Source organism: Eublepharis macularius, chromosome 8, assembly GCF_028583425.1.
Source record: "Eublepharis macularius isolate TG4126 chromosome 8, MPM_Emac_v1.0, whole genome shotgun sequence".
Taxonomy (NCBI): domain Eukaryota; kingdom Metazoa; phylum Chordata; class Lepidosauria; order Squamata; family Eublepharidae; genus Eublepharis; species Eublepharis macularius.
In genome coordinates this window covers 21,335,290-21,479,468 of record NC_072797.1, presented here as the reverse complement: position 1 = coordinate 21,479,468, position 144,179 = coordinate 21,335,290, and the positions used below count along the sequence as shown (strand labels likewise).

Genomic DNA, 144,179 nt, shown 5'->3' with positions numbered 1-144,179 from the left:
CAGAGTAGACTAAACTGACCTTGCATACTATACGGATACACGAGTGGTCTGATTGGGTATAAGGCAGCTTCATATGTTCAGGGCCAGAAAGAACTAAGGATTGCCAAAATAAAGTATAAAGTAAAAATGTATGTTTTTACCAAGAGAGTATGAACACCACTGAAGAAAGGCAGCATACATTTGTGTGTGTGTTTAAATAAGGAACCAAGTACCTACAAAATATACATATATATTTGAAAAAGATAACGTTGTTTGTTTTGAATCATAACAGGTATAATGGCCTTCAAGAGTAACAAATTTGGTTCTCTGGACGGGACGCTGGTCTCATTTTGGCAGCTGCCTTCTTCGCAAATCTTCTTCTAATTGCAGGGAATAATGTGAATCCAATGCTTGATCTCTAGCTGAAAGAAATGACACTACTGTTGGCAATCATGTTATGCGACAACCTTTTGATTTATGGTCATGTGCTGCTGTAGGTTCAGAAAATCCAGTGCGTTTGTATGATTGTCATGTCAGAGCATTCCTTTGCAGGAAAATTAATCTTCTGTAATGTGGAATTAAAGGGTAGTAGGGCAGAGAATGTAATACATCGAGCGCTGAAAACTGTGGGGATAGGTTGATTCTGCATCAGTGTTGCTAAACCACATGGACAGGTGACATCAACCCCATACAAAGTATGCGGCATGTGGAGAATTTTTCTTTGGGAATGACCAGTCCGTATGCATGTAGCAGCAGCTTGGGACTACACAAGCAAAGGGGAAAGCCTTGGGAGTAGAGGTGGGCACTGACTGGAAAAATCCCATGGTCCGTCACATTTCACAGACCACGGACCATGAACTTTTCACAGACCCATCCTGTTCACGGACCGTTCATCGGTCCGTGGTCCAGGGGCCCTAGGACCGCACTCAGAGATGCCAAACTCACAGTGAGGCTTCAGCAGGCTCTCCTCCAGCCATCCTCCAAGTTTGGCCAAGATTGCATTTTGGAGGTCTGAATTACAGACCCACAAAGTGGCTGCCCCCAGGAAACTTCCAGTAGATACTAGGAGTCAAAAATGCCAATTGGCTTGCAGAACCAAAAAACTGCAATGAAGAAAAATCAAACAGAAAATGGTGGGAGAATAGTCCCCTCACTCACCACACAGACACCTTCCCAGCTGTTGCCTAGGGAATTAATTCTCGCTCCTTGCTGGCATAGAGAAGAATGGGAGCTTTCAGGTTGGCAGCCAGAGCTGCCGATCAAGTTTTTAAGGACTAGGATTGGTGTTCCCAGGGCTGCAGAACTTCCATCCCCTCCGTTGCCTAGGGAATTAATGCTTGCTCCTTGCACGCATAGAGAAGAATGGGAGCTTTCTGGTTGGCAGCCTGAGCTGCTTATCAAGTTTTTAAGGACTAGGATTGGTGTGTTCCCAGGGCTGCAGAACATCCATCCCCTCTGTTGCCTAGGGAATTAATGCTTGCTCCTTGCTCACATAGAGAAGAATGGGAGCTCTCTGGTTGGCAGCCGGAGCTGCCTATCAAGGTTTTGAGGTCTAGGATTGGTGTGTTCCAAGGTCTGCAGAAGGTCTGCGGACATCCCCTCCATTGTCTAGGGAATTGATAGACTGATGCCAGGATGTATGGACTCACGGACCACGGACCAACAGACCAGCCCAAACAGACCAAAGTTCGTGGAAAAACGTGGTCCCATGAACCGCGTGTTCACAAACCACGAAGCAGGTTGGGCCATGTCAAATTTAGGTCCGTTTTTTGGTCCGTTCCCAGCTCTTCTTGGGAGCTGAGATACAATCTATGAGTAAAACATGGCCTACTTCAATTTTGCAGGATTACATGATCCTAAATCTGCATTTCTGGCCACCTTTTGTGTTACAGGCGGTGGACAAATTTAGTTATTTATTTATACACAAAGACGTCTGTCATATATACCCAGATCAATTGTGGACCTTCCACCTAACCCAGTATTAACTCGCAGTAGACTTCCAGGGTTTCACCTGGAGGCCTTCCCCAGTTTGTTCCCACCTGCTCCTTATTTGACACTGCAAATGCAGAGGCCTTTTAAGTAGCACCACAGCATCCACATGGGATGTGAATCCTTCATACTTTCCTTGAGTCGGTCCCCTGCAGTCTCTATCCTCTCCATCCCACACCTCCCAAAGGATTTTGTCAGGCTTTTTATTTTTAAAAAATTAGTGATTGACATATATTTTTAACACTATAGCGTAGGGGTACCCAACCTTTTTGAGCCCTTTGGAATTCTTACACAGGTTGGGGGGCACAACCACAAAATAGCTGCGGGGGGGGGGCAAAGCCAATCACAATATAACTGCTGCAGGAGGTGAAGCTACATACATAGAGGAAGTCCAAGTGCAGGGGAGAAGAGGGGTAATTAAAAACTACACTGAGAAAGAAGAGTGAGAGAGAATAAAGCAAATATTGTAGTGGAAGCTGCCACTGAAACAATGTTATTTTAATCTGTTTAGACAATCAGATTATCATTGGTGAATCAGAAGCTCTGCTGTGTAAGAGCCAACCTGGCCCCACATACTTTCTAAAACAACACTTGGTGGCCATCAGGAAAGGTGTTGGCGGGCACCATGGTGCCCAAAGGCATTTTGCTAGGGCATGATGTTATGAAAATTTCAAGTCTATGAATAGTCATGACCAGGGCTGTTTTTCTGGGGAAAGAGGTGGGGGAACTCTCACCCGGGGCAACTCCTGGGATGAGGTGGTGTGCCTCTCAATATATGCATAGGCCAAAAATGACCAAAATGGCCCAGATCGGGTCCAAAACGGCCTGGATTGGTTTGCTGCTGGGTGGGGGAGTCCTCCCCTGCCTGGTACCAGCCCGATCCTGGCTGTTTCAGCCCTGACCTGGGTCATTTTGGCCCTGATCTGGGCCATTTCGGGCCTATTTAGGGCCCAAAACAGCCTGGATTGGGGCCAAAACAGCCAGGGTCGGGCTGGTGCTGGGCAGGGAAACCCTCCAAGCTGTTTTGGCCCCAATCAGGGCCTAAAACGGCCAAAATAGGCCATTTTTTAAATACCCACATGATACCAGTCACGTATTTTAAAGAGCTGCCCGGCCGCAGCGATGATGTCACCCCTGAAGTGACATCATTGCACCTGTTGGGGCATGTGTGCACCCCCCTCTCCAGCACCCGGCTGTGCGATGACATCACCCCTGAAGTGACGTCATTGCACCTGTGGGGGCATGCGCGCACCCCCCTCTACCCAAAGGTACGTGCCAGGCCCCTGTCCCCCACTGGGAGATTGAGGGGGTCTGGCAACTCTAAACTGGCTTGAATTTATACTAAAGTATGAACTGATGGAATCTGATATGTGATAGTCCTTGAGGAAGATAAAACTATCTGAGAGCAAACCCTTCCATACCATGGCTATGTATGGACTCATTCCCATGCTTCATGCCCAATTTCATCCTGCCAATGGAACACAGTTGTTCAATACGGCATTTAAAAAAGTGAATAGGGTTCCACCTTTAATTCTTGTGAAATTTTTAGGCAGTTTTTTAAAAAACTACACTGTTTATAATTTGTATTATGAATATTTTTTTGCATTGTTTTCTAATTCTATAATCCGTTTTGTGTCTCAATGAGAAAATCAGACTGTAAATGAAGTAAATAAATAAAATCCCACTTGGTACTGGGCAACCTTTGTCAGGGCTGATGAGCTAAACAGATACCCAGTTTAGGTTTGCCAACTTCCAGGTGGTAGCTGGAGATCTCCCAGGATTATCTGATCTCCAGGTGAGAGAGATCAGTTCTGGATAAAAAAGGCTGCCTTGGAAGGCGGACTCTATGGCATTATACCCTGCTGAGATCCCTTCCCTCAATAATTCCATTTGAAAAACAAAACCATTAAAAAAAACCTCGATATACTAGCATCCTACTACTGGCTTTTAAAAGCCAGTTCAAATATAAGCCTCATAATGTTTGCTTTAAGCCTACAGCCTGCTCAAATGGGCCTCATGTTCTGCAATGGGGAGGGGGAATACCCAGGACATTTGTGCAATATACCCTACAGAAATTTTACTTCCTAATCCCCCACTAGGAATTCTCTTTAAGGTATTCAAAAATGGACAGGCTTTATGATGCAAAAATCTAAGAAATAAAAACAAATTCCAGTAATAGAAATTAAGTTCTAGTTCACATATGCAAGAGGAGAATGAAGCGGCAAGGTCCAGAGGAGGCAGAATGGGCTACACCGCTTCATACCACAGGGGAGGATTATGTTTTAAAATGTTCCCCATGGTAGAATCCCTACAAATGGAAAAACAGCACAACGGTACAATAGCGGTTGGCGTGGGTAGGTGGGTAGAACTTTTGTCCTTGACATGCTAGTTTTCTGTTTGCATAGATATTTCTATAGCAAAGGTTCATTCAAAGCTAGAATTCTCTCCCTGCAGACCGAAGTGGTGTAGTCCATTCTATTTCTCCAGCATTTTCCCATCTCTTCCTCCTTCACATGCTTTCCCCCCTTCAGCAAAAATGAGAAGCATGAGCTTTGCTATGCAAAGTATTACACTTTGGAAATCGTAAGGGTTTCATGTTGTCCACTATGGAAAACAAAACAAAACAATTTGCGGTCTTGGGTGCCATGAAATGTTTATTTTCCACATATGTGGGTCAGGGTTTGCATTGAGTAATTCTTTGCTGTATTAGTTAATCACTGCGTTATGCAAGGAATTTCTGTGTCCTAACCAAAACAAGCCAGGGATTCTCTTCGGCAGCATCATAAAAATTGTTATGACGTCTCTCCAAGTAGAAAAAGAGATACGCCTATACGTGCTCTTTGTCCGTTAATTATTCCTGTCTCTTGTTTGGAGTTTCTTAATGTTATTGGCAAACGTGGTTGGGTTGTGGAATAAAAGCTAAGACTGTCTCTGTGTTTTCAGCACAGACAAAGAATGAATTCTTCTGTTTTCAAAATGTGGCAACAGGCTGCTCGGGGTTCTTCTTGAATGTTGACCAAGGCTTTTGTTCTTTCCTCTTCCTGGCTGTCTGAAACTGCTAGAGGAAAATGGCAGTAATAAAAAATGAACAGATCTTGGTTGATTGTATTTTTTCCCCTTGACTTCAAAAGATGTTGATTGTTTTTTTCCATTGCTGTTCAGATGGGCCATATTTAGTTGAATCCTTGCAGTCTGAACCAGAACAATGTATGAACACAAGCATGCGCACGCACGCATGCAGGAGAGCCTTCAATGGGTTCCAAAGAGTACTTGAGTGTGCACTGTGCAGCAAAATAAATACATATCTTATGAAAAGAAACTGAGAAAGTAGAGATGCTACCAAAATTTTCAGCCTACTCTTTTGTTTTCACTTTTGCACGTGAATCGAAGATAAACAGCTGCCCTCTCCTCATAGCCTTAACCAGAGCCAGATCTTTTTCAGTCCTGGCCCCAGCCTGGTGCAACTCTCTGTCCGTTGAGCCTCGGGCCCAGGCAGATTTGTCATTCTTTTGCTGGGCCTGAAAGACGGAGATGTTCCGCCAGACATATGGTTGAGGTTGGGGCTTGGATGAGTTCTTCCTGCTAGTCTCCTGTGTGTGTGTGTGTGTGGGGGGGGGGGTATTGTGCCCTCCTGCCCCAGTTTTTGCCACCAATTGATTATCTTTACTTCTCCATCCCCCCACCCCATGGGATGTTGGTTTGGGGCTGGGTAACTTGGGTCTTCCATCAAGAGATGTTCATCAATGTGTATATTTTTATTTACGGTTTTAAATGTGATTGTATTCATGGTTGTTATTCACTCTGAGCCCATGCAAGTAGGGAGAGGGGAATATAAGATTAATAAATAACAACAACAACAATAATGTGAATCTTTATTTTTGTTCAATTTTTCTGTTTCTTTGCAACAGTTTTTTCCCCTGTTAAATAGAAGCACTTTTAATATTATAACACATATCAACAGCAATCAAATGGCATTAGAATAGTATTAACAGAAACAAATTGGGAACACCAGAGGTGAAACGAAATGGCCACGATATACAAAAACAAAATGAAACAAACAAAAAAATGATGTTGTTAAATCATCTCCAAAGCTAAAGGGTCTCCAAGCGCTTGAAACACTCCGTATACTGGCATCCTGCAATATGAAGAAGAACACTCCAGGCAGGGCTTTTTTTCAGCAGGAACGTGGTGGAACAGAGTTCCAGTACCTCTTCAAAATGGTCACATGGCCGATGGCCCCACCCCCTGATCTTCAGACAGAGGGGAGTTTAGATTGCCCTCCGTGCAGCAGCATGGAGGGTAATCTAAACTCCCCTCTGTCTGGAGATCAGGGGGAGGGGCCATCAGCCATGTGACCATTTTCGCCAAGGGCATTTTAAACTTTAAAAAATTCCCCTCTTGTGCCAGCTGACCCAAAGTGACATCATTGTGCGGTCTTGAGTTCCACCACTGAGTTCCATCACCTCTTTTCCCAGAAAAAAAGCCCTGGCTCCAGGAACCCGTTTTTATGTCAAGATAACCTTCAGTGACTTCCAAAGACCACATGAGGGTGCAGTCATATTGACTGCGGAAGGCCTGTAGCTTAGTGGTATTGCACCTGCTTTATGGTTGTCATCAAATACCAGCCAGACCACATAAATCACCCTGAGAACGGCTTTTATCATATTGTCAGAAACAGAATAACGAGAAACAGAAACCCTGATGAAAAACTCACAGGATGCTATTTTACAGCACATGCCACAGAAGGAAATAGACTAGACGTTATAATGATCCCTACAGACCTAAAATTCCATTAATGGTTGGTGTTATATATCCTTATGTATTTTAAATGCTCTTTAAATGATACGTGGGAATTCTTCCTGATAAGCATTACCCCATTTCAGGAATACCAACATAGATTTACTCATGGGTCAAGTTCTACCTCATGAGGAACAGTGGCTCTGACCACATTACCTGTATAAAGTATCCTAAGGATAGCCTTTATACATTATTTACAGGAATTCCAAATGCCGTAGGAACTGACCGCCTGTAGGATGGGGTCTACTAACCTGGCAGCTCCTGTGCAGAATTTCTACTCTGGCTCTCTGTACAGAAGCTACAGCTCAATGAGTTTCCTGGTGCTGTTCGATTCCCAGATGAAAGGGTCTTGAATAGCTACAGTGGAGCTGCTTCCACAGGGATATTTCACTCTGCTTTTGCTTCCTGACTGTATTTGGGAACAACTACTTGATGTTGCCCTCCCTCTTTCTTATCTTGCTTCTGTGTTTTTTCCAGCTTTGCCACAATCTTCCCCAAACCTGGTTTCATATATTCTTTTGAGAAAGATCTCTGCCAAAGCACCTTTGTATTCTATGTGGATGGGAAGGCATACATTTTTGCAGCTTTTGCCCACAGCGGTGCCATTGTCTTTGTGTCAGTCCCGTGTGGCTGTTCCCCCCCACGCACCCCAAGCCACTAGAGGGCTTTGGGGAGGCTTTTTTAAAAGTATGTAACTGACATAGCAGGGGTCCCTAGCACTTTTAAAAAATGTTAGAACTTTTATTAAAATTGATTTTAACTTCTTATAAACAATGATAACATTAAAGATAATAATAAAACTAGCTGCTGCAAGGTACAGTATTAACATTCCTATGTTATATGTCTGTTGAGTCAATAACTCAGTTAGGTTATCTGCGTGGATTCTTTTGATGTTACACGAGATTGAAAGCTTTATTTTGTTGTCGGTTGTTCAGGAGGATAAGATGTATCATGATGAACCAAACAACTGAATAAGTTGTTTGTGCATATCATTTGTTGTTGTGCGAGGTCCGACTAAGGATGTATAGTCATGAGCAGGGTTTTTTTTGAGCCAGAATGCCATTTTGAGGCTCCACAGCGCCTCAAAAACTGGCCCGATCCACGCTGAAATGGGCCTGTTTTGGGGCACTGCAGAGCGCAGGAGTGCTCCACAGCGGCCCCGATCCGGGCCAAAATGGGCCTGATCCCGGTGGCTGCATGCACCCCACTGCTCAGGTAAGTGGGGGGCAGGGGCGGGAGATCCCCCGCCCCCACCGGGGGTCTGGGATCCCTAAGCCAATTGCACCCCAATGGGTTTTAGAAGGAACAAAAATGGTTTTGTATTCATCATTTTAACTTAAATTAGGTTGTGTGTCAACTTATAAGGCAAGCAAATGCATTTCTTTTCTTTTTTTTGATGGAGCAACATAGTGGTCAAGAGCTCACAGAAGTTCTTTCTGGGAACACGAGAAACGAGCAAATGAGGCTTGGCTACTGGACGGCTACAATTTCATGGTTGAACTCTTGAGCTCAGCTATGCGCAAGTGGGCCACTTTACAGTGCTCTCCCTGACTTCTCTCAAGAGGAAGGCAGAGATGAATGACCAGCTTTCTTTCAGATTTTTCACCTCAGCCCATTTGTTTGTACTCCTGAAGTGTTCAGGAAGGGATGTTCTGCGCCATTTGTCACAAACTGGGTGCAAAAAGCCTGTAAAAAATGGAAAATACTTCTTCACAGTCAGGAGAAGCCAAAAATGGCTCTTCACATTGCTGGGAGCGATTGTTCTTTTCAGTGTAAGGGGTCAGAGAGGCAATGCCAAAATAGTGTGGCCAACTCCAGTTTAGGAAATTCCTGAAGATTTGGGGGCAGTGCCACAGAGTCCACGCTCTCAAGCTGCCAATTTTTTCAGGGGAACTGGCCTTCGTGGACTGGAGATCCGTTATAATTCTGCAGGGATTCTGGGCCCCACCTTGAGGTTGGGAACTGTAGAACTAAAACAGGCAATAGTTAGAGCCAAACTAGATGTTACTTTTTTGGACAGGGTTGCATGGGTTTTCACTCGATTCCCGCAGCCACACAGCAGCTGTGGGGAAATGCAAACAGGGGAGGGGAGCTGTGGAAAGCCCAAACAGGCTTGCAGCGGTGCTGTGGAAGGAGGAAAGGCGCCTGCCTCTCCCCCAAGCAGTGTTCTCACAAAAAAATCCATGCTGTTGGTTTTGCTGATTTGTTGGTTCATGCGCACAGAATACGCCACATGGAGCAGCAAAATTGGCAAAATAACTCTCCCCACACACAGTTTTTGCCCAAGAAAACTGCTCAAGGGAGAAGCAGGAGCCCTTCTTCCCCCTGCAGCGACATTCCAAGGCTGTATGGGCTATCTTTTTTATTTTACCATCACCACACACAGCAGCTGTAGGGATCAAGTAAAAAACCTGCATAAGCCCATGCAAAAAAGTAACAAATGACCATTGGAGGGGTAGAGGGGTTAGGCAGGCAAGATGGCCTTGTTATGCAAGTTGTAAGGAGATGAAGCCAGGATTGTAGTAGGCCTAGTAAGGGTCCCACCTCTGAAGTGCCACATGGTTCTTCTTTGTGGAGTTTGCTCACACTAAAGGCATTCTAGGTTCAATGCATTCGCTACTAAAAGCTTATATTTCTTATTCATTGCAGATTTCATAACTGACTGTGTAATATAGAGCCAAGCTACAAGTGACACCTTAGACAGGTTGGACACTTGTCAGCTTCCCTCAAGTTTTGATGGGAAATGTAGGCGTCCTGGTTTTACAGCTTGGCTCTCCATTACAGCTGCAAGACCAGGATGCCTACATTTCCCATCAAAACTTGAGGGAAACTGACAAGTGTCCAACCTGTGTCAGGCGTCACTTGTAGCTTGGCTCATAGTCATTTACATACCAGTAGTTTGAGAGTCAATGTACTGTAATGGTTAGTGTGTTGGGCCAGGACCAGGGAAACTCAAGTTCAAATCCCTACTGTGTTTTGTCATTCCGTGTTTTCTTCATCATTTCTCTATGCATGTGCAAATTGAGTTGAAGGTGGTTTGGGAAAGCAAGAAGAAATGATGAGGAAAATACAGAAAAACAATGTGTGAAAAATGAAGATATGAAGAAGTTCAGAGAATAAATGCTTTAAGTAGACACCCGAACTGCAGGAAAACCTCTGCATGAAAAGCCACTTTGTATAACAGGTAGTTTGACTCAAATCTAGTTGCTACTGCATTGATTCTCCTCCCTGTGTTCCTCTGTTTCTAGAATGCTGGCAAGGTGTGGATCCTTCTGTCATGATCTTGGGCCTGTAGGTGCCTGCCAGTGGCAGGCAAACTCCCGGGGATTTGCCCCTCATCCACGGATCACCCAGCGATCGGGAGGAGGCGGCAAGCTCCCACTGGCAGGCACCTCAGGAATGCGTGCCGTATGCACACTCCCAACTGGTGTGGCGACGTCACTTCCGGAAGTGATGTCATCACACCAGCCACAAGAGCATTCCCACATTTTGTTTGGGGCCAATTTGGGAGTGCTCGCACAGCCAGCACAGTGACATCACTTCTGGAAGTGACATCATTGCTAAGCATAATTAATTAAAGAGGATCCTTGTGGATGGCACAAGGTAAGTGCCAGCTGTCCTGACCCTCCCAGCGGGAGGTGAGAGGGACCTGGCAACCCTACCTGTAGGCCTCAAGGAAACTTGAGGCCTTAAAGTAACTTTCCAGTGGGCCTGACTGCCAATTTCCCTGTAGGCCTATATTTCCCAAGAACATTCCCAGTTTTGGAATAGGAGTAAGGGAAACTGGAGGGAAAAGGAAGGGCAATTGGCACCCTGACCTCATGACACCTTCAGTTACCTCCTCCCCTAGGGCTGCCAGTCCCCAGTGAGGACTCTCAACTCTGACCCCCGCCACCACTCACCTGGCCAGCTGGGGGGAAAGACCCCAGGGAATGGGCCCAGGAGGCAAAAAAACCTGTGAAAGGTAGGCGCGTGCCCACTGCCTTCTGGAAGAGATGTCATCACATCTGCCGGGAGTGCGCATGCAAGGTGACCTGCAAGGTAAGTGACAGGTTCCCCCCCCCCTTCTGCTGGGAGGGTAAGGGGACCTGGCAACCCTAACCTCCCCTCCCCAGCAGGTGTCTTGCGAGCTTTGAAGTGTTTCCTCTTTCGCATACAAGAATTCAGCCAAGATTTACTTTCTTTATTCAGAGAGGCATAATTAATTGATCCACCCCCACCCCCCGTCCTAAACACTGAGAATCATACCCTATCAACACTCGCATTTAACTTTTGTTTCATACAGAAGTTTTCCAGAACTGAAACTTCACCCGTTCTATTTACTAGTTGCTAATCACTGTCTGATGAAGCAGGAGGACGTGAGCCACAAGAGAAACAATACATGAAAAAATGCTGCCTTTATTAAAGCAAAAAGGACGTCAGTCCTTCAGTTTTCTTCCACCCCCCCCCCAGTTAGAATTCAGCTTGCATCAGTGATGAACTGATAAGGAAACAAATTTCCTTGAGGTTTCTGAGCAATAATCTCAAAGTCCTGGTCTTCATTTCACTCCAAAGCTGTAGCCTTGGGCAAAAGGAACGGCTGAGGAAGATCAGCAGAAAGCCCTCCAAGCCATTGACGGACGCCAAAAAATTAAAAGGAAAGTATTATAGCCGCTGGTGCCACCTAGCTGCTGAACAAGCATTTGGTTACATTTAAGCTGAGGACAATTAGAGACAGAGAAATAGGCTGTATTTGATTGTAATATGCTATGGGCCCTGACCTGAATGGCCCAAGCTAGCCCTGTCTCATCAGATCTGGGAAGCTAAGCAGGGTCAGCCCTAGTTAGTACTTGGATAATAATAATATTATAACATTCGATTTATATACCGCCCTTCAGGATGACTTAACACCCACTCAAAGCAGTTTACAAAGTATACAAAGGATGGGAGGCCATTGAGGAAGTCCAGGGTTGCTATGCAGTCAATGCATAAGGAGTCATGGTCAAACCACCTCTGAATCTCTTGCCTTGAAAACTCTACAGGGCATAGGCAGGGCTTTTTTTCAGGGGGAACGCGGGGGAACGGAGTTCCAGAACCTCTTGAAAATGGTCACATGGCTGGTGGCCTCGCCCCCTGATCTCCAGACAGAGGGGAGTTTAAACTCTCTGAGGGCAACCCACTGAGTTCCACCACCTCTTTTCCCAGAAAAAAAGCCCTGGGCATAGGTGTAAACTACGGGGGGCTGAGCCCCCCCCCAGGCAACCAGTGAACTGCAGGGGGGCTGAGGGGCTCAAGCCCCTCCAGATTTGGATGGGGGGGAACCAGTGACAAACTCACATGAGGGACTCAGTTACAATGGCAGATGAAGCACAGGACTGTCCACCCTCCTGTTGTATCATGTTACAATTTCCATGATTCTTTGGGGCTTTGTTCCTGTTTTTTATTTGTACGTATTTGTGTGTTTATTAATAATTTATTATTTAAAAAAGGAATTGTGGTTTATATAAACAAGTTACAATACAGAAGAATTAAGAGACTCTAATGGATGATGTGTTTAATTATATGGAAATGTTACAATTGGAAGATGCTTAAAGGATCAAAAATCTGTGGAGACTATTCTTTTTTTTTTACAGATATCAAACACATTCAAGGATTGATATGTGCTGGATATAAAAAACCTGAGTTATTTATATTGCTTATTATATTATATGTTTACTCCTTTTTCTTTTGATGTAATTATAATTGTGCTATCATTGTTATTTTCTTTTTCTGTTCTGCTTATATTTATAAAAATAAATTTTATATAAAATACTCATGTCTATAGCCCACACTAAGTAGCTCAGTCCTTAACCCTGGCTGGCTCCACCCACTTTCAATGTAGCAACAGTCAGATTACAAGGCCTCTGTTGAACATAATTGCAACATAATTGTTTGGCTTCAATTTACATTTGGAGAATGTTAGAAGACTCCACTTCTAACACTGTCCCTTTCCTCAGGTTTCAGAGCGGGAGAAACCAGAGAGTTAGAAAGATAGATAGGTCAGGGCATCTGTTGACTGTTTACTCCTTTACTGCCCTGAACTATCCTTTGATGTGTAGATTGATAATCTCAGGACTTCCTCCTCAGGAACAGATCGGTAGACAGGAATCAATCTCTCCACTTTCCTATCAAAGTATGGAGTTCCTATAATAAAGAACTCTTCTTTTCTAAACCTAAGTTTAGTGTAAGTTTGTTATTTTCTCTTTCTCTTTCAGACTCACACCAGCCAGCATGCTCCAACCATCCATCATCACATTTTCTCTGCAATCGATGCTACTCTGTTAAGGACCAGTTTCTGTTCCTTTTAATAGGGAAAAAGTGTGTCTCTATTTTATTTTACTTTTCAGTTACATTATCATTACATTGTATTTTGGAAATGGAACACTGGGAAAGGGTAGACCCTATGTTTCCTTCTTGAAGTAGCTTTGTTTGTTTGTTTGTTTGCTTGCTTGCTTGCTGCCTTTTTTTTGCTGGGTGTTAGTTTTTTCATGGTAGTGGGGGGGGGGCTGCTTCAGTCACTCTTAAGTTCCTCTTTCCATTTCCATTCCATTTTTAAATGGAGAGGTGGTATCTATTGCAGAAAAGGACAATTCCTAAAATGGCAGCCTGAGTGCTGTCTCTCTGAAACAATGAGAAAACCCATCTGCCTGAACAAGATTAAGGGAGGGGGATGCAGATCAGAGGCCTTTTAAAAATTTCCTTTTGCCCTGTGTGCAGCCCAGAGAGAACATTGACAAGGAATGTGCACTTAATTATGTGATTTTGTTAATAATGTGTCCTGAATTTCTGTGTTTTTAAGGTGGAGTTTCTAAGCAGTGTGCTAAGAAAGCAAGGTATATACAATCCTAGGTGGTATAACTGTGAGTTTTCTTTGGAGTCATGACTAGCACTGTTCTGAATTGCCTCAAAATGTGCTTGTACTCACTTATAGGATATGAGTTTGAAATGAGAAGAGATTGCTACTACTCTGAACTCTGTATATTGCTCAGAAGTTAAGTGCACAGCAACTGTTTTGTATTCTGCCCTGGTTCAGACTTCAACCTTGCATTTACCAAATGAAGGCATCTGCGATGCCACAATTTAGTACATTTCAGTACAAAGTCACCCTGATAAATAAGACTCAAGACTCCTGTAAATGAATGTCCAGGAAAACTTTAAAAATGTTCCCCTACAGGCTTTTCTGTGTTGCCTTTCTTAGTGTCAAATTTGTGACCATTAGTTTGTACATGGTATGTATATTTGTAGATCTTAAAGTGACTATCCTAAAAGTGAATTTCAAAAAGCAGGAGATCACTGAGATAGCACTATAACCACTGGCCAACTCCCACCTTTTCCTAGGTTTGGCCCAGCCCAGGGGCGTTGTTAGGTGAGTCCCTACGAGTGCCTGGGTCTCCCTAAATTTGTGGGGAGCCTCTTCCTAAATCCTCATGGCTCTATCTCCATAGATGGTGGTAATGGAAGCCCCTCCCTTGATGTCATTGGCTTCTCTCTATGATATCACTGGGCCGTGGTTCTTTTAAGGACCAGGCTTAGCAATGCTTTTGGCCCAGCCCCAGCCCCCACCCCACCCCGGAAATTGGAAAGTCTACGCCCCTGCTACAGGGTCACCATAAGTCATCTGCGACTTGACAGCACATTCCACCTTCGCCACCAATATGTTAAAGAGGTTTGAGCTGGTTATGAAATTTTTGAGAGGGTTGTTGAACTTCTGTGATGCCATAGAATATTCACAAATATTCTAACTTCTGTTGGAATAAAGCTCTGAATAATAGAATGTTTAACAGGCATTCTGCACTCAGTGCGTGAAGAAACAGGAGACAATAAGGAATGGAGGAGCTATGTGGCCAGTTGGTGTGGCCAGGTAAGAACTGGAAAGCAGTGTGGGAAGAATTCTCATGAAACAGGGAAGCAATGGAGTGGAGGAGACAATGGGCTGAGAAAAGAGAGTTGTAGTAAAAGGATGAAATGGAGCCCAGGGTGCAGAAAGTACAAATGTTTGAGGATAATTTCAGGAGGATAGCCATGTTGGTATGCAGAAGAGCAAGATTCGGGTTTTGTAGCACCTTAAAGACCAACAAGATTTCTAGGGTATAAGCTTTCAAAATTCAAGTTTCCTGTGAGCTCTGGAAAAGCCTCATGGGATCTACATTGGGAGACGCAGCATATATTTGGAAGGAGGCGGGGGAAGGGATGCCCATGAAGGGATTCTGCCCAAGATGCAGTGAGGCTAAAGGAATGGGACTGAGGAGCTGTCTGCTGCTGACAGAAAGGACAAGAGCTTTGGAAACTTGGAAGCAAAGGTGGTGCCTCTGGCAATGGCACACAGAGAGAGGATTTTGCCAGGTGTGGCTTCTCCTGACACTACAGCATTCTGACGTGGGCAACTCTAACAAAGAAGTGAAGGGTTACATAAAGACAACTGCAAAAATGTCTTGTCCTTTGGCTCTTAGCCTGAGTGTTGTAGCCTGGAGCTGGCGGGGAAGATCTTCTAGGAGAAAGAGGAAGACCCGCTCCATACTCAGAAGCCCTCCCCGCATGCCTTATTTATTTCCATTTATTTCCATTATATTTTTTTCATTTTGGTATTGTAAGCTGCTTTGGGTCCCCACCGAGGAGAAAAGCAGGATACAATTCAATAAATACATTCTGAATTGTTGAAACTGTGACACATCAGTTATGCTGGCAACAGTATGGCCGTTCATTTCATTCTCTGACAAACTGATATGAACATTCACATTTTTCGCCCTTGCTCACATGTCCCAAGCCTGGCACGGCATCAACAGCGGCAGCTTTTTCTCTTGGATCCTGCCCAAGCATGAAGCCCACTGCCTTATGCTGCACGTGAGGAGGGGAATAGACTTGGGTTTAGAACAGCATCGCAAACACCAGTAGGTCCCAGGTGGATAGTGTGGCTCGGTTGAGTGGGTGGAAAATTAACATAGGAATTTCTGAAAATTCCAGGCATTGCTGACATTCATATCTGTCTCCATCCCTAACACCAGAACGCAGACTGGCCAAGGAACGGCTTAGCAATGTGTCAGAAAACAAGGAGATGTGAGAGGGAGCCCTGTTAAAATTATTTGACTTTTGGCTCATCCAGATGGCTTAAATTGTGGGGATCGGTAACACTGTTTCGGATTCCTGCAGTCCTGATATGTAGCATATATTTAAGAAAAAAAAGATCTGAATGAATGCAAATATTGTTTTATGCTTTTCTTCCTCCCCTCCTTTCCTCCAAGCATTGGAATGTTCCAGGACAGCTTCACAGGGTTATTCTCTTGTGGAGGACAGAATAGTGGAGAATGGGGTCACCAGCCCCGGGTTGGGAATTCCTGGAGATTTACGTGGTGGAGCCTGGGGAGGCTGTGATTTGGGGAGGGGAGGGACCTCAGCTGAGTAAAATGTCATAGAGTCCACCTTCTAAAGCAGCCACTTTCTCCAGGGGAAGGAACTGATCCCTGTCACCTGGAGATCATTTGTAAACCTCTAGTCACATTGCAAGCACTTCAGTGTTTCAGACCTGGAATTGCTATAACAGGATAATCACCCATAATCTTCATAAGCATTCCCATAGCCAAATGAAAACAAAAGGAAGACCCTTCTCCCACTCGGTGGCTGCTTTACGTGACAAATATCAATCTCTTCTTGCAGAGTTCTGAGTAATGGTGGCCTCTCCCAGAGCATTTTTAGTCCTTGTTCTGGGGCTCTGAAACATTCTCCCAGTGGAGATGAGTGCTTTTAGGGGTGCATGCAAAGTTTGTCTTAGCTGCCGTTTTAGGGATGGGTGTTGGGGGTTGCTGTTCTTTAACAAATGTTTTTTATAACTCTAATTGTTACGTGTGCAAGAGTGTATTATTGTGAATGGCTTGGGGTCCACTGTGTGGAGAAAGGCAGTATACATATATTTTAATTAATTAGATATAGGAAAGGGAGGGGGCCCATGTTGCTAGAGTTTCATTATGGTTCTGGGTTCAACCAGGAAATATGAAGTTAGCAAAACAAGGAGTTGATGTATTGCAGGCCTGCTTCTGCCAACAGGTCTTTTGCATTTGAAAAACCACCCCAAAGGATACAGCATTCACAGAGAAACTCACCTGGGTTCCAATCAGCGAGGGCTTGTTTATCCAAATGGCATTGACTTACCCGTTCATCACTCGATGAGTCTGCAGCATCAGTGGGTAATTTGCATGTGTGAACAAAACATCTAGACATCACTGGCCATATCTCACATCTGGATACCTACGTCAAACACAGTGCTTTTCTATGGAGACAGTCCAAGCATTCAGCTGCAAATCCCGAAGTTTTGAGTAAATCACTTCTGAACATGCAAGTGTGAACTTGTAAGTTGCTAGCCCAGGCTGTTATCCTAACAGTTTTGACCTCACGTCCTTTCTCTTTATATTAGGTCCTGGTCATATTAATCACATCAAAAGTAGCCACATATAAACCAGGCATTGATTGTGAGTATTTTGAAATTCTCTTGGAAACAGAGGAAACTGGAAAGGAAGACAGAGTCTCCAGCTGTTGTTTATCTCTCTGTGTATTATCTCTCCTTTAGCAATGAACTGTGGAACTGGGATGGGGCAAGCCACTAAAAGGCAGAGAAGAAAACCGGAGATGAGAAGATGGAGAAAGGTAGCCAGAAACCTACTATTCCCTCCAACCTTCCTCCAGCTGTCACTACTGAAACTTCAGAATTTTCAACTGTGAAAATTTGACTTACTTTTGGCATGACAAATGTAACACACAGGCAGGTTCTCAGGCCACGCACAGGTCACTGGGTTTCTCTATGGAGCAATCACCTGCACCCACCAGAGTTTCAGCCTTTCCATGGCTTACATGATTATTCATGGAGTGCCAGATAAGTGAGTGAAAATATCATGATTTTGTCAGGGCTGTTGACTCATTTGCTCTTCACTTCAATCCCCAATTCATTCCTTGAAGTGAAATATAGAGATCAGAGGCGAGTCTCTTTACACGAAACATCTTACACAGGACGCTCAAGTGCAATGTTAGCCGGGAAGCATAGTTTTAAAAGACAGAGCAGTGGAGGTCACTCCTCAGAGGGTTTGTTATATTCATCTTTGCCTCCTGAAGACTGGAGGTGAAATTGACTGAGGCTTCAGGGAGGCAAAGATGAAATTAACAAACTGTCTGAGGAGCAATCTCTGCTGCAAGCTCTGTCTTTTTAAACTATGCTTCCCAGCTAACATTGCATCTCCCTACACTTGAGCATCCCTGTGTAAGATGTCTTGCGTAGAGAGACTTGAGTTCAGAGATTGTTATCCTAGGATAACTTAATCATGTACACCCAGTCCTGAATGTGACTGCAGTTCAAATCTCTGCCAAATAATGGGATTCATTGCACAGCCTTAAGCACTCTCTCCAGATGTCTCTAACTCACTACACAGAGCTTATTTCAAGCTAAAGCAGGCAACCTGGCCCCCTCCATTGGCCAAAGGACCAGCTGCTGCCAAAGGGCTTGTTTTCCTCTCTCTTCCAAAGAAGGATCAGCAATAGTCAGTTGCTCTGTGGCTGGAAAATTGATAGGAAGGACACTCAGTCCCCTGCCTAAATAACTTCCAGGAGGTCTCCCTGCCCCCTTTAAATGTAAAGTTTTAAATATTTGTTCAAGCTGCTCAGAATCTTTGGGATGGAATAGAACAGAAGTAGAATGAAATGAATACTAAAAAGAGGAAAGGCTATATGGTACCTATACTGAGACTTTGAAACGAGGGTGGAGGAAGTATCTGGATAAATGGCAGCAGAGATAAAGCATAAAAAGCCTTAAAACAAACAAAAAACATTCTTAATTAAAAAAAAAAGAACCTCAACCGGGTGGCAACCTTATTTGTTCAGTAGAAATAGCTTCAGCCTAGCAATAAACGGCTTTGCTTCCTTCCTTGTGGCAAAGTCAGAAATGGATTTCAAAGGTTTGAGGGGAAAAAATGTCAAAGGGCAGGAAGTGACAGAAATCAAGTTATAACAAGTTATACACACCGCAGTCTGGACTCTGGGTTCACTTTAGGCATTCAAAGTACTGGTGCGTCTCCAAAACTTACTTGAAGTAGCCAAGCTTCCTGGGTTTATGAACCTGGGCAGAATGTTTTATGGGAGCAGGATTCCACATTTGTAGCATTTCCTTTCCCTATTACCAGATGACCACAAGGCAATCTTGTCTTATTTGCCACCACACCTAGAGCCTGGACACAAGAAGGGTATCATTATTGCAGACAAAGGTACTACTTGGATGATTAAGGCTTTGATCCAAAGTACATTTGGGTTGGCAGCAAGGGATGTGAGAATCAACAGGGGATACTTCCAAGTGAGTGCATTCCATATGGATGTGCATCATTCCAATCGGACTTGATAATCAGTAAAAATGTAAAATGACAGGTCTGGTTGTTATCTAACATGGTTGGTCTTTGGTACGTAGGGGCACAGTATTGTGTAAAGAACTGTAGTATAAAACTTTCTGAGATGATTTATTTATGGTTATAGCCCATTTTTCTCCCAGAGATCTCAAGATGGCATATGTAACGAGTGGGATCCAGACTGGCCCTTGCACGGTGAGAAACACTTCGGCTCATACCATTACAGAGGATCCTTGATTATCAGGAGTGGTTTTCAGGGAGAATCTCCTATTCGGGCCCTGGCCAGAGACAGAAGTATTTTAACTTCAGCCTGCAGTTGTTGTCGTGTGGATTTGAATAATGCATTTTTAATGCACTTTAGCAGTCCTTTGGAAGTGGATTTTTTGTTCCACACATGGAAAAGCAGTTCCAAATATTCACTAAAGAGTATTGAAAGTGGATTATCCAATGTGTGTGGAAGCAGCCTACCTTATTTCTTGATGGATCAGCGAGTTCAGATCTGCTCGACTGGTGACCCATCAAAACCAAATACAGCCCACCAGTCATTTAATAATAATAATAACAATCAATTTATATACCACCCTTCAAGACAACTTAATGCCCACTCAGAGCGGTTTACAAAGTATGCCATTATTATCCCCACAACAAAACACCCTGTGAGGTGGGTGGGGCTGAGAGCGCTCCAGAGAACTGTGACTAGCCCAAGGTCACCCAGCTGGCTTCAAGTGGAGGAAGAAGGGCCACAGCTCGGAGGTAGACTGTGTACTTTACACCCCTATGTTCAATCCTGTTAAAGGTCCTCACAGGTATCTGGTGCTAAGAAAACCATTTTCTGCCAGAGAGCCACTGCAACTAGATGGAACATTGGTATGGCTGGGTAGAAGGCAGCATCATAGGTATACTATATGGTAGCCCAGCAGGAGTTCAATAAGCAGTGACGATTGTCAAAATCTGGAAGCCGCAGTACTATGGCTAATAGGTTACCCTCCGCTTAATGAGTCACACACTGGACAGGTCTGCCTGGGCTAGTTGATTGGGACTGTCTGCAGGGGCTGACAAATGACCACTTGGCTGAAACAAGAACTCCCCCCCTTCCGCCAGCCACCTTCTGTGATATATACTATTGTCCTCAGAGTTCACACTGTTAATGTTTACCAGTTCTGATTGAGTTTGTATAGAGATATTCTGGGGGGGGGGGGGGGGAACCCAGTCTGATTCTTCTTTCCTATGCTTAGATTGCTGAATGGATTTAGGATTAGCAGACCAATAGTATTGTAGAATTGAGTCTGGAGCCATCTTGTCTGCCTGTACATTACTACATGGTTGAATGATTAGAACGAACACCACACCTCTCTTCTTGTCCTTCCTCTTAAAAACCTGAATTTGTGGTTTATTGCTGGGCCTGCATGCTCTCTCCTCCCTTTCATGTGCAGAAGTGCAATTAAACATTTCCTGGTTTACATTCATATGTGCCATCAAGTCACAATGAATAGCAACCTCAGCAAGGGGCTTTCTAGGCAAGTGAGAAGCAGGTTTACCATTGCTTTCCTCTGCAGAGTCTTCCTTGATGCCCCCCCCATCCAAATACCAACCCTGCTTCTGAGATCTGATGAGGCCATACCATGCCAACTTCCCTCTCATTTCCTGCTTTAGAAGGAAGTGTAGGAGGTGCTTACTTTAGAACCAACTATGGCCACTTTAACACTTTAGAAGTTGACTCTTTCTCAGTAACTGGAATTCTAAAATAGGTGTAAAATGTAGTTCCTAGGAAAGAAACCACTTGTTAAAGCGTTTGATTTCAGACATTATTGCAGATGGGAGTGAGATCACAAACTTCCTAAACTAGGAAATCTTCAGTTGCACTGGGTGTGAGAGGGGAAGAGAAAGGGAACACACTGCACAAATGAAGACTGACAAGACAATAAAACACAGCTCGTGTGCATCATGGCCAGACACTAGTTTGTTTGTGACATCTGAATGCTTCCCAAGTGATCACAAGGTGAGCTTGACACAAAGGAAGCATTTTGTGGACTAGCAGATTCTATTCCCAGCATCCTTGAGCATTCTTAATTAATACTGGAGATTTAAGATTAATGGCCCAAGACAGAATGAATGATTAACAGTTTCTGAGTTTGCTTCAGCGCTCTATTTGGAACCAAAGATTAGCTTCAAACAAGTCACAGCCTTGGGTGCACTTTCTTCTAGAATAAATTATCCACTATAAAATATTCATAAAGTATAAGCCAGCACCATTATTCTTTTAAAGGTTACCCTCCTCAACTGTGCCACATGGCCTCAAAGCTCTTTAAGAGATGAGAGAGAGAGAACACTCAACTAGGTTTTCAGTACAAGCGAGCCAATCTCCCTTGGTTTCAAAGGGCAATCTGTCTTTCTGAAACAGAGGACAGGCAAGTGGCCTTCTTGGTGGGTTCCATATGAAATGTTTTTCTCTACAGTGGGTTGATTGAGTAGCTTTGCCCTTTAGAGACTCTCACATCTGCCTACTTATCTTTTCACATTTTCTGTTTGTTACCAAGAACCTGTCTTCATATCACAAGGACGTTTTCATTGCAGCTTCTTCCCCCAGCCTGCTACCAGCATCACGAAAAGTGTTTGTTGTGCCATGAAACATCTATTAAACTTGGCATGAGAGATTTGGGACAGCAGCACTGATCCTCTAAAGAAGAGCTATGTCAGATTAATGATGTTGCTTTTCCCCCACGGTTATTGCACATAACCACGTAGGCTGAAGGGGAACATTCTAACACGTCCCTTACTATTCCTAGAAATGTATTCAACAAAAGACTGTCTTTGTTTTCCCTCTTTCAGTTCCACACAAAAGGAAGTTAACCAGGGATGACTCCAGCACCCAGTGAAATTAGGACTGTTGTTTCCAACCTGCAATGACCCTCCAACAGAGGGTTTTTTTATGGGAAAAGAGGTGGCGGAACTCTCAAGAGGGAAATGAAGAAGAAACACATTTGAAATAATATTATTTTCAAGCACTATTGTCGAGTATTTTCAAGAGGTGCCGGAACTCCGTTCCACCGCGTTCCCCCTGAAAAAAAGCCCTGCCCCCCAAAGATATCTGCATGCTGGTTTTTCCTTACAAATTCTTAAGCAGCCTAAGTTAGAAACCACCTCCCTGCCTATTGTCCCATCAGCATCTTTAGTTTAGTTAGTTTATTCGGTGTTTAAACTGCCCTCCCCACAAGTGGGCACAGGATGGGGTACAATAGTCATAAAATACAATAACATAGCAGATTCTGTAATAAAATTCAGCAATTATATATATATATATATACAAAAACCTGATATAGTTGGCTACACATTCCTGCCCCCAGCATCCAAAGAGGAGGTAGACAGACACACGAGCTGTACTCGAATACTGAAGACCGGTGGGAGGCTCAATGATGGTTCTGATGCTGGCCTCAACCGTAAGCCTGGTGGAACATCTCCTTCTTGCAGGCCCGCCGAAATGATGCAAGATCCTGGCGGGCCCGAGTGTCCTCAGACAGAGAGTTCCACCAGGTTGGGGCCAGAACCGAAAAGGCCCTGGCCCTGGTCAAGGCCAAACAAGCCTCCCTAGGGCTAGGGACCACCAGTAAGTTCTTACCCGCTGAACGAAGCATTCTCCAGGGCACATACGGGGAGAGACGGTCCCTCGGGTATGCTGGTCCCAATCCGTTTAGGGCTTTAAAGTTTAGGGCTTTTTATTTATTTATACTCTAGTTTTCTCTCCAATGGTAACCCAAAGCAACCTACATTATCTTCTACATTTTATCCTTACAAGAAGAGCCCTATGAGGTAGGTTAGGCTGATAGTGATAGCTCAAGGCTGATAGTGATAGCTCAAGGACCGCCAGCAAGCTCCCATGGCAAAGTTGGAATTCAAATCTAGGTCTCCCAGCTCCTAATCTAATACTCTAACCACTATACCATGCTGGGTCCCTTTTGATTTTAATTTTCTAATTTAAAACCAGCCAAGAATGCTTTCTTCTATACCATCCATGCACTATCCATAGAAGGAAGTCAAAAAGGAAAGATGGCCCACGGCTCAGTGATATGAAAGTGCTTAATATACAGAAGTTTTCAGATTCAGTCCCTGGCATTTCCAATTAAACGAGAAGAGAAAATATAGTGCTAAGCACCAGAGGTTATAAATATTTATAAAGTGATGATCAATTATTCCACATGAACATAAGAGCAGAGTTTGGTGTAGTGGTTAAGAGCGCGGGACTCTAATCTAGAGAGCCGGGTTTGATTCCCCACTCCTCCACTTGAAGCCAGCTGGGTGACCTTGGGTGAGTCACAGTTCTCCGGAGCTCTCTCAGCCCACCCACCTCACAGGGTGTTTTGTTGTGGGGATAATAGTAACATACTTTGTAAACCGCTCTGAGCGGGCATTAAGTTGTCCTGAAGGGTGGTATATAAATCGGATGTTGTTGTTGTTGTTATGAAACACTGAAAATACTGCACAGAAAAACAGTGAACAATGTTCAAGGACATTGACAATAATGCACAGGAACCACATTAGTTCATGCACAGAACTCAGCAATAACATTCACAATAAAGCACCAATAACACAGCAATATATGCAGTGTTTTTGCATATATGTGCAATATGTGCAATAACTGATCATCATCAAGTGAAATAACTGATCATCATCATCATGTGAAATAACTGATTATCATTTTAGAAATATTTATAACCTCTGGTGCTTAGCACCATCTTTTCTCTTCTCTACTCAAAGGTTTCTCCTTTTTCTTCTTTTTTAGTTCCAATTAAACAACCTCAGAAAACACACAACGGCAAAGATATTCCTCTGTGAGATCCCTAGAGAGCCACGGTCAGTCATACTGACCTAGGGTCCCCTTACACATTATGCAATCCACTGTTTTTGTCAACTTGCTTCTCTTTTTTGGGTCCTGTAAGATAGGTGGTGCTGATGGAATGGCATGGTGTAGCCCAGTCATCTCGTTAAACGCTAAGTGGGATCGGTACTTGGGAGACCACCAAGGAAAACTGGGGCTGCTCTGCAGAGGAAGGCAATGGCAAACCATCTCTGCACCTCACTTGCATCGAAAGCTCCTTTTGGGGTTTCTGTAGCAGCACACACAGACATATAAGGTAGATGGAAAGATGAGAGGAATCACATTATACATGCATAAAGAAAATGGCAAGGGCAGGAAAGCTATCCTCCCTACTGTCTTTTCCTATTGATAAAGAAATTGCTTGCCAAACTGGAGTCAAGAGTAATACATCAAGTAATTGACAGGAATTTTTGCAGGTTTTTAGCAGCAAATGTAGAAATAGAAAAATATATAGTAATCACATACAGAGATTTTTAAAATGTCATTCTTTGTTCTTTTTTTTCTTCAGAAGATGATGTTTTTAAGTGCAAAAAGCAAGACCTCTGCCAGGCAAAGCAGGGCCAAGGCAATTAAACTCCAAACTAACAAGTCCCCTCAGTGTTTCTAATTACTATATAAACCACTGGTAATTAGAGGGAAGTTAAAATGATGGCACCATCAACTGGATAACATTCGGCTGCAGACAAAACAGGAGTATGAATAAGTCTGATCAGTCAGTACTCAAGTTCTTATAAACATGAGGCCAGATGCAGTGCCAGGAGGAATCACGCGGTTTCAAAGCATAAGGCAGACATGAAGGTTGTGTAATATGTAATCAGAACCTTAGATGGACCATATTTTCAGGTGGGTAACCGTGTTGGTCTGCAGTAGAAGAGCAAGATTTGGGTCCAGTGGCCCCTTAGAGACCAACAAGATTTCCAGGAACTCTCAAAAGCCCACACCTGGGCCGTTTCCAGATGGCTTACCTGGCTCCGGAACGTTGCGCCATCTTGTGGGGAAAACGCGAAATATCGCGTTTTCTCGCGCGAGTTTTGCATGACGGCGCATGACGTTGCGCAAAACTCACGCGAGAAAACGCGATATTTCGCGTTTTCCCCACAAGATGGCGCAACGTTCCGGAGCCAGGTAAGCCGTCTGGAAACGGCCCTGGAAATCTAGTTGACCTCTAAGGTGCTACTGGACCTGAATCTTGCTTTTAAATGGACCAGTGGCCTAACTCTGTTTAAGATCAGGCCACTTCATATGTTCTGACTGCTGCCCTAGAACTCCAAACTCAGGACTGAACTTGGGTGAGTGACCTACATTCATCTCTCCAAGAAGATATTTCCATCTGTTTTAATGTCACGGTTCTGCCTTATTTTCTGTATTGGATGCCCACATGGCAAAGGAGGACTGATCTTTTAATAATAATTGTGGCCATTGCCAAAGTTCCACATTCTAGATCTACAGAAGCCCTATCCTCTTTTGCATTGGGTCACCATATTTCTAGCAAAAGGAACACTGGAAAGGAGAGAGCTGGTGGTACTCCATTAAGCAAAGCTTTCTTCCAGCCGAAGGAGCCATCCTCCAACTTAAGCAGCTCTTCTGTTGGAGGAAGAGCCACTTAAGTCAAAGAAATGCTGGTAGAACTTCCTCCTGCCTAACATAAGATACCATTCAGTGTGATAAAGTTATTAAAATCTTGGACTAAGACCTGGGAGATCCAGGTTCAAATCTCTGTGTGGTCATGAAGTTAACTGGGTGACCTTAGACCAGCCAGGAGTGCTCTTTCTCTCAGCTAATTTACCTCACAGATCTATTGTGAGGGGAAAAATGAGGGAAGGGAAAACCTTGTCTGGTGACCAGAGCTCCTTAGGAGTGTGAGCTCTACTCTGATAATGTTCATACGAAGAAAGCTTTCAGGAGTGTGTTCTCTTGAAAGATGAGTCCATCCTTTAACTTCTTACTGAGGCCCCGCATTCAATATATGGTTTATAAGTCATTCTGGGTAGAGGAAAATGAGATTATGGAATAGACACACACTTTTTAACTGTGTCACTGCAAACTAGCAAAAAGGGTCCTAGGTGACTTGTCCTAGCTATACCATCTTACAGCTGCCCTGGAGAGCTATGATGTTTGTAATGGGTGACACAACCCTAAGTGAGAAGGGCCTGAGAATTAATTCAGACCAAGAGCTTGTTTATTCTTTGCCGCCCTTGAGTGATACCTGGGTGATATCACTCCTTACTTCATTTCGTTTCTCAAATCTCACTCTTCCCACAAAGTCTTTGACTCAATAAGGGATGTATGAACACGTATTTTTTTAAAATTACTTTTAATTATCATGCATGATCGGGAAAATCATTTTCATACCATTTCTTTACCAAATGTCTTTGCTTGTTTCATTTATGACTTTTATACAATTTTCACACCACGTATACCATATGCCCCATTTATAAACCATTAATCTGAAAACAAGTGTCAACTTTAATAGCAATCTTTCTACTGAATTTTATTAACGTGATTTAGAAAAAGGAGGACTGACATTCTAGCCCGAGTGTGGGAAAAGCATAAATAAGGCTTGAACCTTCAAATTGATCCAGTAGTCACGAGATTTGAGAATAACCTTAATGTTCATGGTATATGTGGCCTGCACAGTAGTACAGAAGTTTTGAAACTCAGTTCCCTAGATAAAAATTGGGATAATAATGACCTACGCACAGAATTGTTCAGGGATGCAAAAACTATGTAGCACATTTAAACCTTCCATCTGATGCAAATGTTTGCAAAGGGGTGTAAACCCACTGAGTTCAACAGGACTTACTTCTGAGTAAACATGCATAGGCTTTGGCTGCAGAAGAACATTAGAAATGATTAACAGCAGTGCCATAATTACCATATTGTCTTCCTATGATTTATTAGCAAAAAAGAAGAGAATATAAAAGCTATTACCTCTTGCTTGCATCTTTGTTCTCTAAAAATCTTTTATATTCACCCTGACCCACTTATTTTGTAGCATAAGCTTTAGAATAGTTTCTGTCTTCATCTTTGCAAGAAACCCTTGAAACAGCTCCGTTCTGGGCAAGCCGAGAGCTCTAACACAAGCAAACATGACAGCTTTCAGAAGAGTCTCTAAGATGGAATCTTTTGGCCAGGAGCCGAGTTGTTGACACGGATTTCAAAGGGGTGGATTTGAAAGAGAACTTTTCAGGCCCACACAGAGAGCAAGATTGCCTGCCTTGTTTGACATTTCTGCCTCACACAATCCAAACAGCATCAACTAGAGAATCATTAATTTAGATCCTCAAGTAAGCAGTGAAACGAGAGCTTGCCAAATAAGTGTGGGCTGAAGACGCATGACAGATCTGTTGGAGCACTGGAAGTGGGGTGATGATAAATGCATCTCCGCCCTTCTTTGCAGATTCACAGCCCACCCCACCCCCCTCTGTTGTGTTCAGGGCTAACTAGTGAAGGCAGTAGGAACGTTCCCAGTGCTTTTAAAAGTAAATTTAAAAGTAAAATCCAGTGTGGTGTAGTGGTTAGACATTTGGACTATGATCTGGAAGACGCAGGTTCAAATCTTCACTCAGCCACAGAAGGTTGCTGGGTGACCTTGGGTTAGTCACACACACTCTCAGCCCAACCTACCTCACATAGCTGTTGTGAGGCTAAAATGGAGGAGAGGAGAGGAGAAGAATGTACACTGGTTTGGGTCCCCATTGGAGAGAAAGGTAAGATATAAACGAATAAATTTTCTAAAAGTAAATAGGCTTCCTAACTTGGATTGGAGCTACAATATGCAGGAGTTCCTATACATACCATACCTCCTTCCCTGATTGCTATCAACCGTGGAAGTGATGAAACACAGGCTTGATGGGTGCTTTCTCTTGTTTGTCCCCCCTCCCCTGCTTTTCCCCCCCAGGGCTCATAATTAGGGTTACCAATTTCTAGGAGGGGCCTGGAAATTCTCCTAGAATTACAACTGATCTCCAGACTCCAAAGATCAGTTTTCCTGGAGGAAACGGCAACTTTGGAGGCAAACTCGATGGCATCATTGTAAGCAGTCAACCCAGCCTCCGACATGTATAATAACTATTTAATAAGTTACCTGTGATATAATAATCACAAGGCCCCTGGATTAATTGCAATTCGCTTTGCAAACAGGGGAATTCCAGCTAGCAGTTGCTGAGCCCCACCCAGAAGATCCAGGTGTGAAAGGAATGCCAAATGTCAATGCAGAGTGACCAGAGGTGATTAGTTTATTTTCCTCTCAGCTCTGGGTGGAGCCAGAGCAAGAAATGTCTCGCTGCGTAATCCTACTTAGCACATTCCTTTCCCCTCCTTCCGTGATGAGATCCTCAGCCCAAGATTGAGGAGAAATCAATTAGCACCCATAAGTTTCTGTTAATTCATTCCTGGGAAAAGATACATTCCCCAACTAAATCAGCTCAGCTCTGGGACATTAATTTGCAAACATTCTTTTATCATTCCACAGGAGAGCAAAACCATACTCCAGTCAGGAGGGCTCTCCAGCCTCAGGGCAGTTATTGCCCTATAAGAATAGGGACCCTTGCCCCATTCAAAGTGTGCATGCAGCGCCTCCAGACCTGAGCGTCGTACCCCTGGGGATACTTCCCTGAGCCTCTTTTTCTCTCCTAGCTGAGAACACTGATCGTTTGAAGCTCTCTTCCTCCGTGGACTACTTTACTCTCCAGGATCGGTGAATATACTTCCCCTCCCTCACTCTATTCCACCTGCTGCCTAGCTTCCTAGGACTCTGTGTGTGTGCTACCATTTTACTCCTGCGTGTGCCTGTGGTTTCCTCTTTTAATAAAATGTTACTCTTTGAACTTAAAAGCACCAGCCTTGTCTGCTATCTTGGGGAAGGGACTCCGTAAAAATTGGTGAAAGATCCTGTCATCATTACCCCTCTTGCATAGCCATCTTCCTTGTCACTAATTCCCCCCCCAACACACACACACACACACACACACACACACACACACACACACATACAAATACAATTCTCTTAATTGCAAGGAGACCAATTCAGGTAACATCATATCCCTGCTGAGCTCCCGTCCTCAAATTCTGCTGTCCACAGGCACTGCCTCCAAATCTCCAGGAATTTCCCAAGGTAGGGTTTGGAACCTTACAAGTTGAGAGAGTTGATTAGCAAAACTACAAAGGGGTGGGGGAGTTCAGTCTCTTCTCCATCACCCACGCTGTGGCCCCAAGTCAAATTGAAAACCTGTGCAATTGCTATTGCCCTTTGCAAAACTCCAAGAATCTAATCATTGATCTCCCAGCATCTTGCTCACAGGGGGTCCACCCATCATTAGATAACAAAATTATGTAACCACCACCCCCAGATTTTCCTGTCCAGACAGGAAAATCCAGGAGTTAAATTATTTTAAAAAGGTAAAGGTAGTCCCCTGTGCAAGCACCGAGTCATTACTGACCCACAGGGGGATGTCGCATCATGATGTTTTCTTGGCAGACTTTTTACGGGGTGGTTTGCCACTGCCTTCCCGAGTCATCTACACTTTACCCCCGGGAAACTTGGTACTCATTTTACCGACCTCAGAAGGATGGAAGGCCGAGTCAACCTTGAGCCGGCTACTTGAACCCGGCTTCCGCCAGGATTGAACTCAAGTCATGTGAGCAGAGCTTGGACTGCAGTATTGCAGCTTACCACTCTGCGCCACCAGGCTACTTTAAATTATTACAGCAATGTAATATCCAGTAACAAGCTAAATTATTACAACTATGTAATATCCAGTAACAAGTGAATCTTTACCCTTAGGCCATTTGTCTTCCAAAACCTGGTTGACCAACCAAGTAATATATTGGACCAACAAAATGAGGGTTACCAGTAGAAATGGGCACGATTCAAAAAAAATTAACGATCCAGCTGATCGTGGATCAGCACCAGCAACGATCCCGAATTAACGATCCACACCAATCATCTCCCATTCCCAAGCCGTGGATCGTGGATCGTGGAGGCCAAAGCGGGCCACGCTGCTATTCCCAGCTATGTGGGAAGGTGGGTGGTGGCGGTGGCCGCTGGGCCTGGCAGGCACGGGGAGGCGGCGACGAGCCGCCTCCCCTCAGGTCCCATTTAGCAACACAGGAGGTCTGTGTTTGGCCATCAGAGCTGCCTATCAGGGTTTGCAGGGATGAGATTGGAGTGCCCATGGCTACAGAACACCCCCTTCCCCCTCCCTCCCCTGGGTGTCTTCTCCCAACTTGTGACTGCTTTGCTGCTCCGTGGTTGGAAGGAAGCCCTGCTGATCAAGGAAAGCTGGGCTTCCATTCGGGTTTCCAGGGCGACAGAAGGAGGGCAAACAGAGCTCAGGCTTTCCCCTGGCTCCGTTGCCAGGGGAATAGATTGCTGGCGCCTAAGTGTCTGGATCCCCGATCTGAGCCTGAACGCAACAATCCAGGCCTCTCCCAATCGCTGGATTGTTGGCTGTGGACGATCACGATCCGCCGGGTCACGATAGCGTGATTGCCATTATCGTGGGGTTTTTTCGATCGTAATGCGGATCATGCCCATCTCTAATTACCAGTTCTTGTAACTATCAGTGCTTATAACTATGTATACCACCTTCAACTATTTAAGAGGCTTATCCGTCTCTAGCCAAGCATATCCCTGTGCTGTTGTTGCACTTCATATGAGAACTTGTAAAAGGGCAAGAAAGGAAATATTTGCTTAGGCGAATATCTGTGGAAGACGTGTCTGGGGCCTCCAAATTCAAATGCTTGGCATTCCTTTCAAACTGTAAGAAACAATCATGGTTAATGGAATTTATAAGCCCCCCACATTACTTTGGTGGGTAGCCTGCTGGTTTTTTATATACCCCTCAGGTAGAGAAAATGTTAGCTTCCTCACTCTATCCAGCATTCCAGTCAAAAAAAGCTTACAAAACTAGTAACGAACATACAGAATTCTTTTCTAGAAAGCTCTTCCTTTCCTCTTACACCCAGATATTGTAAACTGAACAAAAATAATGGTAATAATTGTACTGGTTAAAGGTCTGGCGATCTCCTAGGTGATTTCCAAAGTTGTATAACACACTTCAGTTATTCATAGGTGGCTGAAGCATCCATGTTGAGGGATCACTCGATTATTTCTCAGAGAAGCCTTCTGGGAGCTTCTATTTGGGGCCTCTGTTGGGATACTGAGGTATTATCATGGCTGTGATTATTATTGAAAACATTTTATCTGAAATTCTAATTTGTGGCCAATGTTTTTGTTGTATGATATGGATTTTATATATTGTAAGCCACTTCAAGCTACTCTGCCAGTGTAGGATTAAATCAAATTTATTATAACTTCAAGAGATGGCTTATTTATATTTATTATTTGTTGGGACATTTATACCTTGCTTATTTCCCCAATGGGAGACAGAAATAAGCTGGCCCAAGGTCACCTAGTGAGTTTCGATGGCAGAATTTGGAACTTAAATCTCCCAGATCCCAGGTCTGACACTCTAACCACTACATAGCACTGACTGTCAACACCATGCTGGCTTGCATTTGTACATGCATGGTCACAGACTTTAATACCATGCATAGAACTTCTGTATCTCCTAGCATCGCATCTAACACAATGCTCTTCAGCAGAGGCACTTCACACATTCTGTCATCAAGCACACGCAGTGCCAATCCATTGCAGAGAACACAAGCCATGTACATACATGAGTAAAATCTATCCATGTTATGATGGAAACATTATAGTGGTGTGCAAACTAAACAGATGGTTAAAGGTAAAGGTAGTCCCCTGTGCAAGCACCGAGCCATTACTGTCCCATGGGGGGACGTTGCATCACGATGTTTTCCTGGCAGACTTTTTATGGGGTGGTTTGCCATTAGTCATCCACACTTTACCCCCAGGAAACTGGTACTCATTTTACCGACCTCGGAAGGATGGAAGGCTGAATCAACCTTGAGCCGGCTACCTGAACCCGGCTTCCGCCGGGATCGAGCTCAGGTCATGAGCAGAGCTTGGGCTGCAGTACTGCAGCTTACCACTCTGCGCCACGGGGCTCTTTTTAACTACTTTTTAAAACAAAAAAAATTGATAGCTTGTTAACCAGTCTTGATGGTCAGCTGATGTTTCTAGAGTTAGCGGTATTTGCTGAATGACTTTTTGATGGGCAGAAGATGTTGGGGAACAAGTAATATCTCAGGGCCAAGCTACGTGATCAAGCTACGTGATCAAGTGGAGCGCAAGTAGAGCGCAAGTGAACAGGGAGGAATACACGTGAGTCTGTTCACTTGCTGTTCAAGTGTCATTCAACACTTGTAGCTTGGCTCTCAGAGTCCTTGTGTTTGTTAGGTGATGATATGAGGGCTTTAAATCATACATTCATTGTGAGTTTTATGCCTCTCACACTCAACACGGTCTGCCTTCTCTTCACAATCAGTGTATGTGAATAGAAGCAGTGGCTGCCTTACCCTCTGCATTGTTTTCTCCTCCTTAAAGCACCCCCCCCCCCAAGCTATTATTGGCTCCACTGTGAAAGTTACATGCAGCCATGTAAGTACCATGATTTCACAAATGGAGCCAGCTGCAGATCCATGAGGGGCTTTGAGGAGGAGAAAACAGCACGGGGGGAGGGGAAGGCTGCTGTCCCATGCACACCAGTTAAGAGGAGAAAAAGGCTTGTGTGAGTCTAGCAGCTATAAAACTCCCACTGAATGTCTCATTTAAAGTCTTCAGGTTGTCTCCCGACAAACACAAGGATGTTATATTGTATAAAAAGACCCTCAGTGAGTGAATGCACCCTCTATAGGCCTGTCATGTTGTTCATTAAGGATCCATCACCTTTTACCATTCTGTGTATGTAGTGGTGGAAAGTGCCATGAAGTCACAGCCAATTTATGGCAACCTTCATGCGGTTTTCAAGGCTAGAGACCGACAGAGGTGGTTTGCCATCGCCTGTCTCAGCATAATGAATCTCAGCCTCTTTGGTCATCTCTCATCTATGTACTAGCCAGGAGGGCTTACCCTGCTTAGCTTCTAAGATCTGATGAGATCAGGCGGGCCTGGGCCATCCGGGTCAGGGGCTCAGTGTATGAAGGCAATACAGAATTGTAACTAATTTCACTCGTGCCCTCATCCCAAGACTATTCCAAGGTCTTCCTCTGTGGGTTATGCCATTTATTATGCCTATTGTTTAATTGAGGATAAAGTGATCTGCAACTTTGCATCCACAATAACCATAAATCACCCCTACTGTGTACCTTTTTCCAGAATGAATTGTTAGAGGGCTCTCGAGAAGGCCGAGAACTCAAGCAGGGCAGGAAATGTTTATTCAGATAAGAGATTGTGCAGGAGGAATGGGACTAATACATGATTCATGTGGGATTTTAATCTTGCTGATGGTGAATGGGATAACGAGGAGATACTCAGAAAAGAGAGCACACGGAGCGCATTGTGATGTGAGCTCAAGTTCTGTTGTAATCCATATGGAACAGTTTACATGTGGCTCGATTGTGCCCTTAGCAGTAAAATAAGTAACGATTTGGTGCCCTTTAAGGGCAACCCCGATCTGGCACCTGAGGGTAAGTACCTCAGTCTAAATCACGGTAGGACCATCCCCGACACAGTCCAAAACAACTTTATTGTGGTTCATGACATATCTGCAGATGGTAGAGAAATATCATAGGATGGATCCAGGGCTTTTTTTCAGCTGGAACGTGGGGGGACGGAGTTCCGGAACCTCTTGAAAATGGTCACATGGCTGGTGGCCCCGCCCCCTGATCTCCAGACAGAGGGGAGTTTAGATTGCCCTCCACGCCGCCGAGTGGCGCAGAGGGCAATCTAAACTCCCCTCTGTCTGGAGATCAGGGGGCGGGGCCACCAGCCATGTGACCATTTTCTCCAAGGGCAGCCCACTGAGTTCCACCACCTCTTTTCCCAGAAAAAAAGCCCTGGATGGACCCAAAGGTGCCCTTCTGCTAGTGGAACAGCATTTCTTTCGGTGGAGGAGATGGGTGGTTTTTGCCTTCCACTATATCCCTCAGTTCTACTTGTGAGGGTTCCCTGAACACCCAGAGTAGAACTGGGGCAGGAGGAGGGGGGTAAACTCAGTGCAGTGCTGCAGAAGGGAAGCAGGAAAGCCCCATTCTGTGAACTTTGCTTCACTCATGGTACTTTGAAATCAACCCATTATCTAGAAAATAGATTATTCTTCCAATGATAAGCCAGAAGTAAATTAGTATTGCAAACTCTGGCAAGATCCAACAACAGTTCCAAGGATTTCATGTTTTACTCTTGTTTTAATTAGTTACATTTTTGTTTGTTTATATTTACTTCATTTATACCCCTCCTTTCTCTCCAGTGGCACCCAAAGTAGCTTATATTGTTCTCTTCTCCAAACAACATCCCCGTGAAGTAGGATAGTCGGAATGAGTGGCTTAAAGTCACCCAGGACGCTTCCATGGCAGTGTAAGAATTCTTACCAGGGTCTCCCATGTCTTAGAGCAGAACCACAAGTGACAAAAGGCACAGATTGGACACTTGTCAGCTTCCCTCAAGTTTTGATGGGAAATGTAGGCAGCTTGGCGGAATGTTGGACAAGTGACAGTTGAAAAGTCCATTGGACAGCAGTCAGAGAGCGAAGCTGCGAGACCAGGATGCCTACATTTCCCATCAAAACTTGAGGGAAGCTGACAAGTGTCCAATCTGTGCCTTTTGTCACTTGTGGTTCTGCTCTTAGTCCAATGCTCTAACCACTACATCATACTGGCTTTCAAAATGCATGTAAACATCACTGGCTGTTTCCACATGACTTGCAGGCCTCCGGAGCGTTGCACAAAACACGCGGAAGATAGCATCTTCTCATGCAAAATCGCCCCAGGAAGATGTTATCATCCAGGAGTTTTGCGCGACATCGCATCTTCCTGGCGCGATTTCGCGTGAAAAGACGCTACCTTCCGTGTGTTTTGCACAACACTCCGGAGGCCGGTAAGTCGTGTGGAAATGGCCACTGTTGCCTGTGATGTGAATTTTTTGGGTCCATCGTTAAGAATCTTGTTAAAGGTTTGGGAGGAATTCTAGCTTAAGAGTAAGCAAATTGAATAAACTCGTCTGACCTCAAACCTGGCAGCAATGATTCTCTTTAAGATCTTCAAGGACTCTCAAGTTGCCAGATAACGTGACACACTTCATACATGATTCATATCTTACATTTACATCTCACACTTCCTCCAAAGAGCTTAGAGTGGTGCACAAGGATGGGGTTATCTTGTTTATCTTTTTCATATTAACCCGGGGAGGTAGCTTGGTGAGAGTGAGGGAGGGGGAGAGAGAGAGAGAAGAAAGACCACCTAGTGAGATTTATGGACTGAGCTGGAAGTCAGTCCTGGATTTCACCTATCCAAGTCCATTACACTAACTACTACACCAGTAATTAGCCCAACATGCTGCCCAAAGGCACCACAATTTTGATTTTCTTTATTTATAGTCTGCTTGCCCTTGTGTTTCCTGGCACCATTTGCTTCTTTTACAAGGCATCTCTTCCTCAAAGCAAAGAACCAGACCTGGCTTCCTACACCTAACCGAGTGGGACTGTTTCAGGAGACTCTAGGAGACATCACCGTTATGTCTGGAGGGAGCACACATTCAGAAACAGCTGCCTCCATCATAGAAGGATGCCTGGGTTGGAACCAAGGCTGCCAACAGCCTGGAGAAAAAGAGCCCTGTGCCTTTAACAGAGCCTTAATGGCATGTCATTTACCAGGTGATGCTATTTACCTCCATGCTTCAGCTGCTCATTTTCAGACATTAAGCCTCCAGATCTGTTAAAGAGACAGCACAATTTTTTTTCTCCAGGCTGTTGGACAACTCCACTTGCAACCCGCCAAGAGTTCGTTATTGGCCCCAGCATCCCAGGGAAACCACTTGTCCCCTGTAGTAGCTGCCATTGTGTTGCAGTACTCACTCCCCATTCTTAAAATTCCAAAAGTGCACATAGGCTGAACAAGATGGGGGCCCCCAGCCCTGCACCATGGCTGTCACCGCTTTAAAAGAAATTACCAGAATTCAATGCAGAAAAGTTAGCATCAATGTCTCTTAATAATATTGAGCAGGGCTTTTTTTCAACTGGAACGCGGTGGAATGGAGTTCCGGAACCTCTTGAAAATGGTCACATGCCTGGTGGCCCCGCCCCCTGATCTCCAGACAGAGGGGAGTTGAGATGGCCACAGCATGAAGGGCAATCTAAACTCCCCTCTGTCTGGAGATCGGGGGGCGGGGCCACCAGCCATGTGACCATTTTCTCCAAGGGCAACCCACTGAGTTCCACCACCTCTTTCCTCTGAAAAAAAGCCCTGATATTGAGGTTGAAGATAGGATGCCAACTGGTCATTTTTTAAAAAAATACGTCTGAACTGTTCCTGTGCCTTTAATAGTGGTTTCTCGCTTGTTTTAAACACAGTCACCTGCTAATTACTGCAGAACAAATTGCTTTTAAAGGGAAAGCCACTAAGGCTGCTTCAGAAGTTGGCAACTGTAGTTGAAGGAGAGGAAGTGCAGGAAACCAGACCTAGCCGGAAGGCTATCGCTGAGCTATAACACAGGAATCGCAGCCCAGGCCCTTCCCTTTTGATTTCTGTAATGAAATGGTCAGCTTGTAGAGCGAACCTTCCAAGTCTTCAATTTAGACTCAGCAAGATTTTAGGAAAGCTGCAAGCAGACTTAAAAGGATTTAGAGTATATAAATATGCAGACTCAGTAGCAGCTAACAAATGCAGTCCAGAACATTCGGCTGGGGGGCTATAAGTCTGGAAGAAAAGACTCACAAGAGGGGAAAATGTGTTTAAAGTGCAGGTGCTGGGTATACCAGACGAGACACACATCATGAGTGATTATGGGGATCAAGTTTTTTAACACACACCACAGCTGCACAAATGGATTGCTCTTCTTTGCACGTTTGCTTAAAAAGGGAGAGCATTTAGTATAATTGATTCTTGTAAGCTTGGTCTCAGAGGGTTCGTACCTCCCTGCGTCTCACATGTAGTCTTACCAGAGTTGACTCCATTTCTTGGCTGTGTAATAATGGTAGCCAGGATTAAACTGTGGGGTGCTGAGCATCACAGATGAAGTTCACAGTAGAGCAAACAGTCTTGAACCTCCGAAATTTGAGCAGCTTTAGCTTTGTGGTGGCGCTTCAGCCCACCTTGATATCTTCAGCAAAGGGGTCTGAAGAAAGAGGGCTGGAGGAACATCTTGGAATTCAACTGCTAGAGCGTTTAACCTTGGCTAGATGAGGCCAAGCACCTGACTAGTGTAAAACACTTCCTTATTTTCTTAGGGTTTTGTTCACTAGTGAATTTGACACATACATCAGCTAAACTGGAGTGTCTGAAATCAATGAGATTGACAGCCAAAGTAGAGGTAATGGAAATCACAGGTACCCATCTTTTTTCCTGCACTGATACCAGCATAGTAGGTGTATGGGCTTCAGTTAGCAAAAGTAGTGTAAGAAGAATGATTGGACCTCCCCTCCCCACCCTGTGAGGCCCCCAGTCCAATGTGTCTTTAAAATATTGGATATCTATGACCCTCATCCTAACCAGTTTGGCCTTAAGGGCATGTCTAGAAATCTCCAGTTTCAGGGAACACCCCAGAAACCAGAACATACAGAGAGAAGACCATCTGGATCCCCAAGCAGCTTCTCATCCTTCTCTTCAAATCCCTCCCTGGCTTTCCTCCCTTTCTCTCTCTAATCTAATCCCAATATATATATATCCACCCTTGACCTTTGCCCCTCCAGCTCTACCACCCTCTTCAAAACCCTCCTTTTCCATTAAGCTTTTGGTACAATCTGCTCTACTCATCTTCTATCTAGTCTAAATGTAGCCAAACTATATGAATATTCCTCCCATTTACTTTCATCCATTTTTTCTTTCCCTCCCTCTAGTACAATTGCATATGCTATTTACATTTATGCAGGGCTTTTTTCCAGCAGGAACGCGGTGGAACGGAGTTCCAGCACCTCTTGAAAATACTCAGCAATCGTGCATGAAAATAATATTATTTCAAAGAATCCCATGTGTTTCTTCCTCATTTCCCTCTTGAGAGTTCCGCCACCTCTTTTCCCAGAAAAACCCCCCTGCATTTATGCAATTTATGTTGTTAAAGCAGGAAAATCAGTTTTGGTTTAATACAGAAGTAAACCTATATTTTTACTTTCTGCCAAGAAAAAAAACATGCCCCTTTCCTCTGTGGCTTCAAAATTTTGGAAATTTTACTCTTCTAGTAAGCTCCAGGGTCTTATCCCTTTGTTACTCTGTAAAGTGCCATGCACAATAATGGTGTTATATTATTGCTCTTATTGCTCTTCTTGTTGTTAGGAATAATACAGGATGGAATACCATTGATGATAAAATTCTAGTGAGGTGATCCCATCACTTTGTTTCAGCAATAATAAGCGAGGCATTCTCTGGCACATTAAAAAAATAAAACAAATATTGTAGCCTAAGCTCCTGTGGATTTAAGCCCACTTTGTTAGATGCATGAAATTAATTCTCATGGGAAGATTTTCATATACTGAAAGAGGAAAGGAAAAAAATGTGAATGGATTAAAGGACCAAGTTTGTGGCCTCTGTATGGAGAACTCAAAAGTATACAGTTAAGCACAGTGCTCAATGTTATCTGATGTTTGTGAGCTTTGACTTTTGTCTGCCTTTTTAAGGGGCTGCTTGAGTCAAATTTTGTTTTAGTGATCAGTAACTGGATATCACACAGGGATCTTGTGACATATTGAAGAATGACACTATTTTATTCTAGCACAAGCTTTTGTGGCCCCCTTTATCGGGTGCCAGAGGTTAACCTTTTGAAATTATTGTGGTGATATAGCACAGGGTCCTTCCTTATACTTAAGTAAGTGACCACCTAGAGAGACTAAGAAAATAGTCAAAAATCCCTTGCCTAATAACGATGAAATCTCTTGATGAATCCTAATTCAGTAAATTTCCTGTTGGAGTCCCCCTTCGAACAGAGTGGTGTTATTGTAAACTTCTCTCTCACATACCAGCTTCTCGGAAAACATTCGGATGAAGGTCCCTCTGGTGCCCAACATGTCTAGGAGATGTCTACATAATACTGTCGACATAATATTGAAGAATAATATTGAAACAAGGCACCCTGGCAGTACTAACAAGAGCTTCCTATGGTGTTATATTAATGGGAACCAGATGCAGGCTTTCAGTGGCAAACTGAAGGCCAAATCTTATGTCCATTTTCAGCTTCTTTCGTGTGTGGAGGTTGACTTCTCCAAGGAGAGAACCAGCCTTGTGAATGTTTCATCGCATTTCCAAACAGCAGCTTACACACACTGTGCTTAACCGGCCTATTCGAATCTACTCAATGAGGCTCGCTCTGATAAAAGTATTCTCATGTACTGCATGAGAATAAAGTGTGATTTAGAAGGCACCCAATTCAAATATTGCCTCTTCCAAGAAATAAGTCAGTAGCATCAGGCAAGTGACAGTCTCTGAATGTCAATTCTCTTCTGAGAGAAAAAAAAAAGGCCTACCTTATGAGACTATCGTACAGATTCCAGCAAGATAATGTACGTGAAGTGTAGTGTAAGTAATACAGGAAGTGCTATATGAATGGCTTTGGTATCATTGCTGGGAAACCTTTTGAAAGATGGGGGCAATCTGAAGACAAGACCACTTCTGGACAAAATCGACACAGGTACATTTCACTTTCTCCAAATCAGGCTGGGGGGAAAAACCACATCAACTGATCCTGAGTTACAAGCAGGATACCTATAATAATTGTTCGCACTCCAAAATATGTGCTTTGAAAGCCAAAGACTTAGTAGTGTGGTGTGTTGTCTATTGTGTACAGTTAATAGTTATTCAGAGACTGAATACTGATATGGTGAAGTTTGTGTGACTCATCGCACTCCTCTTTTTTCTGTCCTGTTGCTGCCTCTAATCAGGTATGTTTTCGAAACATTGCAGAAACCTACAGAACCTGTTTGACCAGAGATCCCAATGGGAAAAAAAATGAATGTGTGTATCCACAGGCAATCATCATTCTATCACGCTGTCTTCAAGTATATGGAAAAACAACAAATCGGGCGCGTGGGTGCCCAGTTTGGATTGGAATTGTGGCACAAGGGATGGTCAGGTGAAGTCTCCCTTCCATGCTCTTTCACCAATCTGAAAAGGTCCTGAGAACTGTGATAAACAAACAAGTACTTGCCTCAGACTAAGAGACCCAGAGAATCCAAGGCCACCTGTGCCATCCTTACTCAGGTTGCAACCTGATGCTGTGATCTTGGGGTATGCAGAGCTTTTTTTCTGGGAAAAGAGGTGGTGGAACTCCGTGGGTTGCCAGCACAGGGGGCAACTCTTGGTGGGAGATGGTGCCCATGGTACCACATGTGCGCATGCAAAGTGCACGCACGCTCCCAGGACCAATGACGTCACTGTGGGTCAGCTGGAACAAGGAGGGAGTTTTTAAAAGTTTAAATCACACTTGGTGAAAGTGATCACATGGCTGGTGGCCCCGCCCCCTGATCTCCAGACAGAGGGGAGTTTAGATTTGGAGGAAAATCAAAGAGAGTCCAGTAGCACCTTTAAGACTAACCAACTTTATTGTAGCATAAGCTTTCGAGGATCACAGTTCTCTTCGTCAGATGCATGGAGGGCAAGAAAAAACTGGTCAGATATAGAGGAGGAGAGAGGAGGGAGGAGTAGATGCAAACAGCTGCTTCTGATATGGAGATCAGTTTGCTTCTGTTAAGGAAATCAGTTACTTCTGATAATGAGATAACCATTCATAGTCCCTATTTAGTCCCAGCCTAACTGAGTCAAATTTACATATGAATTCCAATTCAGCAGCCTCCCGTTGGATTTTGTTTTTGAAAGGTTTCTGTTGAACTACAGTGACCTTTAAGACTTTGATGGAATGTCACTGTAGTTCAACAGAAACCTTTCAAAAACAAAATCCAACGGGAAGCTGCTGAATTGGAATTCATATGTAAATTTGACTCAGTTAGGCTGGGACTAAATAGGGACTATGAATGGTTATCTCATTATCAGAAGTAACTGATTTCCTTAACAGAAGCAAACTGATCTCCATATCAGAAGCAGCTGTTTGCATCTACTCCTCCCTCCCCTCTCCTCCCCTATATCTGACCAGTTTCTTCTTGCCCTCCATGCATCTGACGAAGAGAACTGTGATTCTCAAAAGCTTATGCTACAATAAAGTTGGTTAGTCTTAAAGGTGCTACTGGACTCTTTTTGATTTTGCTTCTACAGACTAACACGGCTAACTCCTCTAGATTTGGAGGGCAATCTAAACTCCCCTCTGTCTGGAGATCAGGGGGCGGGGCCACCAGCCATGTGTCCATTTTCAAGAGGTTCCGGAGCTCCGTTCCACCGCGTTCCAGCTGAAAAAAAGCCCTGGGGATATGGATGGCTGTTTCCTGTGTTGTTGCTAAGCACATCTTTTTGCTCGCCTCTGTGAGTGTAACTTTGTCGATTTTCCGATTAGCAGAAAGGAAATGTAGCTCGGAACAAATTGCCTTCTGGATGAGCTGAAAAAATGATTTGGGTCATGATCACTCTAGACTCTTCTTCCCTCTCCCCTTTCCCACTCACATAATTTGGAAGAATTTTATCTATGTCCTCATGGTTTTAAAATGGGTGCGTATAAAAGTGTCCCAGGTCCGACGTGTGATCCCAGCAAAGCAAGGACTTCAGCTTGTGAGAATTCTTCCCCAAATCCTGGTGGAGCGTGCCTCCAAGCTCTACCACTAACACCCGCTCCCCACCCCCCATAAATGAGTGTGTTCGTTGGCACGCCTGCCTGTTTATTTAGGTGCATGACAGGCTTCCGTTGTTATTTGGACCAGAAACGTCTCATTCTATCCATTCCAAGGGCTATTTGCATGCTGTTTTGTAGACATCTCTGAGACATGTTGGGCACCAGAGGGATTAATAACATTCATCCAAATGTTTTCCCAGAGGTTGGCGTGTGAGAGACAGAAGTATTTGTATTATGTGACTTGAGACAAAGATGAGTCGAAAAGCTGAATTCAAAATGCGGAAGAGGTCCAAGTCCTCTACAAGGGAAAGGGGGTTGCTACACTTGACAAGAACTCTGATTTTTTTTTCTTGTTCCTCTTCCTGCAAACTGGCTTTCCAGCACTGAAATTCAGTGTGATGCAATTTGAGGATATTGTTTCGAAATGACCCATAATCATATCTTGCATGTTGTGCAGATATTGAATAGGAACAGTTAGGTATCCATGTTGGTCTGCCGTAGAACAGCAGAATTTGAGTCCAGTGGCACCTTAGAGATCAATAAGATTTTCGGGGTATCGGCTTTTGAGAGTCAAATATCTGAAGAAGGGAGCTTTGACTCTCAAAACCTTATACCCTGAAAATCTTGTTGGTCTCTAAGCTACCACTGGACTCAAATCCCGCTGACAGACCCTCTTTCTAATTCCAGTGCACATTCACAGGACTAGTTCATAAATGCCTATTATCGCATGATTACGGTAGCATCACCTGGAGATTTATGAGTCAGAACTTTCCTATTTCTTCATGACACCCCTGAAAATATTTTTCAATGGCGTCAGATCACATATTATGGTGCAATCAATGAGAAATCAAGGCATGTCTATGCATGTCGGGCATTTTCTGAGGATTCTTTTAACAACATATTTACAGTCTATCGGCACATTCAATCACTTTATTTTAATCCTGTCTTTCTTCCAACGAGCTCAAGGCAACAGTAAACATGGTCTCTCTACTCATGGGCAGCCCCTATCAATCCCAGGTCTGCATTAGCGGCTGGAAAAAAGTTCCCCAATCATCATAGGAATTGCTGCTGATTCCACCCATGATCATCTTGTAAACTTTGGTCTATAATATGAACATCATCATCATCATCATCATCACCACAACAACAACATTCAGTTTATATACTGCCCTTCGGGATAACTTAACCCCCACTCAGAGCAGTTTACAAAGTATGTTATTAATATCCACACAACAATCACCCTGTGAGGTGGGTGGGGCTGAGAGAGCTCTGAAAGAGCTGTGACTGACCCAAGATCCCCCAGCTGTCCAAGGATAGTCAGATGTCCTTACCTTTAGTGCAAATTTTTCTTACCTTTAGTGCAAATTTTCTTACATGAATCTGTGATAGAGAAACACCATTTTTGCTCCACAGTTCTGTATGAGAATCTTAGCTGGACAACATGCTTTAGCCTCATCCTGCATTGGGCAGGGGGTTGGACTAGAAAGTCTGTATGGCCACTTCCAACTCTGTGATTCTGTGAACACTCCATTTCAAGACCCTGGACAAATGGCTTATGTGTCCAGGACTTGATACCTACATGGCTGTTGAAGTAACAACTGCAGCATCACTCCAGGAAAAGACAGTGGAGAATGTCCTCCCTCCCACTCCAATCTGACAGCTCTGGAGTGCTTCCCCAGAGTAATCGGTTCCTCACTTTTAGCTTTGCACACTACCCCAAAAATGGTAGTCCAAAACTACACATGATCCTTGTTGGAACAGGTGACTTGGTATGCCTTGGACACTGGGTGGCGCTGCATGTGTCTCAGTGAGTGTTTCTTTTCTGGACTTCTCTTTGTCTAAGTTGGAAATGCCTCTTCTCTGTGATTTCTGTTTGTCTAATTGGGAATGCCTCCTCTCTGTGACTTCTCTTTATCTCATTTGGGAATGCCTCCATTGAAAGAGTCTTTCTCTTGCCTCGTAGCCTCCAAAGGAAGAGGTCACATATACATCTCTCTCCCATGCAATGGCGAATTTCCCTCTTACGCTCAAGCAGCCACGATGCTGAACTAGTCAACCATGGTACCAGGAAAGTAACACTTTAGACTAGGATTCTTTCTTTCTCCTATAAGAAAATGTTGTTAATGGAATCCACCTCAATAAAACTGTATGTTCTATCTATTCCACAATTAATTGCCTGAGGATTAATTACTGGCCATTCGGGAAAATGCTTCTGACTGGATAACTCTACCACCAAACAAAATATAACTATTTCTAACAATCCTAAGGAAGTAGGTAATTTTGGAGGAAATGTTTTGCATAAGCCCCCTCTGAGCTTTCTGACCCGTCAAAGGTGAACCCCCTCCTTCCCACAGAATCCCTGAAATACAGGCTAGCTAGAAAGAGAGCCTTTATCAGCTGTCTGCTTTCGGCTGTGGAATGCTTGGTCCTTTTCGCCAGGGAGACATAACAACCAGCAGTGCCTTGTAAGTTCAGAGTTCACTAGAAACCTTTGTTTCTATGTGCTGTGTCTCCTCTCCCCTGGTCTCCTTATGTCAATCTCTGTGTGCTTGGAATCAGCTTTTAAAATGGGACCTTAGCTCTGAGAGACTCTCTCTGTTAATCTTCGTACTGTGAGCTCACTAATCGCTTCACCTCACCAAGAATAAGAGGGTAGGTGGTGGTTGCTAGAAAGGAGAAAGAACTCACCAAGTTCCCTTCCAGGACAAAACAGCTAGTTTTCTTCTCACATTCACCTCTACATGCTCTGGCAGCAGATACTCGGGACTGAACTGGCAGAATCACTCAATGTTACATGTAGTTAATCTTCTGAAGATGGTGACAGTCAACTGAAGGTCAGGTAGATCGAAAAAGGCTATGTAGCATACATGAAGCCCCTATAGCCATACACATCCACAGTGGATCCAATGCGCCTTTATAAGAGCCATCCTACAAAGCCGAAAAGTACAGATGTAGTCTAGTGTAGAGGCTAGAGCACTGGACTTTGGGGAAACCCAGGTTCAAATTCCTATCCTCGGACTAGTCTCTTTCTCTCTCTCTTTCTCTCAGCCTAATCTGCTTCACAGAGTAAGTATGGAAATAAAATCGGGAGCTGGAACCCAACATAGGTTGTCTGGAGCTCCTTGGAGAAATGGGGGTAAAAATGTGATAGAATTGTACATTGGAGACTAGTTATGGTACTGAGAAACAGTGAGTAAATATGGAAGGGTGGGCCACGCACAGTACTTTCCCCTCTGTGCCGCGTCTTGGCGGATACCAAGGTAAGAGGTTGTTCAGACCGAATAGAGAATTCTAAATCAGGCCAGAGGGTTTAATAAAGCACGGTCAAGACCAAGGATAATGCTAGGAGCAGAGAAACACAGGAGGGGTCCCAGGATTCAGATACATTCTCATAGTGTTTATACTCTCAGCAAGTTCCCCGGACTGAAGGGCCTAGCCTGGGGGCAGCAGGTTTCTACCCCAAGAAGGTTGCAGAGGCAGGCAATGGCAAACCACCTCTGTTAGTCTCTTGCCATGAAAATCCCACCAGGGGTCACCATAAGTCAACTATGACTTGAGGGACGGATTTCGTTTTTAGATCTTACCACAACCTCCAGTTAGCTGATCTCTGCAGTTCTTTCTCACTGGACCCCTCTAAAAAAGATCTGATTCCTCTTCCAACCATCTTAAGAAGAATGCTGTGGTGCAGAGGAAGTCAGATCAAACTTTCTTTTTACAGATAAGCAACTCTGATGGTATACAGAACAAGGCTTTGGAGATGCTGGTCCTAAGTTCTGGGATCGAGGCCTCCACCTGATACCTGATCATACCGATGGCGCCTTCTCTTCCATGTTTTCCTAGGCGTGTGTTCTTGAGAGTTAAGTTTGTCATTGCCCAGATTTACTGACTAATCTATACAATCTGTACAACATGGCCATCGCACCAGTTTTCTTCGAAGCCCACAAGACAGGCTGGGAAGATTTGCAGGGTCAGCGTGAGTAACATGCCCCCTCCACCTCGTATATCTGCAACAGATGCTGCCAAAACTGAGGATGTGATAAAAATTCATCTGGAATAGCTCCAGTAGGTGGATTTGCCATCAGCCTTAGCAAACTCAGACTCTGAATGTTATACAGCTTCTGTCCCTCTACAGCTTTTATTATTCAGCATTCCAAAATGAAGACGGGAGAAATAATTACTTTTCCAATTGAGTTCATTTTTATCCAGCCCTTTCTCCAAGGATCTCAGGGCAGCATACGTCATTCTCCCTCCATTTTATCATCATGACAACTCTGCAAAGCAGGTTAGTCTGAGAGAAAAAGATTGTCTCCTTCACCCATTACAAGAGTACACAGGTTGGGTCAGGAATCAGGATCAACACCCTCTGTCAGATGTGATGCAATCACATGCCAGTTGTAGGTTCTCCTTGATTCCTGTATGTGCAGTGTTTGATTAGGATTGGGACCACAACAAACAGGATTAGAGCTGCAATGAAGAGGCTTTAGCATTCCTCACATGCCATTTTCCCAGTCTGAGACACCCCCAAGGGAATGGTCTTGGGCCTGTTGGGTAAACCCAATGGAAACGGCAATGGGGAGCCTGGTTTGCTTCTTCCTCTGGCTTCACATGGCCTGAGATGGTGGAAAAATGTGTGACATGAGGGAAACTTGAAGTCCCTCCCTCCATAGTGCCTGGTTTGCAGCCAAACAAAGAACCTCTGAGATTTTTAAAGATGAGTCCCTGCTCGAATGTATAAACATTAGTCAAGTCAGGAACTTGTTGTGTCCTAACCTGTGTATTTCATATTCTGCATGTTTGGTCCTTAGTCAAGGGGCCAGGCTGAAGCCTCTTGAACCCGGGCCTCCCAGCTGCCAGTCTAACACTAACTACTACACCATGCTGTCTCTGATGATGTTTCCTGCTATTTTGAGGGGGGGTAGAAAGAATGCAGGAACTATGGAGATATTTACCAAAACAAAGGCAAAAAACCAGGAAATAGGGCTTAGTTCTGCATATCAAATGGGCATGGAAGATGAGTCTTACCATGCCAAGCAATTTCACCAGCCGAAAACGTGTTTATGATCTAATTTGTAATTCCTTCAAGGTTGTTAAGATTGGATGCTAACCAAGGATTCCGGAAGATGGCAGACAGTAGAAAGAGTTTAGCATTTGGGGGGGGGGGGGCAGAAGGCACCAAACAAAAGCTCGAATTTATACCTTTGGACAATTCTTCAGAAACAGAACATTCCAAGACCAAAACACCCCAAACGTTTCGACGCTCAAAAACAACTTCCCAGCAATGGAAGGAGGTGGCATATTCCATACTTCATTCCAGTTCACTCTGTTCGCTTACCTGATTACAAAAATGAATGCGAATGACTGGAGATGGAAGACGGATTCAACCAGTCTGTATCAAAGAGGTTAGCAAATGGATCTTGGCTGCTGCGAGCATTGTGATGGAGTGATTACTAACGACCTGCTAATTGACATGTTTGGATCATGTTTCAGATTATAGGTGTAGTAGTGCCATAGACCAATCGATATACTTATAGAAATTTTGAATTGATGTGAAAATCTGTACCCTGACCTGGATAGCCCAGGGAAGCCTGATCTTATCACATCTTGGAAGCTAAGCAGGGTTGTCCTGGGTTAGGATGGGAGACCTCCAAGGAAGTCCAGGATCACTATGTGAAGGCAGGCAATGACAAACCATCTCTGTTAGTCTCTTGCCTTGAAGATCCCAGCAGGGGGTCTCCATAAGTCAGCTATGACCTGATAGCACTCTATGCCACCAGGAAATCTGCATGAAAAGTGAAACAATTACAGAGATGCTACAAGCCGCAAAACCAGCATGTCAGTCAAAACATGGGAATCCGTGCATCAGAATAGGAACCTGTTCCCCAGATTTGATGAGAGTCTGCATTCATGAACAGGATCAAACAGCCAAATAATACACGTAGGATGGTTTTGCTGACTGCTTTCTTTTAAGATGAAATATGCTCCCCCACATTCATCCAGGCGAGCCACGTGCTGATAGTTCCGTGCTTTTCAGAGTCACCACAATCCAAGTGTATTGTGAGCACCATGCCACATTCCACAAAAACTGGAATGCGGCTCCCTCGACAAATAATAAGGCATTGTGAAAACGTTGTGTGGGCCCGTTGTTTTCAAAAGGGGAAAAAAATCCCATGTATTTTTAGTATTTGCAGAAAGAATATTGTGGGGATGAACCTCCAAGTATTCCTTGGGTATCTTGGCTGAAATTCTAACGACGCTTTCCGAGGAATAAGTCCCACTGAGTAACATGGGACTTGTTTCTGAGTAAACCTGCTTAAGACTGCTCTCTTTCACACTTCTCACCCATGTTCCAGTGACGTCAGCTGGGCTCTGTTTCAGAAACCAGTGCAGGAAAGACTGTTATAGAGCTAAATGAATTCAACTGTCATGGCCCCTGGCATATTCTGGGGGTTTGGGGTTCACTGGTGTGCTGCAGGCCTGATCCTCTTTAGGCTTCTTTGGGAGTGCTATTCGGATCTTTGACATACTTTGGGAGAAGCTCTGGGGTGCAAAGAAGGCAGTTATCAATGTTACCAGGACAGTTATCGCTGTTGCCAGGAAGAAGAAGAGGATCCAACTTTACTTTTATTTTTCTTTCTGCAGCTTATTAGAAATGAACTTAGAGCTTAGTTTCAGGGAGAGTAGAGTGGGCAGTGGTAAAGTGGGTAGTGCCTGAAGGGGTGGGTAGTGCCTGAAGAATTTAATGCTTAACAGGGGGAGGAGACAGTCATTCCTATCAAGAAAGTCTTTCTGTACTGAACTCTTAGGTTATGAAAAGCTTTAACTTATGCACCTTTGGACTCATGCAGTGAAGTTATTTGGGATCTAAGCTGGCAGTCTCTGACATCAACGTATAGTAGATGGACGAGATCCTACCGCACTGGAGAGGGGAGATCCCTCTGGCTGTGTGACTCTTGGTGGAAGAAAAGGGTGGTTACAATTACCATGATCTGTTGTAGGTATTGGGGGCAGCCTGGGCACAATGCCTTCTGGTAAGTGGTCCTTGAAAGAATGGCACTACCTTTACACCCCATCTGCAGAGCAGGCAGCAGCCACCCTCTGCCACCAATTGCTGACCCGCCATTTGTGTCCTCCATTTTCTACTGCTCCTGCTGCCACCACTCCTCAACCAGGAAGGCAAACGAGCAGAGTGGAGAATTGGTGGTAGCAATAAACTGCAGCCAACTTTCTTGCCTGCCCCATTCTAAGCAGAAGGCTGAACAGTAACATGCACTGGCTAGGAAGAGCAACAGCCAGTCCTTGTCCTCTTTCTTCGAATGGCAGATGTGGAAGAGGAGGAAATAATAGAATCACAGAGTTGGAAGGAATCTTAGAGACCATCTAGTCCAACCCCCTGCCCAATGCAGGAACAGCCTAAAGCATCCCTGACAAGCAGGGCTTTTTTTCAGCTGGAACATGGTGGAACAGAGTTCCAGCACCGCTTGAAAATGGTCACATGGCCGGTGGCCCTGCCCCCTGATCTCCAGACAGAGGGGAGTTGAGATTGCCCTCCGTGCTGCTGCGCGGTCCTTGTGCGGTCCTGAGTTCCACCACTGAGTTCTACCACCTCTTTTCCCAGAAAAAAGCCCTGCTGACAAGTATTTGTTCAGCTGCTCCCTGAAGACTGTCAATGAGGGAGAACCCACCACTTCCCTCGCCAGCCAATTCCACTGCTGGATTACTCTTTAATGCAAAGAGGTTTTTCCTCATGTCCAGCTGGTACCTTCTTTCCTGTTGTTTAAACCCATTGTTTCAAGTCTTCTGCTGCCAATAAGAACAGCTCCCTTCCTTCCCCTAAGTGACAGTCTTTTAAAACAGAAATCATAGAAGACCAAAGAGCTGAGGGGGTCCAGTCTGAAAGGGGGTCCAGCCTTCAATGCTGCCCAAAGGATGAAGGTGTATATGCTGGCCACTCCCAGGTCGAGGCTTTAATTAAGGATATAAAGTGGTGCACACAGGACCAAAAAAACCTTGACTTTAAATATATGCTGATGGGGTCTGAAGGGAAAGCTTACGGTGAACAAGTCGAGTCCTATGCTGTAGATGGTTAGAAAAGCCACAGTGAACAAGTCGAGTCCCATGCTGTAGATGGTTAGAAAAGGAACTGAAAATGAAATGGCGTCAGTTGGAGTAGCCTGTAGTTCTGGTCACTGGCTGCTTCCACACACGTTGGATAATCCACTTTCGATACTCTTTAGTGAACATTTGAAACTGATTTTCCATGTGTGGAACAAAAAATCCACTTCCAAAGGATTGTGAAAGTGCATTGAAAGTGCATTATTCAACGTGTGTGGAAATGACCACTGTTTCTCAAAAAGATATTGCAGAGCTGGGGAAAGTGCAGAAGAAGGCAAGCAAGATTATTAAGGGATTGGAGCACTTTTCCCGTGAGGAAAGGCTAAAGAGTCTGAGACTTTTCAGTTTAGAAAGTAGAGGGCTGAGATAGGAGATGAGAGAGGCTTATAAAATTATGCATGGGGTGGAGAAACTGGATTAATAGAGGAAAGGTGCATCAATGCTACTAGCCGTGGTAACTAAAGGGAATCTCCATAGCTAGAAGTAGCAAATCTGAATTTCAGTGCGGTGAGGCATCAGGGGGGTGGTCTTTGGCCTCTACGTCCTGTTTGCTGGCACTCCAAGGCCAAGGTTGGCTACTGTATGTGACGGGATGCTGGACGAGTTGGTTTTGATTTATTTAACTTCATAGACCACAGGTCTTACCTAGCAGGGCTCTTCTTATTTCTTTATATGGTGGAAGTGGCCGGCTGTAGGTCAGTCATAGGACCTCCTGGGTCTGTGGGGTCTCAACAGCCGCCCAAGGATATCAATTCGTCATAACAGCCCTGACAAGTACTCAAGAGTCCCTGTTTCCAGGGCTCATTTCAAGGGGGAACGCACAGGAATGCAGTTCTGGCAGTCCCCCAAAGAGGTCACATGACAGGTGGTCCCACCCACCTGACTCTCAGCCATTTTGGGCCCGTTTCAGCCTGGATTGGGGCCAAAACAGCCCAGATCGGGCCTCTGACGGGTGGTGGATCACTCTCCTGCTTAGCAGCGGCCTGATCCTTACCATTTTGGGGCCCTTTTTGGCCATTTTCAGCTCCTTTTTGCCATTTTGGGCCCAATTTCAGCCCTGAATGGCCAGGATTGGGTCCAAAACAACCAGGATAGGTGATGTCAGGGGGTGTGGCACATGCAAATAGCTATGCTAATGACACATTTCTGGTGATGTCAAGGGGTGTGGCATATGCTAATGAGTTATGCTAATGAGTTCCTCCAGCTCTTTTTCTACAAAATGACCGCTGCCCGTTTCCATCTGCAAAATGTTGGAAGGGATGCATTCTCTAGGCCGGAGGTCTTCTACCTTTCCAGAACCGAGACCCCCTAAGCATGGGAGGAAGTAATGTGACATCAGTGTCCTGTGACAGGAATATAGGACAGAGGTATGACCTCACTGAAGTCACGGCCAGGAGCGTAAGCAGGAGACAAAGAGAAACAGGAACCAAAGCTGAGCATGGGGAAATGTGCCATAGTGAGGAAAAAGCTAGCAGTCAATGCCATGGAAGGATCCTCTGCACCACTGAGTGACCTTGCACCACCATCCTGCTGCTCCTCCAAGCATGCATACCAAGGTGCAGCTCCCTTGATCTCTACGCATGCGCACTAGCAGCATGTACCTTCCAAAAGGCAAAAACGGCAACTTGAAAATCATTGCTTTAACTCAGTGGGCCTTCGGGGCACAAAGAAAAACAACAGCATTTGAAAATCTACCAATACATAATTGTGAAAAAATTAGCATAAAACGTAGGAAAAGGCATTCCATGCGCCAGAATCAACCAAAAGCTTTCCTAAAAGCAAAGGAATTTACCAGCCTGGGGAACCAGTTTGTATCCCCTGTCACACTAAAAGAACTGAAACCATAACCACATTTGCTGCCGCTTCTTAATTACTTCTCTTAGGTAATTTACCCCTCCAAAAGTGAGAGGGACCCTTCGGTGGCACAGTGGACAAGACAGAGAATATTGACCTGTCTTTGAGCCAGTTTGGTGTAGTGGTTAAGAGCGCGGGACTCTAATCTGGAGAGCCGGGTTTGATTCCCCACTCCTCCACTTGAAGCCAGCTGGGTGACCTTGGGCTAGTCACAGCTCTCTGGAGCTCTCTCAGCCCCACCCACCTCACAGGGTGTTTTGTTGTGGGGATAATAATGACATACTTTGTAAACCGCTCTGAATGGGCACTGTTGTCCTGAAGGGCGGTATATAAATCAAATGTTGTTGTTGTTATTTGTCTAGAACACTGTGTATGCCTACAATTTTAAACAGAACCAGAATGCTGGCGCCAGAGTCAAAGGGGCCGCCTACCAACAGCCAGGTCTGGTTCAAGGCATTTTGTCACTCCATGGAAGCTACACTCGTTGCCTCTTGCTGTGCCACCACTGGTTGGCTCCAAGGGGAGACCGCACAGCTGCAGAAATTCGATGGAGACTAGGCCAATGACAGCAGGGGTCCCAGAGGTGATGTCCATTATCTCTGCACCACCAATGGCCAGGGGTGAGCAGTGCATCAGCGCCTCCATTAGCACCCCTAAAGCCATCGCTTGGGTGGTTTGATCGGAGAACCAGACCCGCCAACAGCACTCCACTTAGGGTTGCCAGCTCCAACTTGGGAAATTCCTGGAGATCTGCAGGGTGAAACCTGGAGAAACCTGGAGAAAGTGGGATTTGGGGAGGGAAAAGACCTTGGCATGGCGTAAATCCATAGAGTCCACCCCCAAAGTAGCCATTTTCTCTGGGTGAACTGATCTCTGTGGACTGGAGACCAGTTGTAATTCTGGGAGATCTCCAGCTACTACCTGGGGGCTGGCAACCCTAACTCCACTTGTTTTACCCAGGTAGGTCAGTAGGCATCCAGACTCAACAGAGCTGATTTCGGCTGTTCAAGAAATCAACACTCCCATTTGCTCCTCGAACGTCAGCTTCTCCCAATCCATTCTTTAAATACCACATGAAGGCCTCGCAGACCATGGCCAATGGCCAGGGATCATAGGGCCGCACAGGCATAAATATACAGAAGCGCCCAAGCAGTTCAGGTCGCTTCCTTACTCAAACATACAGTTTGTTCAAAGGGTATCAAGCAAACATTCAGGAGACAGTTTTTAAAATAAAAGAGAAAATTACACAGCAAGCTGACTTACCCTGTAATCGTGAAAGTTGTTGCTGGAGAGAAAGCAGGGCACACAAGTGTATTTTGCCAGTTTCCATCGATGGTTTATTTTTATTTAGTGCATTTTCATCCTGCCCCTCCTCAAAGGAGTTCAGGGCAGCCTACATCACTCCCCCCTCCACCAGCTCCAGGTTGAGAGACTCCTGGAGATTTGGGGGTGGGGCCTGTAGAGGGCACAGTTGGGCAGGGAGGAACCTCAGTGGTGTATAGTGGCATCGAGTTCACCCTCCAAAGCAGCCATTTTCTCTGTTGGCTGGAGATCCGTCGTCATTCCAGGAGATCTCCAGCCACCACCTGGAGGCTGGCAACCCTTCCCTCCACTATTTTATCCGCCTAACAACCCTGTAAGGTATATTAGGCTGAATGACTGGCCCAAGGGCACCCAGCAAGCTTTGTGGCAGAGTGGGGGCTTGAATTTGGATCTCCCAGATCATAGTTTGACACTCTAGCCACTTTACCACACTGGTACACCGTGTGTTTATATGAGTCCATTTTCTAAAAGAAAGTAGGCCAAAAGCAGCCAGTAGGATATACAACGCAATCCCCAACTTATGGCCTAGAAGGTCAAGTAGGACAAGAGGGAAAAAAATCTCCCTGGGGCATAACACCTGTGAGTAAGAGTTTGGACTGTTGGAGCCACTGTAGTTTGGGGGGCGGAGTCAATAGTTCTCAAAAGTTAAGAGAATCAGGAGAGAACTGCATGTGACGAAGAGAGCTGTGGTTCTCAACAGCTTATGCTGCTATAAAGTTGGTTAGTCTTAAAGGTGCTACTGGACTCTTCACTGTTTTACAACTACAGACTAATATGGCTGACTCCTCTGGAGTTAGGAGTTGGTTATAGCCAGATAGGGATGGCTGCAGTTGTTGTTCCGTGTTACTAATTATTGTTCAATAAATGGTTGATTGCTGAACCACTGCAGTTGCCTTTCAGTCTCCATACATATTAGTAATGTTTAGGGTTGCCAGCCTCTAGGTGGTGGCTGGAGATCTCTTGGAATTATAACTGGTCTCCAGGTCAGAGAGACCAGTTCCCCTGGAGAAAATGGCTGCTTTGGAAGACGGACTCTATGGCATTATACCGCTCTAAGCCACCTCCCCTCCCCAGACCCCACCCTCTCCCGGCTCTACTCCTAAATCTCTAGATACTGCCCAACCTGGAGCTGGCAACCCTAGTAAGGTTGCCAACTTTTGATTTCAGTAACCCTGACCTCTGGGCCGTAGTAAAGCCTGAAGGTTAGTTGGTCTATCAAGATCACTATTGCCTACTGGGACTGGTAGAAACTCTCCGGGGCCTCAGGTTGAGGTCTTTCGCACATCTTCTGCCTGATCCTTTAATTGGTGATGTCAGGGATTGAACCTGCATCCTTCTGCATGCGAACCCTGTGGTCTAAGGTTACCAATTCTGGGTTAGGGAATTCCAGGAGGCAAAGTTTACGGAAGTCAAGGTTCAAGGAGGGGAGGGACCCCTGTGAAGTACAATGCCATAGAGTCCACCCTCCAAAGCAGCCCTTTTCTCCAGGTGAACTGCTCTCTGTAATCTGGAGATCAGTTGTAATTCTGGGAGATGTCTAGGACCCGCCTGGAGGATGGCAACCCTAATGTGTTCTGCCAATTGAGCCTGATGCTCCCCCTCTCCCCTAAGGATGAATGGGTCTTGTTTCACACTGAGAGCTAAGCTACAAGTGACGCCTGACACAGGTTGGACACTTGTCAGCTTCCCTCAAGTTTTGATGGGAAATGTAGGCATCCTGGTCTTGCAGCTGTAATGGAGAGCCAAGCTGTAAAACCAGGACGCCTACATTTCCCATCAAAACTTGAGGGAAGCTGACAAGTGTCCAACCTGTGTAAGGCGTCACTTGTAGATTGGCTCTGAGCCTCTTGACGGACAGTCCGAGAGGCCTGAACACTCTCTTCCCTTTAAAACAGAGGTTACATCCGAACAGCAGGGCTGCACCTGTGTTTCATATAGAAGATAAATATGTTGGGATGGGGCCATGGCTCGGTGGTAAAGCATCTGCTTTGTGCGCACAAGGTCTCAGGTTCAATTGCTGACATCTCTAGATGAAAGCACAGGGAAGGAGAGGGTGTGAGAGACACCTGGCCGGAGACACTGGAGGGCTGCTGCCAGTCAGAGCAAACAACTTTGACAGACCCCTGGTCCTACTGAACGTAAGGCAGCTTTGTGTGTATTCAGATGTTTCTGACACAGCCCAAATCCAGGAATCAGTTTGCCCACACAGCAGGGTCTTTGCCTACACAGCGTAGTTCTGCAGCACATAAACTTGATCTGCCTTCAGGATGAGCGCTAAACGCTAGTTTGGCCTGGGATACCTGTTTTCTGCATGAGGAGAGCTTTGGAGGTGAACATTTAAATGCACATCGGGGCCCCCTGGCTCTTCCAGTGGTACAATCCAAGATGGGTCTCCTTCTTCTGTTTGTGCAGCTCTAACATCACAGGCCCAATACCTGCAAGCCAAATGGAAGAAGTTTTCCCAGCTTGGCTCACCAGGCAGCGTAATGGGGGCAGAACAAGTGAACTCGGAGCAGTTCACGGCCGTCAGTCCTGTATTTAGCTAGATTTCAGCAATCCCCTCCAGACTACATCGTCTGCAGTAGGCAGAATTCCGCTTTCCATCTGTTTGGCTGGCCTTCTTTTTGACACTGTAGTAATAAACACATTACACATCCTTTGCTCTCTGGCCACTTTGTTTTTGACAGGGACACCCCCCCTTTTTTTTTTAAAGGACTGACAAAAAAATGGACAGTTCCAAAATATACGGTAATGGGATTTTTGGCAGAGCCTGGCTTTCGGCAGGAGCTGCGCCGGGCTTGAATGCAGGCAGAAAGCCCTGGGAGCTCCGGGCCTTGAGATGCACCTGGAGAATTCCCCAAGCCACGCATCCTTTTTCAAAGACGTAGAAAATCACTCAGCACTTAGAGCAGCCATAACGGAGATAAGGTTGAACATGCAGGTGCAGATGGAGAGGAGAGAAGGCAACCACAACAACACACCCTGAATATCACGGGGGAAGCAGGTGTTCCATTGCCTATGAGGAAATATTATTTTCCCATTGAAGCGTTCCTACTGCTTTTCTGGTGTTGGGGAACAGAGCGCATCCAATCCATTGGCATGTTCCAAAACAGAATGGCAAGAAGGGGAGGTGATCTGTAAAGAAGTTCAAGAAGACTGTTTTTAGAAGCATCTCTATTAACATCCAGGAGTCTTGTCCCTTGGTTTGCTGTCTTAGGGCTTGGCTGTACAGTCCAATTTGGGGTAGAAGATTACTGATTTCATCTTCCAAAGTCCCTCTTTGAAAAACAAAGTCAACATAGCGCTTGGCACAGTTAAAAACTCCTTTTGACCTGATGTTCAAAAAGGAATCAAGCCATATGAATAGTATTAACCACGTGGTCACTACTTGCTCCTAAGGTACATGATTTACTGGGCTCCAAACAGAAACAATCCAAGTAAAACATCCCTAGCTAATGATTGAAAACCTTTGGCAAATGCTTTTTTAGCCTTCAGAAGACCCCAAACCCCTTCAGAAATTCTTCATGGAGATTATATGTAATGAAATGCTGATGCAATTGAGGAAACAAATCTGTGAGATTCACACCCTTGAGTTTAAAACCAAAAAAAGGCAGCCCTACGCTCTCAACCTAGTGTAGATTTATTCTTGCTTCCTTAAAGGACGGCCAGTTAATTGCAGCCATTTTCAAGGCAATCAGACCCCGATGTGGCTGCCAGAAGATGAACAAACCGTTGCGGCCACCGGAGGGATAGTCTCGAAAAGTCATCCTTTGAATAATGTGGCTGGAAAAGAACCAAGCTGTGGGATTTCATTCTGAAAACATCAAAATAGTCCTGAGTGCCGAGTATGTGGATGATTTTGTTTTTACATGGAGTTCATCATATTAACAGCAGCAGGAGGTCCAGGCTTGGAAGATTTGCCCCTCGATGATAGAGAAAGCAGTTCTGATACCATCAATTTTCAGTCTGGAAACCTTAAAAGAAAAATAATTGTGTTTCTCCACAGAGCAATTATTGCAGGGGGAAGGTCTTGCCGAGGGACGTCAGCGGTATTTGTTAGGAAAACAGCTGCCTGGGATTATTTCCCTCCATTTGCAATGAAAACATGTTTCAACTTTTCGGATGTGACATGCCTCCAGCCATTCTTGGAGTTGATTCAGTCACATTTGCACGCTCCATTCCAGGGTAATTCTCAGACTGGGTGCCAGGGCATACTACAAGAGAAGTGCTGGTGTGCGGCATAAAAATAAATTAAGCTATCCAAGACTTAAGACTAATACACCCATCCATAGAGGATGTTGCCTGGTGAATCTCTTCATGATTCTCTGCCTAGCGCTTCCACTCAGCCTCTGAGAATGATGAGTAACTCCCTACTGGGTTCATTCAGTCACCCCCAAAGCAAAGATTAGGCAAAATTCCTGGGCCCCAGAAAAGGATGCCTGTTGCATCTCTGCTTGAATCAGCACCCTAGGTTTACCTTTCATTCAGAAACTCATGCAGAAACACAAAGGGGAGGAGCTCCTAGGAAAACAGGCAACGCCGACGAGCTCTTCAGTGATAGAAATAAAGTTTCGCTTAACATTTATGCAGAGAAAAAAGTGTGCTCAGACATTTTGGAAACACAGACACATTAGTAAGCACGTATCCTAAATTTAGCATTGATCTGGGTAGTTTTCTATTTATAATGGTGTAACATAAGTTGGCACAGTCAGCAAAAGACCCATAATATTTCATTGACCATACTACAGAAATGTAATTTTAGAATTGACTTTTATGATAAGTCTTTCCATGGTTGACTGGCAGGGAGAGAAAAAGGATTAACTGCTGGTCTATCATGAGATCACTGGCCAATTTCGGGGGGGCACCTGGCACTGGTTGATTACTGGGATTCTGGCTGAGAATGCTGGACTAGCTGGATTCTTCTGACCATAAACCAGTAAACATGCTGAAAATCACCTAACTCAGATTCAGGTAGGTAGCTGTGTTGATCTGCAGAAGAGCAAGACTCGAGTCCACCAGCACCTTAAAGACCAACAAGATTTCCAGGGTTTATAAGCTTTAGAGAATCAAAGCTCCCTTCTTCAGATGACTCTCAAAAGTTTTTACCCTGGAAATCTTGTTGGTTTTGAAGATGCTACTGGACTCGAATTTTGCTTTTCCAACTCAGATTAGTTATTCCTCGATTATCACACATGACTGCTTTGCCTTGTAAATTCAAAACACACTGGTGACCGACCTGCAAGCATTCTGTTAAAAAAAGCTACGCAGACCTTGCAGGACTGAAGTGAGACCACCTTTGGTTTGCTGGGCCCCTGCATATGTCTACAGGCCGGTGTGTTGATTTTAAACAGAAAGGACAACAAATGAAGTTTAATAGATAGCTCCTGGCTGCTCCGACCTTGATCATGTTCATCTGGCTCCAAATCAAAGTGGGGAAGATGGTTGTACTTTCTCATCACTAACAGCCACAATATTTTCACTCTGTGCCCTCCAGCAAAGCTGCGTTCTTTCCTACTAGTTGAATTCATTCCATATGTTGAACCTTCCGACCCTAAGAAAGCTTAATAATTATATACAATACTCTCCAAACAGTGCTGTAAAAATGTCATTGAAGGAAACAGAACCACCTAGAATTAGGTGGAGGCTGGAAGGGTTTACTGATGGTCCAGGGCAGGATTGGGAACAGAATTTCAGTGGTGGCCTGTCTTCTTTTTGTTGCTGTTTTCTTCTTTTCTTTAGAATTTCATTTGAAAAGAAAAATGCAAATAGCAACAGAAAGTGCATAGAAGCTTATACAAAACACAGAATACTAAATTTGAACTACAACAGAAAATTATATTCAGAATATGTGGTAACAGCTAAATTATGGAATGTTTCTCCTTTTCCTCTTCTTAATTACTTATATCTTTAAAAAATTGCCTATCTTCTAAGGTTAGACTTCCAGACCAAAAAGATATAATGATGAATATTCATACTAAGGCTAATCCAGTTTTGGAAGTTTGATAGCAATCCAGCTATCATAGAGAGAAAGGATTTTTGTTTGGAGGCGACGGTCATTGTGGCTGGCCCTTTAAAAGAAGGGCTTTTAAAAATGAAGAGCCTGTCTGACCATCACCAGAACAACAGCCTGTGCTTAGAATATCCAGCTAGGATCTGAGAGACATGGATTCAACTCTCCGCTGGGCTAGGAAGGTTGCTGAGCAAGCCATGCTCTCTCAGCCCAGCCCACCTTGCAGGGTTGTAAGGATAAAATCAGGAGCAGAGAATCACGTATGACACTCCAAGCTCCTTGGAGGAAAGATGGGATGAAAATTCACTAGACAGACAGAAAACAACGATTCTTTTCCTTGTGGAAGGCCACCTCCCTCTGTTTCTAAATCAAATCTGCATTTTTGAAACCAAAGCCAGTGCCAATTAACACACAAAATCTCTGTAATAAATTCCATACTTCCTATGGAATATAACTATTAAGAATGGGCAACAGCAACCCTCATGCGTTGCATTCTGCTCAGTCGCTCACTTACTCACTAAGAGGAGCAAAGGTGGTCCCACTTTTAAACATTCTAGCCAACAAGTGCAAAGATGCTGGGATAGCAGACAATTCCAGGGCACCTGGCCTGCATTTTAACATTACTACATTTTAATTTCCATTAATTACTAATTGAAAAGGATATTACATGTGTACTAAAATACACTTACATAAAATCCAGGCATTAAACCCTACCCATGTTTAGGATTTCCATGTTTTGCATTAACTTAAAGTGGCCCACCCAGGGGGTATCTTACCCTCTCCAAATTTCAACCTGCAGGACAAAGTCTGGCATCACGGGCCTCGGAGGAACATCTCCAAGTATTCTCATTATGTCTAGTTTCTGTGATGACTCTTGGCACTCATCCTAGTAGCCTTCCAAGCCATTTACAACATACCTCTGTTGAAGTATAATTTCCCTATCAGACCCAGGAAGACTAGATTTGACCTCCCATTTAAGGTCATCTCCGGAGAGTGGGAAGGTCAGGCATTCGGAGGCAAAGGGTCATGCTGGCTAACAATGCCACCATTCTCACTGGGCACAAAAGATCCAAGAATGACAGATTTTTCCATTTGCACATCTGGTCTCTTTCACATTCAAAAGCGTGTTTTGCTTGAGGGCTCTCAAATTCCTGGAGCCAGCACCTCTATTAGTACATGATAATGTGAAAGATAAACTAAGACACAAGCCGTCTTCCTGTCTGTCTACCCCACTTCTCTCTCCCGGCTTCATCAAGCCTCTCATTAAACAAAAACTCCGGTTCCCTACACAGTATTTAAGATAATGTTCCCGGCTACAAGCTGTGATCTGCATCCTTACAAGTTACTTTGCCTCTATTTTTTTAAAAACAGACCAGACCCATAAAAATTAAGGCAGGAAGCTTAGGAATCGAGAGCCTAGAAAAACAATTCAATACTCAAAGTTCCACAATCAATTGCCTTGGCTGGAAAAAAAAAATCACTTGAGAACTAAGGTGAAGCGCAATGCTACCACCTAGTGGCTAGTCTGCTTATTTACAACCATTGAGTCATTCAAGCCAATATTCTCCAAGTATGGATTTCGTTTTTAGGAAGACTGCTTGCTCACTAAGAAAGAAACGAACAAAGGCAAATGAAGGAACAAAATAAGCATGTTGAGACTCACAGTCATGTCATGCAAGTGATCAGCAGCTCACAGGTATCTCAAGGGCCATTTTATCACCCTTATTAATAGAAAGTTTCATATACCCAACAGTTAAAAATTCTGTAAACCAAGCAAATTGAAAGTTTTTGCATAAATTATACATCATTTGTTAATAATGATAGTTGTGAGGAAAGGTTTCATGTTATGGCTGGGAGATGCATGATACAAGAGCCTTCTCTTAAAAAAAAATATTTTTCTTGTAAAAAAAGAACCTACCTAAAACAGAATCAGGTAGGAAAGCATGTATCCTTTCACAGGTTAATGGATCGGATCTCGTTGCCTCTGTTCTTTGAGACATCACTGGCTATTGCTGTCTCATTTTCTGAACATCTTGATCATGTTATAGGGTCCCAAGTTTCATTAGAGCAAATATTCCCTTTGTTCTTATAATCCCGTCGAGTTTTTGCAAGGGATTATTTCAGCTTGAGTCTTGCCATGGTCATAAAATAAGCATGACACTGTGGCATTTTTGAAGAACTCCACAACACCCCCTTTTTTAAAAAGCTAAGCAGATAGGAATTGGATCCAGTGCTTGGACGGGAGACCTCCTCAAACCTGTTGTCAGTTACTTTGAAAGGGTGTGATGGGTATGCACAAGTCCCCAGCTAAGAGAAGAAGTCCAGCGACAACTTGCCTGATGAGAGAAGGGGCGCTGGGCCAACCAACTCTCTGATGTCTGCGGCTCTTTGCAGGAGCAAGCCCCTGAGTCAGCAGTTTCCTCCAGAGGCTTGCATCATCATCATCATCATCATCATCATCATCATCATCATCATGTCTCCCTGGGATTCTGGGATAAAGTCTGGACTCCTGGGATGGGGGAGGTAAAGACTTCCACCAAAGGGTTGAACCACAGTCTCCTCTAGAGAGATGTTGTAGGGCATAAGACAGTTGGGTAGAAACTGGGAAAGTGGAGCGTGGGCTCAGGAGACAGAAGTTAGCCAGTATCTTCCTTACTAAAAGGGAAGATTCCTAAGTTTCATCAGCCTTGAAGTCACTTCGTCCAACCTAGAAATTATTCCATAATACCAAGTAGGTACATGTGTTTGGTTACGGTGAATTAAGGGAAGAGCACTCTGCTCATGCACAGAGTTTGCAGCCTTTGCATTCAGAGAATGGTTTATTCTTAGCTCATATATATGTAGACCTTCCCAGAGACCATGCTCTTCCATAATGAGGAGGGTATTAAAGCTGCCTGGATATTATGCTCCTTCAGCTTTTTAGCCTTCTGCAGCAAACACTGTTTCTGTAGAGGCAGGTTCTGGGATTTAAACCTGCCTGTTATTCCTTTTCAGGCCTTTCATCTTAATCCCAGATTTGGGGAGAGATTAGAACTAGGGTTGCCAGGTTTCTACCTCTGCCCTAGCTGGTCCTTCCCACAACCACTCAGCTGGGCAGCAGGAGAAAAATAAAGGGGGGGGAATGGAGGGGACTGATGGGCAGCATCTCAATGTGCTGACATTTCCCTTTCTATAGGAAAGTGAGGTCAGCATGTTACTGTGGACATTCTAGCATTCAGGCAAAACTCTATGGTTAAACCATTTTGCCCAAATGCTAGTGTCCTCACCAACACACTGGTGTCATTTCCAGACATATCAGAAGTTACATCAGCGTATTGCCAGGGACGTCATTACTTCACCAGAAAGGGCCCCCACCATCTCTTCAGATTGTGTTGCACTGAGAATTCTAATTAGAACAGTACCTTGACAGTGAGTAGTCATTGGTGAGTAAAAGGCATTTTGTACATATTCAGGGACATTCATTCTTTCACACACAGAAGTTACAACAAGGTGATTTGCAATTAATAACTAAAGGCAGAAATCCGGCTAAGTTAAACTAGGAGTTCATTTCTCTGCTCCAGCACCTCCTCATTCCCTGCTGCAAACAGAAGTGACCCCCCCCACCCAACACCATAAATCTCACTCATTTCCTGTTCAACATTATCACTGTGAACATTAAAAGAGGACAGACACTATTGTATAGCGCAGCTACAAAAACCAAACTTCCTCTAACTCAATGGTTTGTTTTTAATAACATGGGGAAATCCAAGGCAGGCAACTTGACCTGAAGGAAACTAAATACAACAAATACGTAACTAAGACTTTTCCTGGTGCCTGTCTATCTAGGGCCATAATTGTTCTGGCCTGGGTTTGAGCATCTTTTTCAGGCACACCTCTCATAAAGGTTACCAGCTACAAGTGAAACTGGTTTTCCTTCCATTCTCACACAAAGCTTGGATATACTGAGGACTTGTGGGTTCGCCTATTAAAGAGGCAGCGCACAACAGAAGCAAGTAAGAAAGCCAAGGGAGAAAAGGACACGGCAGATGAGAATGAACTTCCTCACAAAGGTGTTAACCGACACTTGCATGTTCCCCATTATTGCGAACCACAATGAATATTGCTTCCTGTAGAAGCAAAGGATGGCCATTTAGGGGTGGAGGAAGAAAATAAAGTCCACTTGAGGACATCACTGGAATGGGGGAACATGCCATCTCTCCGCTGTTACTCAGCCCCCTGGCTCCCATCTTCCTTACCGGTCACAGCAATCAAGTCTGAAATCTGTCCCTGTATCCAGCTCTTTTCTGATCTTATTGTAATGGGACCAAGCTGAGAACTATTTGTTGAATGGAGCATTCTCCAAGATGTGATTTTCAGTTCTTAAATCACTCCCCTTCCAACTCTGCAAGGGGCAATGCAAGAAGACTTACTATTGTATGCTGGAAACAGTAAACCTTTAATAAAATGTTAAACAAATTCTGCATTGGCTCAGTTTGGAAGAACTGACAAGCACCGACAGTTTTACAGCAGACACAAACAATACGGGACAGTGCTATTATGCAGAATCTAAGTCCAAAAATAATTAGCAAGCGATCTGCAAGAATATAGCTACACAGGCGTGCAAGTGGGGAAACCTCAAGTTACTTGCAGGAGTCATTCCACTTCCCCCCCCCCATATCTCCTTCCACCGTTTCCTCTTTCTGTCCTGCTGGTAGCCCCCAAATCCTCTCCCCTTTCTCTCCTTCCTGCTCACCAACCAACCTTTCTTTTATAGGCCACCCACTCGTCTTCATCTTTATTATTTACTTAATTTAAACCCCACCTTTCTTCCCAATGGGGACCCAAAGCAGCTTTCATCATTCTCCCCTCCTCCACCAGTTTATCTTCACAACAACCCTGTGAGGTAGATTATTCTACAAGGGACCACTCCAAGGTCACCTGTCAAGCTTCCATGGTAATGTGGAAATTCGAACCTGGCTCTCCCAGATCTGTATGAGACTTTAACCACTGCCACACCAGCTTTCAGCTTTCCCTCCTTTCCTCATCTTGGAAGCATCATTCTGTGATAACTACAGTCAAGTTGCAAAAGCCATGTGGTAGCAAATCACTCAGGTTAAGTTGTACAGTGGCCATTGCTAAGCCTAGCCAAGTCTTGCAAATTTTGTGGAGGATGCCATTGGGCTCAGATGAGTTATGTGAAATTGAGTTGTAGCTACACGACTGCACTTAGGTAAGTTCTGCACTTGCATGGTAGCACATAGCCTGGCTCCAATGAGTCCTCTCTCCAGAGCAGGAGGGAGGGGAGCAGGAGCAGACCAGGAGGCCAAAATAGCCCTAGAAATGGCCCTCCTCCTACCTTTTACTAACACTAAGGTTTGAAGGCTGGCAGTATTACTGAGGTTACCTAGCAACCCTCACAAGATGCCCTGCTTCTATTATGTGGTTTTTAACCTCCCAGTGTACTCTTTTCTGGATTTCAGATTTTTCTAAAAACCATGGGCTTTAGTTTGCAGCTCCAGTCTCTGGATTTAAGTATCCATAGATATGGCCAGGTTCAAAATTATATATATTGATCTGGGAACATAGAGAAGCAGCAAGAAAAAAATGACACATATTTGAGGGTGGAAAATGAAAGTGACCGGGGAAGCACAATTCATATATGGGGCAGGCACTTGAGTATGTTGTTTGCAACTATGTTATTTTAAATGATAAATTGTGTTGTGAAAAGCTTAACACAGATAAAAGACTTATTTATGTGAAGAAGTATAAACAAAACATTTCGGAGGGCATCCACTGCAAAGAGCCATTTGCACCAGCCATTCCCCCCTCACAGTTCATTGAGCTTCCCAAAATGGTACTCCTAGAGGACCCTCAAACAGCAACCAGAGGCAAAACTGAGATATGCAGTAAGCAAAGTCAGTATCACATACTCCCTCCCCCCATTTCAGTGTTTTAATTAAAAACTCAACACACACGTTTTAAAAGGAAAACTTCACAACCATTCACTTTTTCACTGACACATCACACTTTTATTTTGTACTCCAATATCTGTACTCAAGCACAAAACGGAGTTTGAGAACGTGCCCTCGAGAGGAATATTAACAGTTAGGACTGGCCATCTGACCGAAGAGTAAAAAACAATTTGGTCAACTAAATGGTCAAATATAAATTCTTAGCTGGTGTTTATTAGAAGAAAAATCGGTATTTTGAATCACTTGTGTTGATTACAAAAACAAATGTAATTTCTTGGGAAAGAATGAAGCTTTCAAAAAAAGGCAATGAATTATAATGTATGAATGTTTCTATAAGTATATGATTCATTGGACAGCTTGTTTTGCATTTTATCTGGGCATCCTAGGAGCTGCCTGAATTTTTTTTTATAGATTTAACAAAGAAATAAAGCACAGTAACAGCAAGTATTAAAACAAATTTTGATTTATTTTTTTTAAAGGAGGTTGCACAAAGAAGGCAACTGGCCAATTCTTGCTCTTATAGAAGTTATAAGCAGGAGGTCAGATCTGCTATACAGATATGCCACTCACTGACTGCTGCACTGCTAGGGAGCGACCACCCCTCATTCCTGATCCTTGCTAATAGGTGACACCATTCATAAAATGAAAGATTATGCAATTTCTTGGAATATACAGTAGTGGTCAAATTATTAGGCAGTCAACATTTGATGGGTCCACTGACTAGTGTCAGCGAGATGATCTATACCCTCCTATATGTCCCAGTATTGACTCGCAACAAATTATTGGGATGTGGTTTGGCAGGATTCCCTTAACTGTACCGCTGTCTGAGGGAAATGAGTAAGAATCAGACCTCAATCCTTCACATGCTGCTTAGAAAACAAGTCACAAGAAACTGAATGTTTGGAAGAGAGATCTGGGTATCTTAATTGCCATTAGCAAGCAACACAGGAAGACTATGTTCTTGGTTCTGTGTGTTCTGTGATTTCACAGAAGTGCAGTTTGTGGTCTTAAGCGTACAATCCAGTTTCTTAATCTTCGGTTTCATTTTTCAAATTAGATTTCTAAACTTTATGGCGGCACAAATTAGGGTGGAAGTGGATGGGCAATGGCAAGTGAAACTGATACCCCTCCCTTTTTCAAGAAGGGCAGCAAAATACGCAGATTTGCTTAGCATGGATAATTTATATAGGTCCTACCACTTAGCATTTCTTGGTCCATTATTTTGATTATTAAGTACAAAGTTCACATAGCCACACTTTAGAGTTGCCAGAATTATAGGGAAGTTACACGAATCTGATTTTGAAATAATCACTGGAACACTTTAAAACAGGTCAGGTGGTGCTGCTCCCCCTTGTGCGCCACATTATGACAGGCAGAGACTGATGATGCATCCAAAGCAGCAGGACAGATGGAACTTACAGGGACAGCCACAGTAAAGCAAGCTCAGAGACATGACTAAGTTGTTACTCTCAAAACCTACAAGTTGCAGATTTCCACTGAAAAGGGGGAAGCCTGACTACAGTGTAGAGATAGTAAGATTGCCTTATCCTGACTGTCTGACTCAGAGGGTATTTCCACAGCCAACAGGAAAACATTTGGTGTGCATGCAGTCTACATCCCCCATTACTAGACTAGCCCTCCCCCCATTGTCTTAAACATCCATCAGATCAGACTCATGAAATTAGAGGCCACTGGCCTTGAGCGGTCAGTATGTTCAGTCAAAAAGGCCAACAACAACAGCGCCATACTCACAGTATTAACTGAATGTGTTTATTTTACACCATGATGTGAGAACGTAACACCTGTTTAATAAAGGTATACACATTTGTAACTTCACTCAGAATACACTTTTAATGCACATTAAAAAAGCGCTCATCTTACAAATTGTTTTGCAATCCAAATATACAATAGCTTGGAAAACAAATAGTTTAGAAAATGAATGCCAATGTAAAAAGACTACTTAAACCTATAACAGTAGAGTTCCGGTATGGCTCAGTCTTTACAGTTTTCTTACTGCATCATCAATGTCGGAAATCTGTTCCTTCAACTGGCTCCACTGTTCTGGATTTAAGGAAATGCCTGAAATGAAAATAAACCGTTATTACAAAGCACTTGTTTTTGCATGCAAAAGGTCCCACTTTTAGTCCCCTGTGTCTCCAATTAAAAGAATCTGAGATAGCAGATACTGGGAGAGTTAGATGGACTAGTATTATAAGGCAGCTTCATGTATGTTAAATTGCAGAATTTGTTATCTGGCACAGAATTCAGCATCCCAGGACCCTCAACCTCATTTTTTAAAAGCCAGTTTCATATCCTTGAAGTAGTCAGGGCCAGCTTGAAAGTGTCCCAGTAATTCCTGACGAAATCTTTCTACTACTTTTTATCCCATTCTTCTTCCAAGGATCTCTAGGAAGCAGACACAATTCCTCCTTGCCTGTTTTATCCTCACAAGCCTGTGTGGCCAATTAGGCCGAGTGAGTAGGACTGGTCACTCACTCTGAACTTCAAGGCAGAATGAGGATTTGAACGCAGGTCTCCCTGATCCTATTCACTAGTCTCACTACTGGACCTCAGAAAAAGAGGGGGAGAGAGTGTATAGATCGAGGGCAGGCAAGAACCGCGCATCTTGTAGTCAATGGGTCAGTGCCCGGCATAACTCCAACACTCTCAGTAACTTGAAAGAATTATGCAAAATAGACCCATCTCTGCTAATTTTGCTTGATTTGTTTAGGTCTCAGAGGTCAGATTTGTCTTGAAGCAGAATCTGTGCTACATTGACACAGATACTGAGAAGAGAGCATACAGAGGCTAGAGCACACAACCCTTTTGGGAGTTCTACCCAAGTATTTATTGAGACCAGATGAACAATTAACTGAAAATCAACATCCAGAATCAATCCACAATAAATTTACTATGGCCCATTGCAGCAAAGCCTCAAGAGCTCACTCAAGCATAATTTTTAACCTAAAATTTCCAAAGCTAATGAAAAATGCCCAGGCATCTTTCCCACAGAAAGTCACCAATCTATACTTCAAAGACCTATAGATCAGAGAAGTTTCCACATGTTGGTGCCTCCAACTGTTAACGCGGACATTGTACCAATTCCCACTACTCAAACAGCATAATGGACCAGGATGAATGGCAGAATCTAAATACGGAATTGCTAAGGGATGGCTGCAGTTTCCCCATGAAGCTTCTTTTATAGTTACGTTTCCTGCAATTCTACTAAAAAAAAAAATCACACAAGCACCTTAAACCTGAAAAGGGCATACCCCAAGAGGGCTTATCTATGCAAGTAAGCCTATTCCTGTCCTGGGGATATTTACATTTTACAATCAGCATCCCTTGAGCTTTTTTCTGTGCACCGCATCTGGAGGCCATGCTGGCTTTCAGGCCTGGCTAGGAGATGACAGCCAGAGTTCAGTGACCTGATGACATGTTCAGGTGTGTCCTCTCTTGCTCCCATCTGCTCAGGCTTGTTGTGAGAGACCATTTCTGAACTAGGTCAAGATGAAACAGAGTAGGCGTCTAATCTCACTTTGAGAAACCCAGGTGGAAGAGTCCATAAACCAAGCAGGAGGGGCACAGCCCTTAAACTGATAATCTTATGTGTCTGAACTGGACCTCTAACATTACTGGTGTCTGAAAAGTAGGCTTTTAAATAAGTCTCAGGGACTGTGTCCCAGCTCCTCATTTCAGTCTTTGTACTAGTCACATTAAGCACTTGACTGCAATAAACGGGCATTATCATATGACCACACAGGATTCTACTGGTGCAATAATTAAAGTTGCTTAAGAGGGAAGGAGGAACTGCTTAATATGGTAGGGAGAGAAAAGACAACCCATTAGAACTTCCCCCCCCCCCATACAACTACCAAAGGTACAGAATCACCAACCAACCTACCACATCTAATCATCCTGTTTCAATGTCTTGTATTTAGATACAAGGAACACATACCCAAAAGTCTAACAAAATTGTGTTTAACACTTTATACAGACATTATTATCATGCAACCAAATTACCTTTTCTGCCAGGTTTCATTTCACCTTCTTGATCCATCCAGTATTCTCTAATATCAATTAGGACTTTACCTTTAAAATCACGAACACTGACATATCTCATTTTACCAATCTGCCAAAAAATTAGAGAACTCAAATTATTTCAAGAGACACAAATAGCTACCCAAACACTATTAAGGCCTCACAGACAAAGCAGCATGGGTCTGTAGTTTATTTTTGAGAACGATTATACGGTAAAATGCTCCCTGCCCCAGTAAAGTTTCTCACAAGTAAATTAGAAATGATAACCCAGAAGGACAAGAGCATTCAAAATTCAGCTCTTTCAACTGAATCCCAAACAAAACTAAATTACTGCATTTGCAGAATCAGAAACGTTAAAACCCCAAATTAGCCTGAGTAAAGCTGCCTAGAAATTTTTACGAAGCAGCTATGATGTACTAGGATCACAAGACCTGACAACATTTTCCAAAGGTTCAAAGTTACCAAAGAGGCATACAGTTTGTCTGCAGCCAGGAACAGAGAGAACCTGTCAATTATTTAGAAATGGGATGCTATCTATAAAGGACAAGGGGCATGAATAATAAGAAAGGAATAAGTTCTACCTAATTGTCTAGATCATAAATAAGTCTAGTCATCTGGGTAGTCCTCCAATCTATGTTTAGATTCTGAGCATCAAACTGAGATGTGAGTAGTTCAGAGATTATGGTGTACAGGAAGTGCCAGTGAGAGAGAGAAATCATCCTGAAACCATTGACATAGGAAATGACAGTACTAACAGGAGGCTAGCATAGTAAAGTGAACAGCCGATTTCACAAGCCTAGCTGCGTAAAACATAATGAAAACTCAAGTCACTACAAACAGTTGGTTTTAGGTTAAAGAGTTCTTACAGACCTGGAAGGGCCGGGTGTGTGCGTGCGTGTGTGTCACACTAACTTGGCTAAAACTGAGTAATAGTTACCTGATCTTTTCCATTTACAGTAAGCGTGGTCTAATTTGTCCCGAGACCTATTCACTACCCCTCCACACTACTGCAATTTTGAATGTAAGATAATGTATCTTTTAATGGAGAGGAGTCATGGCTGAGTTGGAAGAGCATCTGCTTGGCATATGGAAGGTCCCAGGTTTAATCACTGGACCTCTGGAATGTGAAATACCACTGTTGGAGATCCTGGAGAGCTACTGCCAGTCTGAGTAGATAATACTGACCTTGATGGACCAAGGATCTGGTTCAGTCTAAGGCCGTACCAGATGTTCAATGTGGATTATCATCATGCTATTTTGGAAATTTCTAGCACTGAACACCTCACAATTGTTTGAACAAATACTTGCTACAGACAATTTCAGGTGGGTAGCCATGTTGGTCTGTAGAAGAGCAAGATTTGGGTCCAGTAGCACCTTAAAGGCCAACTAGATTTCCAGGGTATGAGCTTTGAAGACCAACTAGATTTCTGGGGTATGACCTTTTGAGAGTCAGAGCCCAGAAATCTAGTTGGTCTTTAAAGTACTGCTGGACCCAAATCTTGCTCTGCTATAGACAATGCAGTCTTAATACAACCTCTAATGCAAGGGAAGCCATTGCAACGTCTGAACTGCTTCTCTAACACTGACTCCTGTATGTGCTTCACGCTCCGCACTAGTGAAAAGCCATGCGAATTGAATTGTTGCCAGCCTCTACCACATTAACACCCCCTTTCCTGTCTGCAGCAACATCCCCTTGTTCCTCTCCATCATAAAACCTCCTGCCTCTAAGCCCATTGTACTCTACGTCTTTTGCTTCTAAGCTATGCTCTTTCATAGCCGGTATTTGAAACTCTTCAGGTGGCACATGCAGCACTCCAAGGTGTTAAACCTTGAAGATGTAGTTGTGGTAGTTGCACTTTCAAAAGCAGAACTGAGCTTTTAACTGAAATATGTTTTGGACTGAGGCAGCCAAGGGACTAAGTAACGACATGAATACTCAGTGTTCATACAGCATTTTAAGTGCACAAGTTGCTTTGCATAGATTCTCAACAATCCTTACTACAACCCTGTAATTTAATCCAGTAGCATTCTTTTATCATAGATGGAAGCTGACAGTAAACAGACTAAGGCCACCAAGAAAGTTCACAGTTGAGCTCTGAAGCTTTCTGGCTCATGCTCTTTACCGCTATGCAGCTCAGCAGGGTTTTTTTTTTTAGGTTGATTTAAACTTTATTCTTCTTGTTGTGACCCAAGCTATAATTCAAACATTTCAAGAAAAAACTTGTTAAAAGCCAAAAACTCTTTAACACATGAATACTTCACTGCTACAGAAATGCAAAGAAGTACAAACCTTTCAAGTTCAGCTCAGCAGTTTTAGCGTGTGCAATTATCATTACATTGGTTGTTGTGGGTTTTCCGGACTGTATTGCCGTGGTCTTGGCGTTGTAGTTCCTGCCGTTTCGCCAGCAGCTGTGGCTGGCATCTTCAGAGGTGTAGCACCAAAAGACAGAGCTCTCTCAGTGTCACACTGTCAGGAACTACAACGCCAAGACCACGGCTATACAGCCCGGAAAATCCACAACAACCATCGTTCTCCGGCCGTGAAAGCCTTCGACAATATATCGATCATTACATTGCTAATTATAAAGATGACATTTTAAAAATTCTAACCCTGTCATCAGCACTCTTAGTCCGCTCACATGCACGTGCTTACGAACATTTGCCAATCTATCACCTATGCCGGATTAGCAAAGATCTGGCCACGATGAAAATACTCAGGCCATCAGATACAGCCCAAACACGACGAGGGCTCCAGCAATCTTGATCCAGCCAGGGCATTTTTCAAGCACCGTCCTCCTGTCACTTCCCCCGCATTTCACAACACAGCCTTCCAGGCTACAGTTCAGTACAGTTCTCCTCAGAGTGAACCTCACACGAGCACAAGACAAATCCCTCAGCATAGCAGAGTTACTTCACATGGCCCTCACTTATGCCAACTGGGGCTGTTTGGCCTGTTTGGTGCTTAACAAATAAAGACTGATTCCTCTCATGTTCTATTCTAGTTGCTCTGAACATCCAAGGCCATTCACCCCAGGCAGGAAAACCTTGTTTCTAGGGGAGGCTCAGCTTCCTTCCTGACTCTCTGTGCAGGACTGTCCTGATAAAGAGTCCCACACACATTGCCTTGCTTTTGGTTTGATTTGGAACATCATGAGGTAGACAAAAAGAAACCCACAATGCGTCAGTATGCAAGTCATACGAGCACAAGGCATTTACATTTGACTGAGTGCCAGGTAGGTTACCTTCTGTCTAACTAGAATTACCTTAGCTGCAACCTGAAGTGTACATTTCAAGGGGGGGCAGGGAGCAGAGAATAATCTCCTGGGAATCCAAAACCAACACCAATAGAACGTGGCTAGCAGTAAGGCTGAGAGCAGTCTAAGTTTTACTATGGCATTCTAAAGCACGATTTCTAGGTTCAAAGCACAATTAGTTGGGAGAGAGTGAGAGAGGACGACATGCAGGCTTACAGACTTGTGAAACTGAATGGCAATGCTGGTGGGCTGGGGGGGGGGAGATTAACCCTTTTCCCAACGGCAGATCAACCTTCACCTGCAGGGGTCCCTGCCTTTTCCCCCATGGATGCAATAGTAGCTTCAGGGAGCAGCATGTTTTGATTACAAAAACACTCACTAGTAAAGGGTTCACAGCTACACCTTGGATTTCCTGATTGTTTATTATAGACAAGATGTCAATTCTGTCCCACAGGAAGAAAAATAACCAGCATTCAGTCTCCAGTCAACAGAACTGCCAGTCTAGTTTTTGGGCCCTTTCTAAGAGTCTATGGTTTGTTTTTAGGCATACCATTACCACTCTTAAGTTTCCCCAACAGTGTAAGAGAAAGCCACTTGCCTCACCCCTTTGTGCTATTGACAACTATGGGAGGTAAGTGAAAAAAGCCTGTCTGGGGAAGAACAATGCTTCTGGACCCACGCAGGTCAGTACTTCCGTTTTCCTTTCCACAGATACAGCAGCATTTAACACTACAGCGAGGCTTAAAAGCCAGTGTTCTAGATGTCTGCAAGTTGAATAGTTTAATCTGTTGACACTATAGTGGTCTAATCTTCAAGTTTTTCCTCCAGTGAGTATAATAGGTCTTTTGCTTTGTAAAATTCAAATGCACAATGCACTGCTTGCAAGCCCCACCACATTCTCTCCGACCCAAGCATGACCAATCTTTACCTGAAACATGTTCTCATCTCTGTTACTACTTTGTTTGGAAGAGGCTGCACCTTTGGAGCTTTCACCGGTCTTCTGTTTCTTTACAGGCTTTTCAGGGGGTGCCTGTTTTTTCCTCTTTGCCTTGACATTTAAAAATCAAAACGAGGGGGGGAAATTAATGAAAAAACCAGTACTTGCAATCTGAAGCCAATTAGTCTCTTTTCCCACTACGTGGGAACAGTCTGAGCCTCTCACTACGCCCACTGAAAGCAACGTTAACACAATAGCAAAGGGACACTTTCATGCAACTGCCATGGAGCTTTTTTTTAATCTTCTAGATATATGCAAGGGTAGAAAATGCTGCTTTCTGGAAAACTACCAGAGATACCCCCCTTATCCAACATTACAGAGTACAGGAAAGCTTCAAAAGAACTAGGAATACAAAGGCAACTTGATGTACATGCAGACAGCAGACTACTTACTTGAACTGATTGTACCCAATAAAGCCACATTTTTTGCCTTCATAAGACAGTGTTTTGATTAGTTTAAAGGCTTCTTCTGACATTAAGAAATGCCATATTCTCATTATTACATTTTTCTGTTATAGACACATTCAGTATTTATCCACAGAAGGCAAGACAGAGCCAATCTGCAACCGTATTCAATTTTTTCACATTTATCAGGGTCAACCGGCTTCTTGTTTGAGCCCAGCCTATCCACCTACCAAACTGAGCTGCATCACCTTCATCCTGCGTCACTTAAGATCAATTCACAGACTGGACAACAACTTGGACATTCTACCTCTATGAATTCTCTTCTTTTGTTAAGTGTAATGAAAGTTCTGTATCTTACTGGCAAACAATGAGGAACCTCCAGGAACAGAAGCTGAAGGCGATGTTTGAAGCAGTGCTTAGCACATCAGCATACAAGAGAAAAACTCTTAGGCCTTTTTCACACAAGCTTCATAAACTATTTTGACAGCGGGTGGATTTTTGGTGCCTTTTCAGATACAACCAATTTGGCTACCAGTTGCAAAGGATTTTTTTAAAACTTTATCAGAAAAAGCCATCTGTGTCCCATTTGCAATGTGGGGTTGAACCTTTTTTAAAAACCTTTTTCTTTCATTCTCAAGTGTTCAGCATACTTCAGATTTGCTGCAGTGCACTGTTTGAAATGTCAGCAATGCTTTTACCAGCACTGCCTCATTTTCCCGCCCATTTCCAGCATGTATTATTCTTTTAATGGGTAGTAATTAGAGCCATTGGATTTTGCTGCAGGTTCTCTGAATTCCCAGCTTTCACTTTAAAAAGATGAATCTAGCCCCTTCCTTCATCTTTGTGCTGATCTTTTTTACTGCAAAAGCCCTGGTGGCCCAGTGGAGATGAGATAGCCACTTCCAGGGCCAGAAAAAGTGGTGCTGTTTGAAATGGTCACAGCAATTCACATACGGTTCATAAACAGATGTAAAAACTGATTGAAACTGCCACCCCAGATCACTCTATATGAAGTTGAGACAGTACCGGATAAGAACCAGGTTAAAATGGAAATGTGAAACACTTCAAAAGACACCATTAGCAAATATTTAATCTATCTTTTTTTTAAGATTGTAGTTTGTCATTTACAGAAATTCTAGATTAAATACTGTACAATAAAAAGTAATAAATTTTAACAATTGCTTGTGTCAGAAGGCGAATGAATTCTATGATACACACCAACATGCATAAAAACACTTAACATTAGTAAAGAAACATAAAAGTAATTTACACATAAGTATGTAAATAAAACTGTTTTAAGCCTGGATGGGGTCTATTAATTTCAAGATAATCAAGGAAGGGAAGCCACTTTTCTAAAAAATTGGTGGTTCTTGGGAAGTGCTCCATCTGAAAGATTTTGTTATGTAATTTCTCTGAAATGAAGTGATCCTAGATTTTCATATACCAACTATTGATTGAAGGGTTGGTGTTTGACTTCCAAAGTCCAGCAATTGTACTCTTAGCGGCCACTAGCAGAGTTTCAATGAGATCTTTCCTTATTGCTGGTATACTAACTTGACAGTTGTCCCAAAGATTAAAAAAAATGAGTTCTGGCAACAATGGAATATGAAAGTTTGTGATTTGGTGTATTTCATTAAGAACCTCTTTCCAGAATTTTTCTATATATTTACATTTCCACCAACAGTGATCAAAACTACCTATTTCACCACAATTTTTCCAGCAGTTTGGGGACTGTGCAGACGAGAACTGAGAACGTTTTTGGGGGGTTAGATACCATCTATTTATTACCTTGTAAGTTTGTATCTTAGTGACAATTGTTTTGGAATTATATATATTGGAGCACCAAACTCGCTTCCAGATATCAGTGTTAAGATCTATTCGGCAGTCTTGGGCCCATTGGGCTTGAATTTTCAATTCTTTAGATTTAAGAGTGTTTAAAATTACATTATACAATTTTGAAACCAGGCCTTTATTATTGAGAGAAGAGGGCTCTAAGATACATTCAAATTATGTAGTAGGAGTGAGTAATAGTTTCTTTAGATCAATCTGATCAGCGAGACCAGATAGTTGCAGATACATACTCCAAGGTGTTTTATTCTTTGAGATATCTTCAAGTTTAGATTTCTCAAACAGCCCTTTCTATCTTAAAGTATTCTGCAGGGGTTTGAGCACTGACAATGCCAGACCTACTCACACTGAAAGAAAAAACCAAAAACGTTGCCCCTCCTTTGGCTCTGTACTGCCAAAGCAAAGAGGCCCTTTGCCTCTTACAAATGTGTGTGTGTGTGGGGGGGGTGTCCTCTCAGGTACCTTTCTACCAGCTTCCCTAAATTTTAAAGCCAACAGAGAACCTAAACTCAAATTCCAACTTTACTGAGGGTCAAAAGCTAGGCAGTTAATGCAGAACATTGTCTAAAGTTCCTTGGAAGCCAACATATTGCTTTGACTCTGCTTTAAGAAACAACTGCAAAGTCAGATTCTAAACCTTTGGTCAGCAGCCATCCACATGCTGAGACACTACTAACTGCCAATGTAATTAATTGTTTAAAAATATCATTGGGCTTACAATCGATTTTGTTACCAAACATACTTGTTACTGAGATGGTTTATGAACAGCATGCATATTTTTTAAAAATACAGAAACAGCACGGATATATTTTAAGCACAGACCTTCAGGACTCCAGAGATTTTTAACAGTGACAAGAACACTCCGTGAGATAAAACTGAAATCATTACAAATAGCACACAAGGCATGTTTGGCTAGCATCTCTTTTCCTGATGATTAGGTAACAAGTATATTTTAATTGCTTTATTAACAAGGTCATTGACATCCAACCCCTTCCTCTCCCATTGTAGGAACCTACACAAGGTACACCCTTTTATAAATGCCTTTGGATAGGTGCAGGGAAGAATTATAAATTGCTTTTTGGATGCTTTATGCTACCACATTTTCCCTGCTGCGAGATTCTGATTGGGCTTTAACAACATTGTGAGCTTCTGGTAGGTACTCTGGAACAAAGGCATAAAAAAAAGATTTTAAATAAGATAATCACCTTTTTATCGACTTCACTGTCTGAATCACTGGCAGATGAGCTCGAAGACACAAGTTCTTTTGATTTAGGCATTCTAAAAAGGAAAAAAAAAGTTTGAAAAAAATAGTAAGTGCTTATCACAACATCCAGAAGAGGCTCTCTCATAATTTTGCTTTACAGTCAATTAATCCCTTCTAAAGCTACCATCTCAAAAACACAAATAGCTAAAGGTCTAACAATACTATGAGACTTCCAAGTGATTTTTAAGGATCACAACACCTTAACATCCTGGTATTGGGCTCACAAGAGATAGCACTAGTACAGAGTAAATGAAGGTGAAGCTAAACATGCTTAGTTGTCAGTAGGTATCTTTCTGTCCTTAAACAGCCCTTGTATTATCTTGATTAATAAAACCAGGGTCCTCAAATTGTGGCTAGGCTTGGTAGCCAACTCTTCTAAGTTCTACTGGCAAGCTGTTAAACCTAGTCCCACCCCAATATTACTTAAAACTCGCCAGACCAGGGCTAGCCAACCTTTTCGTTAAGAACTATTCCAGAGAGAAGTGCTGCCCCCCACTCCCAAGAACTACTCTCCAGGGAGTGTGGCTGGTCCTTCCTCCATGTGCGCCCTCTTTTCTCTTGGAGCACCAGCAATACATCAACCCTGCCACGCCCTGCACTTCCAGAAGTGAGGGCATCACTGAGGGACTAGGCATGCTGGTGGAGCATAACAATACAAGACCACCCACAAGTGAGGAAAAAGGAAGCAAGTAGAGGAACAGCACTGCAGTGCCCCACTACAGCTCAAAGTTCCAGCCTGTTTCACAGCCAAATCTATAGAGTTTGGAGAGGCTGCCACCACCCTGTAGTGCTCCTGCTGGGTGACAGCAAGACAAACACCCAGGCAGCTCTGCCAGTGCAGCATTACCTCCTGCAGGTGGGACTTACACAGGCTCACGTTGGCACCTTCTTCCTGCTATGGTTTGGGGTATACATGAAAAGGCTCTGGAAGCAGGCAAAGGTCAAGAAAGCAGATATGCGGGAGATGCCCTGTGCCTATCTGCACTCGTCTTGAGGCTGAGCTGAGAAGTACAGCAGGAGCAAAGCCAGATGCCCTTGCAAATGTGCCAGGGAGCACAAAAGGACCCACTATCACAAGGGACTAGATAGAAGGTAGCAAGTTTCAAGTTACTCAAGACCAACAGGTTAGTGACCCCTGTACTGAAGTGATCAGACTGACCTAGAGTGATCAGACTTTTTTTTATTTTTATAGTTACTCTGTTTTAACTGTATGCTGCCTCAAGCAGAATTCTGAAGTGACACAGAAATAACCTAAATGAATGAAATACTATTAATGTGTTATTGAAAGTAAAACAATTCTTTAAATGTGAAGAACGAACATGTCATCATCAGTTATCTCCAATCTTATTTAAACTAAACATGACAAACTAAGCATGATATGATTTATAGATTTGGACTGATTTTGTAATTTGACCTGTTTGCCTTTTCAAATGTTTAATTTTTTGCCAGTGACTACATCCTTTTTGCGACAAGCTCATAGACTGCCTTACATGTACATTTTCTGATCAACAAAGTTCTTTCTCAAAAAGGTGAAAAAGTTCAGGACAATCCATAAATTCTTTACATTTACGATTTTGTTTGCTCTACAAAGCTTCATGGGTATGAGTTTGTTATAAATACCACATGTGGTAGAAAGGGTCCTCAAGTCATAGCTGACTTACAGTGACCCCTGGTGGGGTTTTCATGGCAAGAGACTAACAGAGGTGGTTTACCATTATCTGCCTCTGCAGCCTTGGTCTTCATTGGAGGTCTCCCATCCAATTACTAACCAAGGCCAACCCTGCTTAGCTTCTGAGAGATCAGGCTCACCAGGGCTATCCAGGTCAGGGCTACATATTAGCTGTTAAATTGATAGTACAATGTTTGGTTTAAATTCCCGTCCAAAAGAATTTATTACAAATAAAGAGGACATGTTTTCTAAAAACATGGAGTCCTGTAGCACTTAAGAGAAAAACTTCCAGATGGCAAGAATTCACAGAGTAAAGTCCGCTTTCTCAAACACATTTTTTTCCAGATAAAGGGAGGATCATAGCTGAAGACTACAGTACATGTTCTGCATGCAAGTCTTCAAGTTCAGAGGCTGGCATGTCCAGATAAAAGGTTCTTGGTAGCATGGGTGGAATGATCAGCGGCCGAGATCTTGATCTCTGGAGCGCTCTCAGCCCCACCCACCTCACAGGGTGTTTTGTTGTGGGGATAGTAATGGCATACTTTGTAAACTGCTCTGTTAATTTGTTCTGAAGGGCAGTATATAAATTGAATGTTATTATTATGTTATTATAAATCTACTGCCACTCACAGCAGAAAATGCTGGGCTGATTGGTCCAGCAGTTTGATGCAGTTTTTTCAAACGTGCAAGGCTGCAATCCTTGGCGCACACGTCTGAGAACAAGCCCCACTGAATCAAGTCAGGCTTATTTATGAGTAAATATGTATATGATCAGAACATCACTGAAACTCCCAGGCTGAGTGTGTAGAAATAACAAATTTGCTTTCAGTTTTTTCCTAACTTTCTTTTCTTAACCTGCTAGGCAGAACTTCATTTCTCCCCAGCTTTCAGCTTTTTCCAGTGGGTCTATGCTATTCAGTATGTTCAAAATCAGCTCTTGAAATATGTTAAAATAAAATTTAAAAGCTAAGTCTTTAAGGCCTGGTCTTACACATCAGCAGAATGACAATATGGCAGAATTGAAAATACCACCTCAAAGTACAATCATTTGTGAGAGGGTCACGTCTTTGACTGCTCCCCTATGTTGAAGGTTCCCTTTAAGCTGAGCACTAGTGCTGCAGAAGAGGTGGTCAGAGTCTCTCGCTGATGTACTTTCTGTCTGCAAGGAGTTGTTAGCAGTTCGCATTCAACAGTGGCATACCTGATCCCACCACTGCATTCAGCTGCATATGTAAAGCCAGCCTGGCAGCCTCACACGCAGAATTTGTGTATCTGCACAACTGTACTATAACCCATTGTGGACAAGTGGCATTGGGTTTCAAAAAGAAAAGTGTGTTGGCTTTCAATAGGAAACTGTCATTTCAGGGAAAGAAGCTAGTCTGAAATGGAATCTTACATTGCCCAACCGTGCCTGAACAAGCAGCAAAAGCAACTGTAAGCTCACAGACAGTTAAGGAGGAAGGTGTAAGATCACTCCTGTTTCCCCTATTAATATTTCATGCATAACCTGCCGAGGCCTGGAGGCAGGAACAATCCTGCTCCCTTTTGCCCATCCATATCCCACTCAAGTGCTTCAGCCTTCCTCAGATCTTTCAGGTCAAAGGAATATCCACTGACTTTCTGCACTGTGATTTCATTCAACTGAAGATTATTTGGAAGCCTGAAAAATTCTGTATGAACTATTCTTTCTTTCACATGGTATACTTTCTGCCATACAATTCCACTGTGCCAGCCAGCCATCTTAGCTTTATCTTAGGCCCATATTAATGAAAATATATATTTGGTTAAGTCCTGCTGGGAGCACATCACAAACAAGAACAGCAGCAGTTGCTAGACAATAGGCACTACAAGACTCAGGGAAGTCCACCCAGACCAAGCTGTTCATAAATGTCTATTGACAGAAGACTATCATATATAAAATCCATTACTCTTGTTGTTTCCAGGCATAATCCATAACTTGTGGATAATCCATTTAGTAACAACTTTGGTAATCCTTCTAGTACATGACAGAGCCGACTTTCCTGCTTAACCTGTGAGCGTCACAGTTTTGTATTTTAGGGTGTGTATTTTGTTTTACATTATTACGTTTTCAAATATAATAAAGGGAAAGGATTGCTAGAGATTCTTCTGTCATCAGTGGTACTTTAGCTACACATGAGAAATTTCACTAATTCTTTTATTATGCTTTGGAGAGTGGATTCACAACAAATCTACTACATTACCAGGCATAAGACCTGTCTATAGAGACATCAAGTCAATGTTTTAAATATCCTGAGATGGATCATTACAGGCAAGTTGGCATCAAGGTGGCCAGCTTTTTAAAGGAGCTGTGCTTATTAGAGGCCTCTACAATGTTAAAACTATTTCCAACGGTTAAAAAGGTTATAAATAGCACTCCCAACATTGTCACCAAAACGCTAAAACAGCTTTTAAAAGGAAGGTATATTTGACATACAGAATAATCATACCTCAGGAGAGAAATATACGGCATGCAGTGTAATAACAGTATCCCAATTTCCACATAATGGGATGGATCCCATAGAAAAGATCGGCACATGTTAAGGGAGAAGAGGCGATTATTGCCAATTCCCCCCCTTCGGAAACAGCCCAACTCCCCCCTCACACTGTTCCTGGGGGTTCTCATCCCCTATGAGCAGGATTTCAGGGGGCAGCAGGAAAGGGAGGTGCAGTAGTCACACTCCCCTGCACAGAATTTAGATGGGATCCAACCCATTGGGATGTCCACTAAAAAGTCATTTTAGGTCAGCACAGTTTTAAAAAACACAGCCGTTTAGGAAGAAAGGCATGAAGCTGTTTCTTATTAAGAAACGGTGCTTCTTAAGGCAAAAAACCACCTCAAAAGCAGGATGACAAGAGCCTCACACTTGAAAAGATTTGAACTGGAAAAAATTACTGTAAAATATTATAAGTCAAAATGCTTTTTTAAAAACCTGTGGTGTTCTTCTTGTGCAGAACCTGCTCCAATTCAGACAGCACCCCTTGGAAGCCCCCAAAATAGCCTGCCAATAATATGAGGGGGCCACACTATCAAGTAGCACTGCCTAAGAGACTGGGGGGAAGGTGGGAGGAGCAGTTTTCTCCCAGGCATCGCCAGCCAGAGAATGGCCCAGCCCAACAACCTCACACACGTGAGTAGGTGCCAGGAAAAGCCCCAAAGGACATCAGAGATGCCAGTCTTAAGAGAAACTTCTCAGGATGGAAAAATCCTTCCCACTGGAATGCCGTCAAGTGCTTTTGTGGAACGCAGAAACCATGGGTGCCAAACATAAATAGATGAAATCTTGGACCAACTGCATATGAAGTTGCAACCACCTTCCAACAAAAGTATTTCAAAGCCAACACAACAGAACTTGTTATAACCTCAGGCGGACAGTTTAACTGGATATTCAACTTTTGGATTAAAAAAAGAGCAAATAGAATTAAGATGCTTCTTTACCTAGGGGCACTGGGCTTCTTTTAACCTTTAGAAACAATGTTGCAAGCAAAATATGAGTAAAAATGTATTTGTTTCAAAGCTGAGAGACAACTGCTATATTCTCAAGGGCTCACTCTATTCTCCCAGCAGAGCCAGCCTTTGGGTAGTGCAAACTGAGGCAACCCCTAACCCCCATCTTGGGACTGAAATCTCACTCTGAACTCTAAGCCTCTAATCACCTAGGCAGCTGCATCTGCTGCCTCAGTAATCTGTAGTGGCTTTGGAACAGAAGTCCTGCACAGCTGAGGAGAGATGTCCAAGGCCCCTCCTCCACTAGGGGTAGCCCTGTCTCCAAGGAATGGCTGATGGGGCAGAAGTGCATTACGCTGCACTGGCTGATCCCAGGCTGTCTAGCAGACCTGGAGTCATCTGGCAACAGCAGTTTCATATTTACAGACACAGGCAGTGCCAGGATGTTCTAGACAACTCCCAAAGAAATAGAGTGCATCACTTCTTAAAACAATTTTCTTTTCTTCATGAGCATATTAGCAGGCAAACATTCTACGCAACTTAATGATAATTTGTCAGAGCTGCAAGTGGCCAGATTGAAAAAAAAAACAACAGATTTGCAGGCTTCCAAATGGCTGTTCCTTCTTTAGAGTAAGGCTGCTTTTACTACTTATAGTGAACATCAGGACTGCTTCTCACATCTTCAGAAGAGACAGATTTGCAGTTAAGACACTACTGGAAGAAAAATCACCTGCAGGGTAAGTGTAAGGAAGCAGTTTCTCCAAGTCTACAGAACTTCTTTCAAGATGGAGAAGCACACTCTCCTCTTGACATGACATTTCCACATCAGTTATGCCACAGAAACACGTTTTAACAAAACAGCCCCCAGATGCTTCACTAAGGCTGATTCCGCACATGTTGGATAACGCACTTCCAATCCTCCTTATAGATCATTTGGAATGGTTTTCGTGTGAGGAACAAATAATCCACCTCAAACGATTGATAAAGTGCATTATCCAACGTGTGTGGAATCAGCCTAAGATGATGCAAGGGGGAGATTAAAGATTGCTTGAATAAGACACAGCAAATACATGGCAAATGGGTCACAGAAAAGGAGGCTACTTGGGCATGAGTGGGTCAATCTTATGGTGAGAAATGCTGGAATCAAATGATGGAGGGGGGACAAGCTATACAGAAGAAACATGGTGGGAAGAGTGCAGTTTTGAAGGAGTCAAACACATGCTTGGAAACAGACTATCAGTACAAGCAAGCAGGCCACCAAGTGGCAAGACTGTAAATATGCAGATAGAAACAGAGATGCTAGAAAGCATTTGTTACATTGTGCAGGCCAAAGGCTCACCACCAGGGTTCCTCAACAGCTGCCCAAACTAGGCAGATCCAAATATTCACTGTTTGTGGTTTTCTACCACCTCTTTTGGGGCATATCTAAGGCCTTTCCAAGACCAACCAAAAGTGGGCAGGGGACCATGCCTGCCCTGTTCCTTTAATTCAGAGGATGTGGAGGTCTAAAGAAAAACGGTTTTGGTCTTTATGCTTGACATAGGAATACAGCCCTGTTCATTTACTAAGCATGTTATGAGTGGCCAAAAAGCACTCTCCAGCTAAAATATGATTAACAGTCAGAACCACAGCAGCCAATCTTTTTGGCAAATGAGCCACAAGGTGAGTCCAGAACATTGTGGGACTTCTCTAGTGTTCACTGTAACTCAAACGCACCACTACATTACCCCACACCTTAGTGGGGTAAGATAGTGTCAGGTAGGTAGCCGATTTGGTCTGCAGTAGAACAGCAGGACTGGGGTTCAGTGGCACTGTAGAGACCAACAAGATTTTCAGGGTATGAGCTTTCAAGAGTCAAAGCTCTTGAGAATCTTTAGACTCCATCTTAAGGGGAAAGAATGTATCAGAAAGACAGCAAGGGTTGGGGGGGGGGGCTCCCAGCGGCCTGGACAAAAGGCAAGCTTATAAAATGCGTTAAACAAATAAAACAAAATGGGAGTTTAGAGAAAGAAAAAAGGCAATGCAATTGCTGAGGAAGTGGATGGAAAAAGATTGGAGGGGGATTCTTTCCAGCAGGAGAAAATGCCCCCCCCCCCACCGGGGACAGATAACGGAAAGACGTCGAAGGGAGGTTAGAGGCCCGTGTCAGGGCAGGGGCTCCAAGAAAGGGACCGGGAAGCCCAGGAGGGGAGGCCAGGTGAGGAGGCTCCGCGGCTGAGGCGGAGGAGGAGAAGGGGGCGGGGGCGGTTGCCAGCCGCCATTTTCTCCCTCCTTCCTTCCTTCGCCCCCCCACCCCCGCCACGGGTGCCCTCTCGCTGCTCCCTCCCCGTCCCTTCCCTGACATGGCGTCGAGTCCCCAACGGCGAAGAGCGGGGAAGGAGCCTCCCCCTCACCCGGGGAGCGTGGGGGGGACTCGGGGCCCCGAGGGAGGCAACATGGCGGCTCCAGGCGGCCCCTTGAGCAGACGAGCCGGCGAAGCAGAGGCGTTCTATCCCCCGCCCCCGGGGAGCGAGAAAAACCGTCACTCACGTTCTACTGGGCGCGCGTGCAGCTCTTTCTCCCCTTCTCTGGCGATCCCTTTCTCTCTCGCTCTCTCCTGTTCGCTCCCCACGCCGCGGAAGAAGCGGAAGTGACGTCTACTTCTAAGCCCCGCCCGTACGAGGGTGAGGAGGGGCGGGGACTTCACCAGGCCTCGCCTCTGCTGTCTTCCTGCCTCTTCTTTTCCTCTGCAAATGGCGGGTTTGGTTAGGGTTGCCAACCTCTAGGTGGGACCTGGAGATCTCCCGGAATTACAATGCCTCTCCAGCCAACAAAGATTAGTTCCCCGGCAGAAAGTGGCAGCTTTGGTGGGTGGACTCTAGGGCTTTATAATCTGCTGAGGCCCCTCGCCTCCCCAAAACCCTGCCTTCCCAAAGTCCCACGCACCCCAAACCTCCAGGTATTTCCCAAGTGTAAGTTGGCAATCCTACTTGCCAATCTTCAGGTGGGGCCTAGAGATCTCCCAGAATCACAACAACTGATCTCCTACCTGAATCAGTCACCCTGGAGAAAATGACTGCTTTGGAAGGCGGGCTCTTAGGAAATATATTCCACTGAGGTTCCTCTCCCTTCGTTCTCCATATCTCTCCTCTGCCTGCCTCCCTATGCTCCACTCCCAAATCTCCAGGAATTTCCAGACACCGCGTTGGCAACCTTAGCTGCCTGCAGGGGGTTGGACACAGGAATGATGCCTTTTACAGAATTTCTTTTGGGAGCTCTTGGGAAAGCCATGGTCGACAGCCACTGCCAGTCAGAAATATACATATTTTGGGGTAGGTAGCCCTGTTGGTCTGCAGTAGAACAGCAGGATTTGAGTCCAGTGGCACCTGGAAATGAAATCCTGCCCTCAAGTCAGTTATGGTGACCCCTGGTGGAGTTTTCATGGCAAGAGACTGAGGAGGTTTACCTGCCTCTGCAACCCTGGTCTTCATTGGAGGTCTCCCATCTAATTATTTACCAAGACTGACCCTGCTTAGCTTCTGTGATCTGATGAGATCAGGCTGTTTTGGGGTATCCAGGTCAGGGCCCACTGGCACCTTGGATATGAACAAAATTTTCAAGGTAAGAGCTTTTGAAAGTCGAAGCTCCATTCTTCGGATACTTTTGGGTCTCTGAGGTGCCACTGGACTCAAATTCTGCTGACTAGGAACAGTCAAACTCATCTCTGTTGTCAGTTTCACATACCTCCTCTCTAACTCCAGCACACATTCACAGGACTAGTTCATAGATAACTGTTATCACGTGATTATGGTAGCATTACATGGAGATTTGTGAATCAAACTCTCAAAGCCTTATATCCTGAAAATTGTGTTGGGCTCTAAGGTACCACTGGACTCAAAACCTGCAGGAATATACCTAGGTATGCGCTGTTAACTCACAGTCGATTTATGGCACCCTCAGCGAGAGGATTTCTAAACAAGTGAGAATTCTGCTTTGCAGCTGAAATATGACACCATCAGGCTATACCATTCCTGCCAGGTAGTGGTCAGACTAGGCATAAGAAAGTTTTGAGTGTTCCCAAAAGAGAGAGAGTAATGGCTGCTCGATTTAGGGAAAGCCAGACTCACAACTTGCTTTCTTTGAAATTCCATGCAGAAACTTTGAGCACACATTGCCTCTCAGCTTCACAGGTTTCTTGTAAAAATAAATGTATTGATTGATTTACTTCATTTATACCCTGCCTCTCTTCCCAGTGGGTACCCAAAGCAACTCACATCATTCTCCTCTATTTTATCCTGACAAGAACCTTCTCTGTTAGTCTCTTGCCAGGAAAACCTCACCAGGGGTTGCCATAAGTCAATTCTGACTTGAGGGCTTTCTCCACCACAAGAACCCTATGAGGTAGGTTAGGCTAAGAATGCGCCGCTAGCCCAAAGTCCTCCAGCAAGGTTATGTGACAGAGTGGGGATTTGAACCTGGGTCTCCTGTGGGGTTGCCAGGTCCCGATGGGGGGGGGGGTGAAACTGGGGGATAGGGGGTTGCGGGAGGAATCATGCAGCGGGGGGGGGGTACTTACTTTGTGTGTGCTGCTCTGGAGTGTCCTGAATCACTTGGGAATGACGACATTCCCGGCACAATGTGGAAGTAACGGGTTGTGCCAGGAGCCAATTCAGTAAAAATTGGCCCCAAACACTAAACTGAGGGGGGTGATTTTTACTCTATCAGCACTTGGCACAACCTATTACCTCTATGTCATGCCAGGAATGACATCATTTGTGGCATGGCTCAGGGGCACTCTGGAGCGTGCTTCGCCACCACCCCACCCACCACCACCCCATTCCTCCCCCCTCCCCCACTGCAAGCTAGGTGAGAGATGATGGGAGGTGGAGGCTGGGGGTAGGGGATCCCCCGCTGGGGGACTGGCAAGCCTAATCTGGATTTTGGTTTGACACTCCAACCACTACACCACACTGTGTGAAGGGTGGCAGAAACATGTACACCAGCAGTCCCCAACTTTTTGGACACCAGGAACCGGTTTCACGGAAGACAATTTTTCCACAGACCCGGAGGGAGAGGGGAGGGTTTCGGGATGATACAATTGTGCATTTTATTTCTATTATTACATTATAATATATAATGAAATAGTTATACAACTCACCACGTTGCCGAATCAGTGGGAGCTCTGAGTTTGTTTTCCTGCAACTAGACGATCCCATCTGGGGGTGATAGGCGACCGCCTACCTCGCCTGCTCCCTGGAGCTGGCTCTGCACTCACCTGCCACTCACTCCCTATGCGGCCTGGTTGCTAACAGGCCATGGACCAGTACTGGTCTGTGGACTGGGGGTTGGGGACCCCTGATGTACACCACTGTAAGCTCTATGGACATGAATAAAAATGTAATAAGTGTGTAATAACTAAATAACAATGCAATCTTGGGGGATGAAATAGCACAGGGAGCCAATTAGGTGGTGGTATACCACTGTATCTCTAGAAATGCCCCCCAACACTGGCAGAAAGTTATGCCAGGAAAGAATGCAGCGTAGGCCATAGGCACTCATGCAATGGAAAAGGCCAAGTGCCCTCCACAGGCACAGCTCAGGCAAAAGCCCAGGCAGAGCAAAGGATGCCAACTACAGCCACATAAACCCCAGCTTGGAAGCTCCGTAGGACAGTAGGTAGGGCACATGGCACAGGACTCTGTCTCAGAGATCTCTGCCATGTACACTTAGATCATGCGGTCTTGCACTTCAGTGGCAGGAGAGGTACGGAATGGGCGTTTAGCACTACCATCCAAGGGGAGAGCAAAGTCCATATTGTGTGGCTTGGATTTCTCATTTCAGAACCCTAACGGGCATGGCATCTCTGGAGGCCCAAGTGGAAGCCCCTGCCCCTGCCAGCCTGGGAGTCTGCAAGTCCCTTCCCCATTCCCCTTGCATGAGGTCAGGCACTCCCCAGCAATGTTGGCTCCAACCACAGTCAAAGTCAGCAGTCACTTTGTGTGGATGCAGCCCAAGCCAGCCCCTCCTGGCACTATGTCCCCTGTAGGATCACCATGTGTGAGCCAGCATGGTGTAGTGGTTACAGGGTCAGACCAGCATCTGGGAGACCCAGGTTCAAATCCCTGCTCTGCCTTGGAAGTTTGCTGGGTGACCTTGGGCCAGCCACCCATTCTCAGCCTAACCCATGTTGTAGAGATAAAAGGGAGAATTATGTAAGCCACCTCGGGTCCCCACTGGAAAGGTGAGGTACAAATGCAGCAAAAAAATAAATAAGTCCTGCAATGGGGCATACTCCTATGGGAAATATCTCTGGAAGAGTTGCCTGGGGGCAGGTATGGTAGGGATGCTTGCAGCCTCCACTCCCTTGACAGGGAGCCCCCTCTCAGGTGGGAGATGTGGCACAACTGTGGTGTAGGTTACCTGGCAGCTTCTGCACTGCGCTATGTGGAATCAGCTGGCCAAGCCACCCTTGGACCCATCGCGTTGCAGGATTGGAGCCTCCTGCAGCAGCTGCAACACTGCACCCATCAGCTGCAATAGCAGAGCGCTTGCTCACAGGTTTGGTGTCATCTGGATGGCAACAGCATGCACCTCAGGGGGGCTTCCTGGCAAGTGGGCCCCCATGGGGGTGCAACTGCACACCCCACTGAGATACCACAGACATGGCTGTGTCTGCATGGCCTCTATGCTTTTTGCCATCACTGCTCAGGTTTCTATTTCACTTCTGTACAGGTGTTGATACAGCAGGGAGATCTGGGAGCCGTTCCTGCCATTGTGCCCTATCTCTGGTTCCAGCCCATCTCCTGGGACATCCTGCCTTGGGCAGCTTTCCAACCAGCATTTACTCAGATACATGCTGTGCTAATGATGGCTCAGCCTGCCTCCCCCCACCCCTGGAACCAGCTCGCCAAGGCACAGGTGCCATATTGGAAGAGGGAGTTAGCAACCCAGTTCATCAGATCTCTTCATGACTTGCAGTTCAGTCCGGTCTGGGGTGTTCTACAGCTCTGTCCCCTTCAATGGGAGATTAGAAAGAGAGAATGCTGCATTGCAGCTGAAAACAAAGCTCAAGACAATGCATCAACCTGGATTGAATCGAGGCCTAGGCTTCCTGTCTCATGGCCAATGCTGATTTCTCCACACCCACCACCCCTCTGCATACCCCACCCTATCCAATCATGCCTGCTAATGTCATTCACTAGCTTTTGTCATTTACCTGCTATTGTCATTTGGCATCTGAAATCACTCCACTTCTCCAAGATATAAGGACAGATGGACTTACCTTCTAGATGTATCTGAAGAAGTGAGCGGTGGTTCACAAAAGCTCATGCCCTACCACAAATGTTGTTAAGTCTTACAGCTGCTACTGGACTCTTGCTCTTTTCTACTGCTCCAGACAAACATGGCTACCCATCTTGCTCTAGCTCGGTCCCCGTTTATTTGTAACTGGATGAAACTAGTTCCCACATGTCTCCCTGCCCCATGCTTCACCATCTGTGACTTCCTCTTAGGGATGCCCTGTCACATATCCAAGAAAAAGGACTCTGACTCAGGGATGCCCGTGCTGGGATAGCTGTGGTTGGTCTTTCAGGTGCCAGTGGACCTCAGGTTTGTTCAGCTGCAAAAGACAGCAGGGGTCCACTGGCACCTTGGCAGCTGATTCCACTGCCCCCCCCCCAATGCATACCCTGGTGGCTGCTGCATGCAATGTGCCTGGGGAACGGGCTGGAGGAGTGCAGGGGTGTGTGTGTGGCTGCTGTGGAGAGGGTGAAGTCTCCAGGTCTCACACTGCCAGCATCTGATAAGCCATGCAGCTTGTCATTGCAGGGGCAGAGAACCCATGGCACATGCAAGGGAGCTGCTGCCGTGGGTGCAGCAGATGGGAGGTTGTGGATCAATTCTCCTAGCCAAACTGATGGATATCTGGGGAGGCCCATCAGATAGGCTGTCCTGATCTTCCTCTTACTATTTGCAAAGGCAAAATGTCTGCCTGCCTCTCACCTCTCACCATCAGGGGATTGAACTGGCAGCTCTGGCTGTGCTAGCCTAGTGCCTTTCCACTGAGCTGTGTTTGCCAGTGCAATATTCTCTACCTGGCCCCTGGGGGTGATGCAAGAGCTGCAGTGGGATAACCTAGTGCCTGCTGGCACACCCCCTTTGAACCTCCCACCTTGGCCCAGTAGTTCGAATGTTGGCCTGTTGGGGAATGGTTTCAAGGCTGGCATCTTATTATCTTTTTTGTCTTTCTATTTATACTTTTTCCAGGGAAGGGGTGAATGGCTTGGAGCAGGGATGGTTGCATGAGGCCAGCACTTTTGCTGCCAGTCAGGCCCTTGCCAGGGAAGTGATGGGCATCCTGTCTGCTGCATGGGGGTGCCCTTCCCCTACGAGCTGGGGAGGGGGCTGCTTGTGCCACATGCCTCTGTTGGGGTTCTGCTGTTGCTGGGTCTTCTCTCCCTGTCCACCATCTCTCCCTATGAGGTGAGGGAGTGGAGTTGAGGGGCAGTGGCCAGATCAGTGACTACTCATAGGGTGTCATCGCCTGTCATTGTCTGACGGAAGAAACGTTACTGGGGTTGCTCTGGACCGGTGTGCTTGCTATGCCATCTGTGCCATGCTCCTCCCTGCAGAATGTTCATAGGGAATGGACCGACGCTGCTGCAGTTGCCCCTCCACTGTGGCAGCTCTCAGAATTGCCCTGTAGAAATGCAAATAGAAAGATAGTGTAGCACGGAGGGAAGATTTCATGGGTGGGATGGGATTTCTGATTAATCCCCCCAAGCTGTGAATAATTATAGGTAAGGAATTGCAAATTAAATGGAACGATCTGTGGGAGAAAGATGATAACAACAGCCATCCCCGACCTCTTTCTTTTCCACTTGCCTCAACCAAATCGAACGAGCGACCATGTCAAAAGCCACAGGTTGAGAAGAGTCAGTAATGAGGCATTTGCCTTTGTCCGTTGGCAAACAAAGGTTGCACATCTCTGTACCCAAACCAGTCCAAAATCCCAATAAAATGGGTCACGATCAGATGTGTTATCCAGGTAAACCCTGGAGTTGCTCCGCCATCACTTATTAAATAGCCTTACCTGGAAAAGGCAGGCTGGCCAAATCCTCTCTTGCTAGAGTTTCTTCCACAAGGCTTCACCATAGGCTTCTTTTAACACTTTTGAAAATTTGCCTTCCATCAAAGATCACTGAATAGTTTTGGTTTTTCCTTGCATGGTTTTACCATCCAGAAAAAAAAGCACGGGTCTAGGATGCAGATGGCCTTCACAACCCCAAGAATCCTGTCAATGTCAATTAGGAAGATCCATCTGAAATTATCTATACAGTTGACAAGCAGATGGTCATGTTGCTTCCCTCATCTGAACTGCAGCTGAACTCATATGAAAGATTCAAGATTCTTCCTCCTCTTAATCTCCCTTAATTTGTCAATAAACCCCTGTTAAACTAGGGGAGAGGGCACTGAAGAACAATCCTAACTATGAGTCTCTCTAGACAAGACATCTTACATGGGGACGCTCAGGTGTAGGGAGATGCAATGTTAGCTGGGAAGCGTAGTTTAAAAAGAAAGAGACAGCGGAGATTGGTCCTCAGAGGCTTTGTTAATTTCATCTTTGTTCCCAGAAGGCTCTGTCAATGTCACCTCTCTACAGGAGGGTAATTTAAAAAGACAGAGCAGGGCAAGATCCCTCCTCAGAGGGTTTGAGGGAGGTGAAATTGACAGAGCCTTAGGGGAGGCAAAGATGAAATTAACAAACCCTCTGAGGAGCAATCTTCCCCAGCTCTGTCTTTTTAAACTATGCTTCCCTACTAACATTGCATCTCCCTTCACTTGAGCATCCCCGTGTAAGATGTCTTCTGTAGAAAGAAAGACTCTATAGCTGTTGCTGATTCCATGATGATACTACAATGGCAAAAGAGTTACCATTAAGATCAATGCAATCCTTCAGACTAGATGGATCCATAAATCTGTCCTGACTGGTTTGCTGCCCCTGGCAAATAAGGGTGCCAAATCCACCCACATATTCAGCAGATAATGATCTGCCTATGATACCAGTTTAAATGAGACCAACTTAGTCAGATCACCATCTCTCTGTGGAAAAAAATTAATCCACTGCATGCTTTCTCTCATGAGCCATTCCATCTTGTATATTCATGTCTGGACTGTAGCTGATGTAAAGGTCTGTTACTCGTACCTGCAATCTAGTTGGGTCTTTAAGGTGCTCCTGGACTTGAATCTTGCTCTTCCACTTAAGTACTCAGGCTGTTCAACCTCCAGGATGGTGGAAAGGAGGGCGAATGTAAATTTGGGGGGAGAGGATCCAATTCCTGACTGCCAGTACCTGTTTTAACCTCAGGGTCAGAGTAAGGAAGGATTTGGGGAGTGCAGGCTCATGTCACTTCAGAACGAATATGGTAGACCCCCCAGAACATACAGAGGTAGTTCTATACTGGTTAACAGCCACAGAACCTCAATATATTTCAATAAACAATATAATAGGATATATAAATGAAAATCTGAAGAGACTTAAAAAACTAATAAGAATCCAATACAGAGGTGGATTCTTGTTGTCAACAATACAGAGTTGACATATTAAACAAAACAAAAAGTATGATCCAACAGCAACATACGGTACATAGTAGTAAAGTCTATAGTCTCTATGTCTTAGATGGATACCCATGTTGGTCTGCAGTAGAACAACAGGATTTGAGACCAGTGGAACCTTAGAGACCAACAAGATTTTCAGTGTAAGCTTTCCAAAGTCAGAGCTCCCTTCTTCAGAAACCTCATCATATGCATCTCTATTGTACTTCCTTACAATACAGCTCTCCTATCTGAGTAAAAAGCCCCCTTAAATAATTCAGTTTTACAAATCTTGTTAATAAATAAACAAATCATGTTAATAAACAACTAAATTATCAAAAAGAAGACTTGTTCATTTTGTGAGAGTGTACCCGATCTGTATTGTATGCATTTATCCTTTAGCCGTAGCCACAATTCTTCTCTAGTTATTCTGCGCTCTGGCAGAGGAGAAGAGGGGAGCGGAGGGAGAGACAGCCAGAACAAACTGTCCTTATGCAAGAAAACTACGCTTCCCAACAGCCTTTGCACACCTGTGCGCATGCCCCCGTTCGTACGATTCGAGTCCAGTACGCCCCTTCTTTGCTTAGGGGAGGCGGCCTGGAAAGACAAAAACTACAGTTCCCGTCGCACCTTTCGTCCGACAACCCCCGCGCATGCGCAAAGGCGAGGCCTGGCTTCTCAGTTCGCCGCTGTGGAAAACGTTGTCGGCGGTTGGTGTGGAAAAGGGAGAAAAAAAGAGAGGGGGGGTCGCGGCAGCGCGCGCGCGAGTGTAGCTGAAGAGGACGAGCGAGTGAGTTTGCACCGCCGCCATTGGTGACAGCCCGGCCTCATGATTCCCATATGCCCGGTCGTGTCTTTCACCTATGGTAAGTAACGGCCGTTGGCGAGCTGAGGCGGGAGGGAGGAGGGGGCGGAAGAGCCGCTTGGCCGGGGGCGGGAGGAGGAACGGGGGATGGGACGCTCGTGGCCTCCAGAGCTGGCGCTGACCGGGCCCGGTTTTCTCCCCCCCCCTTCTTCCCTTCACGCCATGTCGCCGCTGCAGTGCCCAGCCGGTTGGGGGAGGATGCCAAAATGGCCACCGGCAACTACTTCGGATTCACCCACACCGGGGCTGCTGCCCAGTATAGGTGAGTGGATGGAAATTTCCACCTGCGCCCTCGCTCGCGCGCTCTTATTTGCGGGGAGAAGCGGCCCGCGGCGCCCTCTCCCACTTGCGGGGGCGCGCGCGCGCGCTGTTGTCTGTGCGGGCGGGCATGTTTGATACGCGTGGATAGCTCTGTCGGGAGGGGTGGAGCTGGCAGCCTCGGAGGCCTCCTTCCTCGGGCCCTGGCTGGGGTGGAAACACGCACGGATCCGCCCCAGACTTACCTTCCATGCTGGGGATTTAATAGCCCGTACTTAAAAGCGGAAGTCGGTCTGTAGACAGTTTCAGGTGGCCAGCCGTGTTGGGTTGCTGTAGAACAGAAGGATTTGAGTCCAGTGTCACCGTAGGGACCAACAAGATTTTCAGGGTATGAGCTTTTGAGAGTCAGAGCTCCCTTCTTCAAATACAAGGAGGAGTGAAGATGCTTGAGCCTTTCTATCCCAGCCAGAAGGCTGAAGGTACAATGCATTCATCTTGATGACCTTCCTTGCAACATTCCTCCCTATCTGAAGGGGAGAGCTCTGAAATCTCATACCCTGAAAATCTTTTTGGTCTTCTAAGGTGATGCTGGACTCAAATCTTCCTAGTGGATGTACAGATTGCCCTGGAGTTTGCTTTCTGTCTCTGTAGTGCATGATTAATCCACCCCTTCTTTGGAGGAGGTTGGGATTTATTTATTTATGTCATTTATATTCCGCCTTTCTCACTGAGGTTCAAGGTGGATTGCGTAGTGTGAGATTAGTACAGTCAGTGGCAAGGAGAAGGGCAGGCATTTCCATACAGTGTCAAGAACATTTCCATAAACAATGTCAGGGGGTAAATGAATACAAGTTTACAAAGACATAGTATTAGCAAGGATCCAATATGAGGTTGAAGAATCAGTTCTAGGACTGACATTAAACAACATGAAGCACAGGTAGTATATAGGAGTACATATTTAAAACAACAGCTAATATGTAAGGCAACATGATGGTAAAGTTTATGGTTCCTAAGTCATTCGCGAAACATCTGGGATCCCTTTCCTACAATACTGCCCTCTTAGCTGAGAAAAAAGGCCTTTTTGAATAATTCAGTTTTGCATTGTTTGTGGGCAGCCAGGAGCGTGGGGGGCTCTTCTGACCTCCTCAGGCAGGCTGTTCCATAGGGTAGGGGCCGCCACAGAGAAAACCCATGTACGGGCTGCTGTTGATTTTGCCCGTCTACAGGCTGACACCTGCAAGGTGCACTGCTCTTCCCTCTCTGGCTCACCCTCTCAACAACCAAGTACAGCAAGGCTGAGAGTGATTGTCCCAAGGTCACCTATGGAGCTTCCATGGCAGAATAGAGATTTGAACCTAGGTTCCTAGTTTGGCACTCTCAGCACTGAACCACCTAGCTTCCAGTTAAGTAAGCAAATGGCTGCAGTTCTTTTTCATTTCTTACAAATAAGTCTGGGAAAATTGTATTTTCCATCTTATTTCTTCCATACCCAACAACAACAGGTTGAAGTGACTTGAGTGCCTGTATATTATTATGTATTAGTATTAATAGTAGTAATAGTAACAAAGTATTTTAACCCCTCTCTTTTGTCATCATACAAGAGCTCTAGGTACAAGCAAAAAATTGTTATAAAATATATGCTATATAATGCAAAACAGTAGTAGATTAAATAAATTACAGCCAAAAGAGAAGTTCTAAACTGATTTACTGTTCCATCCTGTATTCCCCAAGACTATTTGCCTTTTCTTTTTAAAAACATCATCTCTACGGGTAGAATTTTCTTTAAACTATAAACCATAACATAATAGCTATACACTATAAACAATAAACATAGAGAATAAGAAAAAACACAACATTCTAAACATAAGTTTCATAGGCCAATTCTGAATCTGGGTGACATCTGTAATCTAGGTGAGAATGGAAGGTGACTAAGGGAGATGCTATGTTACTTAGTTTTTCCCATGCAACTTTCATTTTTCCATATAGTTTTGTTAATCTAGTAACTTCCTCCTGTTTTTTTAAAGTCTAAGGAGGTTAATGAATGTGAATGGGCTTCATCTTGGGCATAGTTGCATAACTCTGTCACCCGTTAGAGTCAAGCTCCCTTTTCCAGATACAGGTAAGAATGGAGAATCTGAATATGGAAGGGGTGTTGCAAAGAAGTAAAATAGGATGTGAATGTACGATGTGAAATATAATTAGCTTGATTAGAGCATTGGAGGAAATGCAGAAAATAAGACAGAGAAGGATGCTGGCATTATAGTGGACGTAGTATGGCATTTTCGTGCAAAGAACAAGAATATTCGGTATCTAATTCAAGTTGTCAGCATCAACCAGCATGGTATACTAATTAGTGTCAGACTAGGGTGTGGTGGACCAGATTTGGATCCCCACTATGCCAGGGAGGCTTGCTGGATGATCTTAGGCCAGCCACTCTCAGCCAAACCTACCTCACAAGGTGGTGATTGTGAGGATAAGATGGAGAAGGGGTGAATGATGAGGTTCATACGGGGAAGAAATTGGTTTTAAATATCTAAATAAGTAAAATGTATGTACGCAGTACAAGGTTCACCCATACTACTATAGAGATTGCAGATAATTGTTCTGTTTAACTTCTGAGTATGTGTGTGTTTTTACCAATCTGTACTTTAAAATGGTAGATTTGAATTTCAACAAAAGTACCTTAAAGCACCCTGAATACATTTCAGTGCAGTGACTGCAGTTGTGAAATGCAGTGATTTCCCAGCCACCCCCTCCCTTTAGTCATCTGCCTTTTTAGTTTTCTGTTACATAGATGGGGGTGAAATTTGGGAGATGTCTGAGACTGCATTTAGTTTACTAAGAAGCTGGTCCTTCAGTCATTCCACTCTGTTTTATATGATTTTTTGTATTTTAACACCTTGTTCATGGATAGATTTCCCTCACCCTCCATTGGAAGAATTGCTTATGTTTCCAATCCCAGATTCAAATGTTGTGTCTTGTTTCATGTCAGGCCAGCAGGCAGGAATGGGCCAACTTTCAAACTCAAAAGGCAGGGTAAAATTATCTTTTATTCCTTCCACATTTTGGACTGTGTCTTCTGACAAGAGGAGGCAGCTAACTGGAGCTTCAGCGTATCAATTATCCAAGAGTTGGTGCAGAACAGGAAAGTGAAGAAAGGAGCAGTGTGTCCGTCTTCAGTTCCAAATCACCCTCTCCCCATTCTCTGAAAGGGCAACAGGGAAAGCTGAGTTTATCCCGTGCTGGATGCAATAGCTCCCACATGACAGTTCCTCCACCCACTCAAAAGGCTTCCCGTGCTACCTCCCCTTTGTCACAGGGAAGTTCTGCTCTTTGCTGATGGAGGGACTCTTTGGATTCTTCACCTGGTTCATCTTCCTTCTCCAATCCACAGTGCAGGACATAGAACAGGGGTGGCCAAACTGCAGCTCGGGAACCACATGTGGCTCTTCTAGACATATTGTGTGGCTCCCGGAGGTCTCTGAGTATCGCCGTGGCCATACATTTTATTTTAGTTTATTTCCCTCCCTTTCCTCCTTGCTTGTCTTTCCCTCCTCCTCCTCTTTCCAGAGCAGTTAGCCGTGTTAGTCTGTAGTAGCAAAATAGAAAAGAGTCCAGTAGCACCTTTAAGACTAACCAACTTTACTGTAGCATAAGCTTTCAAGAACCACAGTTCTCTTTGTCAGATGCATCTGACAAAGTGAACTGTGGTTCTCGAAAGCTTATGCTACTTTTTGAGGAGAGGGAGCATTCAGAAAAGGAAATCTGCTATGCCCTTACACAAGAGGCTGTTAAAAACTGAAACCTTTCAGATTCTCTTGACAAAACTGATACAGACCTTGTATTTGGAGAATGAAAATTTCAAAGGCAGCCCATCTGATGTTAGAGGAATCCTTTCCCAAGACACCCAGGAACACTTTCTTAACATCATTAACCTTGATCACACCACCCCCTTTCCTCAATTTCTGCCACCCCCCCCAGGAGATCCTAGCCCACCCAGACCCAAGTCTTGCAGTTTGGCAGAGAATGTTGGCAAGAAATTAAGGTCATTTGAAGCTTTACAGGGTGGCAGAATTCCTAGCAGGCTCTTCCAGAGGCTTTCCAGTATGCAACCAGATCTTTGGCAGTGAGCATATTATGCCACAATATTTATTTATTTATAGTCCGCCTTTCTCGCTGAGACGCAAGGCAGATTACATAGTGTGAGATTAGTACGATCACTAGCAAGGACAAGGGCAGGCATTTCCATACAGTGTCAAAAACATTTCTATAAACAATGTCATGGAGTAAAAGAATACAAGTTTACAAAGACATAGTATTAGCAAGGATCCAATATGGGGTTGAAGTATTGCTGAAACAGAACATAATCAGTTCTAGGACTGACATTAAACAACATGAAGCACAGGTAGTATATAGGAGTACATATTTAAAGCAACAGATAATATGTAAAGCAACATAATGGTGAAGTCTATGGTTCCTAACTCATTAGCAAAACATCTGAGACCCATCTGAGAACCCACAATATCTGGCTAAGACATATCTGCATTCTGAAATGAACATAGCATCAACTTTTTTTCATGAGGAAAACTTTTGGTTGATTTACTTCAGCCATAGTATTAATAATGTGTCTCAAATAGAAGATTGTCACTATGCCCCCTCCCTCCCCAGAAAAGATGATGGGAGATTAATCATCAAAAGATCTGTCTGTCTTCTCTAGTCTGTGGATCAGGAGAATGAAACCAACAACAACAACAACAAACATTTATTAACAACAACAGTAATAATAATGTACTTATATACCACTCTTCTAGACAGATTAGTGCCCCACTCAGAGCGGTGAACAAGTTAGTGTTATTATTATCATCATAAGAGCTCGAACTTGCAGATGCACCTGCATAACAAACAGGACAGCAGACTTCATCCAATGCTGATTTCTTTATTTCCTAGCACTGCTTTGTGCCTGGAGATCTTTTGTCAGTAACGGAGGTTCCAAAGTATCAACATTTTACTAGTTAGACCAGTGGAGTTTCTAGCTCAGCCACCATGCCTAGTCTTAGGGTGTCATCTTAACAAATGAACAGGGTGACAACTCTCAGTCTGATGCTATATTTTGTTCTCCTGAAATTAGAGAGACTGCAATCACAGAAAATTGGATACTGTAGGAAGGAAGCTGTAGTTAGTCATGGACAATGAGAAGTCTCCCTCAGGACTAGTCCTGATCGCCAGGAAAATGTTCCCGAGTCAAGGCAGTCATTCAGCATTTCATTGATATAAAAGCAGTAGAGGTGTGTTATTGCCATATAGGTCCTTACTTATTTAATTCCAGAAAAGAAGAGACCTCTAGTATCTTAACTGTCTCATTGCAAAACAAGAACCTTTGAATAGGAATTCTCAAGTGAGACACTCAAGCCACACAAGACAGAAGATTTTTGGCCTCCGTAGCCTTACTTTCCTATCCCAATCCTTCCAATGCATTGGAGATTTTGTAGGTATGCTTATGGCAGGCATTGCTTTCAATATTTATTTGCTTTATAGTCCACCTTTTTCCTGAGATTTGAAACAGATTACAAAATAGAAAAAAAATACCCCCCCAAATAAAATTTCAAATTATTAAAAAATGCAGTCAGGCAGGATCCAATAAACAGTGCAACAAGACGAGGATTATAGAATGAGAAAACTGTGCAAACAAAAAACTCTCTGTATCATAAACAATGCAACAGTGGATTACAAATGGAAGACATGATGCAGTAAAGGCAACATGATGCATACTATAGACATTGCAATAGACTGCAGTTCTCTTCTCTTATAAAAAGCATCCTCTGACTGTTCCATCGTACTGCAGTTCTAATCTCTTTATAAAAACATCCTCCTGCACACTGTGTGTATTGATAAAAGAGTGGTGTGGCCAGCACCTTGCATTCAACTCTGTAACTGATTGGTGATTCATGGACTGACTGCAGAATGGGTGTCACATGCATTCACCACGTACCTCCTGATAGTAACCAAGCTGCAATCTTCTGTACCAACTGGAGTTTCTGAGTTGACTTTAAGGGCAGATGCGTGTAAAGTCATTACAATAGTTTAGCCTTAAGGTAGCCATAGCATGGATCCATATGGCCAGATCTGCCGAGTCAAGGTAGGGAGCCATCTTTCATGCTAAATTAAGATGGAAGAAAATATTCCTTTTGCAGCTGATTAATTTGCTTTTCCGTCAGTAGTGCTGGGCCACTATGACCCCTAGACTTTTAACTGAGACAAGGAGTGTCAGCTGGGCTTCATCAAATGTAGGAAGCACAGCGTCCTTCAGGATCTCAACCTGTCCAACCAGCATCATCTCTGTCTTGTCAGGATTCAGTTTCAACTTGTTCACTCTTAGCCATTTGACTGTAGCTGTAAGACAGTGGGTCAGGACCTGTAGAGCATCACTGCGTAGTTTGGATAAAGAAATATAGAGCTGAGGGTTATCCACCATATTGATGACACCCAGCTCCAGAGCCACAAATTATTATTAAGGGCTTTATGTAGAGGCTTGAATAGCATGGAAAATAAGACTGGATCTTGTGGAACCCAACAGGACCAGTCTTACAGTGATGACAGCTGATATCCAATGGCGACCTCTGTGTCCAGTCAATAGGAATAATTTAAACTACTCCAAAGCACATCCCTTGATTTTAACTTCTGTTTCCAAATACCTCAGCAAGATGGCATGGTCCACAGTATCTAAGGCTGCTGATAAACCCAGTAGGAGCAAGGTAGCCTGTATCTACATTCAAATATAGATTGTTGACTGAAGCCACCACTGAAGGGGGTCTAGGACAGATTAATACAATGGCTTTGTTGTTTGTACCTCAGTTGCAGCTGTTAAGTCAGGTGGGAAGTAGAATTCTTGCATCTTTGGGGTATTAGCAGTAGGGCTGCATTTTTTTCATTTGAAGCAGCTGCTTATTTCAGAGTAAAAAATACTCATTTCCCTTATTCCTGCTGCAGCCTGCTATGCTTTCCAAAATGTGAATCCTGGGAGTTGGTGGATCCTTGGTAGCAGTGAGGTAGCAGTGCAACATGAGGGTCTGCAGTGGGAGGGGAGGGAAAGCCTTGCATACGTGAAAGTGCCCTGTGCATGAATATTTTATTTATTTATTTTATTGCATTTCTAGATCACCCTCCCCATCAGACAGGCTCAGGGCAGTGTATCAGCATACAATTTGCAACATACAGTTTAAAAACAATAAAAATATTATAAATAAACATTAAAACACTAGTCAATATACAATAAAATTTCTCGATTGCCAGAATAAATATCAAAATACAGCATTTTAGGCACAGGGCTTGGCTCTTACATCATGCCCTGTGCCACACTTATGAGCTCCTGCATGGGTGGTAGACGGTCTTCAGTGGTATGGCCGGCGAGAGGACAGCCTAGCCCCCACCAAATCCCTGGCGGAACATCTCCGTCTTGCACGCCCAGCAGAAAGATAACAAATCCCGCCGGGCCCTAGTTTCCTCAGAAAGAGAGTTCCACCAGGTCGGAGCCAGGACTGAAAAGGCCCTGGTTCTGGTAGAGGCCAGACAGGTAGACTGCATCTGCATCGTAGTATTGGGACTAATGTGAAAGTCAGCCTCAGATAATATTTTCTGGCACTTTTATTAGTTGTTATTAAATACATAGTTCTAACTGAAAATGTTTAGATGATACATTTATTGTAGGGAAGAAAAGATTTGTAAAGAAAGAAACAGATTGATAGTGCAATCCTAAAAAGATGTATTGTCGAAGGCTTTCACGGCCCACAACAACCATCCTAAAAAGAGTTAAACCAGTCTAAGCCCATTGATTTCAATAGGCTTAGACTGGAGTAACTCTTTTTAGGATTGCGCTGTGAATGTCCTACATTTAATTTTAGCTTTACAAGGCCATGATTTCAGTAGTAATCTTATGATTAGAATGGATAATTACAGAATTTGTTTTGCCATTTTTTGTACTGTGTTGGATCCTCCATAAGAGACTGAGATACACTACAAGCTTGAGTAATCTGAGCCCTCATTGTTCTTTTCATACACCAATAATTCTTCATGTTGAAGTTAAACACTACAGTGTTTTAGGAGTTCTCAGATTTGAATACCATAAGATAAAAAGCAGAATATGTTAAAAGCAGAATATACAGAACATAGAATTAATTACTTCATACACTGATAAGAGGAAAACAATTTTATTTTATATCCTGCCATTCTCCTGAGCATTTCAGGACTTGATGAAGTTCTAAGCATGTAAAATTAATTTTATAAAGCAAACATTAAAACAACAGATATAAAAAAAATTAAACTAGTCTAAAATCACCTTATGCCACCTCTCCACCTGCAGGTATTTCCCCTCTGCCCAGGCTCAGATAATTTCCTTCTTTCTGTTGTATCTAAATAGCAAATATTTTCTAATGCAACAACAGAGGAGAGTATCTGTTAGAACTCCTTTTACAACATTTTACTTAATATAGCATAATTATAATAGCCCCAAAACATTGTTACAGTATGTGTAATTTGAGCAATGGATCCAGTAGTTAAGGTTAAAGAAAGGAACAAAACTTGACGGTGACCGCATGGGAAGGAACCTTTAAATATGTTAATTCAGTGATCTATTTGCCCTTGTGCATGTATGGGGCAACAGATTCAACCAGGAGTGGGCTGTGCATTTGTCAGCCATAGGAAATTGTTCAGAGCAAGGAGCCGGGGAGAATTAAATAGCAAGTGACAGTTCATTTTGGTAGTTTGTATCACTTGACCCACTAGTTCACCAAGGAAGTCTCCCTTTCAGCACCCTCCTTGTGCCTGTGGAGGACAGGCAGATGTTACCAGTTTCTGCAAGTGTGCCTGGTGGTTGAAGGGCTTTCCTCTCAGCCCCTGCAGCAAGGGTTTGAATCCTGAAAATGTGTGGAATCTGGCAAACTCGATCACTGGCTCTGCATTTTGTGGCAGAAGCAAGGGGAACAGGTTTGCTAAAGTAAATGTGGTAACAGAACCTTATTTGCCTTAGAAGCAATAACACTAAGGCTGTTCATTCTGTACCATAACAAAATATATTTTAAGCAAATAACATATTTGATCATATTTGTCATTTAATATTCTGTGCTGTCTTAAAATTAACAAATTAAGGTGATCAGTGTTGTTTGTCTATAGTTCTGCTTCATTCATTTAATGTCACCTTTTTGTTAAGCATTATATGAACACTTCTTTAAGAATTATATGAAGATACAAATTCTCTTAATCTGTACAGGTAGTGCCCACTTTCCTTTTATTTCATCTTCTGTTTTTAACATTTCCTGAGTTTCCTTCTTTGTGTCCAGAATAGATTTTTCAAAGAACTTTACTGTTTCTGCTAGGCCAAGTGTAAGAGTTTGGGGGTGGAGAGGAGATGAAACAACACTTTTGGTTTGGAAAGCCGCAAATGCAACTTCCAGGGAAATCCTAAACAGAGTTAATCCAGTCTAAGCCCATTGATTTCAGTGGGGTTAGACTGGAGCAACTCTGCTTAGAATTTCACTGTTAATATTTAGATTGACCTCCCTGTTGCACCAATATAGATAAAAGCACAACAATAATCAATACTAAGCAATACTATGCCATGTACTTGTATTCTAGATGAACTTTCAAACTTTGCATGAACCGTCTGTGTGTTTTTTTTCTAAGTGTTAGGTAATTCTAACAGGTGTGCTTTAATCTTTTGACAGTTAACTAAAATAGTGGACTCTATCTAGATTAATGTTCCTCTATCAGAGATTCAACCAGTAGTGATCTCTGAACTTAACTTTTTCTGATGTTTTTCAGAGATTTATAGTTTTGTTTTGCAAGTTTGAGTATAACGTCGTTTTTTACTAATTGGAAGGTTATACAGTAGAAACTATGAATATTCAGTGAAGCATCAGACCAATTATCACTTGTTTGTGCTATCACGTGAAAAGCTCTTAGATATTTGCATATGATGACTTATAAAAATGCAAATTCAGATAGCATGTCAGAGCTCTGATGGAAGAAATCTCTTGAGAGAATTTAGGTGAGAATTTACCTATGCATTTCATAGAAACTTTGATTATGTTAAACTTAGAATTTATTAGGAAATGTTAGCAAACTTATTTCTTACTGCCTTTCTGTGTTCTGTTTTTATAGGATTTATATTAATAACCATTTATATTTTTATTACTTGCTTCATTAAAAAAACTAGGGTGTATTTTCAATAAAGTGAAATAAACTCTGGACAGGTGTCTGTGTGTTTGATAAGGAGCTGCAAAGCAATATCGAACCCTGTATAAAATAAATGTACTGATAAACAGGTGGTTCAAAGAACTTAGCTGTTTGACAGGTCTGAGAACGAATTGCTGAAAGCTTTCCAAGGGAAAGATACATCTTTCTTTTGGTTAAGCGGAAGCTTAGTTTCAGACATGGGCAAAAGCGCGTTACATCCCGTCTTCAAGAACTTTCTAGGAGTGTGCTTCTGGCTCTGGTCTTACATGTTTACTGCACAACGGGATATCTTAAGGAACATTGCAGAACAGTAGAAGCAGCACACTGAGTATTACTCAAAACGCACTATAATGCTTTAGTGAGTATAGATCGCCACAAAGTCTAACAGTTAATATATAGGTTTAGGCATTTCTTCAGAATACTACTTTGTTAAAATCATTCAGAAAAAAAGTAAAATTAGTATGAGTAGTAACTTTGAACTCCATCCAGAGATGCGTGCCTGGTACTTTAAATTGTAGATATTGTGTATCTAATGTCGTTTGAGCCTTTTTCCCCAGATACACATGAACATGGAACAATGTAATTGTTTAGCAGTTGGGCATCAGAAAATATTTACTGGTAATACTTCTTGTCATCTTCCAAATGCAGCCAGCAGCCAGCTTCAGGTGTAGCCTATTCCCATCCAACTACAGTGGCAAGCTATACTGTCCATCAGGCTCCAGTAGCTGCACACACAGTTACTGCTGCCTACGCCCCAGCAGCAGCAACAGTTGCAGTAGCCAGGCCTGCTCCAGTGGCTGTTGCAGCTGCTGCAACAGCTGCAGCCTATGGAGGCTACCCTACGGCACATACTGCAACAGATTACGGTTATACACAGAGACAACAAGAAGCTCCACCGCCGCCACCTCCAGTCACAACGCAAAACTACCAGGTAAGTGTACTTAGTACTTAACTCACATTTTTGCAGTAGTGTAATGGGACGTCTCTTTTGAAAAGTGGAGGGCAGTCAAACACGTAAGGCAAAATACATAAGGATGTCCATATGTAATTCTCTCATGTATTTATTTACATAAATATTTATAGGCCACTTTTCTCCCATTAAGGTGCCTCAAAGCTGCTTCCATAGAAAAATATAAATGCAATTTAAAAACCAGCAAAAAAAAAAAACCCTTCAGTTAATTCCAAGGCTGGTCCAAGTATCTCAAATTCACTTTAGGTCAGTGACTAGACTTTGGATACCTGCTGGAGGTAAGATATGCAAGTGTTGTGGTACATATAAGATGTTTTAATCACATGTTTAGACATTTCTCTGAAACCATCAAGATTTAGTTTTTTAAAAGAAATCAAGATGTTATCTACAAGTAATAATAAGATATTAACAGGATTATGGATATAGGAAGGGTCTGATTTGTGGTTGTGTCTGACCCATACTCTTGTGAACTTCTTGCTTTGAGTTCCAAAACTGAGCCTTGTATTTATGAACATGTAAAGTAGGAATGATTCCGAGTGTGTGAGAAGTGTCTTTTCCAAATGATGGAATAATTGGTCAACTAAGCACTGTTAGCAAGTTGAAAACTAAGCACTGCTCAGAGCTCTCAAGATATCCATCCCTGGTGTGTGTGCTTGATCTATGAAGTCAGTGTTCTGTACTTTCCTGCCTTCATAAATTATTTCAGTTTCATTGTATCATTTTTTTATTTCACCTTGCTTCCTCTTTCTAAAGAGGTGATCTTTTTACCTTCCCCTTCCTATTTCCTACAAGACTTCACCAAGCATGGCCTATTTTAGCCTATCAAAAGCGCTAGAAACCATGTTAAAAGAAAGCTGAGAATCTTGGGACACTGAATTCCTTATGAAACTGCAGACTATACATGGCTCTGTAGTACAACATCTCTGTCTGTCTGTCTGTCTGTCTGTAATTAAGAGGTGGCTTCAGACCTAAGTTAATGATGCCTCCCCTTTAAAGTATGAATGGTTGTTTAAAGGAGAAACTGCTGCTTTGATAATTTCAGATGCGTTTATATTTTTATTTAAACCAAGATTAAATAATGCTTGGTACTGAATTAACTTTGCACTAACTAAATAGCTATCCTAAGTACTCTTTGGAGTAGAAACATGGAATGTAAAGAAATATTTAATAATGTCAGGAAAAATTATACTTCAGCCTTTAGGTCGTTCTGATAAACCTGTATTTTAATGATTGATTTTCTGGATAATTCCAGAATAATTTAGTAACAATCTCATGTGTTCAAGGAAAAAACTCAAGTCCTCAGGTCTTCTTTTTTTCTCCCTGTGTATTTTAAGGACTCCTATTCATACGTTAGATCCACTGCTCCAGCTGTGGCTTATGACAGCAAACAATATTATCAACAACCCACAGCCACTGCAGCTGCAGTGGCAGCTGCTGCCCAACCACAGCCTTCTGTAGCTGAATCATACTACCAGACAGGTGGGTTTGCATTCTTTGGGATCATTTAAAATACTTGTATGTTTGGGAAAACTATAGCTTTGAACTTTATGCTGTAATATACCAAAATCTGATTTTTTTCTTCAGTTGTCCAATACCCAATGAATAAGAATAGTCTGCTTTAAAATTATTGTAACTTTTCTTTGCAGACTCATTTGTAAAATATTTAGAGCTTTACTAACAAGCCATATGCTCACAACTAGTTCTGCCTCTTCCCTCAAGGAGCTAAACTGGATATATTGTGCATTGTGCTGTTTTGCATGTCTGATCGGTTGACAACAATCTTAAGGGTCTTGCAGTGGAGTTTTAACAAGAGTTTTTTTGGAAGGGTGGCCTAACTACATATATTGGCACAATATACTGGCAAAAATGCGATTATCAAGTTATAAATACAGGGCACGTGTTCAGCCATACATAGACTACGAAGTCTTCATTATCTTGTCTTTCTGAATTACACATAAAACGTTGGCTTTGAAACATTGGACTTGTTTCATTATTATTCTTGGAGTAAGTTGACTTGAAAGCTTGAGATGGCCTACAGAGTATATTTTTTTACTAGTTTGTAAGCTAGTAAGTATTTTCTTACTAGTTTGTAGTCTAGTAATCTTGCACCAATAGTCCATTATTAATTTTATTATTTATTTACAAAATTTATACATCAAGGCAGCTAGTGGATTTAAAACATACGTAACAAAAATATGTCTTAAAAACCATTAAAATAAAAATGCTCCTTTAAAAAAATTAAAACCAAACTGGCAGAAGATGACATAAGGGGACAGGCTGTCTGGGGAGAAATTTCCAGAGTTTTGTTGCCATTACTGAGAAGGTCTTTCTCCTAATCTCAGAAGACAGGGCACCCAAAGCAGGTCCTTGGGAGATGACTGTAGCAGCTGGGTAGATTCATAAAGGAGTAGGTGGTCCTTCAGGTATGCTGGTCCCAAGCCATAAAGATCAATCCCAGAGCTCTGAATTGTGTTTCAAAACAAATTGGGAGCCAGCGTAGATGGGCCAAGCCTGGAAGGATATGGTCCGTATTACCCACATCAGTGAACATCCTGGCTGCAGTTTTCTTAACCCGTTGAAATTTCTGAATGCATTTCAAGGGAAGCCCCATGCAGAGTGCATTGTAGTAATCTAATCATGACACTCAGAGCTGGATAGCTTGAACAGATTTCAGTTCATTAAATATAATGGTTGACAGTCTCTCTTGACATTCTAATCAAGTGGATGTAAGCCTGAGGCTGTGCTATAGGCAGATGCGGCAGACCCTGTTGTTCTTATCCAGGCACCCTACAACACCACCCCTTTTCTTGGGCTATTTAGGAAAGAGATGAGCCACCCATGCTTTAAATCTTCATTATAAAAAAACAATGTTGCATTTAGCTGGAGAGAGACTTTTCCGAATAATTTTGTTCTGCCATTATTCAGATAGTCAGCCAGTTTTTAGAGACAGATCTGTATGATGCATTTTTGTTTGGAGCATAGTTCTAAGTGTGAACTAGTCATCACCTCTCTGTCAAAAAATGCACTTTTATATATTAATCAGAATTATAACTCGAAGATGTTATGTCTGAATCCACTGTTTCAGCAGGATAAAACATGGAGAAAGAATGTGAAATGAGACTATCTTAGTTTGTTTTTTAATCAGTTTCTTTCATTTTAGCCCTGGTATGTATTTGTTTGTATTCAAGCAACTGCCAGTTGAAGGCACATGGATTTTCTCTGGATCCCATGTTAATTGCACTGATGGAAGGGGGAGGAGAGTCAATTTAACCCTCTTCCCACTGCAGCACCCCCCCCCTCCCCACCTTATTGCTGTTGATTCATGTGGGCACTGTGGGAATAATCTTTTGGGAAACAGAGGGATTACAGGAGGAAGAAGAACATGGATAAAATGAACACGTCACTGGTGGTTGGTTAGAAACAAGCCATTATGTGAGACTGAAAAATGTGGGTAAATATGCTGGTTTAAGAAGCCATAACAGCAGGGGAATAGAAACAAAAACCTTTAAAAATCCTCTTCCAGTGTCTTAATATAATATTTGTTGTAATAAAGTATACCATTCAACATTACAGACATGCTAAAGATTGAAACGTTAAAAAGCTAGGATGGAACTTGAGCTCGTGTGTTCTGTTGAATTCTGTTACAAGGTGAAAAAAATGAAATTACAGCTGTTATTAAATTGTTGAAAGACCATTTCCTTGTGCATTTTTCAGATTATAACTTTGTTCTTTTCTGATTAGCTGCAAAAGCAGGCTATAGCCAAGGAGCAACTCAGTATACCCAAGCCCAGCAAACTCGACAAGTGACTGCCATAAAACCAGCCACTCCAAGCCCGGCTACCACTACCTTCTCCATATATCCAGTATCTTCCACTGTGCAACCAGTCGCAGCTGCTGCTACTGTTGTCCCCTCGTATACCCAGAGTGCTACATACAGTACAACAGCGGTTACTTACTCTGGTGAGTAATGTTTAGAGAAAGCTTTGGAGGGTAGAAAAGAGCTTTGGAGGGTAGAAATTACAGTTCTGGTGTCTATGAGATGCTGAGGTCAGAGGTATAAGAATACTGCACTAAATATGACTGCTCTCTTTAACAAGAAGAGCCATATTGTGTCTAGAATAGATCACACATTGGGATTTTTAACTTAATCTAAGGTATGGCTGTAGCAAGGATGATTGAAGGAAGATGCTGGTAGGCTGTTAATGCAGGATGTGAGGGAACATAGAGCTGTGTAGGAGCCCTGTCCTGGTAATCTTTGTTTTGATCCTTCACATAGACATGAAATACAGATTTTAAAATTTCCTGTGTAACCACATTGGCTAGAAACATTTTAACTGAATGTTACATAATCTGTGTTGCTTGCATGCAGACTGTTTATATTGTTACTATAGTTTCACTTCCGTTTGGTTTAAGAAACCTGATTTGTTTATTTTATATTAGTGCTGAAAGATACTGGAAGTGGATCTAACCATCCTCCAAGTAGCTTTCCTCCAGCCTAAATGGCTCTTCCTCCAGTGGAAGAGGCACAAGTTGAAGGGAAGGCTTCTTAGGTTTGAGAAAAACTTCACATTTGAGCCAATAGGAAAGGTGGGGTATAAATATTTTAATAAATAAACACATAAATAAACTTTGCTCAGTGGAGCAGTTGTAGGATACGATAGGATCCACTCCACTTCAATAAAAGGAATTCTAGCTATATCTCTGAGAAACACTGTTTAATTAAAATTACCAATGTGTAAAATTTTACACATGCAACTCAAATCTTTTTTTAATTATTGTTGTTGTCCTAAGGTACCTCTTACTCTGGCTACGAGGCTGCAGTGTATTCAGCTGCATCATCTTATTACCAACAACAGCAGCAGCAGCAGAAACAGGCAGCAGCGGCTGCAGCTGCTGCTGCTGCAACAGCCGCTTGGACAGGGACCACCTTTACTAAAAAGGCACCATTCCAAAACAAACAGTTGAAACCAAAACAACCTCCCAAACCACCCCAGATCCATTATTGTGATGTTTGTAAGATCAGCTGTGCTGGACCACAGGTACCATTGTCTTCTCATTGTGTAATCAGTTTCTGTGTAGCAAATATTCATATATTAAGAGGCAAAGAAGGCTTCAAGGTTAAAAGGTATATTGTAATAAACGTTACTGTATTTGAGGAGGTACATAGTATCTGCTTCATACCAAATAAGGTATCAGTAACCTGAGTATAAACTTTATGTTTGAGATTTCTCATTGTACTGTTTGGGAAGTATGCTAGCTTGGAAATGGTTGAATGTAATAATAGATAGATAATAGATAATAATCATTTCTGTTGAATAAAACGAAGTCTTCAGATGATTAGGGGAATTGTATTTTCTGGAATTTTTCAACAGACTTACAGGTGAAAATCATGATACATGTAAATGTCTTAGCAAAATCAGCCTGTTAATGAGTCCTACGTCTAGCTTATCATCTTTGCTTTTTCAATGAGATAAATAATAACAGCATGTACTAGAAGGTGCATTTTACTTTTTTGTGTGGTCATTTGAACAGACTTACAAGGAACATCTGGAAGGACAGAAACATAAAAAGAAAGAAGCTGCGCTGAAAGCATCACAGAATACCACCAGCAACAATTCATCTGCTCGTGGGACTCAAAATCAATTGCGCTGTGAACTTTGTGATGTGTCTTGCACTGGAGCTGATGCCTATGCTGCCCATATTCGTGGAGCTAAGCATCAGAAAGTAGGTTCTCTGCCCTCCACTAAGTAGACCTTGTTATGTTTGGCAAAAAATCTTTGTGGGAAGAAGCAAGATTTGAGTCCAGTGGCACCTTAATGACCAAGAAGAGTTTCAGGGTATAAGCTTTCAAGATTCAAAGCTCCCCTTTTCAGGTTAACTTTGACTCTTGAAAGCTTATAACTTGAAAATCTTGTTGGTCTTTAAGGTGCCTCTGGACTTGAATCTTGCTGTTCTGCTGAAGACCAACACGACTACTCACCTGAAACCATCTTCAGTGGGGAGATAGTCATTTTATACAACAAATGCAGCAGATAAGATATGCATAAAGTAAACTATTCTGAAATTTCATATAGGGTATATAGAGAAGCAATTAAGATGGGACTTCTGGAGCATTCATTTTGGAATCTGTCAAATTCTTCCTTCTGGCAGCAGGTTCATCTGTAATGTGTGTATTGGAACTCATTCCGTTTTTGATCAGTAAACTAATGTTTGATGTGGAAATGCTTTTGAAAGTCCCTCAGACTTGCACATTTCTTATGCTGTTAGAAGCACAAACAACATGATTTTGAACATTTAGCATTTTTTGTAGATTTTGCTAATAACTACAGCTATTGGTTCTTCTAGGTTGTTAAGCTTCACACCAAGCTTGGAAAACCCATTCCTTCAACTGAACCAAATGTTGGTACCCAGGCTACATCTTCAACATCTGCTTCTGCTTCCAAACCTACAGCAGCCTCTTCAAATATTGTAACTAGCAGCAGTGCTGTGAATTCTTCTGTTGCATCTTCTGCAGTGAAAATTCTTACTCCCTCTGCCAATGTGTTGCTAACTGCAGCAGCCAACAAGTCAACAATAGTTCCAGCAAATGTTGCTGTAAAGAAAATATCTACACCCAAAATTAATTTTGTTGGCAAGTATAGAAGCCATTATTTCAGAGTTTAGCTAGATGTACATTTATATATAAACTTCAAATCGTACGGTATATGATATCTTCCTGTCTCTGCTGTGGTTTTGACTGCCAGTGGCTATGTTTATTGTTTTATTGTGCAGCCCATTGAGACTTCTCTTTCCTGGGCAATCTTGATACATTAATTAATATTGAACCATAAGATTGTCATATAATGCAACTCCAGATTGTAGTTTGAATTTTTCCTCACCGAAATTTAACCACATACATCTGAAAATCCTGTGCCCAGCTCCCTTGTCTCTTGAGTTGACAGAAGCCCTGTATAAGTGCATATTGTTTGCCATTATGAAAACTCAACGTATTCACCTTGTCTTCTGTTGCATTATACAGGTTTTATTTTTTATTTTATTTCAGTCACCGAGCATTACTGATCATCATAGTGTTAGTTATTTCTCAAAAATAGTAATGTAGTATGTCTTAACTCTTCACACTTGGAAGACATTGAAGCAGGCTCTGTAGAATGTTAACTTAAAGCCATGAAACGTTCATGGATCTAAGCGGAGGTGTTGGCTTTGGGAGCCTTTAAACACAGATCATTATTTATGCTAGATGTGCAGAGTATCCAAGTTGCCCTTTGAGTATTACCCAGCCCCCAGTCTGTGACAAGAAATATTTGTGAAGGACATGTTTAACTTAAATGTTTTCTATTAGGTGGCAATAAGCTACAGACAACTGGAAATAAAGTGGATGAATTAAAAGCAGTGGAAAACGTCAAAACTGCTCCTTCTGTTGCTGCAGTGCAGACGCAAGAAATCAAACCAGATACATCTACTGAACCTGTAACACCCACATCTCTTGCTGCTTTGCAAAGTGATGTCCAGCCAGTGGGTCATGACTATGTGGAAGAGGTATTAATATTAAATACAGTTGTACAAAAGAGCATAAATGCAGAATTTGTGTGCTACATTTATTCCTGTAGCATGGAAATATGAGATAAAGGCAATCAGCATATTATATTAGTAACCACTATGCCTTTCCTGCCTATCCATGAGAAATGTACCTTAAAATATTCTGTTAACTATTCATGGTGTCTGCTTGTAGACTGGGAATGGTGAACCAATTCCATTTGTCTGCTGATATTTCACTTCACAGCCTTTGTTTTTAGCTTTATATTTTGTCGCTGCCTGTGTGATTCAGCAAAAGAAATGGAAGGAAACTTTAAAGCTTTGTCAAGAGCAGCCCCTCCAGTATAACAAACAGTTTCTTGTGAAACTGGAAAATAGTAAAGCACTGGGCAAATCTAGTATCATGACACTGTTTCTGAAATTGTTACCAATTGATACGTTTGTTTGCAGACGTTGCATTACTGAGTGATAATAGATATACAGTAAAAAGGAAAACATTTTGTAGCCTGCTATTCAGGAAGAGTCTGAACTATTCAGGAACTAATCTCTCACTGTACCTACACCTTCTGAGAGAGAGGATACATAAAAGATGAGAGAATGGTCAGAGAGAGCAATAAACATTTCAGCATTTTATTTTTATTCATTTAATGTGTGTATTATGCAGTAGATAGCTCTGAGTGGATTACAGTGAAACCCTGCTCCCAAATTAGAACAGCCAGCTATTTATTAAATCATATTTTCATACATCACAAAGATACAAACAAACAAGAAATAAAGCGGTTTCCCCCAGTTTAAAGCTAGAGCCTTCTGAAATAAGATGTTTCCTGAAAGTCAACAAGGAACAAAATATGTGAAATAACTTGATCTGGAAGTCTCTGATACTGACAAGGTGGTAGATCTGTACCAACCGTAGTTTCCAAAAGTCAGTCATTGTAAATACAATGGAGGATTACTGTGGCTAGTTCATACAACTCTTTTATTGCTGGTATTATTATTCAGCTGTATGTGGAAATTGAAAAAGAATGAATTTAGATGATTATGAAAACCAAATAGCATTCTGTAAAAATTTTGAAATTACATTCTCTTTATTTCTAAGGTACGAAATGATGAAGGGAAGGTGATTCGTTTCCACTGCAAGCTTTGTGAATGCAGCTTTAATGATCCTAATGCCAAGGAGATGCATTTAAAAGGAAGACGGCACAGACTGCAGTATAAGGTGAATTGATGTAGAAGAAAAGACCACGAGGCCCTTCTTATAATTGTTGGTACTAGCCTATTTCTTGACTGACTGACCTTTTGCTATTACTCAGACTCCTCTGAGGATGAGCCCTGGCAAGATGTTTAGTTGTATATGCTACAGACCCCGGAAAGAACAGTTGTATGTTGTTAATATTTACAGATTAATAATTTGCTGAGAGAGGCAAATTCATAATGGCTGTTTTAAATCCATGAAAATTAATATCTCACCTGACGTTTTAAAAATGGTTTATTACTAGTCCTCATGTAACTAGTGGTTATAGAAATAAAAATTCATAGATAAAATATCAGAAAATTGGTTAGAAAACTGGATGGGATGCTCATTGGTCAAAAAATGAGATACTTGCCTGTACTTGCTGTTCCCAGTCTCTCCACTTTTATTATCACTGCCTTTCTGGCCATCGGACCACATCACTACTGTTCTGTTTTCTTCTTTGTTGAGGGAAGAATGTATGTGGTGGGAAAGGTAGAGGCAAGGTGTGGGGGAGCCCTCTGTGCCTTCTGATGTTAGGGTGAGGGGAAGAGGTAGCCTTCCCCATCCCAAACTTCTGTTTTCACAGTGACTATTCAGAACTCGCTGTTTGTATTTAATGATACCACCTTTAACAGATGTCTCAGTTATATTTTATATTTCACAAATGCACTGTCAAGTCTACTTTTAAAGATCAGGTTCTGCATTTTCCCCATTTTAACATATTTATCCTTCCTCACATTAAAACTGTAACTGTAACATAGACCTATTAAAAACAATGACAGTATGATGATTTTTGAAAACCAGCTCATTGCTGCCCAAACCCTGGAAGACACAGTTGTTCAATCAGCATGTTAGGCTATAAAAGCTATGCAGAGCATCACAGGAGGAGGCAATGGTTCTTTGTTTCCCACTGGTCTGAATGTTAGTAGCTCTTCATGAAGTTTAGTATAAAGCATTGTGTCATGTATCTTCCTTGATGCCTATAATCGGTGCTCTGTACTGACAGTAAACCTGATAAGAAAATTAGGTAGAATAAAATTGAAATCCTTTCTTTTGAAAACAGAAAAAAGTAAACCCTGACTTGCAAGTAGAAGTAAAGCCTAGTATTCGGGCAAGGAAGATACAAGAAGAAAAGATGAGAAAGCAGATGCAGAAAGAGGAATATTGGAGAAGGCGTGAAGAAGAGGAGCGGTGGAGGATGGAGATCAGGTGACAAATATGTTGGCTCAAATAAGTTATGCTGAAGGAAGAGTATACTTATCCATGCCATGTAAACTATATTTTTGTGACAGCTTATCTTGGAGAACTTGAATTAATTTTGGTTTTTCCACACTGATAAGCAGTCGATTTTTTTGAGGTGAGACAGAAATAATTTCTTTGGGTCCAACCTTGTTGCTGCAGTATTGAGTGCGCTGTAAGTGAAGCTATTCCTATAACTGAAATGTGATTTCATTCATGTACTTCAGACGTTACGAGGAGGACATGTACTGGAGGAGAATGGAGGAAGAACAGCATCACTGGGATGACCGTCGCAGGATACCTGATGGAGGATATCCTCATGGACCTCCAGGTCCCCTTGGGCTACTTGGTGTTAGACCAGGGATGCCACCACAGCCCCAGGGACCAGCGGTGAGTAATACAAACAGCATTGTTTATTTAGATCTTTCTGTTGTGTTTCTTCCTGCTCAAAGTGGCTTACCAAAAAACACAAAAAACAATTTAAACATAATATAGATGTCTAGTTGATACAGACTTTCTTTACAGCTGGACTGTGGCCATAAGTGTGAGAGGCAGTACTGCGTAATTTACACATAGATTGTATACCGAGGAAGTCCAAAATGCTGTTTTTCATTGGCAAGAAATGATTGTGCCCCTCCTATGTTTGCTTAAAGGCCGCATCAGACAAGGTACTATCAAGGTGTTTTAGAGAAAGCAGTAGTACTGTGGCATCTTGCTGGAAGACTGGATTTACTGCTGTTGATACGACTTTTGACCTGCCTCCTGCTGTGCATACATCATTTCTGAGTGGTTTCACCTATTCTGGGCTTAAGGCAATTTCACCGGTCCAGCAGAACCAATGTCATTCACAGCAGCCAGGCACAGGGTTCAGCCAGTGGTGGAACACCACAGAACAGAAGCAAGCAGTACCTAGCCACAACCACAAGGCATTCCTGCACTTCAGTTTGCTTCTGTTGCAACAGTGTCCCTTACTTCAGTTTGGTTTGGGTGGAATGGATGTGATTGTCTGGTGAAGTTGGTCCCCTTGCTTCACGCTTGATTCTGGGGAGGACTCCATTCCATGCTTCAGTTTGCTTCTGTTGGGATTTCTCTGGGATGAGCACAGCTTTCATTTGGCAGCCCTGCCCCAGTGTGTTTCTGCAGTAGGAGTCAGCTTTGACTTTCCCCCCATAGGAAACAATGGAATGGCTGGGGGCACCTTTTTGGAGGGAGCATAGAATTGGCCCTAATCTTCCTGAAACTTGGAGAGGTCTTTAGAAGATAATTAGGAGTAGGTTCTCTGCAAATTGGTGGAGTGTACTTAAAAAATAACACCCCCAGCCTCCTGGACATCTCCCAGATAGTTATCCGCATAGGTAATAATGGAGAGTGGGTGGGGGCATCTCCTTCGGGGGCCCATAACATTGGCCTCTGGGGTCTAGTATTTATGAAACTTGGAGGGGTCTTTAGAGGACAGTCAGGAGTAGGTTACGTGCAAATTTGGTAATTGATTGAAAAATAACACACACACACACACACACACACACACACACTCTGAAAGAAAGGGAGGAACTGCTGTTTCCTTGCAAAGGAATAGCCCAGCCCGTATTACCAAATTTTACCAAGTTAATTCAGTAAAATTGAGATTGGTATTCTGAACCTGATTCGGTATGCATTATTTTGATCCTGAATACCTGGATTTTACCAAATCATCTAAAAAATATTTTTGTTATTCCGAATACCAAATCAAACTGTACACCCCTTGACTCTCACAACTCCCAAGTGCTGACATTCCAAGTAGGTGTCTAATTTTCTAGATGTGTAATCTGTTAATTAAGATTAAGATAAACTAATCTTAAAATAAACAATTGACCCTGATCAGCTGCAGCCACAGGATATTCACCTTTGGTTCTTGGATGAATGATCTATATATGTGGATACTAACTCTCTGAATGGGAAGCTTGTGCCACAAAATTTAACTCTTTCCTGATGGCTTTGCTTCCTATGAGGCCATATGATGTTTTTGATTAGCAAGTGCAGCCAAGATCTCCAAAAGAAAGAGAGGGCAGTGTACATTTTGGGATTGCAGTAGGGATTCCCACACTGCCTTCTCTTCAGTAAAACCTGAAAATTCAGAATTATGCCCTTATACCCTCGTAATCCAAAAAGCTCCAGAATGTGGAATTTTCTGCATATTAACAGATTGTGAGTCATCAAGTAGTTATAATCTGGTAGTCACCTATGTATCTGAGGATATTCACTGACTTTGAGGGTCGATGGAATCAACCACCTTTGTTCAGTATGTAGAGCTGCAAGTATGTAGAAGTTCTAGTAGATCTGGTTCCCGCAACGTATAGGGACTTGTTGAGATTGCTGTTCTGGAATTGCTGTTATAAACAATCATGTCAAGTGAATACTCTTTGCTCCTATGTTTCAGCTGGTAACAAAAACACCCAGTTGATGTTATAAGGACACACTGGACGTCTTAAGTTAATGTAGCTTGGGTACAGACAGGTCCTTTTCTGCATAAATATGCAGGCATACGTTTCCTTATTTTGAACTTCTGCTGAGATGTGCCATTATGGAGAATTGTAACTAAGAACACAGCTATGTTAACAAATGAAGAGACAGGGAAAATAAAATCCCATTGACTGTACTGAAAAGGCTCTCTCCTCTGGAACTGATGCATTTTATCAGGTGCAATCTAGCAGGTGTAGGCAACACATTTACAGATTTGTCGAACAGTAAAAGCCTGCTGCTCCAACAGTCTTTGATCCCATGTGATCTAGGTCTGATCTTCAGGAAAGACAGTAAGGTTGTCCCATCCGCCTTCGGTGTTTGCTGAAATACTTCCAGTAACCAGTATGTTAAAACTTGCTTTCAAGAGCTTGAGTCCTGAATTTGAGTACTCTATATGCTTCTAGAGAAAAGGTTGAAGTTGTAATTTAAAAACAATTGCAAGCAATAGAAATTGTTTAAAATATGGAATGTATGTGGGAGCATATCTTAATTTGAAATGCACTTTCTCTGTGTAGCCTCTTCGTCGACCAGATTCATCAGATGACCGTTATGTAATGACCAAACATGCAGCTATCTATCCAACTGAGGAGGAACTCCAAGCAGTCCAAAAAATAGTGTCCATCACTGAGCGTGCGCTGAAGCTGGTGTCTGATAATATGACTGACAACGAAAAAGCCAAGGGCAAGGATGGAGATGATAAAAAAGAAGGCAATAAAGATAGGCAAGTTTTGATACCATTACCTCATGTTTGTTTTGTATTGAAGTCTATTATCAGTGTTTATTTGGAGGATACAAAATGGAATGGGGAGGATTTACCCCATATTTTGTGCCATTCTGTTGAATTCTCTGATATAGTTTTCAGGGCTCTGTGCTCAGAAATCTTGGTTTTTGTGCACACTGATAGAACTCTTTAGCATTATCAGAAAAGAGGTCTGGAAGGGACCCTTAGAAGTGAGAGTTCCTTGCAGCACAAGCATTTTCCAGGAGTGGCCGGGAACTAGAGTTCCTTAGCAGCCTCTCTTTTGTTTTGAGGAGATCAGGAGTGTATTGGATCTCCACAAACCAAACCCACTGTTCCTTGGTTGTAGCTAGCAGTAGAGAAGGGCTCTGAGATCCACCCAATGCCAGAAACACTTGTTCATTCGTTGAATCAGTCATCTTAATGATGACTAGCTCTTTCTCCAAAACCTTTGCTTTCTGCCGTAGTTTGGTGTAGAGCACACACAGTCTTGAGGGTGCTCGTAGGTACTGTGCATGATTCTTTGCATAGCACTCTTTTTCTTGGTGATGATTTGAAATAACTACTTAACGGAAGCTTCATTTTTTAGAGCTTTGAAAGGAGTCTTACGAGTGGGAGTGTTGGCTAAGGGCTTGCTTCTCCGAGGAGACCGAAATGTTAATCTTGTCTTGCTGTGTGCTGAGAAGCCATCTAAGACATTGCTGAGTCGTATTGCTGAAAACCTTCCCAAGCAACTTGCTGTATGTATAGCCTAGACATGGTCTGTATTTTCCTAACGATTAAAACCTGGTTCTAACAGTCAATATCCTGGATTAGTTATAAACTAATGTGAATATTGAGTTGCATGAAAAAATCTCCTAGATCCCTCTGCTACCCTTATTCTCGGTATGGTCTTGAAACTAATATGTGTGTGAAAGGGTTTTTTTCCCTATTAGGTTGTAGTCATTTCTGTTTTATGAGTTAGTTTGGGCTTTGTTGTATCTGAATTATGAGTACAGAAGCTAATAACAGCCCATATTAATTCAGGGAAGTAACACACTGAAGTAACACCCTTTGGAACCATATGAAAAAGCTTGTGTGAAGGAAGTAGAAATACTCCTCTGAATATAGAGCACGGTTGTTTCTAATACACCGTTTTGCACTTATAAGATAGAAAGTTTAAAAATCTAATCTTCATTTTTAATAATCCTCCCAGAAAGATTGAATGCCTGGACATGCCCAAAGCGTATGCTTAAGAGACACATCCCAGTATAGTGGTCATATAGAGTAAACATAATTTTTTGCTGGAGAAGTCACAGTCCATAAAAGCAACAAATATAACATTTACAGACTTTTCCCATTGCTTTGGCAAGATTGGGCAATCTAACTTCTTATTCCATTTGTTCCTAAGACTGTGCATATCATATTTATTAACCAACATCAAATATTTATCAACAAATATTGTAGGTTTCATTTTCTGCCTTGATTCAGTGAGAGTTTCCAAAAGCAGGGGAGACTCTGAAATGCTCAATGTTGCAGGGCCATAAATGCTGTAGTTGTAAATATTGCCATTCAGCAAAAGTTGAGAACTCATATCATGTCTAGATTTCAGCTGAGAAAATGACAAAAACACATCATCAGTTGATCCAAAGGAAAATTCCCCCTATCTGTACAAGGCTTACATAGAATATATTTCCTCCCAATTTTTAGATTTGAATAGGCTCATAATGTTAATTTAGCGTGTAAAGATGGGTCAAATTGATGTTGTCATGATATTATGTGCCATAGTTCTGTAACCGGAGATTGCAGAAGAAACGGAATCCATTTTAGCATGAATGGACGCTAATTCTAAATGTATTATCGTACCACTTTATATGACAACATTGTTTCCAGTGGGCTGCTACTCACTCTTTCCAGAGAGAAAGGAAGCAACACAAGTTTTCCTGGCAGCCCATGCTTAGGAGGATTGTTAGGAAAGTAATTGAATTTAAAAGGGACAATATTGTAATGGCCCTATGTACATCTATGGCGTGGGGTCATTTGGAGTACTGTGCACAGTTAGGGTCACTGTATTTCAAAAAAGATATGGAGCTGGAAAAAGTGCAGAGGAGGGCAAGAAATGAGATTGGAGCCCCTTTCCTATGACGAAAAGTTAAAAGTATAGGACTTTTCTGTTTAGGAAAAAGATGACTGAGTGTGGACATGATAGGGGTTTATAAAATTATGCATGGGCTGACTAAAGTAGCCAGAATGAACAGTTTTCCTTCTCTCATAATACTAGAACTCTGGGGCACCCAGTGAAACTCATTGACAATTCAGGACAGATGGAAGGAAATACTTTTTTACTCAATGACTACTTAAATTATAGAATTCTCTGCCAGTGGATATAGTGATGACCATGATCATGAATAACTTTAAAGGAGGATTAGACATTCATGGAGAATATGTCCATCAATGGCTGTTATTTATTTTTTAAAATTTATTTACATTATTTATAGTCCACCTTTCTAACTGAGGCTCAGATTATGCAGTACGAGTTAGTACAGTCAGTTTCAAGGACATTTCAATAAACAATGTAGTGGGGACTGTATATGTAAATTTGCAAAGATTTAAAACCAGCAGAAATCTAATACAGGACTGAAGAAATGCTGAAACAACATAAGCAATTCTAAGATCGACATGTTTAAAAACATATAACTATGCAGTAGGATCATACTTACAGCAACAGACAGTACACAGTAGGAAAGTCTATGTTCCTTAACCATGGTGACTAAAGAGAACTTCCATAGTATCGGCAGCAAACCTCTAAATACCAGCGCTGTGAGGTAACGTCAGACATTGTCCTCTGTGCTTTATTTATTGGCCTTTCAGGGTAATTGATTGGCTGCTATGTGAAATTGGTTGCTGGACCAGATGGACCAACTGGTTTGATCCAGCAGAGCTCTTGCCTTCTTATTGATCTGAGCTTCATATTCAGGATTCATTAACCCTATAGAGAAATTGCAGTAGAAAATTGTGCTTCAGAACAAATTCTAGGCACAAGAAATGCTACACAAGTAACAGTGTTCCATTGTAGCAAAAAACAATAAAGAATGACAGATTTAGTGTAGCTTAAACTTTATGGACTTCCACAGAGGCAGATAAAGCTGTTAGACATAAGGTGGCCAAAATAGAACAGAACAGGTGAGAGTAGGTGTGCCCCACTCCTGTTTGAAGCCAGAGGGCTTAAGGTGTAATGTAACTCCTGATAATTTACATTAGCATTAATTATCCTTTATCCTTTCCTTTCCCTGCAAAAAAGTATAAATGCTTTGTATTTTTCTTTTGCTTAGGTGATAAGCCCTGAGAAGTATGAAATAAAGTGTGTAATACAAGAAGCAGCAATCATTTTGAATTCATGTGTGGAACCAAAAATGCAAGTGACCATCACACTGACGTCACCTGTGATTCGGGAAGAAAACATGAGGGATGGAGGTTGGAAGTTGCTAAAAGATACTTGGTTTTAATTGCCTTAAGAATGTTTTTTATCCTAGATGGCATTAAGTCCTGGAAGGCAACATGCTGGCATGTGGTACACATTTAATGGCAATCCAGTCATTAACCAGTCTTGCTAGAGTGCTTTTCTCCCCAAAACTTTAGTTCTTATATAATGCATTTTAGACTTGTTCACTGCAATCAACAACCTCAAATTTCTGGAAAAGGTAGTAATTTTTAATGTATAAAACTTCAGTTCTTTGAAAAAGAAAACATTCTATAGAAAATACCTACAAGTTGATTATTACGAAAAATCTCCTGCCTGTGGGAGAAATTGCATCAGGAAACTATATTATATGTTTTTGAAGTGGGATCAGTTTTTGCTATCTCTTGTGTAGCATTGCTGCACATAATCTGTAATTGTACAGTTGATTTATAGGTTCAAATTGATTTGGCTTTGCTTGTAACAAGGTATGTTTTTTCTAGTTTTTTGAGGTTGTCTTCTGGTCGGTTTGGAATACAACATGTGGAGCTCCTGGTATTAAGATTGGAGTTTATAATTGAACAGTTGACATGCATTGTTTTTAGTCAGAAGAATGAAGTCTTTCAGATAAAGCAGAAGTTGGAGTTTTAAACCCAATGTGTATCTGTGAACTGTGTGATTTTACTGGTGCCAGCAGTGTTGCTTTAGGGCCTCTTCTGTAACTCTTTGAAAGCTACAAATGTTTTTAGCCAGCAAGCATGATTATTTAATGTCTGCAATATGTTGGCTCTATTGAATGGGTCAGATAAAATGAACTTTGTTTTCTTTCATCTTGTGTTTGCAAAAAAGTTATTCGACAGACATGGTGGTACTGCTGATTTCTATTGGCGTGGAATTTAAGGCTGTAGTTTTTTTATAGTATGGGTAGAGTGTGTGTGTTTATCTGTGAGAAGGGTGGGTGTATGCATATGTATATATACAGCCATGGAATTAATTCTGAAGTAATACTCAGCACTATCCGTTTAGTATTTAAGCAATTCCTTAAATTGCCTTTAAAAATATAACTATCCTAGAAGCAAGCTTTGTGTAAAACAAAAAACCCTTACACTTAAAGACGACAGAGTTTGAAGATTAATGGCCATATGATTTTTCTCCTTGGAATCTAATTCTTGGTTTGTGATAAATGTTTTGAGTGTACATAATGCTGGCAACATTTAAAATCCTGAAAAAGCAGAAATGCCCATTTTATTGCAATCAGTTCAGCTTGTTCAGCTTTACCAAGTGACAGAGTGCCAAAAGTATCACATACTTGGTGATACGCAACTTTTAATTTGGTGCAAAAAACAAAGCATTCCTAATTTGAGATTTTCTGTAATTCAGTAATTTTAAATACATAATTTATTTTGCCCGTGAAGAAGAATCAGTTACTATTGTCAACAGTAGAGTGTTTGAACTCTAGAAAAATTGGTCCTTTGCCTAAAAAGAAAACAAAGCTCTGTTCTTTTGTCTGACCCAAACCTGAAATTAGTGTTGCCATTCTAAGTTTGATTCACTTGCTAAGTAATACCTTCAGGGAACCAAAGCTTTTTATTTGGAATAATTTCTTCAAGACACTGAGCAGCTTAAAATGACGATGCAAAAAATGTTTACCTCTGAGATGCTTAAGTGATGATATTTAACTGCACCTTTCCATAAACGAGGCTATAAACATTGTTGCTTATTTGCTGAAAAACAGTGGTCTGCTCTTACTGCAGCTCCTAATGCTCGGTGTCTTAACAGGGTTGAAGGAATCTAGCCGGCTTTTGGGAGTTGAATTCAGGAGGCAAGGAAGGCTTTGCTGGAAGAACTCAATTTTAAAGAAATGTATTTTCATTTGCCAGTAGAGTTGAACGACATCTTTATGTAATCTTAATTCAAACCGAAGGGGAGTAGTAAACGCAAAACTGTTATTTGTATAGGAATATTGCTTTACAGTTTTATGCGTTTAACAGTAAATTTCACCGAATTGACTCCAGTTACAGTAGTAGTAAAGATGCTCTAACTTGTGCTGTGGAATGTGTTTTCTTCAGCAAAGTGTATCTCTGTGTTATTTTTTTTTTGTCCGTAGCTTATTAGTCCCGGTCCAAAGCCTTCTAGCAGAGACCATTGATCCTGTCAGGGATGGCTGCCAAGAAATTGGAAGGATTTTTGACCAAGGTTTTTCTAAAGCTCAGTGTCACACCTGCCATGTTTAAACAAAGAGGGGGTTTGGTTGCATAGTCCTAGCATTAACTGTTACTTTTGTGTTTTGTCTTTTTTTCTTGTCTTTTGTCTCTCTCTTTCTAGAATTAAGCAGTGTTCACACTAGATTTGAAACAGTTGACTGTGTAGTACTTCACATCTGCACTTTAAAGAGAATGGCATACCTGTTAACTTTTTAATAAGGAAATAGTGTGGACACAGCATGTCTTATTGAAGATTAACCCCTTATTTACAGAATGTGAAAAAAAAAATCTGCACTTTAAAATAAAACTGGTCGGTTGAGGTCAATAGGGTGTTGGGCATCTTTGTTTTTTTAAGGATTAGTGTTTAAGGGGTTAATCCACTTGGAGTCTTAAGATGCAAAAATCCACATATAGAAGAGTTTCTCTAATGGATATCCAGCCCAGATATATTCCCAATTTCTGTAGCTTTGGCATCTTCTGATGGCTTCAAGTTTCAAGTTTGATACGTAACGAGTATAATCCATCTTCCACTGAGGTCAATGACAAAACTTACATTATTTTTTCTAGAGCTGGGTTGCAGCCTTAGTTTTGCTTTGTTAATTATACATGGGGCATTCTTGACCATTACTTTCATCAAAAATTAGTGGTCTCAAATACAATGCTTGATCCAATTATTCTTAAACTCATTCATGACTTCAGTGATTGATAAAAAGAAATTGAAGTCACTGAATCTATTTATATGTAAATGTTTTTATAAGAACAGAAAAAATAGTTTGCGTGAGACGTGGGGTGTTTGCTTCTATAGTTATGTTAAATAGACCAATTGTTATGAATTAATTTTAAATACATTAATTATTCAGTCATACTGCTGATTTTGGCCTCAGTTGACCCACTTTTCCTTAAACTTCACTCTCTTTTTGATATACTTGTGATTCTATTGTCTTCTTTCATTGCTTTTAAATTTCTCACTAATGTGACTCATTCTTCATTTGCTGTATCGGTAATCGCCCTTAAAATTAACCCTGTAGGAAAATTACATGAATTTCACCAATAAAATGTCCATATAATGAAGGAAGGAAAGAGTCTTTTCCTATGAGATCTGATGTAATGTTGTAGATTAAATGGAATTATCCAGTGCTAAGATCAGGTGTGTCATTGACAGAAGTTCAGGCTTGGTGTATTCTTTACTCAGGTGGTTGACCTTCAAGCCTGCTTTGTTAAATTCTTCAGCATATGTTCTTCTAGTTGATGTGTTTCATGAGTCTTGATTTTGGTGTTACTAGTATGTTTTGCTTACAGTACACTGCATTTTAATGTTCTGTCAACTCAGCTGAATAGTCCACACAAAACTCAGTTACATTTTTCCTCTGGCACATTAACCGTGTATTGTAACAGCAAACGATTACTTCCCCAGAAGATTTTAAATTAGCTAAAAGTACCCTTTATTGATCATCAGCAGTGGCAGAATTATGGAATCACAGGCAATTAGAGCTGGTTGAAGTATTTGGCTATAAAAGTTAAACGTGACATATATAGTCACAGTTGCATACTACTTGATAAAATCCTTTTTTTGAAAATAAGACTTTACCAGATGCAGTGTGCGGGGTTTTTTTCCTTTTTCTTTCTACCACACTGCTTATTGCTTCTGTTCTTCATGGTTTAGGTGTTTCTTTTCTTATCCAGATCTATCTTCTCAGCTTTCTCTTGATATCTTTCTGGATGAAATTGGGATGGATATACATGGCATGATACAAGAGGAACCCTGAGGGCTCAGGAAATACTAAAACTGTATAGATACTCCTGACTTAGAACTGTGTTCCATACTTAATATTCCTTCAGATACTACAAAACCAAATAATCTGGATCGTTTCTATAAATACATATTTTTACCTTGCATTAATGTGAGGTATTGGTCTTGAGTGTCTAGGATGAATTTTGGCCCATTAACTAGGACTGTGTCAAACGTAGCATGTGATCATTTTAAGTTGTCCCAACAAACACAGGGCACAATCCATCAAGAAGTTGTTCTGCACAAGTTTTGTTAAAATGAATGGTATGGAATACAAGTACCACAGTTCATTTCAATGCAGCTTGTGTAGGAAAACTTCATGAAAGATTTTGCTCACAGTTTGTTGTAACTTTTGCTTCATTCAAGTGGATTTTTGTGTTCCTTCTGTCTTGTGTTTCCTGTGCTGGTGCACTGTGTCCAACCATTCTTCCTTCAACATTTAATTTTAGGGGGAATTCATTTTTCCAGAGGTTGTTTTCACAAATGACATCATTCTGCATAATCTGGTGGGCATTTAAAAATAAGATTGAGAGCTAATCTTTATTATGCTCTTGATTGTCCATTGTATTGGGGATCATCCTTATATGAATTGAGAGGTATTGTTGAATACTATACACATTGGAGTCAGGGATTACAATATAAATGGCATGTGTGACATGGAAGCTAATTTAAGGAAGTGTCTTGCTCACCTGGTCAAACACCCATTCCTCACTGCATTTTGCCAATTCAATCCATTTTAGATGTAACTTCGGGTATGGTGAAAGACCCACCGGACGTCTTGGACAGGCAAAAGTGCCTTGACGCTCTGGCTGCTCTACGCCACGCTAAGTGGTTCCAGGTTCGGAACATCATTTTACTTTCTTCTTGTAGCCTTATGAGAGAGAGAGTAGTTCAGTTGTTCAGTTGGATGTGAACTATGTGGGGAAAAAATTCAAGGTTGCCTTTAGTAAATATATACATATTTACAATGACGAGAAAAAAATTCTCATTCATCTTGGAAGATCTGTATGGAAGGACTGCTTTATGCAGTTCTTGCCAATTTGACATTAACTTGTTTTTCTGGCCATTAAGATGGCGACAAAAGCTTGACTCGCTTTGGGGGATCATATGTTTTGTATTTGTAATGTATTCCATAAGGCTGCAGAGTACCTTCGCTTTAAATAACAGAATGTGTGTTTAAAGCTTTGTGTGTTAGATTTAAGACTTTTCCCTTTATTTCTTTAAATGCATTAAGTGTAGGGAATGAAAGGTGAGAAACTATTTGGTTCAGTGACTTCGCATTCCAGCAAAGGCACAACAAAGAAACCAAAGAGATTCCCATGGCCTTTCAGTCTCTATACTTGTTAGCTTTTTACTTTCGTATTTCTATTATAGGAAGATACCATATTTGCTATTGCAAATGGATCATAGGTCAAAGTGTGCAGGAAACCAAGGGATGTTAGTCTTGTATAACCTGTGCACCTTGACTTGTTAAGTTTACTAACCTTTGCATAAAATGCTTCTGTAAATGGCAGCTCTGGAACGTTTTCAAGTGACTTGTTTCTTTGTTTGAGCTTCCATTGAACAGTGGCGTTTTAGCTTTCTTAAAGGCCTCTTTTTCTATTAGCGCTGGGATTAATTGACTTGATTTTGTATTGCTCTCAAGGCTAGAGCTAATGGTCTGCAGTCCTGTGTCATTATCATACGTATTCTTCGTGACCTCTGTCAGCGAGTTCCCACTTGGTCTGACTTTCCAAGCTGGGTAAGTAATTTTAAAACCACAAAGGTATTTCAAGTGAAATATCAGACTTCTGATGTGGTTTTTCATTATGTTTGGCATTTGAAGTAGGAGTATTGCTTAATATTTCTTAAGTCTTTGACCTGCTTTCATAGCTTCTGAATAATGCAGTGTTTTAAAGAGGTTTTCTCCTACAGGATGGCGATAATACATGGTGGTGGGTAGGGTGTGTAAGAGAGACACACACAGAGAGAGAAATTTTATACCAAATTACTTCAGAGATTATTCTTTCTCTGTGGTCTTCTTAGAATTATGCATAACATTTCCTGGAATAACTGCAGCTCTGGAATTTGCAACCTACTTAAGAATCTGCAAACCTGCCTTTTAATGTGATATGACCATTATTAATGATGGCTTAGGTCTAAAGAGAGACCCATGAACTCATGCAAAGAAGTGGCCTCCAATTTTCACCAATTTTCACAGTAGATTGCCAGGGGCAGTTCAACATAAGTTGCCATCTGACGTGGCCGTGCCATCCTCCCCTACACCCCCAGGTCTTGGAGCCTGGCAGCAGCAGGAATAGGTAGCTGCTGTACGACTCTTTCCATGTTCACTGGTACAGGCTCCAAGCCAATCTCAGAACCCAGCAATGACAGGAGTAAGCTTGTGCACCCTCTCCTGTGCAGGCTTCAAGGCAGACAACAACATATTTGCAGCCTGTTTAGGACTTCGGTGATAGCAGTGCAGATTCAGTAGGAGGCAATTATCAGCAAAAGCCACACCAGTTACTTTCTCCAAACTGGTGTAGTGGTTAAGAGCGCAGGACTCTAATCTGGAGAGCCGGATTTGATTCCCCACTCCTCCACTTGAGCTGGGTGACCTTGGGTCAGTCACAGCTTCTAGGAGCTCTCTCAGCCCCACCCACCTCACAGGGCGTTTTGTTGTGGGGATAATAATAACATACTTTGTAAACCACTCTGAGTGGGTATTAAGTTGTCCTGAAGGGCGGTATATAAATCAAATGTTATTATTATATAAATCGAATGTTGTTATTATTATGTAGTTGCTTTCTCCCAGTTGCATTCTCCCATACCAGTTTTGCACCCAAACAGTAATTTAGGTATCAAACAGACTCTGTCCGTTATACATCATTCCAACAAGGCTGTCTGTCCTTGGTTGTAGCTTTTCAGGGAGTGCAAGGAACTGCAACGAGAAAAAAGGGATGGGAAAGCCTGATGGCAAAAGTGGAATTCTGGCTCTTTGCACAGCTCATGCTGGCAGTTTGATTACACAGCTTTATTTTCTTTACTGTAATTTTGACTTCAAGCTTTAAGTCACAAGTCCCAAAGTGTGAGAGAAAAGCTGAGTAAAATATTTTTAAATAAATATAAAAACAAGTAATATACTGCCTTGTAATATAGTGCTTCAAATCTGGCTGCGGAAAGTTGAGGAAAAAGAGAGAGAACTTGCTCTGAAGTCTGTAAAAGATCCTAAACAGCTCCCATGTAATTTTAGAGTTGCTGCCAGAGAAGTTCTGCAGTATATGTAGTGCAAGCACTGTTTCTTTAGTGTGGCCCCATTTTAATTAATGCCACATTCTGAGTGGTTTACAAAGTGTGTTATTATTATCCTCACGACAATCACCCTGTGAGGTGGGTAGGGCTGAGAGAGCTCTGAGAGAGCTGTGACTGACCCAAGGTCACCCAGCTGGCTTCACGCGGACGAATGGGGAATCAAAGTGTGTTATTATTATCCTCATGACAATCACCCTGTGAGGTGGGTAGGGCTGAGAGAGCTCTGAGAGAGCTGTGACTGACCCAAGGTCACCCAGCTGGCTTCACGCGGACAAATGGGGAATCAAACCCAGTTCTCCAGATTAGAGTCCCACTGCTCTTAATGGCTACACCAAACTGGCTCCTTTTTATGTAATTAAACTCTCCCCGGTGAATATACACTAAACTCCCCTCCGGTGAGTTCTCTGCAATGCACAGTGGTGGGGGCAGGGGGCTGCGAATCTCCTGTTTGATAGACAACTTGGTACGCTTACAGGTTGAGATGACATTTTGTGGAATAAAAACAAACTGCTAGAGTCTGAAATGTGCATCCTATTTCATATGGCCTCTATTAAGATAAATATGGCAGTATTTTCTATTTATTCTACTGATTTCTGTTTCTCCCTTCTGTTCCAAGGAGTACCCAGGGCGGCTTTCAACAAAAAGAATAGAATGTCCATAATAACCATAACAACAAGTTAATTCGTACTTATGGTCATATAAATCTTTACCATGCAGCTGGGCTTCCAGCAGATGCTGATGAGTTATTCTATCAGTTTAAGATTTGTTAATTTTACGTGGACTCCACACTTCGCAGCTGTATTGGACAACCTCCATCACATTCTGTTGTGCTGCATACAAGTTGTTGGTGGAGTCCTACAATTCATTTTTAAAACAATAGTATCTCTCTTCCTTTTCATTCTATCTAGGCAATGGAATTATTAGTAGAGAAGGCAATTAGCAGTGCAACTGGACCACAGAGCCCTGGGGATGCACTAAGAAGAGTGTTTGAATGTATATCTTCAGGAATTATCCTTAAAGGTAAGTTGTGTTTCTTGACTCCACCTGTAATTGATATTCAGGTCAACTGTTATGTTCATATACTCCAAACATTCTTTTGTTATTTTCTAAGGTAACAAGTAATATTCTGTATTAAGGTAATATTATCTGTTACTTTTGACGTGATATAATAAAATTAAAGTTGTTTATTCTTTTTGATTTAGGAGGTCCTGGCCTTCTGGACCCCTGTGAAAAAGACCCTTTTGACACTCTTGCTTTAATGACAGACCAGCAGCGAGAAGACATTACTTCAAGTGCACAGGTGAGATTAGAAGTTTATGTAATGGCTACATGTAGTAGATATTTGATACATAAATAGTGAAGATATGCAACCTTTAGCAATAAAATCCAAGCTAAGAAATGGTCTGTGAACTGTAATTTTTGATGCTCCTCCTGGAGTTAAAAGGAAAAGGGAATGAATTTTATGTGTGTCGGTTACATTTCATCTGGAAACATCTCTGAACAACTTAAAAAAAGAAAATGTCATTTCTGAAAACCGTGTAGAAAATAATACAAAATGCATTATGAAAACCAATGGATATGCCAAGTAAATCAAAACAGAAAACAGCAGCATCACAAAACTTTTTTGCATATCAAGGATCTTCTGGATCTTGGCATCATGTAACAAAGAGAGCTATTCTGAGCAGGCCCATTCAGCATCCTACTCAAGATTATTAGGTAGGGTTTACTCCGAGGAAGTGCTCTTAGAATGCCACTGAAAGTGGCTAGGTGAGTCTCCTAGGCTGGGAATACTACCACAACAGAAAGCCCCCTTTTTGTGTCCCAGCTAAGTTTACTTCTTAAAAGAAAAGGAACAAACAGCAGCATCCCTCCCATTTTGATAGAAGGGAATGGAGAGAAATGTATGACTATCTTGCAGCAAACTCTCCATAGAAGGATTATTTGCTTCATTACTAAGGTTGCCAGCTGACCATAATAAAAATATTCTAGCTCCTTAATTGAGCATTATTGGGATGTCACTTATCCTCCCTGCTATGAAAAGCTTCAACTGCTCATTTCCACACATCAAGCCTCTATTAAAAGAAACAGGCATTGTTATGACTTCTGTTATAAATTCATGGAACATTCACAGGCAGCATTATTGCATTGTTGTAGCACTTAACTAAAATATGGCAAAGTTACATACCAAAAAAATCTGAAAGTTTTGCATACTGTTAATATCTTGATTTCTTGAAGTATCTAACTAAAAGCAATAGAAGGTAAATTCAATACTTGTCTTCTCTGCCTGCCCCCGATCTCTGGTTACTAGTTTGCACTACGACTCCTTGCATTCCGTCAAATACACAAAGTTCTAGGAATGGATCCTTTGCCGCAGATGAACCAGCGTTTCAATATCCACAACAACCGCAAAAGGAGAAGGGACAGTGATGGAGTTGATGGATTTGAAGCAGAGGGTAAAAAAGACAAGAAGGACTATGATAACTTATAGGGTGTTTTTTTTTTAAAGTGCACATTCAGTGTTAATGCAGAAAGTGGTAACTGAGGCCATTTGTTGCCAGATTTTTTTCTTACTGTCTGTTTAAAAGCATCCAAAAAGTTAGATTACTTTTGTGTGGTATTCACACCATTTTTCATGGATGTGCAGACTAATTATGGATGGATGGAAAGAGATCACAAATGGAAACTCTATTCTGATTTTTAATTAGACTCTCTCTTATCACTTAATTTCTAATATTAATAACTCCCATTTTCTGTTCTTTACACTAACTGGTACACTGTGTACTTAAATCCCGACTGAATTTAATACAGTGTTTGTGCTTCAGTTGCTTTGTGTATTTTGCTATTTTATTTAGAATTTTCAGTTACTTTTGACTCTAGCTGTAAGTTGCTTTGTATTAGAAATAGACAGTTCCCCTTTGCTTACTATTTTATAGCAAAACACTTTTTTTGTAAAGTGAAGCTGCGGGATTATTTCCTTAATGTGAAGCGTTAACACACTCTTACTCTGCTATTTAAGTGCTCTCAATTAAATGTTTCTGCCAATTCCATGGCAATTGTCTCTTTAGTGATATAATGGTGTAATTAAGGCAGATTTGTGTTACTCTAATCAGGTTTGTTGTTAGTTACGCATTAGCAGTATAAATGCTAAATGTATACAGTACGGACTTGCAGCAATTTTAGCAACTGCATAATTGATCAAAAATCGCATGACTTTGTTTTTAATAGAAGGGCTTTTTAAAAAGTATCATTTTAGGTTTCATGCCTAGGTCTTTGTATGATTGACTTCGACATAGCAAGGCCAAAAAAATAACTTTCTGAAATTTTGCTCACAATGCAAAATAAGGGGGCATTTTCCTATTGGAACAGAGTTGGCTAATGATTTTTCAAATAGTTTTGTCAGTGTTAGCTCTTAATTAAAATAATTGCAATATCAGTGCCTGTGACATTGCTGCTATTCCTGTACTAAATTGTTCAGTGACAGAAAATAGATAGCCTTCAGTTTGCCAGAAATATAGTTAACAAACAAAATCCCAGAAAATTATTTGTGGCCATAGTGTATGCTTATGTCTCTTTCAAACAGCTAAATATTATAGCAGTGGTGTAATTCAGGTTTACATCTGGTTGTTGATGTATGCTCTGGTACACAGGTGTGATTTGTTACAGCACTACAGTGGAATATGCAAATAAAAACTAAAACCTGTTGAATGGCTTAGCATTTATTGTACCATGGGAACATACACCTCACTCACCATCTGAGTGGTATTATGCTTACCTGGCCTTGCTTTCAAATCTGCCAAGCTCTATTCCACTCACATTTTTTCTAATCCTTTGACGAGATTTCTAATGCTTTGACTAGATTTGTTCTTTCATTAACAAGCACATAATGTAAATACAGTAGCCACGTAATGTAAAGAAAGTATCTAGCTTCACAGTTTGGAAGAGTTGAGGACACGTTTTCGGAACAGGGGTAGTGATTTCATCCGATCTCCCCCCCCCCATTCTGTTGTAGCCCACTGAGCTGCCCTGAAATTTTGTTTAGTGCGGTGGGGGGGGGGGAGAGACGGTAAATCAGTAGACCCTCGGAAACAGCATGGAGGGAAAGTGCAGTTCAGTAGCAGGAGGTTGGAATCAGCAGAAATTGCTGCCTTCTGTTCTGAAAACTTGAGTGCCCTTAAGTCTTTGGGTACCGGTCTAATTAGGGGAATTATTTCGCTATCCTAAAGCTCCTTTTGCACTGCACGGCTGATTATGTTGTACGGGGAGCTGCCATTCAGTACAGTTGTGTGACTTCTCATTATTTTTGCTGTCTGCTTCCAGACACTTATACCTCCATGCTATGTTGCCAGGTATTTTCACATTTTCCTTTCCTATTCCTTCAGTTTGGGGAGTCATAAGAGGGTCACTGGAAACTTCTCTAACTTATTTTGAATGAACTGGAAAAGCAGCATGTAATAATTTGCTTGTTTTTTCACCTTTTTCCTTTGCACCTTTAGTTCAGCTCCTCCTTACTTTACCTTAAACTTACACCTCAGGAAGGCCCTGGTCCCAATTAACACTCCTTTTATTTCTACTCACACAGATTCAGGTGTTCCCTTCTTTACCCAGGCTTATACCTCAAAAACACCTTTTTTTGTGTGACATATGTATTGCTGCCTCCAAAGGTTTTTGCCTTAGCTCTCCTTTGCTTAACGGGTCCTACAGGAAGGCTGTGTTATGGCTGGTAGCATGACAGAACAGCCAGTGTGTGGGGATGTTTGTGAGGTAAAAAATTGATTTCCCCCCTTAAAAGTAGAATTTATTTAGAAGTACGTAAGTGTGATGGTTGCAGAGTTTTGATAAGCGTTATTTGTTTCAGAATAGTTCTTAAGCTTTGAAAGTTTCAAATACAATTATATCTTCTTAAAGGTGTTTTCATAGACTTGGTCACACAGATTAATTTTCCACACTTCGCTAACAGGATAAACTCTCAGCTCATCCACACTTAGGCCTTTTCCCACAGCTTGCCTGACTTAGATAATCTCTCACTCAGATATACACAGAAGTAACCCAGGCGCATTGCCCCAGGGTACAGCTACTGACCAATCAGATCACACTCCACTCGCCTGTCCAGCTCCCTCCTTCTTTCCTCAGAGGCCTCATTGTAAAAAATTTTAAAACTTCACATGAGCAAGCAAAAGTAAAATCCAAACTATTTAGATGCAAAACATTACGTGGCATTTAACTATTTTAAATATATTTTACACGCTCCAATCAGAAGGGCATCGAGCAGTGACCTGCTGCCCTTGCCTGTTTTTTCATCTTGCCTTCTTGCAGACGGTCCCATGGATCCCTTTAATTTTAATTTTATTTTTTATTGGAACATTTTTATCCCACCTTTCCTTAAGAGCCACAGGACTCTATTCTGGAGAACCCGGTTTGATTCCCCACTCCTCCACTTGAAGCCAGCTGGGTGACCTTGGGGCAGTCACAGCTTCTTGGAGCTTTCTCAGCCCCACCCACCTCACAGGGTAATTGTTGTGGAGATAACATACTTTGCAATTGTATTTGTATTTGTAATGCAATCGAAATAAAATAACACACACACCCCTAAAAAATGCCTGCTAGTTAAACCCCCTCAAAAGCCCTGGCAAACATGCAGGCCTTGCAGCACCTCCTAAATCTGTAAGCTCTCTTCTAAACTGTAAAGTAGCAGGAGAGACATATTCATCTTGATCAGGAGTAGCTGCACTATGAAACTGCCATCCTTTCTGCCACTTCTTTAATGCCACATTGTGGAAACAAAGCATGTTCTTGATGGATTTTTTAAAAGACTTGTGTGACAGAACCCCAAGATTCAACATAGCTCAAGACCACCACCTTGGATTCCTGCGAATTATATGAGGCTTCCTGGCCAACTTAATCTTTGTTTTTACAAAGGACAACCAGCTTGAGCCAGGTTCCCTTTTTGCCATGGAACTGCAGAGCCAGTAATATGGCTCTGCACCATGTTATAATTCTCTGACCGGTAGCAATAGTTTCTGATATTACAAATGGATCTTTGCTGGGGATTGGTTGGATGCACTAATCAATCTCACCAAGGCAGCTGGCTTAGGTCAGACTTGATTGCCCATAAATATCTGGGAGCTCTGCTTTTTCCTCTGGTCCCAACTTTGGAACATTCAGAGACCCTACTACTAGTGGGCCAGGGGTTAAGGGCTCCTCTACTATCTTGGTCCTGCAAGGAACTCTGTACGTGCTCTGAAGAACCTGCTACAACCTAGGTAAAGTGTACGTAGCTGAGTTTGACCAATGTCACTGCTTTTATTTAAGAGGCTGTGTGATAGCGTGCTTTCTCTGTGTTTTGTATTTTGTCCCCTTTTTGTATCTACCCACTATTTCTCCCTTTTTTTCTATATAGTAATGAGTCCAGTAGCACCTTTAACACTAACCAACTTTACTGTAGCATAAGCTTTTGAGAACCACAGCTCTCTTTGTCAGATGCCGGAGCTCTGGTTCTCAAAAGCTTATGCTACAGTCAAGTTGATTAGTCTTAAAGGTGCTACTGGACTCACTATTTTGCTACTACAGACTAACACGGCTAACTCCTCTGGATCTTTTTTTTTCTATAATAAACCATCTTTTCATAAAGACATTTTAGGCTTCCTTAATACATTTCTTTGGAATATTTCTTTGAATCTTTTCTCTACGTGCCAGACTGCCTGGGCACTACATGGTTTCCTACAAGGTATTTTCTATGGCTTTCACCTTATTACTTTGTTATTGTGCTAGGACTGAGCTAGAAGGACGTCTTCTCAGTGGTCCAATCTAGATGTTCTCAGGAGATACCTGAGCGGTGGCAGCCGTTTATCAGGATGCTCTTCACAGAAACTTTGGAAGGAAAGCCCCTTTCTCCTCTTCCTAACTAACAATTTGGTGGTATCTTTTTTTTTAAAAGGACCAGTTGTAAGAGTACTTCCTTTACATAATCTAACCACGTGTAACTGTAAGCACACCTGAAAAGCACCTTAATATCAAGAGAAAAGTTTTCTTCACTGGGGTAGCTTGTCCAAATGGACTTTTACAGCTGACCCGCAGATGATCCTTACCTGTGTTTGGGCCTGCATTATATCATTCGATGAGAAGCATGGATTTAATCTTATTTTGAGTGATGGTTCCAATGGCTTCGGCAGAATCTGTGGTTACAGCGGAAGAAGCCAGAAGCTGGGGTTTCAGCTGGAACATACAGTGTGAATGGTGTCTACTGAGGTAAGATAAACAGCTGCTGAGATACCATGGGAAGTCTGATATTCCAGGCAACTAGGTCACATAGGACTCTGTCCAGTACATAACGGAGACTCATCCCCAACTGTGTGCATGCACAATTATGTTATACGGGAGTACTGGGTATCCTCATTTTAAGTCCCCAGAATGCACTGCTGATAAGTCTCCAGGTCACTGAGTGCACATCTGCATCTGTGAAACCAGAAAAATAGCCTTATGACTGATAAGAAGAGTTCTGACTGGCATATTGCTTTGGGATGCTGGAAGATGTTAACCGGTGTGGTGGTGTCTGGTGTCCAAAAGATGACAGATGACCCTGAAAGGGCAGCAGCTAGTTGGATAGGAAAAGGGAGGGAAGGTCAATACTTTTTTTTGACAAGTGTCATTCCTTGTCTGCCTGAAGAATGCGAGTCTTGGGGCTATATCCTGCGTTTCTCAGAGGTTACACAGAACAGGACTATCTTTCTCAGCAATATAGTAAAGAGTTGCCTTTCTATCAAGTACGTTAGTTCCTGAAGAAACCGTTCTTTTTATCAGTTCACATGGCCACTGCTGAGCAATCACTGCTAACATTTTCATGTCCCCTGAGCGTCAAAGTAGACAATGAACCAGGGGGGAATTATGTCTCCCATCGCTAAGAAGGGGGAGGGCAGATGCCACCATGGCACCATCCTTGACCAAGGGAAACATGAGTCCAGGAAGCAGGTGGATAATGAGCGGTTTTGCCTTTGCATCCTGCCTTCAGGATGTTTTGCTGCTTCTTGAGGCCTTCAAAAGCATATTTCCACCATGCCATGCCCTCCCTTCTTAATTCTCAGGAGTCTTGAGTGTTGACAGGAGGGTTTCCAGATCCCCTTACCCTCCAGGCAAGAGGGGGAACCTGGTACTTACTTTGTCTTTGCTCCCATCAGGCTGTTCAGACATGCACTCCCACACTTGCACAGCACGGGAGTGTGCACACACTTTGCAGCAGACCAATTTGAGGGCCTTCCCCGCTCAGTGGTCAGGTGAGTGGGGGCAGGAGGCGGAGGGTAGACGTGGGGGATCCCATGACCTCACCGGTGGAATGGGTTTGACAGGCCCACAAGCCTGTGAGGTCCCCATCTCTGCAACCTTCCTGGATCCTTGGATAGACAGCTATCACTGTGCAAACTTGCTTGCAAGGGAACTGAACTGCAACTAAGACAGGAGAGGATGGTATGGAGTCAATTTGTATTTAAATGTTCAGAATAGTTAATATGCCTTAAGCACGGTCACATGTTCATAACCAGTTTCTTTCAACTGTGTTTGCAATGCATATTGGTTTATGGTCTGTCTTTCCACTACCTGGTGTTTCCTAGGGTTGCCAACTCCGGCTTGGAAAATTTCTGGAGATTTGGGAATGGAGAGGGTGGGATTTGAGGAGGGGAGGGACCTCAGTGGAGCATAATGCCAGAGTCCATCCTCCAAAGCAGCCATTTTGTCCAGGGGAACTGATAACTGTAGACTGGAGATAAGTTGTAATTCCACAAGATTTACAGGCCCCACCTGGAGGTTGGCAATCCTACTATTTTCCTCTTTTGGGGGGCTAGTTCAAATCTCTGCTGTACAGTCATATCAGAGGAGAGGCCTCCCAGGCAACACATGAGCCTCAAGTGGGAGGGCATTCCAAAGGCAAGGTACCATGCCCGGAAAAGCCCTGTCTCTGGCCACCACCCACCCTCACCCGTGCAGACAGGCACAGAGAGCAGAAGACCTTAACTGCAAGGAACAACAATATAGAAGGAGGCAGTTCTTCAGGTACCCTGGCCTCGAGCCATTTGGGGCCTTAAAGGTAAGAACCACTGAACTGTGAAGTTTCTGCTCAGTTTTGTTGCTATGCAACAGTAACGTTGCAGTGTCTGATGGGGAAGCTCTCCCCTAGGGTGCAGATCCCCTTCAAAGAAGTTTATAGGCCTCTCTAAGAGGGCAGTTTGAACAGTTCCTTCAGCAAAGCCTGTTCAGGACAGTATTCCAGTTCCTTCACAGAATAGCCCCGTAGACTAGCCAAGATCCCAGGAGAGACTCTTGATAGCCAAGACATCCCTTCTTCGGACAGACCTGTTTGACCTGCCAGTAAGCATCTGGACATGCTAGTCTGCTTCTTGTTGGCCTTTGTGCCCTCTCGGTACCAGTGGGCTTTGGGGTATTTCCAGGCAGACACCACAGGAAAAAAAGGTAAGATCCACCTACCTTTGAATTGTGCCTGGAAACAGACGAGTAGCCAGTGCAGTTATTTCAGCACTTGGATTATAGGATCCCGTATCCAGCCTTGACAATAATTTGGTGGCTGCGTTTTGGACCAATTGAAGTTTCCAAAGAGTTCTCTAAGGCCAGCCCCACATGGTCTATGCTAAGTCCCGATTCCAGTAGAATTAAAGTGGGATTTTTCAAGTCAGTCTGACACGGCTTTGTTTTGCTGGGGAAAGTTTCTTTCATTTAATAACCTAAGCTGCTTTGGTAATCCTGCTTCAGAAAGCTGTTTCATTTATCTACCTGAGTAGTTTAATGAATAAGCCACTTTCAGACATGATGGCTGTTTGCCAGGAAGCAAAAGGCTAGACATCTAATAATGTTATTATACTACTTACAGAGTGGTTAGTATCTAAAATAAGAGGCAGCCATGCCCTCTGACCAAGAAGCTCTAGCCTGTGGGGAGAAGGAACATGCACTGTGTTACTTCATATATTACCAGCCTAAGGCTAGGCAATCCTTGGCTCAAATTAAGTCTTAGAATTGCAATTACAATTATTGTTACTGTCGTTGAGGGGTGGATTATTTTGAGGTTCTGGAGAGCAAATATTTTTTCCTCCACAGAAATCCGTACCCTTTATTAAATAATATTTTGTACTCAGCAATAATCTACGCAACTATAAACAAAATCATCCTCAGATATCTATCTATCTACAACATTTCTATAATGCCTTTCCACCCAAATAGGGTTCCTGAGGTGGCTGACACTCAAACAGCATTGAAAATGTAAGTATATATCAAAAATTTAAACCAACAAAACATATAAACATACAAACACAATTAACAACACAGCGAGGGAAGAGGGCTAATAACAAATGCTTGAGTATCAAAATTGTTCCATGTGGTCTAGAAAGCTGAACACATGTAGACCCAGGGACTCTCTCTACATCTGACACATGTAAAGTTGGGGGGGGGGTCACAGAGAGTATAAAATGTAACATGCTGAGTTATGAGTCATATATAATGATGTTCGTTTTAACTGGATGGGCCAATTTGCCTTTGATTGCAAAGAACAAGATTATATGTATGTATTCATTGGCTCTTTATGGACTAGGGCAAGCCCAGACTCGTCCCCACCCATATTACAGAACCATGCTTAAAGCAACATTTTACTCCTAAATTAGGCTGAGGGAGTTACTTGCTGAGTTTCTGTGGTGATGAACAGATTATTGGTACAAAGCATATATACCTATGTTTCAAAATTAATTGTTGATGACAGCGGCTAGAATTGTTGAGTCATCTAGAAACAGAAGTGGGCATCAAAGGATGTGCTCTGGTCTGGTTTAAATTGTTTCTCATGGAACGGACTCAAACGGTTGCCATCAGAGATCAGCTATCTCCAGAATGGGAACTACCTTGTGGGGTTCCGCAGGGTGCCATCTTACCTCCCATGTCATTCAACCTCAATGTAAAGCTTTTAAGAGTACTCATTCACAGCTATGGAGTTGAATGTCATCCATATGCAGATGACACCCAAATCTATATCTCGCAATCCAGCTCTCCACAGGATGCAGTAGCAATCTTAGATCGCTGCCTGACAGCTGTGGTGAAGTGGCTGAAAAACAACAAATAGAAATTGAACTCTAACAAGACTGAAGTGATGCTTGTTGGGAAAGCAGAGATCTTGAAGGATATCGTACTCCCCACTTTCGATGGAGTTCGTTTGACCCTTCCAGACTTAGTTAAGAGCTTAGGAGTTATACCAGATCCAGTGCTACTACTAGAAAAACAAGTTAAGGCAGCAGCAAAAATTGCTTTCTACAACCTCACTCTAGCTTGGAAAATGGCTTCTTATCTCGAGCTGGCTGTCCTGGCCACCTGGATCCATACTATGGTAACATCAAGGCTGGACTATTGTAATGCATTATACATATGTCTCCTAAGTTAACTAGGAGACTCCAATTGGTGCAAAAATCTGCAGCTCGTTATCAGAAGTGAGCAGGAGCATGAATATCACTCCCATTGGCTACCTATCAGTTACCATGCTCAGTTCAAGGTACTGGCTATTACATACAAAGCTCTTGATGGCCTTGGTCCAGCATACCTACGGGACCACCTGCCTCCCTATATTCCTCTACAGCAGCTTCACTCATCTGAACAGGGTCTCCTGCAGGTGCCAGGCTGCACATGGGCGAAATCAGCTGTGGCCTGTACATGGGCTTTCTCTGTGGAAATGGTCAGGAGAGCTCCCAAACTCCTGGCTTTCTGCAAATGATGCAAAACTGAATTATTCAAAAAGGCTTTTTGCTCAGGTAGGAGGGCTGTATTGTAGAAAGGGGGTCTCAGACGCTTTGCTAATGAGTTAGGGACCATAGACTTCACCACTATGTTGCCTTACATATTATCCGTTGCTTTATATATGTACTCCTATGTACTACCTGTGCTTCATGTTGTCTAATGTCAGTCCTAGAATTGATTATGTTCTGTTTCAGCATTTCTTCTACTCTGTATTGGATTCTTGCTAAAGCTATGTCTTTGTAAACTTGTATCCATTTACCCTATGGCATCGTTTATGGGAATGTCCTTGACATTGTATGGAATTGTCCTTGATATTGATTGTACTAATCTCACACTAAGCAATCTGCCTTGAGTCTCAGTGAGAAAGGTGGACTATAAATGACATAAATAAAAAAATAAAAATAAATAAATAATGAAAGCAGTTTTGAGCCAGTCACCGTCTCTCAACTTGGTAAGCAACATAGGGGATGCCTTAACAATAAAAATGGAGACAATGTATGCTGTCCTCAGCAACTTGGAAGAAGAGTGGGATAAAAATGGATTGAATAAATAAATCTTGCAGGATTACATAAGGTAAAATCACTGGTGCCTACCCCAGGAACAGCAACTCCTCTTTCAAACCATCCTTAATTCTCCACAGAGCAATCACAGAACTATTTTCTGCTTCAGCCTGTAATTAATGGCTGAAAGAATGGAGGAAGAAGAGAGAATAATAGACATGTTGGTGGGAAACGTGTAGATTCCATCAAATGCAGGGCTCATTTTGAGGGGGAACGCGCAGGATCGCAGTTCCGGCAGTTCCTCAAAGAGGTCCCATGTCAGGTGGCCCCACCCACCTGACTCTCGGCCATTTTGGGCCTGTTTCGACCTGGATTGTGGCTGAAACAGCCTGGATCAGGCCTCTGATGAGTGGTGGATCACTCTCCTGTTCAGCAGCGGCCCAATCCTGACCATTTTGGGCCCCTTTTTGGCCCTTTTCAGCCCCTTTTTGCCACTTTGGGCCCAATTCCGGCCCTGAATGGCCAGGATTGGGGCCAAAGCAGCCAGGATCAGTGATGTCAGGGGGCGTGGCATACGCAAATCAGTTATGCTAATGACACATTTCCGTTGATGTCAAGGGGCATAGCATATGCTAATGAGTTCCTCCAGCTCTTTTTCTACGAAATGACCCCTGATCAAACGTATACTCAGGTTCTTGGTTGCTTGGGGAAAGAAGTCATAAGGAGATTCTACTGGGTAGGATCCGCATTCTCTCTACTCCAGCAGCGTTTTCTTAGTGTGGCCAATAACCAGTCACCCAAGAGGGCCAACCGGGCATAGAGGCTAAGGCCTTACCTTGAGGTTTTCTCCTGCTGTTCAAAAGTCTGCTGTTTCTAGATGTAGATGTTCCCTTAGGTCATTATGGATAGAAGCCATTGATGGAGCTTTCCTGCACGAAACTAACCCCCTTTTAAAGCCATCCATGATCATGGCCGTCACTATGTCTTCTGGCAGTGAATCCCACAATGTAGTTTTCTTCCATGAGCGAAGAACGACTTCCTTTTTACTATTCTGAGTCTCTTCCCCCCTAACTTCATTGGCAGTGCAATCTTAGACAGAGTTTCTCTAGTCTACACCCATTGAGTTCTAAACCCAAGCCCATTGGGTTTGCCCAAGTTCTAGTGTTATAGGAGAGGAAGAAAAGATTTGCTGAATCCATGTTCTGTATACTATGCACAATTTTATAAACTTCTGTTGTGGTCCTCCTTACTTGTCTTTGTATCTAAAATGACAAGTCATATATCCTGTCTTCAAGGAAGGCAACTCTCAACTCCTTACACTATAATCCTAAACAGCAAGTCCCTCCTAAGCCCATTGACTTCAATGGACTTAGAAGGGTGTAACTTTGCTTATGATTGCGCTTTTAATTATTTTGGACTGAAAAACAAAACGGCATCACAGTGTAAAAAGACACTATTAAAAAAAAAAAAACCCAATCACTGTGATTTATGGCTACTGTGTATTGTATACCGTATATTCCCATCTTACTTCTATTTATTACAAACGCTGTTCCACAATATCACAAGGATGGGACTTTTCTAAATTTGTGATACGGGATCACATGAATTGCTGTGATGATTTTCCATTTATGTAATATGTAAGGATTATATGTAATTCCAATGATAATGTACAGTAGCCATAAATCACAGTGATTGTTTGCTTTTTTGTTAATTATTTTGGGCTGGCATCTTAGGAATGCTTTCCTGAGAGTAACTGAATCCAATGTGACTTACTTCTGAGTTGACCTGCTTGGGATTGCTGTTTTGGTCACTCCTTCTACAGGAGTCATGCGCATGCAGATTTTCAGGGGGGACAGGAGAGAGAAGTGACTCAGCGCATGTTTATATTTTATTATTAATTTTATTGACTTTATTTATACCCCACCTTTCTCCCTAAAGGGGGCCCACAGTGGCTTACATAATTCTCCTCTCCTCCATTTATCCTCACAACCCTGTGAGGTAGGCTGAGTGTGACTGGCCCAAGGTCAACCAGCAAGCTTCCATGGCAGAGTGGGGTCACCTCAGCAGCCTGAAGAACCTTAACAAGCCTGATCTCGTTGACGCTTGGAAACTAAATAGGGTTGGATGAAATTGGTACTTGGATGGGAGACCACCAAGGAAGACTAGGTTTGCTATGCAGAGGAAGGCAATGGCAAACCACTTCTGTTCACCTCTGGTCTTGAAAACTCCATGGTCCTGAGATGACCATGAGGCAGCTGCAACTTGATGTCATTAATCACCTCAAGAGGATGGAGAGCTCGGAAAACAGCTGGCATAGATACAAAAGAAATTTGTTTTTAGAGGACCCCCCCCCCCCCCCGAGATATTAATGTACCTACTCTGGCAATCAAAATTTTACTAAGAGTGCAACTTATGAGGAGTTACTCCAGTCTAAAAATACCGAAACCTCTCTGCGTAAGAGTACGCTAGAAAAAATTACTACTACTAGATGGTTTCTATGTTGTTAATATGTCGGAGAATTGCTTATGCGCTGAGCGTTTCAGCATTTCTTCAACTCTGAATCGGATTTTTTCTGGTTTAAAATCTTTGCAAATTTGCATTGTTTATTGAAATGTCTTTGAAATTGACTGTACTTACTCATACAGAGTAATTTGCCCAGTCTCAGGAGGAAACGCAGACTATAACATAAAAAATATAAAAATAAATAAAAAGAGTCTGAATAAGCGTAACAAAATTCTTATTTTTTTACAAAGATGCACTTCTAGTTATATTGTGGCACTTTAAACCAATGTTTTTTTTTTAAATCGTGCTCCATTTATTCTTTTCATTTTAAGCGCATAAAAACTATAATATACGCTACCGGCAACAGCCCCACTCACTTTCCTGAAGTTCTAGAAGACAGGCACTGCTCCTTTTTTGCGTCGGTGGCTTCACCCACCAATCAGAAAGCCCATAAAAGCTGTTTCCTCTTGGATTGGTGAACAAAACTGTCGATCTGAGCTCGGGTTGCAGCCAATGACTGGTCCCTGGGCCCCGCCCAAACCGAGTGCGAAAC

General features: G+C 42.8%; 2 protein-coding genes and 1 non-coding gene across 4 annotated transcripts; 2 read left to right on the top strand and 1 right to left on the bottom strand.

Moving 5' to 3' along the window:
• Nucleotides 1-66,807: 66,807 nt before the first annotated feature.
• Nucleotides 66,808-84,640, bottom strand: SUB1 (SUB1 regulator of transcription). Its single transcript, XM_054987224.1, has 5 exons — nucleotides 84,532-84,640; nucleotides 76,809-76,881; nucleotides 73,283-73,402; nucleotides 69,083-69,191; nucleotides 66,808-67,138 (listed from the first exon to the last, which is right to left on the bottom strand). Exons 2-5 carry the CDS (start codon nucleotides 76,878-76,880, stop codon nucleotides 67,059-67,061), a joined length of 381 nt encoding a protein of 126 aa, XP_054843199.1. The 5' UTR covers nucleotide 76,881; nucleotides 84,532-84,640; the 3' UTR covers nucleotides 66,808-67,058.
• Nucleotides 84,641-93,245: 8,605 nt separating this feature from the next.
• Nucleotides 93,246-132,560, top strand: ZFR (zinc finger RNA binding protein). 2 transcript variants are annotated; one of them, XM_054986201.1, is made up of 20 exons: nucleotides 93,246-93,440; nucleotides 93,617-93,701; nucleotides 104,573-104,855; nucleotides 106,229-106,373; nucleotides 108,636-108,854; nucleotides 109,686-109,933; nucleotides 110,427-110,618; nucleotides 111,240-111,525; nucleotides 112,234-112,430; nucleotides 113,524-113,643; nucleotides 114,722-114,867; nucleotides 115,125-115,287; nucleotides 117,912-118,117; nucleotides 118,725-118,875; nucleotides 121,447-121,588; nucleotides 126,305-126,402; nucleotides 127,210-127,305; nucleotides 129,764-129,875; nucleotides 130,058-130,155; nucleotides 131,164-132,560. In XM_054986201.1, the coding sequence occupies exons 1-20, from the start codon at nucleotides 93,404-93,406 to the stop codon at nucleotides 131,341-131,343; spliced, it is 3,204 nt and encodes a 1,067-aa protein (XP_054842176.1). In that variant the 5' UTR covers nucleotides 93,246-93,403; the 3' UTR covers nucleotides 131,344-132,560. The 2 variants fall into 2 exon arrangements, 1 of the variants encoding a protein (XP_054842176.1); XR_008597500.1 differs by lacking the exons at nucleotides 126,305-126,402; nucleotides 130,058-130,155; nucleotides 131,164-132,560 and having other exon boundaries at nucleotides 129,764-129,787.
• Nucleotides 102,625-102,761, top strand: LOC129335250 (small nucleolar RNA SNORA66). Its single transcript, XR_008597592.1, has one exon. It is a non-coding gene; the product is annotated as a small nucleolar RNA SNORA66 (small nucleolar RNA).
• Nucleotides 132,561-144,179: the final 11,619 nt, after the last annotated feature.

Coding starts and splice junctions, on each gene's coding strand:
- SUB1 (XM_054987224.1), bottom strand. CDS start 76,880: ATGCCTAAATCAAAAGAACTTGTGTCTTCGAGCTCATCTGCCAGTGAT. Junction 73,403..76,808: donor ACAGTGAAGTCGATAAAAAG/GTGATTATCTTA, acceptor TTAAATGTCAAG/GCAAAGAGGAAAAAACAGGC. Junction 69,192..73,282: donor GAGATGAGAACATGTTTCAG/GTAAAGATTGGT, acceptor ATTTTTTGGCAG/ATTGGTAAAATGAGATATGT.
- ZFR (XM_054986201.1), top strand. CDS start 93,404: ATGATTCCCATATGCCCGGTCGTGTCTTTCACCTATG. Junction 114,868..115,124: donor CGGTGGAGGATGGAGATCAG/GTGACAAATATG, acceptor CATGTACTTCAG/ACGTTACGAGGAGGACATGT. Junction 115,288..117,911: donor CACAGCCCCAGGGACCAGCG/GTGAGTAATACA, acceptor TTCTCTGTGTAG/CCTCTTCGTCGACCAGATTC.